At 45.0% G+C, this 139,960-nt stretch overlaps 4 protein-coding genes and 3 long non-coding RNA genes across 20 annotated transcripts; 4 read left to right on the plus strand and 3 right to left on the minus strand.

Annotated features, from left to right (window-relative positions):
* Positions 1-7,282: 7,282 nt before the first annotated feature.
* Positions 7,283-8,997, minus strand: LOC135419780 (transcription cofactor HES-6-like). Of its 2 annotated transcripts, XM_064666608.1 has the most exons (4): positions 8,843-8,979; positions 8,675-8,761; positions 8,518-8,599; positions 7,283-8,442 (listed from the first exon to the last, which is right to left on the minus strand). In XM_064666608.1, exons 1-4 carry the CDS (start codon positions 8,966-8,968, stop codon positions 8,039-8,041), a joined length of 699 nt encoding a protein of 232 aa, XP_064522678.1. In that variant the 5' UTR covers positions 8,969-8,979; the 3' UTR covers positions 7,283-8,038. The 2 variants fall into 2 exon arrangements, with proteins under 2 accessions (XP_064522678.1, XP_064522677.1); XM_064666607.1 differs by having other exon boundaries at positions 7,283-8,599; positions 8,843-8,997.
* LOC135419782 (uncharacterized) lies at positions 8,876-48,428 on the plus strand. Of its 8 annotated transcripts, none has more exons than XR_010433147.1 (10): positions 8,876-12,330; positions 13,261-13,452; positions 21,037-21,182; positions 27,550-27,683; positions 33,786-33,934; positions 34,039-34,254; positions 35,745-45,029; positions 45,176-45,548; positions 46,764-47,050; positions 47,961-48,428. It is a non-coding gene; the product is annotated as an uncharacterized LOC135419782 (long non-coding RNA). The 8 variants fall into 8 exon arrangements; XR_010433145.1 differs by having other exon boundaries at positions 35,745-35,886; positions 35,984-45,548; XR_010433142.1 differs by having other exon boundaries at positions 8,876-10,140; positions 12,249-12,330; positions 35,745-45,548.
* Positions 34,925-37,464, minus strand: LOC135419779 (transcription cofactor HES-6-like). 2 transcript variants are annotated; one of them, XM_064666606.1, is made up of 4 exons: positions 37,285-37,464; positions 36,770-36,865; positions 36,552-36,627; positions 34,925-36,152 (listed from the first exon to the last, which is right to left on the minus strand). In XM_064666606.1, exons 1-4 carry the CDS (start codon positions 37,462-37,464, stop codon positions 35,707-35,709), a joined length of 798 nt encoding a protein of 265 aa, XP_064522676.1. In that variant the 3' UTR covers positions 34,925-35,706. The 2 variants fall into 2 exon arrangements, with proteins under 2 accessions (XP_064522676.1, XP_064522675.1); XM_064666605.1 differs by having other exon boundaries at positions 36,552-36,630.
* A 1,112-nt stretch (positions 48,429-49,540) lies between the features above and the next one.
* Positions 49,541-91,025, plus strand: CAB39 (calcium binding protein 39). Of its 3 annotated transcripts, XM_064666601.1 has the most exons (9): positions 49,541-49,684; positions 70,987-71,143; positions 78,987-79,151; positions 82,927-83,045; positions 85,079-85,247; positions 85,989-86,048; positions 86,787-86,852; positions 87,688-87,831; positions 88,682-91,025. In XM_064666601.1, the coding sequence occupies exons 2-9, from the start codon at positions 71,030-71,032 to the stop codon at positions 88,868-88,870; spliced, it is 1,026 nt and encodes a 341-aa protein (XP_064522671.1). In that variant the 5' UTR covers positions 49,541-49,684; positions 70,987-71,029; the 3' UTR covers positions 88,871-91,025. The 3 variants fall into 3 exon arrangements, with proteins under 3 accessions (XP_064522671.1, XP_064522673.1, XP_064522672.1); XM_064666603.1 differs by lacking the exons at positions 49,541-49,684; positions 70,987-71,143 and adding an exon at positions 74,813-74,957; XM_064666602.1 differs by lacking the exons at positions 49,541-49,684; positions 70,987-71,143 and adding an exon at positions 77,448-77,466.
* Positions 91,026-100,204: 9,179 nt separating this feature from the next.
* LOC135419786 (uncharacterized) lies at positions 100,205-102,300 on the minus strand. The gene is made up of 2 exons (XR_010433151.1): positions 101,984-102,300; positions 100,205-100,650 (listed from the first exon to the last, which is right to left on the minus strand). It is a non-coding gene; the product is annotated as an uncharacterized LOC135419786 (long non-coding RNA).
* Positions 100,545-110,397, plus strand: LOC135419787 (uncharacterized). 3 transcript variants are annotated; one of them, XR_010433153.1, is made up of 3 exons: positions 100,545-100,730; positions 106,820-107,049; positions 109,059-110,397. It is a non-coding gene; the product is annotated as an uncharacterized LOC135419787 (long non-coding RNA). The 3 variants fall into 3 exon arrangements; XR_010433152.1 differs by lacking the exon at positions 100,545-100,730 and having other exon boundaries at positions 102,303-107,049; positions 109,059-109,131; positions 109,365-110,397; XR_010433154.1 differs by lacking the exon at positions 100,545-100,730 and adding an exon at positions 102,308-106,303.
* A 149-nt stretch (positions 110,398-110,546) lies between these two features.
* ITM2C (integral membrane protein 2C) lies at positions 110,547-134,972 on the plus strand. The gene is made up of 6 exons (XM_064666611.1): positions 110,547-110,695; positions 124,862-124,999; positions 126,948-127,136; positions 127,437-127,547; positions 131,188-131,338; positions 132,593-134,972. Exons 1-6 carry the CDS (start codon positions 110,582-110,584, stop codon positions 132,682-132,684), a joined length of 795 nt encoding a protein of 264 aa, XP_064522681.1. The 5' UTR covers positions 110,547-110,581; the 3' UTR covers positions 132,685-134,972.
* The last annotated feature ends 4,988 nt before the right edge of the window (positions 134,973-139,960 follow it).

Consider the following 139,960-nt stretch of genomic DNA (forward strand, 5'->3'; position numbering starts at 1 on the left):
CACTGTAGGACTCTGCTACATTTATATGTGGAATGTATTGTAAGCAACAGTTTTATTTTGGTTTCTTGCCAAGAAGAAATGACGGAAAGGCGAAGACAACACACGTAGCACGAGACTTCCCTACAAACCTTCCCAGAAGTGGTGGAACAAACTGGGATCCACGGCTAAAACCCTTCTTGCTTGGCCAGCCATTGTTGTTCTCTTGCCTCAAGAACCTCCTCTTGTCTCAAGAGGATTCCATGTGCTGAATGACTGTGCAGCGACTGTGTTTCTGTGCTGCATTGGAAAAGGAACTAACAGAAGGATTGCTAGACCAAAGAGCCCACCTGTTTGCATATACAAGATCTAAAAGTATTTGGTGTGGCATCTGATGTATTCAAGGAGGGAGGTAATACCTGAGAATTCCCTTGGCATTGCCAGCACTGCTGGGATCCATTTTCCCAGAGCAGGCAGTAGGTATGTAAGTACACTGCTTGGTAGGAAAAGGGGAAGGACAAAAAACCCACAATCAAACCAAACAATGACTGGATGCGTGTAACTCTTTTTCTTTCCTGATCTGCTGTTTTACATGACACAGATTATGTCTGTTTGCATATTTCCCCTCCCATCTGGCCTATGTCATTTGCATCTGTTAATTTTACATGTGTGTATGTGGCTGAGTCAGAGTGGTCATTGCCAGGCTGGCCAAGGAGAACCCTTCCTTGAAGTGCTCAGGGTTGGATGGGACTTACAGAACCTGTTTGGGTGACCAACTAGAGCAAGAAGATAGAACATATGCATTTGTCACTCATACAGATACATCAGCACTTGCTCTTTGTATAAGACCTTAGTGTTTCACCCAATACTTGAGTCTCATAATATTTCAGTCATAGGAGACTTCAGAACATGAAATTTGAGGAGGTTCTTTTCAGCTGAATTGGCCAGTTAGGCAGTAAAACTCCTACCCTGAGAGATCTGTGACCAGTTCTTCATTAATGTAATTTGGAGTTAAATCCAAACTGCATGAATAGAGAATGGATGGAGGAGTGTCTGGCACCAGGTTCTGTCCTAGGAAGTGGAGAAGCTTTTGGTTGCTGTGAGTGTACTTACTTGAATTTCATGTACGATACAAATACAGTGCAAGAAAACATTGGCTACATTCAGCAGCAGTCTCTTCTGCAACTTGCAGCAAGAGCCTGGATTTTAGGGAAGACTTGACAGTTCAGACAGGTGAGCAAATACTCTGGCCTTATAGATTCATTCTGCCTTGCAGTCTAAATAAGAGTTCTTTACTGTACTCCCCTTCCCTTTTTCCTCTGGCAAATAAGAAAGGCTTTTCATCAGCTCTTTCACAGTACTTATCCCCTTGCCTCTGTGTTACGAAATGGTTGATTATAACAGCTGTTAATTGTTGTGTGACTACAGATCCACAAAAGACCCAGGGAAGTTGTTGGCAAATTCTTTTTATTGCCTTTCCTTCTCAAAACCCCCTGAGATAATACTTCTCCCTTCTTTGTGACGTCTTGCTAGAACTATACAAGAGCAAACTGTTATTGACTGTCATTATAACATCTTGTACATCAGCACAATATTTTTTTGCATCTTTTAAAAAACATAAATAAATCCCAAAGTGTTTAAGCAAGCAGATAGATATATTCCTGCTTGTCATCCCTGAAAACGAGCCAACAGACCTTCTAGCAAAAAGCTGAGATGGAAGAAACTGGTTGGTGGTTTTTGTTTGCTTTTTTTTTTTTTTTTTTTTTTTAGAAAAAGGGCTCAGGGAGTAGATTATAGTTTCAGGAATAGAGTGGTGCTTCTGGGAAGGAACAGGGGTGGGAACAGACTCCTGAGTAAGCACAGGGCATCAGGGACCTGGGTTTTTTGCATTGTGTTTTGAAGGCTCCCTTTGTCACAGTGAGTTTTCTCGCCTTGGAGCGACAGCGCTCTGGTTCGGCGTCGGCTGAAAGGATGTGAATCATTTTTCCTGCTTCCTGCAGCAATTGAAAGTGCAGCCTGTCCCACTGTTCCTGAGTCACCCTGGCTAGCTGTGCTCTGTGACAGCCAGCGTAGTCACTGCTCCACAGCCAAGTGCTGCTGCTAACACAGCGCAGCACAGGGGCAGCTGTGCAGACCCTCTGGTGTCCCTGCTGTGGTCCCTGTTGTCCACACAATGGTGCTGCTCTGGGCAGCTGTTTCTGTGTATCTGCTCAGGTACCTGCTCAGGGCACGGGAGGTGTGATGTGGGAGCACTCGTGCCCTTCAGGACTTATAACCCTCTTTTTGAGACCAAGCACATTCAGGAGCTTTCCAAGTTATGTGTCACTTTCTATAAGCTTTCTGGGAACTAAAGGACATCCTAGGCTCTCTCTATACAGGTATCCTAAGGCTCCTGAGGAGCAGATTGCTGTCATGGACTTCACTGAGAACCTGTTTTGGGTTATTAAGAAACTGCAGTCGGTTGATGAGTGAGAGGCTTGCAGCTGCTGGGAGAGTAGCAGCTATGCAGTGGAGATTTGCTCCAGAATTCTAGATTTTGGTAAGATGCTGTGTGCCCCCTCTGCCTGGATGAGGGATTCAATTACACTCATTTTCTGACCACTTAATCCACTCCTGTGAAGTGTAGAAGGAACCTGTATCAGGCTAAGGTGTGTGTAATACAGTGTCAAACTCCTGGTACTCTGCAGGCATGTGCTGAGGATCTGTTGAGCAGGAAAGGAGTCTGAGTGTGTTTTGGAAAGCAGCAATGTGTAGGTAGATATTACCCATGTTGGAGGGCAGCTGTGAGTAATGAAGCCACTCTTGTTTTATGAGGGCTGATCGTATCCAGCAAGTAACATTTGCATTCCCAAAGGAGGCAAATTTGCTCTAAACTTGTGTGATTCAGGCCTTGGTGAGACATAGGGATGTTGTGAACATCTTCTCCCTGTTGGTGGAAAAGCTTGATGGGGCTGATGACCGAGTTGATGTGTCTTTTCTGGGCTTTTCCCCCCTGCTCAATTTGTGGAGCATTGATTACAAAAGCCATTGGTTGCTGACAGTAGGAGGGGGTTTACAGTGACTTTGCTTAGCACAGGTTGGTTCCTGTGAACTTAGTTTAGGCTAGGAAGAAAGGAAGTCAGAAGTTTTACTGGTGTATGTCTCAGTCACGGATGGTCCAAAGCCCAAAACACAGCCAGGCTTCCACAGGGGCCACAAGAAGCTGAAACCCATTTAGAAACTCCTGAGTGGACATGCAGGCTCTGGGTGATGCCCGGTAATTAAGAAATGCAAGGCCAGAAGGGATCAGTTAATATAATTGCTTGTATGTTGTTGTTTAACTAAGTAGTTTTTGTTTGTAACCGAAGCAACTTGTATTTGCTTCTGGGAATATGTTCTGTCTCACTTGACATTAAGAGAAAGAAATTCATTACTTCTTCCAGTGTCTTAATTTCAACCAGTTTCCTTCTCATTCCAAGCTACTTGGACCCACTATCTAGGTCTTGGCATTTAAGGCTCTACTTTACTGGATTAAAATACTTTTTGAAGCCATGATTTCCTCGGCTCTTAAGTGAGCTATATAACGTATGTGTAATACAACATATGCAGTATAGCTAATCAAATCACCCTCATTCATCATCTTCTGTAACTCAATTAACTTAAAGCCTTGTGCTGCAAGGTGTATTTTCATGTTTGAATGTTTTCTGCACCAGCTTGAAATTTTTTTAACCTTCTTAAAATTCAGTACAACGAATTGTACTTGCTGAAAACTGTAGTGTTGTATAAGGAGCTAAAATCCCATGAAAGGAGACAGACTATTTTTTCCCCTTTGCTTTTTCTTTAGCTTAGCTCATGCAGAAGCCTGAGAGGCTTAAAGTGCATTGTGACTTTAGTGGCTTTAGTGACACTGTCCATATAAATAACTGTGGACTCAGGAATTTGCTATAAGAGGGGCATAATGGCAACTTGGAACCAGGCACCTCATGCAAGAAGATGAAAATATGTCTTAGGAAGCAGAGGAAGGGTAGGCTTCTGGTTAAGGCAGCTGGATTAATGGATTGTTTGGATCCTTGATTTTTCCATGTGCTTCGTGCATGAACTTGTTGAAACCATTGTGCTCTTCTGTAGAGCAAGATGATGTTCCCCTCCCAGGTCCTACCCATACTGGCTTCTGTGTTTCTGGGGTCCAAGCCATGGCTGGTGGGACAGACTTGGCAGGAGATGTGTTGTTTGGCCCAATTTTTTTCATCTCCAGAGAAAAGAGCAAGTGGCTTGGGCAAAGGTCTTGGTGTGTTCCAGCAGCTGAACAGCAGCTTTGTAAGCACACCCTATGTGTCTGCAGGGTGGAGGAGGTTAGGGCTGGAGACCTGCTGCTGTGTGAGTGTGTCCATAGAGCTGTGCTTGGAGATGGGCTCAAAAACTGGGAAATACTGAAACTGGGCTCCAACAGATGGAGGTATTAAGAGTGGATGGCCCCTTGGGGATGTTATCTACCATAACATGGCAAGGCTCTGGATGCCAGGATTAACCAGCACTTCTCACAGGAGTAAATCCTCCTTTTTTGTGACTTGTTTCGATAGCATTCTGCTAATGGCAGCATCTGGGATGGTAAGAAATGTCAGCTGTCTGTATTATAGACAGGAACAAACTGTCTGCTTAGCAGAGATTTTCCACATGATGTCTGTGCATCCCCTAACCCTGCCACTGAGGGCTGGACTGAGCTTTTATTCATCTGTCCTTTTAAATGGAATAAAGACTGAAGCATTTATTTATTTTGAGAGGGAAACTCTGTAGAGAGCTGCATGATACTTGCTAGTGAGAGATGAAAGAAGATGTAAGTTGATTTGGACAATCTAAAAGCTTGATCTTGCCTCCTGGCCTGAGGCTCTGACAAAAGACCTGGTATTTGTTGCCAAGAGGTTGGGAGGAGGTTTGAGCTGTAAGTCCTCGAAGCTGACCTGGTCTAACAAGGAGCAGTTTTCCCCTGCAACAGGTGTGAGTGACTGACATGCAAAGAGAGGAGAAAATGAACCCTTCTTTCTGTTGTTCTTCAACTGCATATCAAACGAGAGGAGTCCTGTTAGTGTGCCGCCCCTCTCTCCTTTTACAAGGCAGTACTGTCAGATCAGATTGTTTGTATTACTTTAGAATGGAAAAGAATAAAGGCAGTTTCTATAAAGAAGGACTTGAAAAGGCTTCACTGGTTTTTCATCAGAGCTGTTGGAAACCTTCCTCCCCCCACTGCCCCTTCCCCAGTCCCACCCCGCTCACCTCTTCCTGCCTTTGTCAGGGAAGTGTCAGATTTGACACCTTTGCAGTAAGGTACAGAAATGCAAATGGAGAAATCCAGCAACACCTAATCAGAGGATGTAAACTTTCTGTGAACCTAATTTGTGGATTTAATGAAAAAAAGCCCTGTTGCTAATAACACATTTCTAAAATGCTTTTGACACTTTTGAAAAACTCTTAGTAGTACTGCTCTGACCTGGCTTTTTCATTTCAGCCAGTACAGGACTGGTAAATGCTCAGGGGATGGCATGTAATCCCTGTGCTCTTCCTAACCATCCTGGCTTTGGGAGAGCAGCTGTCTGGGTGGCCTCACCTCTGCCTGTTTCTTGCTGCAGGAGCAGGGCTGGCACATGCCCAGGTCTGCAGTTGCTGTGGCAGATGTGCAGGGAACTGTGTGGGCCACCAGCCCAGGAGGGTTACCCCAGGTGTGAGAAGTGCAGTATATGCAGGAATGGGAAAAGGCACAGGTAAGTGGGGAAGGCCAGCTTTGGCTCCCATTCTCCAGGGCCAGTCCAGGAAAAGCAACACGTCCACGGTGCTGCTTAGAGATGGCTTTGCTGCCCCTGCCTCCATCCAGTGCCAAGGCTGGCACTTCTTTGTTGACTCTGGGCAGTGTTTCTGTCACCAAAGTGTCAGGATTTGCACTTGCTTTCATAGGAGTGTTACAGAGAGCCCTAACCCGAGGGTCTTTCATCTCATGGAAATGAAGCTGCCTCCGGTGTTCCTGCAGCAGCAGAGGGGCTGGAGTGGCTGCCCTGGCCCAGGATCACCCCTGGATGTCACAGCTGAGGCCAGTGAGCTCAGGCAGATGTCTACAGTGCTGCTATGTATGCTGGTGTGAGCCACAGGCTCGGTTGTTGCTGTGGCTTCATCTCCCTCTTGAGAGCCCCCTCACAGAAAGGGCCTTTTCCAGCTGTTACAGGTAACTCTGGCTGAGTGCAGCAGGGTAACAATACACAGTGACATGCCCTGTGGGAACTGCCCTTGGTGGTACAGCAAGGTATTGTTACCTGGGTAACTGTGGAGAGTGATACCTGGGGGTAAGAGCTTTATATAAATAAACCCTGACTTTGCTGGGCCTAGAGAGGTGCAGTCTCAGTCCAAGAGGTCATCTTGTGTGTAGGGTGTTACTCTCAGTGCAAGTGTCCCAGGCTCCTCTTTCATTTACACTTCAAAATACTGACCTCCCTCCCTAAAGCAGAAGGGTCACTACAGCTCTCACTTCCCCTTGCCCAGCTGGTTTTTGCCTCTCTCCCCCCAGTTCAAAGGGAATTTAGCACAAAAGGGGATGAGAAGAACCAAACAAATTTGATGGCCATCTTTGAATAAGAACACCCACCTCAGGTAAAGAAAATTACAAAGGATAGGTCTTACCAGTATCCTACTTTCTATTTTACATGTCTAGTCCCTTGGTAGTTAGGTTGCTTCCTTTCTTGCTTGTTCTATGTTTGAGAACTTCCACGTATTAAAGATACTTCACAGCCTTTTTTGTTTTTCTCTTTACAATGGCAGCTCTCTGAAAGGTATTTCCACAGCATAAATAACCTGGCATCTCCCCAAAGTAGGAATAGGGAGGGACCAAAGTTAATATACAAGAACGTTGAGGGTCCCCCCCCAAGCCCCCGAGAAACTAATTTAAAGAATACTTTCCAAAAAAAACACCCTCACCATGAAGTTATGCCCCAGGACAGGATTTGCCTAGTACTTCTGAAGTTAGGGCTGTACGTGTATGAGCAGCACCTTCAGATGGCAGATCCAGTATAGTAGGTTTGAGAATGGCATCCAGACCAACCAGCCTAGAAACCTGTGGCCTAAGACCAACCTTAGCCAGGATGACCTTGCTTCCTGCAATAACTTAAGTGTCTTCTAGTATTAAACAAAAGAATTTGAATTCCACTACTTAACAATGCTTAGTACAAGAACTAAGTGCTTAATTACCAGCATTGTTTCCATGACATACTGTTGTTAATAATAGGGAACTGTATTTTTAATTTTTTGAAGTGGGTTAGAAGTATATCACATTACACAATACATGCCATGTTGTGAATTCAGTTATTTTTTTATTAAAGATTAAAAATAAAAAACATTTGACACCCTAATATACATAAAGTCACAATAAACTCAAATGTGCTAAAAGCAAAATGTGCATAAAGACACTCATTTCTAAAAGGCACCCTGCCACCAGTATCTTTTAAATGTTTGTCTAGTTCCACCAGGTTTCTAGTTTTCTCTCCCTTCACTGAAGGGGAGACTCCAGACTGCTACTGAGTACAGATGCTAACAAGACCAACCCCTTTCAGGGGTCTGTGCTATCACTAAAACACTTAAAACCGTGCATGCAGACTTAGCTCGAGCTTCTCATGGAGTTAACCATCACGATTTAAAATACACAAGGGCTTTTCCTTAAAAAAAAAAAAAAAAAAAAGGTAGTGGTATTTGGGCCACTTATAAGGGCCAAGAAAAAAAGAGAGAGGGTTATAACTGCTGTGTATCCAGAGAGCTTTGCTACTACAACCCAACTCCCTCCTCCTCCCTCCCCTCCCCCTTCCCCAACCTCTCATAAAAACAAACCCCTGAAGTTACAAAATGCCACACACACAAATGAAATGTTAACGCGTTCGCTATTAGCCTGTCAGGGTGTGACAGCGTCAGAGCGCCACTGATACAGTCCTGGAGTGTGTGCACACACACTCTCGCACGCTCGCACACACACACGTGTGCCGGCCGTGCCCTGCTGCCGTGGGCCCCCTTGCTCTCCCCCGTAGGTAGGTGTGCGTTGTCTCCCGCTCCTTCGTTACCAGGGTCTCCACATGGATTTGGGCAGGCCGGGCGAGGGCAGCCCGCGCGTCTGCGACGCGTCCAGTCCGTCCGTGCGGGTCTGGCCCGGCTCGGCCTCCGCCTCGTCCGAGTCGGAGCAGGTCTCCTCGCTGGGGGACGGCGAGGGCGCCGGGGCAGGCAGGGCCAGGGGGGCCCCGGCAGGCAGGGTTAGCAGCGCGGCATCCCCCAGAACGTCCGTGAGTGAGTCCGGGCAGCCGCCCTCGCTGAGGGGCATGGACTCCAGCAGGTGGTTGAGAAGCTCGGCAGCCGTGGTGGCGTCGATGCCGGGGCAGCTGGAGACGAAGGTGTGCACCTCGTGCATGCACTGGATGTACCCGGCGGCGAAGCGCTCGCTAGCCTCGAGGAGCCGCCGCCCGCCGCCTGGGACAGAGAGGGGCGCGGGTGAGGCGAGGGCCGGGCCGGGCGCCCCCCGCCGCCCCCCGGGCCCGCACTCACCGCGGCCGCGGCGCTCCAGCACGGCCCGCACCCGCCGCACCGTCCGCTCCAGCACCTCTGCGTTCTCCAGCTTCGCCTGAAACTGACCCAGGGCGCCCCGGCCGTCAGCGCGGCCCCGGGCCCCGCCGGCCCCCGCCCCGCCGCGCCGCCGCCTCACCTCGCTATCGGCGAGCAGCAGCCGCAGCTCCCGCAGGCTCTCGTTGATCCGCGCGCGGCGCTTCTTCTCCACCAGCGGCTTCCTTGTCTGCAGGGACAACAGCGCCATCAGACCCCCCGCCCGGCCCGATCCCGCCCCGCCCCGCTCGCCGCGGCCCCCGTCGCTCACCCTGCGGTCGGCGCGGGGTTCCGCGCAGCCTCGGCCCCGCAGCGGGTGATCGGTACGCGGCGCCATGGCGGCCCCTGAGCCCCGCTCCCGCCCCGCGCCGTCCGCTTTATACCCCGCGATTTGCATGTCAATGAGCCCATTGGCCGCGCCGCGCGGGCCGCGCCGCGCGTGGGCCGAACGGACCAATGGGCATCGCGCGCTTTGTCTGCGCCGGGGCGGGGCTGCGCGGCCGCCGGCGCTGCCGGAGCGGGGCGGGCGCGGAGCGGGAATGCAATCGGGATCGGGATCGGCCTCGCTCTCGAGGCTGACACCGCCCGGAGACTCTCAGTCTGGGCTGTGGGAAGGGGACGTGCCCTCCCTGCAGCTTGCGGCTCCGCGAAGCAGCGTTTCATGTCAGTCCAACCCTGCAATGAACCCCCAAACACCCAGCGCCCGTTACGGGTTCAAAGCATCGGAACACGCGTGAGTGCGGTTCGTCGGGGGCCGTCGGTGCCCCTCGCTGCCGACAGGGACCGACCTGGGCGTGAAAGAGCCAGTCTGAGCTCTGAGCGGGAACCAGCGGGACTGAACAGGCACGGCTGGCCAGGGGCCAGGTCCTCCTTGTCCTGCCCCATCTTGGTGGATGGGGAAGCTCCGGGAGCCGGAGTTTGGGTGCCTGCCGGGGAGGACGCGCCCGTTCAGGCTATGCAGGGCTGTGCTGGACACCAAGGCTGTGCTGGACACCACGGCTGCCCCTCGGGGCAGCCCTTCCCCAGCCCCAGGGGCCGCTCGCCCGCCCTGTGGCCACGGGCAGCCGGGCCCCGAGCGCTCGGTGCCGTCCCCGGGCGCGTCCAGCCCTCCGCCTCCCCTGTCTGGAAGCAGCGGGCAGGCCGAGCTTTGTGCGGGTAACTTGATGCTGATGACAGTTGGCAGCTGCAGTTCCCCCGGCATACTGAGGCAAATAAAAGCATTAGGGCTCGTCCCCGAGGAGAGCGACAGGTGTTCGCTCCCGCTCCTTTGTTTCCCTCCTTTTATTCTCTTCGCTAATGCATGTCATATTTTTACCCCCCGAGGAAACGGGAGACGCGTCCCCCGCTTGACTCGGCACTGCCGCACGTTCGCCTCCCTCTGTGTGTCCAGCATAGCTCCGCTCCCGCTCCAGCTTTTCTCCCGGTTTGTTTTGCCATGGAAAGCCCAGTGGTTTTGGTGGTGCTGAGGTTATGCTTGCTGAGAGGTCTGATGTGAGCTGCGGGCGCCCACAGCTGCGTAGAGCCTCGTGACCCCCGGCTCCATCATTTGTTACGGATCCGCACCTGTAGGTCGGTGCCTGGCGCGTCTCGCGTGGTCCAGGGGTAACGGCACGTGCTCTGGGAAGGGCTGGGGTGGCTCTTAGTCAGTCCCACTGCTACTCAAGGCTGCTTTTCATCTCTTAAGCGCTGTATAAGCACCCATTCCTGCACTGTGTTAATCCATGTCTGATAAAAGAGCAGACTGGGATAGAGAAGTTCAGCTGTGTCTCCTCACAGCCATCACAGAGGAGCACAGAGAGCTGGCATGTGGGGTATCCTGGCTGGAGACTCAAGTTCAGGCCACTCTGCTTTTTGTATCACAATGGACAGGAGATGTTATTTTCAGAAAGGTATTTCTGTTGTGTTTCTTCTTTTATGTTAAAGCATCAGTACTTGGATTTTGTCAAAGAGTTTGTCCAGTCGGTGACAAGTTTCCCTGCACCAAGCAGGAGCAGAGTAGGATGTACGACTAAGTTTGTCCTTCTGCTTTTCATGTACACAGTTCTCTGCATAACACAGTGTTGGAAACTGGCTCATTCTTTTCATTGATATAATTAATGCTGGCTAAGCAGAAACGCTGTTTGGAGCAGGCCAGGTACACAACATTTTTGTATTTAAGTGAGTAGAGACATCTGTGACTGCATTTTGTATGTGTTTTATGCATACTTGGCCTGGCAGGGAAAAACCACAATTGTATGGGTGCAAACTACAGTGAAGTAACGGGTGTCACAATTTTGGAGGAGCCATCTTCTTTCTGAAGCAAAACTAGGCACATAAGGTCAGCAGAGGTGTATAAAACACACTAATATACTTACACATATTTATAAAATACGCAGTAACACACTATGTATGTAGTCATGTGGTAAAAGATGAACTAAAAGATTTTGTGATCTTGTTTTCAGAGAAAGCTTAGCTTTTCCTAGAACTGGGCTGGGGGGAGGTGAGTGAGCAGCTGCCTGGTGCTTGGTTGCTGGCTGGGGTTAAACCACAACACATAAGTAATCAGATGCTCCAACAGTGGGGTTAATGCTGGTATAAATTCTGCTGATTTACACAAGAGTCACTGCACCACTGTGGCTGCAGGTGCAGTCCCCAAACATGTCAGGCCTCTTTACTGCAGGTGTTGGTATCAGCTGTGTTTCAGAGCTAACTTAGGCTGGAGGATTAACTCCCAAATTCACCTCAGTTGAAGTTCAGCTGTGTTAGGACTTGGGTGAGGAAATGCTGGTGGCTGCTGAACAGCAACAATTTCTCACAAGCCTCTCAGATCTGTGTGTTTTCGAGCAGTGAGGAGATGGAGGGGTAGGTTGAGGACTTCTGAATGCATGAGAAGAGGAGACTCTACCAGCAGGCTAGCAAATCTTGGCCAAGGATGGCTAGAGAGAGTTGGCCGTGGCTATAACATCCTATTTCTGCTCTGACTGGATGGGTGCTGATGGCAAGGCATTGTACTGTTGCTAGCTCTTGTTCTGCAGGATGTCTTTTTGTATTGTCTTTGAAAAGCTGCTGATTAAATGAGTTGACAAATGTTGGAGCTGTTTGTGCTGGGCATTAAAAATGTATGTGCCATAAATATCAGGGCATCACTAGAGCTGCCATTCTGGAGGAGGGAGTCACTGCAGGCTATCTCCTCTAGCCCATGGGATAATGTGATATTTTTGTGCTACTTTAAACAAGTTCCATCATATCAGGTGAAGTGAATCATGGTAACCTCATGCATTTTAATAGAAATGTCAACTGCAATCTTGTAAAAGAAAATGTTCCTTAGATACTTTGTCCAGTACCTCAGTGCTTGCCCATGCATGGTGGTTCCTGAAGGAGATATCTTTCACAAACCCCATCAACTTATCTGTATCATTCTTTCCAGGTTAAACCCATTCTGCTCTCTGCTAATGGGGAGGTGTATGGGCAGTGCTTCCTCCTCTATGGAGGGTGGGAGTTTAACCTTTGCTAGAATGGGGAGCTCTGTCCTGTCAGAGACAGGCTCCTACACGTGCTATAAATTGCAGTCTGGGCAAGGAACAGCATAGTTTTAGCAGAGATAACTGGATCTGTGCCCTGCTGCATGTGCTCTCCTGTGAGCCTATGCATAGGGAAGAATAACACAGCATATAATAACAGGCTTTAATTCTTTGTAGATGATGCAGCTGCGGTGGTAAAGGCAGCTGTGGGAGGCAATCCTGCAGCTTCAGCTATGTGCCATGTGTTTTGGAGGGCCAGGTAAGTGGCAAATCCTCATGAGATAGGGAAGTATGACATGTAATGCCTTGCACACTTCTGAGTTGTCAGGTGCATTTGGAAGGTCTTGAGCTCCCAGAAGAACATCCACAGAGGCATAATGAAACTTCAGAAATTTTTAAGTACTCTAAAGGCCAGTGTGCTGCCATCTGTGTTCTTGGACTGGAAGCATTGGTGACCCAGGCTCTCCATGGATAATATAATCAGAGCACGCAATAAAGACATGATGAGCATGGACAAGGTCCATTGGAAATGCTTGAGTAGTTTCTTTCATAAATGGTATAACATCTGTTGTCGTTGGAGGCACAAGTTCCTGTCAAAAAGACACGTCACCCTTATAAATATTAATGGTGCATATAAATGGTGGTGCGTGTGAACTGCGGCGGATGTCAGGTTAATGGGGGAATTGCTCCTTAGGCATCAGTTTGCTGTCATCATACTTATTTCTATACTAACAAATATAAACTGTTTAGGTGGCAGAGCAAGCAAAGAGCTGTCTTCCCCCTCCTCCTCTCCCTGGAGTCCCTTCACAAATGAAACTTGTACTGTAATTAGTCTCCTGCCTTGTTGCTAATGAAAATTAGTCCTGCTTGCAGGGCCGAGGAGGAGGGGAGCATGCCCGGAGCCAGAAGAGCTGAGGCTGTAGGTGATAAATGAAGCGAATGAGGAAGGCTGTTGGGAGAAGTTTGCAGCATTCCCCATCAGCTTGATCCTCGCTGCCTTTAGTGCCATCGATTTCTCTGCTGTTAAAAGCTGATGTTTAAGAGGAAAATAGTGTGGAATATCACCACTGAGCTGCTCTTGGACTCCAGTCTGTTACTGCAAATTGTGTTTGCTGCCTTGAGCACTGAGTTCCTGTTGCCCTTTTCAAAAACCATAAGGCTTTTCCTATCTTTTTTTATTTATCAACAGACTTGGCAGCAGCACTCATGTTCATCAGCTGGGGCACAGAAGAAGAGTTTCTGCCAGCCACAACACTAATGAGTACATTCAAAAGGGTCTTATGTCCTTTCACAGAAGAGCCCCCAGACCCCGTTTGCCGCCTGCGAAGGCTTGGAGTCCCTTTGTGTGAGAGAATGGGCCCTGTTTTCTGCCATTTCAAAGGTACTTGGACTTTCTGCTGTTTCAAAGGTACTTTAACTTTCTACCATTTCAAAGGTGGTGATTTTCAAATGCAGCAAATGGTGAGGGGCTGTGCTGAGCAAGCAGTGAGGACAGTGGGGTGTCTCCCTGCTGGTGAATGATGAATGGGTGTCGTGCACTGCAGAGCTTCCCCCAACAAAACTCTCTGTGCCACCTTTATTACCTTGTCAGTCTGTTGGGATACAGCAGAGATTTGCCTAAAATCATAGAGCATTGCAAACTGCTTCAGCTCCTACCCCTTAGCCCATGGTCCACTGTCAGTGACTGCGACAGGATCCCATGCCTTTGAGGTTAGAGGGACCATTGCCCAGTCACATTGTGTGTAAAGAATTTATTTCAGGGAGGTGAGAATAACTGTCAGAAGCAAGTACAGAGTTGTTTTTCAGTTGGATTAAAAAAATAATGTCTGTGGTTCTTCAGGGACCAGTTTTGTCATGTTTCCAGTGAAGCCTCTTATGTTTGATTTCTCTAATGTTTTTTGGTAACTGAAAGTTATCCTTGTCATCTTCATCATAGGCTTTATCCTATCTTTGTAACAGGGATGCATGTATCACTAGTCCTTCTCTGCAAGATATTTATATTAGTTCCTAAATGCCTTACAGGCATCCTCGTTAAAGTACATTTATTTCAGAGAAGGTGCTGAATCCCTTAAACACAATCTTGACTAAGGCTGAAATCGTTTTAAGTGTGTGCTCTTCAGAGCATGTTTCTTCTGACGTGCAGTGCAGGGCCAGGGTAACTACCTGCCTGTACCTCTGGCAGTGACACTCCAAGTTTGTTGACAGGACACAGGGTAACATGTACGTAATCAGGCTCTGAACTTTGCTCCTGTGTGTTTTGTGAAATGCTCTGGAAAATGCCCGCTTTCACCGTCTCTCACAGGCTTGCATTCACATTACAAACTGCATATCTGGAGGTGGGAAAAAAACATATGCCCTCAGGGGAGATCCTTTTTAGCAATGACAGCATTATATTTTATGGTCAGTTTTGAAAAGCACTGGTTTTGCTAAGTCAAAATGAGAACTATTTTACAGGCAGAGAGACCAATCCCTTTTACTTGAGAGTCTCAGTACCCTATTTTGTGTTTTGCATAAATACTGGGTTTGACCCAGCACACAGAGGTTTGCTGACCTGGTTTGGGGAAGGGGAGGGGTGCTGGGTGGGCTGTGGGCAGGCTGTGGGGTTCCTTCGGACTGGTGGGCGGGCAGGAGGGCGGGTGGGGCAGTCCTGCATGAAGTGTCACAGGTAAGCTGTGTGTGGGAAGATATGAGGTGGCACGGTGGAGAGAGGACAAGGTCAGGGTGGATAATGGTTTCTTCTGGGGGTTGGGGGTATCGGCCTGGCTGGGGCCTTGAGAGGTGCTCGAGCCCCGGGTGGGTACGGGGGCCGGAATGGTTTTGTTCATTTGTTTTGGCTCACCTGCAGCTACTGCCCAGGCTCAGTATGTTCTGGATATATTTGTTACATCCTGCAAGGGCGGTCAGGACAAAGGGTTGTTCCTGGGTATTTCCTTGGGATTGAATACAGATGGGTGGCAGAAAAGTGAAGGAAGTGAAAGCCTTGCCCTAATCATTTTAATAGTAATGTAGCCTGTGTAACCCCATGTGGTTGTGAGCTATGCTGGCGATGGTAAGAGACACAGGTGATGGCAGTAAATGACCATGATTGGAACCATATAAAAGAGTTGATCTTGGTACTGATCTGGGGCAGAGGATCAGCAGGTCACAGCATCCTCCAGGAGAGAGTCCCCAGAGACGCTGATGCTGTTCCTTATGAAGCAAAAAGGCAGGACCTTTGGTCCTGGCACTGCCCTCCCTCAGACAAGGGCCCTTCTGTTTGAGTGGGATGTACATGTGCCCCACTGCAGGCCCCGATGTCCTTCTGGTGAAGAGCAATCAGCCTGGGAGGGCAGGAGACAACACGTGGCAGTGGTAGATGACTCCTGAACATGTTTCTGCCTTTTGACTTCTGAACGTGCTGTGATTACAGTCTCTGTTCTGGGCGTGTCACATGTTGTAGCATCCTGAACACCTTTGGTTTCTCACCTTTCTTCCTTCTGTCTCTCCTGGACAGCTTTGCACTCTCTGGAGCTGGGTCAGACAAGTGCGTGGAGTTTCTAGTTGTGCTCTTCTGCTGCTTTTCCTCAATCAGCTAATACTTAGATATTCCTTAGTATTCTATACTGTCAAAAACATGTGGTGTTTTTTTGGGAAAACTACTCTGGTGATAAATGTAGTCCAAAGGGTTGGTGGAACAGGCTGTCTTGAGTTTCTGTTGGCTGTTATGTGGGTTGTGTTTCGCAGGCCCTGTGAGTACTAGAGCGTGTGGTTTCCTTCAGCATCTCCCCACAGCTCTGCTGCCACAGTCAGCTCTGCTAGAAGCCTTCCTGTTTTCTAGGATTTTCTCTTCTAGGTAAAGTTTCTGTATTATGATGACAGTTTTGGTTTTGTGTATTCATTTATTTCTTATGGCTTTTTATGGAAGAGTTGCAAGGAGAAAAGTTGAGCTCCAAGAATGAACATAAACATCCACCATCTAAACATAGTGTCTGAGAGTTAAGTTTCTTGAAAGGGAGATCTAGAAAATCCATGTGCTTAGCAAGAAGCCACCTGGAATTTGTCAGGAAACATTGCGTGGGTGTATCTGAAACCCTTCTAATCCCTAGAGGTGATTTAAGGCTTCAGACAAGTGCTCATCTATTCTGGATCTAGACCCATCTTGTAGGGTTGGGACGCACAGCACTCATGGGCAACACTGCTTCCATCAGGATGGGTGCTGCCTTTGCTGTCATAGTCTCTTGGCAACCCCAGCCCTGCATCAGCTAAGAGACTCGCTTTCAATTTTTCCTTTCAGGCCAGGCAAATCCACCTCTTGGGATCGTGAAAGCAAGGAGGGAAGGGGAATGTGGGCTCTGGGCTAAGGGTTAAGAGAGGGGAACTGTGGTTTCAGGTCCTGACTCCAAGGCTGCTTTTATTCTGTTTGTGTTGGGTCCCAGGAAAAGGCTTTATAATGTTTGTGTTCAGGCCCACGTGGGGAGGGCAATTGAGAGATTTACTCTAGTGCCGCCCATGTCTTTGTTGTGTCAATAAAGTTATTTGCACAGAATTCATCTGAAGGAGGAAGTGATCTTGAAAGCTTCTGGTCTAAACCAGAGTTTCCTGCTCCTTCTCCAGACAGAGGCCCCCCCCCCCAAGACTAGAGGGGCCCCATGGTGGTGTGTGCCCCATGCGGCAAGTCCCTGGGGAGGGCAGGAGACACATCAGTCAGTACCTGGAGCAGGTGGCCATCCCTGTGCAGCAGTGTGAGCGGGGCTGACAACCTGCACACACGTGTTCTGCACTGAGCAGCTCATCCACTAGATGGTGGAGCAATGCTCAGCAGTCAAATTGCTCTCTATTACGAATTGTTGAAAGTTCTCTTTTAACCCTGGATTGCTCAGTATTTCACTGCAACACCTCTTCCATGGTCCTGCTGGATGGAAATTACCTGTGTTAGACTGCCCAGCATGAGGCTGAATGAGTGCTGGACTATGGTCAGGACTCTGGATTTGTGCCATTGACAGCTGCAGTAACGTTCAGTTCAGGGACCCTGGGGTGAGAAGGGTTGTGAGGGGAGGAGGTAGGGGGTCCAATAGGGAACTACCAACATGAGCAAGACCTGAGGGAAGTGGGCTTGTGTAGCCTGGTCAAGAGGAGGCTGAGGGGAATCTAACAACATCCTACAACTACTGGAAGTGCAGTTACAGAGTTGGAGTCAGGCTCTTCCCATCAGTGACAGATCACAAACCAAAGGGTCACACAGTGCGGATTGCAAGGTTCAGATCAGATATTGGGAAACCCTCTTTCCTCTTATGGGGTTGGTGAAACACTGGGGCAGGTTGCCCAGAGAGGTGAGGGAATCTCCCTCCTGTGTGGCTTTTGAGACTCAGTTTGATAAAGCTGCAGTCAGCCTGATGTACTGCTGGCAGTGGCCGTGCTTCAAGGAGGTTTGGTCTAGAGATCTTCACAGGTTCGTTCCAACAAGTATTTCAGTCAGTCTGTTGATTCTGGAAAGACTTCCAGCATGCTGTCAGAGTTTTCAAGGGGAATTTCTGCATCAAAATACCTGGTGTTTTTTGTTTGACAGAGTAACCCAGATCTAGATGGAATCTGTCTGCTCCAGATTACTGGGGCAGTATGATCTCAATATGAAGATTATTGTTTCAGGAAGGGGGATAGATGTGGAAAGGAGTCACACTTGCCCCATGACCACGAGGTGGGTGCAAGGGAAGGGAGCTGTTCTAACAGGTCAAGGTGGCTGGAATTTCATTTGCACCCACTATGGATTTTGAAATAGAAGCAAGTTCAAGTTTGCTGGAGCAGCAGAAAGCCTTGTGTGTGCATGCAGTGCTGTGTGCAGGAGACCCTAGCTCAGTAACAACATGCCTCTTTAGCACTTGTGCAATACAAGTAGCCAGTGAAAGAGAGGAGGGGTGACGTGGAGCTATCTTTAATATCCTCTGTGATGCACTCTGAGCCTCTAGAATAAAGTCTTCCATGCTTGCCATCTAGCAAGCTTTTCTGGGAGCGATGAAGCTTGATTCCCTGTGGCTTTGTGTTGTCTGGTCGGAAGCTCTCTCCTTCATGCCCACTCTGTTTCACTCTGCATTTCAACAAAAGTTGAACCGGCCTTGCAGGACCTCTCACCTTGGCCCAGATGCCCACACTCACAGAATTAACATGAACTTCACTTCCTTGTGGTTTTTTTCTTCCTTGTTCCTTTGTTAAATTTATCTGTGGAAGTGAAACATTACTGGAGGAGGATTGACTGAGGCTTGTGGTGGGATTGTTTCCTTAGGGGAGAAGAGGTGAAGAGAGCAAAAAAGAGATTCCAAAGAGCCCGGCATTTTAGCCCTGTCCTGTTATCCACAGATCTTGAACTTAATCATCACAAATATGTCATCATTGCTGAAGTCAGAATGAAGTTCAGCATTTTACTGTCAGCAATATTGTATGAACCAACTTCCTGTTTTGCTATGTCTTGAAATACAGTCCCTTTTATAGACTTGCTGCTAAGTTATTTAATTTTAATGCAGTTGGAATCAGGTTTTTAAAATGCACCCCAAACACAGTAAATACACTGTGTATCCAGGGCCTGCCTTAGTTCTGCACATGAATGAGATCAGGGGAACAAGCCAAGCATGATGATGTCATGCAGTTGAGCACCACTGTACTCGGTAGCACTGGGCTGGCTCTGTGTCCCCTGGCTGTACTGCAGACAGCTGATGAAACTCCAGCTTTTCTGCAAAGACCTGTAAAATTTTCAAATTTCTTTCTTAAAATCCAGGTTGCCAGAAGAGGATTGTTCTCCAGTAAACTGCATTCCTCCAGCATAAGTGTTTTCCCAGCATAGCCTTGTCTTAGGAGAGGGAAAAAGAAAGGGCACTTGGCCCTGCAGGGTGCTGTGGAGGGTGTCCTAGGGGGGACAACATGAGGGGGACTCCCAGAAGAGCCCTCTTGACCCTCTGCTGCCCTAAAAAAGCTGGACAGACAGACAGCTCCCTTTGCCAGGAGCAGCTGTAGCTCAGCAGAGGGCTCTTCTGGCAAATGCTGTACAGTGCTAATTAGCCCTTGGTTGGCCTCCAGCACTTGTTTGTTTGTTTGCTTGTTTGTTTTTCTTGCACTGAATCATCTTCTAAGGCACAAGTAAAGCTGTCCAGTCAGCATTCTGAGCTGCCTGTTTCAGACATTACCTGTGTTGCTGCTGATAGAGCCAACCCATAAAGAAAAGAGATATAATTCTCATCTTCCCCATTAATGCCTGTCCCCTGTCAAAATCCTTCAGGAACTGGGTTTGTAACAGAGCTCCTTCTGCTTCCCCCTTTACCTCAGACAGTCGTGTTGGTGTGTGAAGCATGCAGAGGAGCTGAGGTACAGAGAGAAAATCACCTGGTCTGTATTCTTTCCCTATGTGCTGGGATTGTGAAGAGTAGGGATGTGCTGCTCTTCTGTCTGCAGGATCTCAGACATCTGAGGAATAATGGTGAGCAGAGAGCTGAGGGACCTGGGGGCAATTCATTGCTACCCTTGAGATCTGATTGAGTGACCTTCTGCTTACAAGTGTACCAATGATACTTGTGAAACTATATCCTCCTCTGTACTGCTGCATTGTTTTGTTAGAGCACTAAAACTGGATGGCTCTGTCCTGTCTCTTTTGTTGGGTCAGCTGCTGTCTGATGTCCATCCTGCCATTCCTTCCCCTCTTCCAGGAGAACCATGACGTTACAGTGGCGGTCGCAGCTCTGTGTACACAATGCCATTGATAAATTCCAGTCTGGCTGAAGCAGGAGGCATGGTTCTGAGGCAGCCCTTTTGAAGGTCTTCCGTGATCTCTCTCTGCCAGCTGGCTCAAGGGTGTGTTCTGTATTAACACTCCTTGATCTGTCTGCTGGTTTTGACACCATGAACCGAGATGTCCTTGTGGAATGCTCTGAGCAGATGGTGCATCTGGCTGGGGCTGCTTCAGGTTGATTCAGATCATATCTTGGTGAGAGCTGCTCATTTGCACATTCCATTCCTTTCAGCGAGTTTCTGTCTACTTCATGGTTCTCCCTGGGGACCCTCCCATTTCAGTGCCTATTGATCTGTTTTGGTTAAGCTGCTTAAGCACACACTTCTGGCTGCCTTCAAGCATCCCCCACACTCTCTGCTCCTTTGCCCAGCCTGACACTCCAGCAAAGCAGAGAAATATTTGCAGCTCTTTTGAGGGTATGTCAGTGCAAGTAGTGTTGGTATTTGTGGATCAGTGCCCTAAAAGATCCAAGCAGTGCCCAGCCTGTCTTAGGAAGGGAAGGGTCTGATTGTCTCCCTTGTGTACATTGCTCCAGATATGTACACCTGCCTAGATGTATCTCAGCTTTTATCTCCACCACAGAGCCAAATCTGAGTGGTTCTGTGAGCTGGTGACTGATTTTTTTTTAAGCCAGGGCCTGCCTCTGCTGTTGAAAATCCTCAAGGGATGTCAGACCCTAGGGTTGCTGTCTGATGGAGACATACCAGCAGTCTAAAATTGCACCATCAGGCTGCATGATTGCTCACTGATCACCTGTTTATTGATGTATGTGGAGGAGTTTTTGGCTCTCCATAGTGTTTGGATGCTGTTCTCTGCTTCACTGTACACTTTAGAGATGTAGCATTACAAGGATTGACAGATCAATATGCACCTTAGGGCTTTAGATGTGTGTAAGAGTTGTGGCCAAAGAAAACAGCCTTTTGCTGAATACGGCACACACAGGTTACTTGGGCTTAAGTAGGCCTGATATACATGGGACTTTTGTTCTTTAGTTTGCAAATAGTGTCATCTAAACACTTCCACAGACTGGAAATATGAGGGGGAGAAATTACATGACTTCCCCTGAAATCACACAGCAGACAGCTGTGTAGTAACGACCAGCCTTTCTGTTGCCCTACCCACCAGAGAACATTCCTGCTGTACTTTTCCTTCTTTAGACACAGCCCATGATTTCCTTTGTGTATATCCCCTTCCCTTGTCCTTTCTTTCTTCCAGACTCTGGGCTCAGTGGAGAGGATTTGGAGAGGCTGAGTTACTGAGCTCCATCTGGAAGACAAAGCTCCACAACTTACCCTACTTGCAAAAAACACCCCGCTCAAGGATTTCAGCTATTGAGGCAGCCATTAGCAGGAATGAACTTGGTTAGTATATTTTTACCATCTCTAGTACAGGGCCACAAATCTACCTTCTCCTCAGAGGTGACAAACCCCAAAGGTGTCGTCACACCTGGCGTCTGCACTACGCAAACCCTCATGACTCAGCAGCAATTCCAGGATGAAACTCCGCAGGTTTCTTCTTTATGGGGTACACATTGTACCTGAACCTTATCATAAGCAAGGCAATCCTGGCCGGCCTGTTACATCCCTACCTGGAATTCACCACTCAAGTAATAGCAGCGCAATAAAAGCCAACAGACAAGCTGGTTTCTTGGTTCAGCTTTGAAGTGGGAGCATCTGGCACTTCGCCACACTCATGTCAGGCCTCCACCAGCAACATCAGGGAGCCAGCAAAGCTGGGGTTCCAACAGCAGGGAACCCCACACCATTGTGGTGCAGGTCCATGGATGCTTGATGGTTTCACCCTTCATGGAATCACTTTGTTGAGTTTTTTTCTTTCAGTTCATCCCATTTTTTCTTGGTGAAGTATGTCTCCTGAAACTGCACTAAAGGTACATGATGGAATCAGCAGATCCTTTTGAAATCTTCATGCATGAGTTCTGGCTTTAAATTAGCTGTTGTCCCCTGTATTTTGTCAGTTTTACTTCTGAATCTTCTTTTACCTGGCTTTTCACTGAGTCTAGTTCACTAAATTTAGCAGGACTTTGTGTGGATTAAGTGCTGTGTGCTGTAATTTGGCAGAATCTAGCCTGCTCAGGGCAAGCCTTGGTCATTTCTCTCTAATGCTCTTCATTTTTGTTCAGGTATAACTGCGCTACATAAAAACTGGTCCCTTGATCATCTGAAGCCAGGAAAGGGTCTGGGCAACACGACTGCCTCTCACACCTGATGCAGAGTGCAAAGGAGGATGGGGGAGAAACCAATCAAACAGCAATTAAAAACACCCCGGGGAAAGTTTGTGAGCTTTTGTTTGGGGTTGTGTGAGATAACCTCTTGCTTGCACTTCTGAGGAGAGCAAAGTCCTCCTTGCCTCACACATTGTGGCACAGGAACAGAGGTGAGGGGCAGTGCTGGGGAGGTGAGTGCAGGAGATGGGCAAGGGGAACCAGCACTTCAGAGAAAGCCAGTGCAGAGCTGAGGGCAGGGCCCATCTGTCCTACATAGCAGTGTGGGACTGTGTGTTCTCTCTTAGGACACCAAAGGGTTGTTCTGCTCTTGCATTACTGATTCTCCTTTCTCCAGATCATAAACTGGAATGATATCTGCATGCAACTCCTCCACCAGTCCATAGCAGCTCCTGCTCTGTACAGGTACCAGCCAGGGCAGTGTGTGCCCACACTGCCTTAGAGCAGCTCACCTGGGCTGGAATTTGGCTTTGCTCAGCTTTAGAGGCCCTGGATGCTCTTGCAGTCAGTGTTTGCAGCTAAGCAGTGAGTTTGTTTCTTAGAGTTCATCCAAGTGTGATTTCAGGGTTTCACCAGGCTTTTGCAGTAACACAGTGACTTTAAGGAAAGAAGGAAGAGATGCTGCTTTCAGAGAAGAAAATACCTGTGAGTATCAGTGTTTTGATAGCTCCCTCCCAGGGAACCTGGTACTAATCCCTGGGCATGTGTCTGTCCTTTTCAGAGCCCGGCAATGACACAGAGTGCTCGCCCTAGATGCCTAGAATTTGGGGTTATCCTGTACTCAGTATATTCACCTTCCAAGAGGTCTGGGATGCAGGGGGCATGCAGCAGCTGTTATATGGTGGTGTTGTACAAACACAAGGCAGGTGTTAGCTGGCATCCTGTCTCTCGTATGTCGAGTGTAATTGCAGGAGCTGCCACGTTTCCGCCAGCTGGGAGCATCCCCAGCGTATTCTTGTGGATATTGTATTCCCATAAATATAGATTGTCATACCACACTGAAATGCCCTCCCCAACAGATTGTTCCCCACCAGTTACCACAGTGGATGAGCCTCTCACTGCACTCTGATTTCAGATACCAGCAGGGTGGTGTTGCAAACCCTGCCCACACAGAGGCTCTCAGGCAGGCCATCCGTGTGGATGTGGGGAGCTGGACTGTAGGGCTTTGCAGACTGGTTTGTCTTTCCAATCCCAGTATGGAAAGGGCTGCCTGCAGTCAGTACCTTAGAAGGTTCTGGAATTTCTGACTCCCGTGCTCTGGGGTTGGGTGTGGGGTCACTCAGAAGAGGTTGTTCCTAAGTGGAGTACAACCTGTGCAGGGAAGTCTTTGTTGATGGCAGTCATTCCTATGCCTAGTTTTCTCACAGGTGTGATGTATGTGTATTATTTTTGGCCTCCCAAAGCAACTTTGGTGGTCCACCTTTCCAAAATTGCATGTGAAAGGAGGTCTTTCAAAGAGACCAGCATGGAGTTTTTTCTCCCCTGGCCTACCTGTGCTGTGTCTCCTCCAGAGACATGTCACCTCTGCTTTTGCAGCTCTCTGTTCCTGTAACACAGATACCACCCAGAGAGGTGGGTTTCACCCACAGGCTGAGTTGTTGTAGGCAGCTGGGCAGTCATGGCTCTGGTAAAGGGGTTGGTTGTGCAGGCTTTGAACCAGATCAGAATCCCGAATTCCCCTGGACTAGGGAAGGAGTGGGGTGCCAAAAATCATATCTGAAAATGTTTTTCATCCTTATGAATAGCTAATGCTGGTGTGAGCTGGGAAAAGCTTGCAGTCCCTGGGGAGATGAGGTGAGATATGCTCCTGTCCAGGGTCAGATCTGCAATGGAGGGAGCACAAGGTGTGGTGAAATTCCTGGAGAAAATGGTCCCCAGGAGTCCACATGGGAGTTCCCAGATGCTGCAGGCATCAAAGCAGCCCCCCAAGTGCAGGTGGGAGCCTGAGCTGGCCCCTGCGCCACAGCCAGACTCCACATGCCTTTGGTTTTGTTACTCATGCCTTAATCTTTTTGTTCCCTTGGGGAAACTCATAAAAGTAACTGTAAAATCTCTGGCAAGGTGATGGGAGGAGAGAGGAAGCATGGGGGAGATCTCTGCCCTGGCTGCTCTGATGATTCTGCAGCTGCCCCAAGCAGAGCTCCCCTCTTCACAGGGGCACCCGTGCAGGTACTCACCCATCTCCTCCCTCTTAGCTGTGTTGGCTGATCAAAAAAATCCCCTGGACAGAGTGGGACCATGGAAACAAAATACAGGCCCTCACCACTTCAGGTATCCTCACAGATGGGCTGCTAGAGGTGGAGGGACACCTCAGGAGAGATGCTCTGCAGAGATCGGGGCTGCTGCTGCATCACCCTGAGCGGGTGATGGACCCCAGACTGAGGATCTTCTGGAGAAGCATCTTCTTCACTGTGAGGCTGCACCATCACTTGGAAAATGAGATTAGGGCAAATATTTTTTTCTATCCCCCAGACAAGAGCACTGAGCTGCTGGGCATTTGATGCATCGGAGTGATTGGTCTCTGCTCGCTGCAGCAATGGGCAGCTAAGCCAGGGCGCTTAGCATCAGGAAATCCCTCACAGCACAACACTCTTTGAAGGCAAATGTGACCCTTTGATTGGCAGCTCTAAATCTGACTGGACTTAAAATAGGAACCTCAACATCAGCTTTCTGAAATTCGACTCCCCTTAAGCTTCATTGTTTCGGCCCTGCATAATTCTGACTTCAGTATACAGGCCATTCGTATATTAGGCAATCTGCAAATGGAAACCATGAAAAAAAGAGTAAAATAAGGGTGTGCTATGGAGTGGCAGCCCTGTGCTTGCCATGTTTGCTCTTTCCCTGGGCCATCAGAGATGGGTTAGGAGGGCTCCTACTCTCATCTCAAGTGATTCTTATGCCCTTGTATCATAAGGGGTATTTCAAGCAGTGGTGCAAATGGGGGAAATTCCTGTCTTTGAGTTGGCTGTTAGACACCAAACACTCCTGCACATGTAAATCCCACAGCTCAGAGGGTCTTCAGGCCAGAGGCCATATACATCAGTCTCAGAGTAACAGTGGGCAAAACCTCATGCTAAGAGCTCTCCTCTGCTTCTGTCTTCATTTCCAGCTGCCTACAGTATTTTTGATTGCTTACCCCAGCCAAAGCACAGATGCAATCCACCTGTGTTTCATCCCGGTGATGGGAGTTTTTCACCAGCCATTAAATAGTCTGTGCCTGTTTTGCAGAGGACCCCGGATCAGACACCTCACATTTTCATGGCTGCTCATTGCAGGAAATCAGTGGCAAAGGTTTGTTTCTTTGTTTGGTTTTAATTATGCTGCTTCACTGCAAAATCCCTACCAGTTATATGAGTATAAAAGCACTGGGTAAACAAAGCTGATCTTGCTTGTCTGATGTGTGGATTCCACTGGTGGATTTTGCTGTGGTGGCGAGTTTTGCCAGTACAGCTGCACCAGCAAGACTGGTTAAGAGCAGGTGAGAGGAGCTGGATGCATATCAACTGATTGGCAGCCAATACACTGCATCTCCCGTGCAGTCGCTGCTGGCTCATGAATATGATGAACAAGGGTGTTTGCTCCCTGAGCCAGCATTCAGTGTGTCGTGAGTAAGGCATTGCTCATCCCTGCTCATATCTAGAAGCTGGAATGTGTGGTGGGCTTCCCATCTTGGGGTGCAGAGCATTCATCAGGGAACTGTATGAATGTGTGTGTGGACTTGTGCTCACTTGGCCACACTCCATCGTATCTTTAGGTTGGGGGTTTCTCTTCAGAGCCCCCCACAGTCAGATATTTCAGCACCCTAAACCAAACTCTCTGTAAAACCCAGGTCCCCAGGTGTGCAGGGAGCCCTGGGACAGTGCCATGCCTTGGGCTCTTGCTGTGTCCTGGAGGTGTGCCCAGGCTGGCTGCAGGCAAGCCTTTTGGGTGATCACTTTTACCACCTTGACTTGCATTCAAACAGTTTGAGACTCGTCTGCTGAGGAGCTGCCAGTTGGTGCTGTTGCTGTTTGGTCTGGACCATGCACAGACATGCAGGGCAAGTATTGCTTCCTCTGTCTCCTTATCTCTGCCAGAGGAATGCAGTGTCTCCTTCCTTCAGTGTACACACACCGTGCTCTGTCTCTAGGAATGGCCAGGGCAAAGCAACCTTTTTGGAGCTGGGGAGAGAGGGATGCTAGGGAGGAGCTGATGGCTGGAGAAAGAGGGGGGCATGGAAACAATTAGCATTTTTATCCTTCTTTTTGCTGAAAATGGTGGTTCTCCTGCTCTCACACCTGTCAAGTGTTCCTTCAGAAAAGGCAAGGCCCCTTTTCCACAGCAAACAAGCTGCATGATCTTGAAGCCATTTTGTCTTGCCTGTGAGTGCAGTAACTCTTTGGAAACCCAAAGACTAGTCTGCCCTGTCTCTGCACTGTGTCTGAGGGGCACAGCAGGAACTGAGCTCTGATTCCTTCACAATATCTGGGAAGCAAGATGCACCAAAATATGCCACAGAAGGACTCTGATGGCAGCACATACAGGGCAATTTGCTGCCTTGCCTTTATGCACTTTATTTCCCTGTCTGTGGTTGTTTCTCTCTGCTCTACTTATGTAGCTTTCACTGCTGCTTTGGGCTGATTCTTCTGCCCTCGTTGGTGTTGACTTTATTGTAGAAAAATGTAAGGAGGCTCTTGGAGAAGCAATTATTTTGTGTACTGGCTTTAGGCTCCTCATGTTTTGCTGCCTCCTTATCTTTCTGTTTCCCAAGTTGTGTGACAGATACTTCTTTACGTGTATGTTCATAGGTATGTACAAACATACATGCACTTACACCTATATATACATACACAAATATGGATATAAATGGTGAGCCAAAGAAACTGTTGTTGAGTTACTGGAGCGGCCTTTAAAATGAGCATGTATTGCCTTCACATATTTATTGAGAGGGGTTTTCACATATATCTGATATATGTGAAAACATATTTGTTATATTTCACGTATAACAGTGGTGAGCACAGTGTCCTGGCAGGGCTGACCCCCGCCAGGTCAGCCCAGCACCATGCAACAGTGTGGTGTCTGGGGACTCAATTCAGCCACGGATGTTTTGTTGCCCTGAGGCAGCCAGAGTTTGCTTGTCCTCAGCCCTTTGCCTCCCTATGGAGAGGTGACAAGGTTGAAAAGAGTATTGTTGAAACTCTGAAAGACATCTGGGACAAGGACATCTCACTTTTGAGGAGGTGGATATTGTCCACCTTACTGTGGTTCACACTCCAGCTGTGGAAGGATTTGGGATGTCTGTTTAGGAATGGCAGAGATACATTTGTGCTGGAGTGAACCTGCTCTTGTTCTAAAACATGCAACCTGCTCTCCTGGTTGTTCCTTTTCCTTTCAGCATTTCATCTTTGACTGGTGAAACAGCACTTCCCATTACGTGGAGAATTCTGTCCTCTCAAGCTAGCAGCAGTCTGTCTGAGGGAAAATCTGTGTTTGCTCCTCTCCCATAGGTGCTTTCCCAGTGCCTGCCTCAAGCTGCCTGTCCTCTCTTGGGATCCACCCTGACCACACAAGCGGTTGTGGAGGTGCGTGGTGTGGAGCAGAAACTCCTGGTGGTGATGTGGCCCTGGCCAGCTGAGGACAGGTAGGTGCTACCCAAAAGCATCCCAAGACTTTTTGCCCAGTGGCCTTTTGGGTGGAGGAGTGTGCCCTCGGCAGGCAGATCCCTTCCTGCTCAGACTTGCTTCCCAATCCCCAGGAGTACTGCAGGCTGGCTCTCTGCAGGCAGCTGGAGCAGCGCCTGCCCCAGGTTCAGGGCAGGAGAGCTGTCTGCATGCTGGGTGAGGACTCTCTGATCTGTGTGCCAGGAGCTGGATATAGACACAGACAGCTGGATGAAAGGTGTGTAAAATCCCCCTCGAGGGCCTAGGATTGAAACTGTGAAACCAAAAGTGTGTGCAAACATGTTAGGCTCCATCTGGGGCAGCCATATTTCCCTTCAAAACCAGTGGGAGTGGAGAGATCATAGGCTCTAACTCTACTAGTGTTTCATTTTGGAGCAGTCGTGTGGTTTTGAAGCAAATTTCCTAATTGTCCTCACCCCGTGTGCACTGTGTTCGTTGGTGGCACAGTTTTTGTGCACATAAACTGTGTTCATCTTGGTGGAAACCAGACAAGAAGTTCTGCTCTGAGCTTGCAGCAGCCATGGAGGAGGATGTGGTGGTTGAAAGCAGCAGCTGGTCCTCTGGGCAGCTGTGAATGACACACATGTCCAGAGGTTTGGTCCAGGTGATGAAGCCTACCTGGAAGTATCATCCATGAGCAGCATGCATGGTAGATGTAGGAGCCTCAAAAGCAGCTTCTTCAGCCAAGAGATCTCCTCTGTCACATACAATTATTTGCTGTCATAGGTGCTGCCCGTGAGTTTATGTGACCTCATGCCCTTGGTGAGTAGTGGCCTCAAGTGGGTGTTGAAGTTTTGCTCTCCAGGGACCACAGGTCACCCCGCTCATGTCTAACACCTACAACTGCAGTATGGCCTCTGCTGAAGTGTTTGCATTGCAGGCTTTGCCCTGCTTGGGGGATCCCCTTTGCAGTAGGATCAGCATGGGCCATCACAAAGAACACTGGCTGCTGTTTTAAACATTAGGTGTTTGAGGGAATGGCAGGAATGGCTTTCTTCCTCCATCTCTGGCTGCTGAGTCCAAAATCAGGAAAAAGCTGGGGATTCCCTGGTCTGGAAAGTAATTGCAGCCACCCTGGAACCCCTTGGGAAGGCTCCTGCCGCTCTCTGCTGCTGTAAAAGCACCTCTACTGGAGAAGGTCAGGGTGTGGGATGCAATGGTCTGGTTCACTGGAAGTGTTTTGGTGGGAGGTGGGAGTGTCAGCCTGCCTCGGTGTGCTCAGCTGCCAGGCACTGTGCCCTGGCTGTGCTGCAGCCAGGCTGAGCAACCTGACCAGGAGCTGCACTGTGCCAGGGAATGCCCCCAGGAGCACCTCCAAGCTCATCACCTTTGGCCTCTGTCCTTCAGCTACTGCCAACCTGGGAATGGCAGCAGAACCACCCAGTTAGTGCTCAGAGCAGTGCCAGTTTCCCTGCAGCTGTTGGAGGAACAGCTGAAACAGAAAATGGCTCTTTTCAGGCTTAATGCCAAGGTTTCTCTCTCCTTCTTGTCTTGCTGTGGGTATCATCTCAAACCACACGCTTCCTGAATGAATCACTAGTGCCTGGAGTGGCCAGGCACCACTTCCAGCAGGAAGGGGCAGAGCCTGCTACTCTGATATGGACATCACCTCACAGCCAGTTGATAAGGGGCCAGGGCTGGAAAAAATTCCTCATGAGAGCAACAGAGGGTCACTCTGCAAAAACAAGGCATCTCCCAGCCACAAGTTAATCTTTCCAAGCACAGTTTCATGCTTTCATGTTGCCTTTATGTCATCTGTGGGAGAACAAGCAATGCCTGGTCTGGGGGGGACGTGCCCCTCATCCAGCATAGTGAGTTTAGACAGGACTGGTGCTGTGCATGGTGTAAACTGGGCAGTTTGGGTCAGGAAGCAGACCTGGGGTGACTGTACCATTGCCAGCACAAGGGCAGAATGGTAGGAGGGCAGTTGGGTGGCCTAAGTCTGGTGATGACTGTAGCTCAGAGAAGGCTGAGAGCAGTGGGGAGGCTGGGCCAGGCACTGGGGGAAGGCTCCAGTGGTAGCAAAGGTATGTTTGTACAGATGGACTTGGAAGAGGAAAGTGCTGGAGTTGGGAAGACAGTGGAGAAATGATTCATACAACAGTTGGTTGTATGAATGTATGTATGTCTGTTGGCTTTTCAAGTCCTGCCTCATCTCTTTAGTCTGTGCAATCCCTGGCATCTTGCTGGTGCTTTTCATCTAGAGATCTCTGAGATGAGTACAGTCATCACCCCCAAGCAGGAGACTGGAAAAATTCAGGTGCAGAGCAGGTGGAGGTGAGAGTTGGGCTTACAGCAAGACCAGCTGTCCCATGGGGTTGTGCTTAGCTGCTGCCCCACACTGCACTGCTGTGACTGTGTCTGCTCTGAAGAACCACAGCACTATTGACACCAAGTTCAAGGCCATGGCTGAGATAAACTGTACTGGTAGGCTCAGGGCTTTCTTCTGCTGTCTGGGGTCTGTGTTGGAAAGTGCTCTCTGCTCGTGGATTCTTATGGACAAGGCAGGAAAAAGCCTTGGGCTCCTGCTGTGAGGGCAGTGCCAAACTATGGGAAATGCCAGGAGGCATTGGTCTCCTTTTCCCAGAGGATTTTGACATCAACATGTCTGGTTTGGAGAACCTGTCTGTCCAGTATTGCTTTCATTGTATTCAGTGGCTGGACGGTTCATCTATCACACCTATCAAAATGGTACCTCAGCACTTCTGAGGAGTGCCTGAGGTGAGGTGATTGCTATCCCATGTGGACTGCTTGTTCTCACAGCCTCTCCAGTGGGAAGAGTGCATATCTTAGAGTGCTTTGCTTTGTACCTTATTACCCATGTAGGCTAATGAGGGTAGGGCAGGTGACAGAGAGGTTTGAGGTTATGTGGTTGCTCCTGAGCAGTTCTTCCCACAGTCCCAGAGGGACCCATGAACGTCCCAGCTCTTACACAGGGGTACTCTGTGCCAGGGAGCTCAGCCATGGCTCTCCTGGCTTACTTCACTGTCCTGCCTAACATGTGCTTTTCTGAACTCTTTGGAAATGATTATTTCTCTCTTTCTCCCTTCTCAGTCCATAGGAGGTAGAAAGAAAGAGCTTGAGCAGTGGGAGATGGTGAGATCATGAGGAGGGGTTGCTGGGGCTGCCAATGTGCCAGTTTCAGGTTATGCAAATTTGAGTGAGAAGTTGTCCTACAGCAGCTCCTGCTGTGTGGGTATGCTCAAGGGTGAGGGGGCCTGGGCAGGGTCAGATGGAGAAAGAGGAGGGGCTTTTGGGAAGCTCCTAGTGAAAGAAAGGCCAGCTTGGCAGTGGTTTCTCCATCCTTCCTCTTACCCCAGCAAAGTTTTTCCCTGCTCAGCGGCCTTCCAAAAGCCACAGACTTCTGCACTGCTATTTCCCCTGGCCTCCTCAGGAAGGGACCATGGAGAGGAGGCATCATTCCCAGCTCTCCTCAGGGGTGTTTGCTGTTTGGCATAGCAAAAGGGACAGTCCTCTATCCCCAAAGATGAGCCCCTTTGAGTTGGTTCTAGAGGACCCAATCTCTCTGTGGCAGCAGATGTGGGATTGATTGAAGAAGACCATTTGCTTGGTGGTGTTAGCTGTAGAAAACTAAATGGAAATGCTCCAACATGCTTTTTAATTCCAAATGTGTGGTAGGATTTATAACAACTAATGCAGGAACCATAGGAGAGTCTCAGAGCAAATCAAGTTCCCAGGCTCTGGTGGGTCTGTGGTGATGCCTCAGGCAGCAAACCACATTCTCACCAGGGCTGTGACTTATAAATGAAATATGTCAGCAGTGCAGGACAGATCCAGGGCTAGTTCAGCTTCTGCTGCGTTATTCATGAGTATGTGAAAGCTCTGAAAAATGTGACAGACTTTGGGTTAGGTTCTAACACAACATTACTCCTCGTGAGATGAAATATGAGCGTGTCTCTCCTAAGACAGGAATATATATGCTGGAAGCTGTGGGATAATGGCATATCTAAAGGGAAAGTCAAGTCTTTGGTGTTCTGCTGCTGGTGGGTTTGTTTTCACTTTCCTCCCAACAGGAACACTTGCTAGCAGTCTGCAAGCACTCACAACCATGGCAGTGTGGTTCAAGTCAGTTTGAAAATATTTTGCCCCAGAATTGCTTTTGCGTGAGGTTTTGCGAGGTCTCTCCTTGTGAGTGCAGAGGATTAGGAGCCCCTGCATGGCTTCTGAAGAGGTCACACTGCCAACCTGGAGTCTCCTTTTTGCCAAAGTGAGCACCCAACAAAGAGGTTAACTGAAAATTTAGCTTGTGTTCCCTTTTTAATCACTGTGCTCAGCCCTCTCAGGTAATGATCCACAGGGACTCAGCATCACTCCTAAATCCCTAAAGCATTTTGGCCTTGTAACTGTGGGTGGCTGTGGGACCCTCAGGGTGGGATGAGGAGTAAGGGAAAAGGCAGGGATGCTCAGAGGCCCTGAGGGTTGTGTGTGCCTAGGAAAAGGCAGCATGGCAGGGCCTTAAGTTCTCTTACTTACTCATGAACCTCTGTACTTTCCTAATGAAAAAGGACTTGGTCCTGTCTTCTGAGAAATAACTGAGCGTTTCCTTGGCTTCCGTGAGAGCAGGTCTGGGAGTGAAGTTTATATAAAGGGAACTGCTGTGCACATGGGTATTTTGTCCACCTGGGCTTACGTTGGTATATGAATCAGTAATTGCTTTGTATTAAAGGCATATGAGGGTCCTGAGCTTTGGATCCAGCCTTTCCCACATCCTTGTCTCCTTAGCAATTGGCCTCTGCTTTTAATGCTCCATTCACAAGCCCAAGGTTGTGAGTTCTGTCCCTGTATGGGACTTGATGATCCTTTGTATCCCTTCCAACTCAGAATATTCTGTGATTCTGTGACATGCCTGGAACAGTACTTTGGCAAGGGACAAACAAAGCCCAGATCTGCACCAGGCTGTCCCAGCCCTGCGTATACTGGGAGAGATGTGGTGTATCTTGTGACTGTTTCTGGCAAACAAGTCTGTCTGGCCATGCCTGAGCTAAGGAATCTCGTCTGGGTGCTTGTGTTGGCCGTTTTCAGTCCTGAAACACCTGGGTGTGCAGTATCCCTGTTGTCTGTGCCTCCAAACCCCTGTGCCTTAGGCCTGTAGTCCCAGGTGAGAATGGTGGAGCAGCCTTGAAGGTGCCTCATCTGGGTGCTGGGGGACCGATCCCTGGGCTGTGCTGTGGCACCTCAGGCAGCCAAGAGACACAGCCATTGGCACCTGCTGCAGATGTGCAGATAGCATCTGTCTGGGTTCTGCTGCTGTGTCCAGAACTGTGTGATGGGGCAGCTTCAAACACCAGCTTACAAGGACAGTGCTCTCTACTCCTCACTAGCCAGCTGGCTGGAGCAGCTGCTCTATTCCATCTTTTTGGGAGAAGATGGCAGCAGCTGCCAATTCTTGGGTTGTCAGTGGAGAGGTGCCCACATTGGAGAGCGAGATATTATTGCTCTTGTACAATCCCAGTTTTGATAAAACCGGATGGATTTGAGGTGAATATGGAGTTCCCTTGTCAAACGTAAGTAGGAGCTGAAATTCATGTGTTTGAAGTGCTATGAATAATCCTCTGCCTGTCTGAAGAAACTTTTTTTTTCCTGAAAAACTAGTGACTTGCAATGGATTCCTGCAGCACTGGTTGGATACGTGACAAGGAGATCATATAAAAGGTCACCCTTGGTTTGAAATGAAGGCAGTGAAAAATGAGTGTCTTGTACTAAAACTGTTACTGGAGATTGTTGGCCAAGTATTGCAGTCTCACTTTTCTATTTTTAAAACTCTCTCACCAGCTGTGATGTGACCCTTCCCTCCACACCCACAACAGAAAAAAGCCCTTACTGATTAGAAACAGGAAATAATAAAACTCACTAACCACAAAGTATTTTCAGACACAAAATAAACAAGCAGAGATGGTGAGAAGTAGATATTTCCCACTGATCTCTTTTCAGCACGGTAACCATAGCTGATAATTATAGTCACTGGGGATTTACAGCTTTTAGAGGGAATGTATGATTTTAAGTTGATGCTGTCAAACTGTAGTAAAATATTTTCATCACAGCCTCTCCCAGCATAACAATAAGGTGGCCACAAGTGTCATGAGGTGCATTATTGACACCATCTAGAAGTAAAAGAACACTTCAGGTTTGATCCTGGGCAGGGAGCTGCTCCTGTTGTTGGTCCCACTGGTGTTCAGTGGAGCTTCCTCTAGTGAGTACAGCTGTGGGGGATTTTATGGGGTGGGATTTTTATCTAAACTCAGCAACATGTGTGATAATAAACTGGTAAGGTCTTTAATGTCTTTTCTCTTCCAGGATTTTGTGGTTTGCTTTGCCTGATAGTTTTCTCCACCTATGAGTGTTCTGTGCCCTTTGCTGCAGTGGTTTGCTTGGGGTGGCCCCAGCTCCCAACCCTCTGGATCTTTGCAGTGGGATATTGTGTATTTTCGACATTGGTGGTCATTCTGGAGGTTCCCATCAGCAAAGGGGGAAGTCCTAATTTTCAGGCTGAGGACAGAAACTGAGGTTGAGGTAAGATCTGTACAATTCTATGCCTTTACCTGACTTCTGACCCCATGGTTGAAGAAACCCGCCTTGCCTCCTTGCAGCCATGTGTAGGCCAGTTGTTTCTCCTACCACCCTTATGCCCCTGCTCCTAATGGCTCTTCAAGAGGGCTGGATAAAAAGGAAAGCTTCACAGAAAAAGATGCTAAACCCAGAGGTGCTGGTTTTCACTCCTTAGGCACCTCATCAAATAGATCTCGCTGCATAATGAGCCCCTCTGAACTGCGGGTCCATTCATTAGTATGCGTGGTGTTTGTTTAAGAGCTCCCTGCTCTTTTATTTTAACTGCGAGGAACTTTTAACTGCCTTTGAGATGAAAAACAGGGACCAAATGTTGCCAGCAAGCGAGCAGATTTGTCCCAGTCTTCTTGGTCCAATTTGCAGGAAATTTTACCTTCTGCCCTTTAGAGGATCTTTGTGATTCACTTATAAGTAAAAGCTGAAGCATTGATCCAGGCTGATAAAGCCAGCTCCCTACTTCTTTTATAATTTTTAAATTGTTGCTGTGATCCAGGTAATGCTGTCTGTGTGTGTGGTGCACTCTGCTTTTCTACAAAGCATCAGGAGCAAAACCCAAACCAGCTCTTTCAACTGCATTAAGGAAAAACTATTTGTGAAAGAAGAAAACAAAAGCAGATGCTTGAGTACTGTTTATTCAGAGCATAAAGGACAAGGCTGGGAAAAGTATCAGTCATGATCTTCCAAAAGTTTATTTAGAACTTTTAGTTAAGGAAACAAAAAAAAAAATCCCTAATTATAACTATAAGTTACATATATATACATATACTAACACATAGCTCACTAGTTTAAGAGTGATGTCAGGATGTCCAGGTGGCTGGGAACAACACAGCCAGAGTGAGCAACCCAGAGAGCATTTCTAAACAGCCTCAAAAGTCCAGACCAAGTCTCTCCCTTTCTCTCTTTTTTTTTTTTTTTCCTAACCACTGCAGCATTTTTACAGGAATTGACACTGGAATCTCCTACAGCTGCACAGGGGTAATAAAAAAATAAAAAGCCAAAGAGATCAGCTGTTTACCCCTTTATCCAACAAAGTTATCTCAGTGGTTTATGTGAGATCTGAGAGGTAACTGATGCCAGAAAGGGCCATTGCCTGTTGTTTTGTATTTTTATTAATAGGAAGTTAATTATTTTAGAACATAAGACAAGAAAACTATATAATTAATATAAGCTAAAGAGCATAAGAGGGTTCTATACAATAATTTAGATGTATTAAATAAATAAAAAATAATAGCAGCCTTCTACAATGCAGGCTACACATAGGTTTACTTCGGCTTGAAGTACCCTGGTCTTTAGTACACCTACAGGAACAGACTTGCTCCACAAGTGTTTTAAAGAAACATATCTATAAGATACATACGTAAGAGTGTCTAAGGTTAGGATAAAAATTGAAAACACGCTTTACCATGGTCTCCACATATCTAATGATCCCATTCTAGGGTTGTTATGGGAAAAATTTGGCTGCAGAACCTGTCTGGGAGGCGCAGCATCAACCTGGTTGAAAACCGACAGCAACGGCACCTGGAAGGAATTTTTGGAAGCCTGCTTGTTCTCTGCAGAGTAGAAGCGCTCCTGTGCCAGGTTTGTGCCCCGATTGCTCCCCTTAGGGCTCAGAGGACCTTTTGGCGTCAAGAGAGGCTGTTGAGATGGGCTGGAAGACCTCAGTGCTGCTTTGCAGGTATCTTCACCAGACCTGGGCAAGGATTTCAGCAGGTGGTTTAGCAGGCGTGCCCCAAGGCTCTTGTCCATCCACTCACAGGTGAGAAGGAGGTTGTGCACCTCGTGCATGCACTGAATGTACCCAGTGCTGTACCTCTGCTGGGCTTCCAGACCCACTTTGGAGTCAGCTGCATTGGTGAGGAGACAAAGGGGAGTTGGTGAGAGGGTAAGAGCTGACTGGTGTGTTCCTGCTGGGAAACCTTCACCAGGTTTCCTGGGGGGCTCACTCTGAAGCCACTGGACTTTCCTAGAAGATGCCTCGTTTGCAGGGAGAAGGTGAGCAGGGTGTGAGCCCTGGTGCTCTGCTTCCTACTGCAGAGGCAAAACTACGCCAAAAAGCAGAAATAGGCTTGGGAAGGAAAAAACACCTTGCCCGAATTAACCAGTGCCCAGCTCCATCTCCCCATCTAGTGGAGAAAGCCGAACACAGGCAGCAGGCCGAGCCTCGGCTGCTTTGGATGATGCTTTTGCCAGTCTGGCAGGGGATCAAACCTGCTGCCACCCTCCTGCCCGGCACGAGCACTCACCCATCATCTTGGTGCTCTGGATGTTCTGGAGGTGCTTCACCGTCATTTCAAGGATGTCTGCTTTTTCCAGTTTAGACTGCTGATAAGGAAAGAGAGCAGCAGTTAGAGGGAATGAAGGGTTTGCACCATGCCCAGTTTCTCAAAAAATGAGAACAACCCCACCCCTCAGATTTCCCACCAACAAAAGAACAAAAGGCAGCATAAAAATGAGCACTTACATCCAGGTGAAATGCTCCCACAACTGTCTCCTTCAGCTGGTCTAAGCAGTTATTAATCCTTTCCCTTCGCTTCCGCTCAATGAGGGGTTTCCTTAACTGGCAAAGAAAAGGAGCAGGAAAATTGCAGTTGGTGTTTTTTTCTTCCCCTCCCTGCTGCAGTTCAGTGAGGTCAGAGAGTGCCATCCCCTGTGTGAAGCCAGTGTGGGGTGGCACAGGGCTCAGCAGGAACAAGATGAAGATGGATGTGTACCATCTTCAGCCACGGCCTGTCCCTTAGATGGCATCAGCCCTCAATTCTCCCACCTCCACTCATTTTATGCAGGGTTCACCCAAACAAAACAGAGAGAAGCAGAGAAAGGGAGCGGGGAAAAAAACCCACCCGTGTGGGTTAATTTCAGAGAAAACATCTTTATAATATGAGGCCAATAACTGTCCCCCTTTTCTTTCCTGGAAGCAGTGCCCATAGCCCCAGCACCCATCATTCACACGCCTGGTGCAGCACAGAGGGCACGTACCTTCCTCTCCTCCTTGGTGCTGGCGAGCTTGTGGGTGCTGCCCGGGGTGGCTGTGGCAGTCATTCTAATCCAGGCACGGGGTGGGAAGGAGGCACTCGGGCAGTGGGTCGCTCCGTTTCCAGTTGGGCTCTTTGCTGCTCCGCCGCTCCCTCTGCTGTATTTATAACCCCGAATTAGCATGTGAAAGGGAACTGTCCTTGGCGGGACTACTTTTCCCACACGAGGGGTCGAGCCCGGAGGTTTGTGGCCATCAATCAAAGCTGACAGGTCACTGCTTCTTTTCAATGAGCACGCCAGCCCCCCCAAACGGCGACAGATGTCCGGCCTCCGACGCTGGGCTTTGGAGGGATCTTTTGTTAGGGAAGAAGGGAAGGAAAATGGGCGCGCTCTGAGCAGCTTGCACGGCTCCTCGTTCAATTTGCACAGATTCCCAGGGAGGGAAACAATAGCCGGGAAGCGGTTGAGTTACACCTGGGAAAATGCCTTCTACTCATCTTTTTCCCCTCTATTTCCTTGAAGTGATGCCTGGTTTCACTTACTAACCTGACCCCAGCCATTTCACATCTTTGAAACAGCCTCTTAATTTAATAATAGAGTACTTCAGCTAGGAGTTCCCGCTCCCAGGGATTATTATTACAAGGAAACGATGATCGATTAAAAACTGTTGACAGCTGGTTGTTTCCATCACAGAAATCCTCTAGGGCAAACATGGGAACATTATTTACCTCTTGGGAACCTGAGTTCTCTGTCGCACATGGGTGGACGTAGGAAATATGTAACTCTTCCAGTTTTTGGCTGCCGTGTAGAATTTAATATTAAACTGACAGGCTATTGCAGATGCAAACTAACCCAGAGGTGAGTTAGTCCTGTGGGATTTTTACTTTGATTTCCCCCCTGCCATGCTGAAGGGGGCTTGTCTGTTCGCTCCTCTGGAATGCTGGTGTGGGAGCAGAGAAGCCTTTGGAGGAGTCTTGGTGTAGAGTGAGAATGCACTTCTATACTTCCTCACTTCTGCCTGGTTTGGGGGAGAGTATGAAGGTGTTTTTCATGACTGTGCATTTGCTTTCTGATGTTTGCTTTGCTAATGAGCAGGATTTGGCAGTGTCCTGTTGTGTCCTGCAGGTGAAGCCCTTTGGATTGGTGTCGAATGTGTCACCTTACTGAAGTAGGAAGGGGCCACAGTGGCTCAGAGGCACCGTCAGCCCTCCCAACTCAGTGGTGGGATTTTCCAGCTCCCACTGTAGTGCTGTGGCTGCAGAGCCCACTCCACTCAAGCCAAGGGTGGGATGTACCCTAGTAATAAAAGTGAGGACTTCATGTCCCTTGCTTAACCACAGCGTGGGTGGGTGTGTGTTTGCTTGTGAGTAAATGCAAACATGCAGCATGTCTGCACACCCTGCTGCCTGGGCTCATCACGAAAACATGTCCCTGGACATGGAATCTGGCAGGCAGAGGCTGTTTGTCAGTCAGATACAGAGCTGGAGTGCAGCTACCTGGTTTTATAAGCGCACTATTTGGCAGAGGCCTGGGTGAGCTGGTGTGGTTGTTGTGCTGGGAGAGGAGGGCTGGGAGGGTGAGGTTAATAACTTGTCCTTTGTGCCAGGTAAAGGGAGCAGGGATGGGCCCATTATCTCAGGTGTGTCCTCTGCAAAGACAGCGAAAGGAGGTCCCACTGCCCTGTGTTGGAGTCTCTCACATCAGCCAGCCCCAGCTGATCATCAGTGAAGACTCTTTTGGTTTTCCAAGATTTTTCCAGCCCACTTGGGAAGTGGATTGTTGCTGGTATTTATAGAAGGTGTAGCTGAGGCATCCATGACTCCAGCACCTTGGTATGGAGGAGGCAGTGGGTGGGCTGGAGTACAGGAAGGTTGGGCAGTTTCCTAGGGTGCTCCAGGCTGGAAGCATGTCACCTGGGAACACAGCTTCTGGCTGGGTTTGGCTCAAATGGTGGGTAAGGAAGAGAAGTCCACCATCTGCCCCCAGACACCCCTCCACCAGCACCTTGTGCAGAAAAAGGCACCTTACCAAGGCAGTCAGGGCAGCAGGGGGAAGCCTGAGACCACCTTGGCTCGTGGCCCAACTGAGCATGGCAGAGGTGTCAGGAAATGCAGAATTACCTAAAAATTCCTAAAAGCGTGTCCTGTGCCTGTTGGCACCCCTCCTTGGGTGGGCATGGCTATAGGATGCTGTGTGTGCCTCCCATGTTAGTGGTCCCAGAGTCTGGCCAGCCCCCAGTGCCACCAGGAAAGGTGTCTCCAGTCTCTGTAGTGGTGGGACCTTGTTCCTCGCTCTCCCTTCCCTACTTGGCCTTCACTTGCTGCTTCTGCTTCACCTTCCCTCTGCTTCCTTTATCCTGTGAGCTGCTGCCGAGGTCTGGGGTGAGTGGGATGCTCCACGAGACCATGGTGCAAGCTGGTGGCAAGGCTTTGGGTCCAGGGGACAGCCGGGTGGGAGGGGAGGCCACGAGCAGTGTGGTGGCCCCCGGTGCCCAGCCACAGCCTGTACCCAGCCCACTCAGGGTGAGCCCCTTTGCTTGCCCACGGGCATCTGCTCTGGGTGAGCTCATTTCAAGGTTCATTTGTAAGACAGCACCACAGTGAAAAAGAAGAACAGCTTGTGCTGTAAACAGTTATTTTACACCTCTCAGTCACAGCAAAAGCCTTTATTTTGGAGGTGGGGAGTGCGGGTGGGAGAGCTGCCCTGGCTTGGGGGAAGGCCGACATCTGTGCTGGGGATTGTAGGTACCCAACAGGCCAATGCAAATGAGCATTACAGGGAGCTTACTGCAAATTCCTGCTTTCCCTTTGCACTGCCACTGCCAGGTTTCACTGAAAAGGGGATTCTCCTTTGTAAACAAAGCCTCCCTTTTTTTTCCTGGGCTCTCCAAGAAAAAAAAAAAAAAAAAGGAAAGAGAAAGGGGTGAGTGCTGCTTAGAGTTTTCTTTTTTGCTATTTTTCTACGTTTCACACCCCGGAGAAAGAAAACAACTTTTAACATCTGTTCCTGCACTTTTTAAGAGGGAAAGAAAGGCTCTTGAAAAGGGGGAAAGTGTGGCAGATGTTGGCAGGTTCCCTCCAACGCAGATGTCTTGCTCTGAAGAAAACTTTCTTTGGGGATTGGCGGCCAGGGCTAATCTTTGACTCGGGACACGCGACTGCTGAGCGAATGGAGGGACGTGGGAAAGCGCCGCCGAACAAAGGGGCTTATTCAAACAAACCTGAGAGCCGTGAACAATCTAATAACCAGCAGAGAAATGGTCAGCGGCCCCGGCCCCAACAGGGAGGGCTTCGGGGCAGCCGGTGGCCACAGGACAAGGGAATTTGACCGTGTCCCCAGGGCTGCAAGCAGGGGTGTCTCTTCCTTGCCCCCAGTCTGCTCCCTCTGGGGCATCCAAGGCAGTGCTTTGGCCAAGGACAATCGTTCTCGAGGTGCTGAATGGTCTTGGCTGCCCCACGGCGACAGCAGAGGAGATGGGAGGGCAGGTGGGCTGGGCTGGGCTGCCCCACACACACCAGCCAAGGCAGCATGAGAGGAGTGACTGTTGGACAGCAGGGATGTCTTTGGTTAAGCTTTTAAAAAAGAGGTTCTGCCAAGATAATAATTATAAAAAAACCCCAGTCCTACTGATTAGGACTGGTTGAAGGAGGCTTGTGAAACTGATTTTGGTAGGAAAAAAAAAGTGCTTATTTTAATTGTAAGCAAAAATGTTGAGAGAAAAAGGTATTTTCTGTAAACCTTTCAATCTCTTTCTTTCTGGCTGATAATACATTTTAAAATAAGTTTTTGCCATGAAAGCTGGTAATATTTCAGCTTAAGCACTTCATAGGAAAAAAGGGAGAAGCCCAGAGAGAAGGGAGCAGAGCCAAGAGGATTCACACAAGAAAGTAACTCCTTCCAGTTTGCTGTTACAGCTGAAGAGCTCTGTAGATCATTCCTCTAATTCCTTCAAGTTTCATTCTGCCTCATCTCTGTCCTGGTCCATTTTCTCTGGGCTCTGGTCAGGGCACAGCCTTTCCTGCCAGCAAGGCTGCCTTGTGCTGGGACAGCTCTGCCTCTTCCCTGCTCAGGGCTGGAGGGGAAAGCCCAGTGAGATGGAGCTGTGTTGCTCCTTTGGAGGTCAAGCCCTGGGGCAAGCAGCCCAAAACGCTGCTGTGAGTGTCCCCTGTGTTTCTCCTGACAGCAGAGTCCTCCCTGCATGGCAGCTGGAAAGCAGGAGCCATCTCAGCTGGACTGAGGAGCCCCATGCTGCAGGTAGGATACTGCATGTCCCCAGAGACACGAGCACCTGTCCAGGCTGGTTCCTCCTGCCTCTCACAGTTTGGGGTGATGCTGTGGACACCAACTCACAACCTGACAGGACTAAACAGGGGGCCTGTGCAGCACTGGGGCAGACCCAAGTCCAACCTAGGCCCTGGCTGGTTAATGAATGGCCTTGTTAACACAGAGGAGCATTTTGCAGGGATGGATTTGCTGTGGGAGAGGGGGAGGAGAGCTGAGCAGGTGCTCCTGAGCACTGCTTAATCTGCTGCATGTGTGGGTCATAGCAGGACCACTTGATCCTCTCTTCTTTCCAAGCTGGGGAGCATCCAGGCTGGATTTGCCTGTAGTTAAGTGACTGCTTGTCCCTCCTCTGAGATGTCTGCTGGCTGGGTGTGGGGGCATGGGTGCCTAGCCCTGGGAGTGCTGGTGAGCAGGTGTCACAGGGATGGACAGGGTGCTCCAGGAGTCCTGCCCCATCCAGCACTTGCAGCTGTCTGTGGGTTTGCTGGGGCTGGTTTTATGACAGCAGCTCTGTTTTCAGCACGTGCAGTGACGTGAGGTTTGTGGAGCGAGGAGCAAAGCGTGGGTTTGGGAGCAGGCAGGGTAAGGTGGGGGCAGCTGCTTGCTGCCGGCATGGGGAGTGGGTTGGCCCTGATGTGAAACCACAGGGCACCCTGTACACCTTGCATTCCCTCCCTCGGGTCAAGCTCCAGACCTGCCTTGCTGTGAGCAAACACTCTCTGAGGAGAGGCTGTTTTACAGGGGCTTTAGTCATTCTGAATAAAGAGGGTTTTGTCCGGCTCTTTTTCAGAAGGTCAGTTGTGGCTCGAGGTTGAGGTTTAAAACTGAGGGGTAAAGCTCTCCTTCAAAATGTTTAAATCTGGATGCTTCTCAATAGCTGTAAATCCCAAGAACCCCGTCCTGAAGCCCTGCGTCACCAGGGGTGTTTTGCTACCAAAATGTTACAGCAGGAGAGGAATGTGAGAGCAGCAGGACGTGCCGGCGTGGTGACTGGATGTGCCGGGTCTGGAGGGTGCAGGCAGTGCCTGGGCGGGCAGGCTGGCTCCCGGCACAGAGGCACCTCAGCCACAGTCTCTTGGGGATTACTCACTGCTGGATGGCCCGAGGGCACTGGGGCTACACCTCCAGACTGGCCTCAGTTTGGGACATTGTACCTGCCGTGTCCCACCTCAGACCCACCTGTAGCAGGGTCTGCAGGGGGACCATGTGTCCTGCAGCCCGGCCAGGATGGATAGAGCTGGAAAAAAGCTGGAGCAAAAAAGCAGGGGATGATTTATTTGTGCTTGGGGCGTGGAGAAGAGCATTTGCAGTCATTTCCTGTGTTAAGGAGAATGGGCTGAGGGCACAGCCTCGATGAACAGACGCCACCCACAGTGGGACATGGGGCCAAGGGCACCATCAGAGCTTGAAGCAAGGGGAGCTATGGCTGTGCTGGGGAAGGCTGCTCCAAAGACCTGTGTTGGAATCCTTGGAGCTGGGGTGACACTGTCTGCACCAGGTCGCTGTTTCTGGCAGAGGGCTGGAAAGTGATGGGGTTTGTGGCTGGGTGAGTGGGGAAGAGGCACAGGGGATCTGGCAGATGAGTTTGATGTCTATGGTAAGTGGTGGCCTATCAAGGCAATATCCTGTGCAATTCACCATGGTGTAGGCAGGGGTAGGAGTGCAGTTGAAGGTTCACCTGCTCCAAAGACATTTGGTGGAGAGAGAGAGAGAGGTCACATATGGCATTGGACAGTGCTACATGCAGTATTTTCATCATAGAGAAAATCCAGCTCCAAAAGTAGCACTGGACATCCGGAAATTCTGTTGACATCTCTCATCTCCTTTACCGAGTACACCAAATCTCCCTGGCCCCAGCTCAGCCTCCTGGGTACCAGCTGACTCTACCATCTTCAGGAGTGAACTCCTGGGATAGGAAATAATTACAAGGCTGGTACCAGCTGAGTAATTCTCAGCTTTTCTTTCACACACCCCCATCCAGCCTTCGTGTTAAGGATTAGCTGACGCTCCTGCCATTGCTCAAGGTGTCTCTCACCTGGCAGGTTAGCAGCTGGTAAGCTCCACAGCCCCACAGGAAGTCTTATCTGCTGCTTTGCAGCCAGAAAGCTGCAGCTTGAAATACAGCTCATGGCGCAAAAGAGTCCTATAGGAAGAAGAAAATCTGATAAGCTGTGTGGCTGGTGACAGACTGATAAGGGTTATCCCCTTGCCTGTGCCAAAGTGGTGGTAGGAGGAAGAAGAGCCAAACTTCACAAAGATGGCACAGGGGGCTTTCAGGGAGTGTTCAGGGGGATACTTGAACTTTCCTTATGTGGCATCCCAGGAGTTTCTTCATTCAGGAGGGCAGCCCTGGGCATTCTCACACTCTGTGTGTGTGAGATGTTACCAGATGTCACCTGAGAATGAGCCTGATCTATAATGTAGCAAATTCTTGGTTTATTCAGCAAGATTTGCTTTCACAACAAGATGGGTGCCTAACTCCCCAAACATCAGGACCTGGGGCTCAGCATCCTGCACCCCACCCCCTACACATCCCGTTCTGCAACCCCTGCACATCCCACACAGCCTGTTTCTTCTTAGCTTCTCAGTTCTCGAGGCCACAGAATTATCTAAGTTTCACCTTTGTGAGAAAAATATCTCTTCTGTGGATAAATGCAGCTTTTGTCCTGGCTCAGCCACGCACCAACACTTCCTTTTTATAGTATGTGTGTATACGTGTGCTGACACCACATCCTGACCCCCTGACACAAAATACCTTGTCAGCATGAATGAGGCAGCAAAGCCAGTCATCATCCATGCTCTGCAGGGAGGGTGATCTGCAGCCCTCCTGCCCGTGTGCTGTTCTGGGACTTGCCTGGGTGAGTGCCTGGGCTGCTGCTGCAGGGGCAGCAGGACAGCCCGTGGGGGCACCAGGCTTACCAGAAGCATTTCCTACCAGCTGCCTGTTTCTGGTGCTGCAGGGCTGGGATTGCAGCACCTGAGGAAGTGGGGAAACACACACTTGGGTGGTTTTTTGCACTTGCTGGTTCAGTCTCAGCACAGCCCAGCTGCTGCCGTGACAGTGGAAGACATGAGGGTTTAGGAGGGGAGAGCATGAACCTCAGAGTCTCTGGTTCTTTGAGCCAAGACCATCCTGGGTTGTTTGTAAAATTTCATGTTGTTCTCTAAGCTGGTTTTTTTGCATCTGTATTTTTGTAACTAATTTCTTACCAATTAAAGCAAAAAGTTTTATACTGCTTTTTTGTTTACAAATACTGTCTGGTTTAAACTGTCTCTCCTCTTTAATTTCTTTACTTTTTTCCCCTCTTCAAATGTATCTAGGAGACTGCCTTTTATTACAGGGATGAGCATTTCTTATTCTTCTGGAGGAACCAAAAGGTGTAGGAAGTCCAGGGACATAATCACTTGTGGGTAGTAAAACCAGGGCCCTGACAGGATGAAGAACAGCCAGGACCTGTGAGAAGGTGGGTGACACTCCATAGGCCGGGATCTGGGAAGGGGAAAAGCAGTTTTGGCTTCTCCATAATGAGGCACATAAAAATACTAACAAATCACAACCCTTTTTTTCTTTCTTGTCTATTTTTGGGTTTGCTGTGTCAAAAAAAACAAGAGGCCATGGCACACATGAGCTCCCTAATTTTCCAGAATAATACCTGTGACCAGCTGGGTGTCTTGTTGTGTTTCCAAGGTGATGTTTCTTCCCATCTCCCCATTCCAGGTACATATGTGTGCACACGTGCAGACAGTGATACAACTTCACACTTGCACACGGACAATTTTCACAAGATACAATTTTGCCATGGAATGTAAATAAACTCACTTTTGAAGGTGTGTCCTGCTGAGCTGGGGGGAAAGGAGCTCAGCCCTTCCTCAAAGCAGTGCCTGATTGAAGGTGGGGACAGGCAGAGAGCTCTGGAGTGCCCTCCTCCTCAGGAGCCGGGGATCTCATCAGGACAAGGAGAGGCCCCGAAAAGCTTTGGAGGGTCTGTATGTATTTGCTGGAGTGGCTCAACACAGTTTTGAGTGTCAAGAGATGTGACAACGGCTCCTGTGTTAACTCAGCCCCCCAGCGGTGGAGCCCCAATCCAGCTGAACATCAGCACTAAGCCCATGCCCTCCACTGCAGCACTTTTCTGCTGGAAGAGCTAATTAATTAATTTCTGCAAAGCCCCTTGAAGGGGTAAAGGGCTAAATAAGTGCATAGCAGCGTTATTCAGAGGGTATGAGCTTCAGGGCTTAACGGGAGCTACTTAAATATGAACTGAGTGAGTAACCTTGGTTTGTAATTTCTTTATAATGTAAAAGAACGGGGAAAGCATCTAAAAAAAACAAACACCACCAGTCATTTTCAGCAGTGTTCACAGCCTTGTATCTTTCTGTATGATTTGGGATTTGTAGTGTATTTGCTTCCAGTTCTATCAAATTAATGGATGTATTTATTTGACTGGGTTTTTTTTTGTTTGGGTGTTTTTGTTTTTGTTTTTTTTTTAGCTCAGGAAATATTTTCTACTACAGTGCTGTTTTTCAGGGTGACTTCTGTTAATTCCTTTCGTGTTTACCATGCTGATGGAAACCTGGTTTTGACATTAGTAGGAGATTCTCCCTAGAATGGATGCTGCGCTTTGTAGATAACTTTCAATTGTTCCACACTAATAAAAACTTTATTAAAAGGACTTGCTCTCCAGGAAAGGAATTTGCATTGGATTTTTTCCTATGATTCTTCTGGCAATTGTTTTTGTTTTCTGACAATCTTTACATGCTACCCTTAGTTCTTGTGATTCGCAATAAAAAAAATGTGCTCTAATTCTGAAATGGCACCTTGAATTGAGGATAAATCATAACATCCGTGTAAGAAAAAAACTCCAACTGATATGGGAGACAATCACATGTATTTGTGTTTTCTACTGTAAATAGGATTTGGAGGCAGGGCAGGTGAGTCTGTAGAACTAGAAGACATTCAGCATAACCACAGTTGTCTCTGTTCCTAATATTTCCTCCCCAAAGCCTTTTCCCTGAAACACTTTGGCAGGAACAAGGAGCCTGGGCTCTGGCCTGTGAATCACACCAGTGCATGCCTATGCCCAGTTAAAACATTAACTGGATGTTGGTTCTCTTCTTTCCTCCTTGTGTGTTTGTCCAGACAGCTGACAAGACGACCCAGATTATTTTCTCAGATGATCTGTGTCGTGCCTTTTCAGATGGCCATGTAGGTGACAGAGGAGCACCTCTATCCCATCCCATGGTAAGGGGGGACCTTCTGCCACAGCAGGATATTGGGGAGAGGAGGAAACACCCTTCAAAGGGAAAGGGCACGTGTGGCCTGCTGAATTACAACTCTGGAAAAGAGGAAAGATAAACCAGGCGATGAATTACTGGGCCTCATGGAGAGCCAAGGGCAGCCAGCCCTGGAGAGTCAGCTGCTGCCACAGCATTCCATGTGGGCACAGCCACTCTGCAGGAGGTACAGTCCAAAGGAAGAAAAGAGGTGAGCAAAACAGAGCTGCTTGAAGGAGGATTAATTTCGCAGGCTGACATTGTTTTTCCCCACTTTTGCCATTTGTTGGCGTGGGATGGTGATGAGAGGAGCTGGAGCTGAGCTGCAGGGCTCCTCGGGCCTCCCATCAGCAGCAGAAAGCCCCAGGATCCCATTAGGCTCTCTGTCCCTCCTGAGGAAAGGACCTGCATGCTCGCCTTTCTAACTGTGGTTTTTTCCCAGTGAAGTAACCTGGATTTTTTTAAAAGGTTTTTTTCCCCATGTTTACTCACTTCCTAATTTGCAAAGATTAATTAATTCACAGTGGATGTCTCAGTCATGGCTGTGAATTAGTGAATCGTTAATGTACTAAGAGCTCTCTCGTGCTGAATTTAATTCCTGCTTCTAAGAGCTTAGAAAAATCATGCTCTCACTGCTGAGGGATTTCCCTGCAGTGTGCAGGGATGGTAATTGCTCTGAACCCATTTCTTGCGTGATCTCTTTTCCAGTGGTCATTTGTAAAGTGGTAGTATCTATTTTCCAGGAGCTGGTTTGAATCCCTGTACCAGTGCTTGCCTTTAAACAGTACCCTGAATATTATCTGTTTAAATTTGATTGGTTTTAGCATAATTATGGGTTAACAATTTGAACTCAGACGTACACACTCTTTCCATGTTGGCTTTGAAAACAATTATTTCCAGCTCACAAGTGGGTTATATGAACTGCCAACATTTTGCTGACTGCACACTGTGGGTCTAGGTGAGCTTGGCAAGGTCCTGTCACCTCACACAGGCAGTGCCCCCTGCCTGCTTCAGGTTCAGGGCTGCTGCATCTCTTACATCTTCATATAACAGCAAGTAGGTATTTGGGGGATACAGGGAAGTATATATAAATATATTGTATTATATATATTATATTGCAGGGATGGCTGCAAGTGTGATCAGAAGCATTTTTCCATGCCTGAGCTGTAGCACACAGCTGACTAAGGTGGCTGGTCCAAGAAGACCCCCAAGAGGTCAAGAGGCAGCTTTGCCCATTGACACCACTTGCCCTCAGTACAGCAGAGAACCACAACACGTGGATTTCAGAGCAGCAACATGCTGCCTGCAGGAAAACATTACTGCGTGGAGGAGCCTGACCCAAACCCTCCCCAGCAACATGACAAGGAAGTGCAGGAAGGGGATGTGGAGACACGTAATCAAAAAAAAAGCTGAAGACAGAAGCTGTCGGCTCACAAGGAGCTTACAGATGTTTTGGGAAAGCAGGTCAGCAGGTCTCACACTGATGCACGGCAGTACTGAGGCAGACCCACTGGGACAAGGTTTTGCCTCGTGGCTTGTAAGACATTCATGACATACATTCCATTAAAAATGTATTTTTCTTCTTTAAACATTGTGTGTTATACCACACTAATGGACAATATCAGCTTGATCTCTGCTGGGAAAGGTGTGGGCTCTTCTCGATCCAGGCTAATCTGCATTTGTCACTGTGATAATAATAGATAAGTATTATGTACAGGGACACAAAAACAGCCCGGAGCCCTTCCGTGCTGCAATGGGAACTGCAGAAAACCTCCAGACTGTAATTCACCAGCACCTGATGCACCGGCACCTGATGCATCACGACGCTCAGACCATGTCCAAGGCACGATGCCAAATCCCAACCCCACACAGGAGCCCTGAAGGTCATGACATGGGAAAGGAGCTTTGTGGCAGTGCAGAGGGTGAGGAGGGTCTGCAGGAGGGCAGGCCAGAGAGGGGGTTGGGGGGCAATAATAATGAAAAAGAATAATAAATACAAATTATAAATCAGTAAATACCAAATAATAAATTTAAAGAATAGGCTGCACCTGGGGTTTCACGTTCAGTTTTGGGCCCCTCACTTTAAAATGGAGTGGGAATAGAGCAGGGCAACAGGGCTCGTGAAAGTTCTAGAAAACTTGTCTTATGAGGAACAGCTCGGGGAGCTGGGTTGGTTTAGTCTTGAGAAAAGGGGGCTCAGGGGGACTTCGTCGTTAACTACAACCACCTGAGAGGAGGTTGCGGTGAGGTGGGGCTGGTCCCTTCTGCCGTGCCTGCAGGGAGAGGACAAAAGGAAGTGGCCTTAAGCCGAGACGGAGGAGATTCGGATCAGATAGTACAAAAATTTTTCCCCCCTCTTAGTTTGGTCAGTCACTGGAATAGGTTTCCCGGGGAGGTGGTGGCGTCACCGTCCCTGGTACGAGGAGTCTGGATCTGGCACTGGGCGATGTGTTTTAGGGGTTACACTGGTGGACGGTTGCACTGGATGATCCTAAAGGTTTCTTCCAACCTCGAGGATTCTACGACTCTAATAAAGACGAAGAACAACAGAACCGGGAACAGTAAAACGAGGAAATAACGAAAGCGAGGGGTGGGTGGGGCGATGCCGGGGCCGCCCCGCGCAGGCGCCGCCCTGGGTCCTCCGCGCCGGCAGGGGGCGGTGTGGGGCGCGGCGGGCGGAAGTGCGGGCGGGGGCAGGGCCGGAGCGACGCCGCGGAGCGCGGATCGCGGATCGCGGGGTGGGGGGGACGGGCCGGGCGAGCGGGGCGCGCCGCCTCTGCCGCACTGAGAGCCGGAGCACAGAGCCCAGAGCCGCCAGGGCGGGCCCTGCCCGCCGCACGCGCAGGTACCACCGGGCTGGGGGGCCGCGGCCGCGGGCATTGTCCGACGCGGGGCCCGGCCGTGCCCTGCGGGCAGCACGGCCCGCACGGTGCCCGCCGCACTCCCGGCCCGCTCCCCGCTGGTTGCCGGGAGGGACCGGCCGGGCCGGGCGCGGCTGGGCCGGGGGTGGGTGCCGCGGGTGCGGGGGAACCGTGCGGGGATGGGCACGGCCGGGGCTGCGCCTCCCGGGTGGCAGTGCCGCGGTCCCGGAGCTCTTCCAGCGCCGGGCCAGGAGCGATCACCGGGAAGCGGCGCGGGGGGAACCCTGGAGCGGCCGCGGCGACCGGGCCGCCCCCAGAGCAGCGCCGGTCCCGGCACAGCGGCAGGGCCGGGCCGGGCCGGGGGCTCTTTGTTACAGCCGTGGCCGCACGGACCGGCCCAGGCTACGGACCCCGCACTGCCTGGCGCGGCCTCCCGGGGTCCTGGTCTGAGGCCTCTTCCTACAATTGTTCCCGTTGGGAGCCCCGATGGGCCTCTGTAGCAGGAGTTGTGCGTGGGGGCTGCTCGGAGCCTGTTTTCCTTCAGACTGCCCCATACAAAGCTAACACAGCATGTTAAATAGAAGAAAAAAAGTTTTGTCTCTTTTTTTCCTGTGAAATACTACCGGTACTGAAATTAAGATGTACCTAGTGTTGATGGCGTTTTAATTTTTTTTTTTTTTAAATTTTAGTTTTTGGTGAGGGATCACGTAGGTACTCACGATTTATTTAAAATATGGGAATGGTGTGATTTAATTTGCATGATGAGTCAAAAATTAAATTACATGACCGAGGCTCTTCAGTTTCAGTGAGGCAAGTAACAATGTGTAGAAGAACAGTTTCAGTGTAGATCAGAAAAGAAATTTGATTAGCATCAACATATTGAAAAGTTTTTTTTATGCTTGTGGGTTTTTTTAAACTTACCTGTCAGAAAGTCCTAGTTCAAGGCCCTGTGTTTTGCTCTCATCAGGAAGTGTGTCTTCCTTTTTAGCACGGAGAGCTCATGCAATCATAGACTGTCAGAGGAAATTTAACATCCTGAGCTTGTGCCTTGGTATCAAAGCTTTTAAATAATAGATTTTTACTATCTAAAACACTGTGTACCTTTGGTTAATAGCTACTACCTAATACCTGTTGATATGGCACATGCCTTTCACTGGCATCAGAAAAAAATGCCAGGAAGTATTCTCTGAAGTAGAATAAACATGGTACCTGTTCTGGGGTCAGAAATAACTGGATTTTTTTTTTTAGTTTTCACTTGTCCTGTGCAAATTTTTTAGCTAATCTGATCTGTAAGTGGCATGATGGCACATGGCACAGTGTCTTGGTAGGATTCTATCTGACATGGACTTGCTGTTGTAAGAATATTGTATTTCACAGCTTCACAGTTCTCTTGTGGTGTGAGAAACTACTGGGTTAGCCAACTGGTATTTATTTGTATTTAATAAGTTGTAGGGTGATATACCTGTTGTTGGGGGCTTTCCTTGGCCAGACAGATGTACCTTGGTACAGAAGGAGATTGTGTCTGGTGGTGTTGAGAGCAAGCAGAATAAAGTCTTGGACTGTGAGTTTGTATGTGTGAACTAAGATGCTGCTGAACGTTTCTGAATGCTGGTAGCATTGATTCTTTTTCTTAAGTTTCTTTTTCTTAAGTTAATTGACTTCATGTTGACACAGAGTTCTGAAACTTTGCTGCATTCTGTGCGCGTTTAATGAGTGGTTGTAAGGGGGGAATTAAAAACCCAGATTGATACCTTTTAAGATATATGTATTTATACAAATAAAGGGTACTAAATAGAAGTGCCAGTTGAGCAATATTTTGTGACAGTATGTCTTTGAGAGATAATTATGCTCTTTGGGTATTATCAAGTGCAGACAAATGTATATTCCCAGAGGGGTGTGATAATATTAAAACTCCATCTCTTGGAATTCCTTGATTGGTTTTAGGAAACATTTACTCAGGAGGGAATGGTATCTGTTTTGCATTCTGTGGCCTCTCATTAATTAATGGATGGTAGTTGAGACCTGACAGTTGTCCTGTACATGCTGCACTTCCTAGGGGTTTTTTTAGGGCATTTTGGTGAATATTATCATTACTGACCAGTGTCCTCCCTTCTGAATCAGTTCTTTATTGACTTTTTGCAGATTTTTATAATGAGTTGTTTGCAGCCTTAATTTTTGTGTAAGATATTTCCGAAAGCTCATAATCTCTGTACATGCTTAGAGGCTCTTGACACTTGCTAAAATAATGATTTTTTTTTTTTCTGGTAGAGTTTCAGAACTCTAATAGCTGATGGTGGTTTGAAGCAGGGGGCAGGAAGGAGCCTGGTGACCTTTTGAATTCCCTTCTGGCCCTGCTTTTCTGTACTTGTGACACTTTGTAATATGGTTTAATTACAAGAGCAGCTATTAAAGTATGATTATCGTGGTCTAATTGGAGGCATCTTGGAGCTACCTATCAAAAATAAGATTTGACTCATCTGCTCCTTCAAAATTAATAGTTCCACAACAGCCTGCAGCTATTTATGTGAATAATGTGCAAAGCAGAAATATGAGTTGAATTCCAGTATTGTAATTTCTACACTGTACACTTGAAATCTGGTAAATTTAGCAATTTTTGATAAGGAGACAATGGGCTACATATACTTTTATGACTTCTTAGCTGCAGGTTGAAGCTGGATATTAATGACATTAGACAAAAACCTGTTTAGCTGTTCAGTGATCCTAAGTCATGGTGTTCACCACGGCTGTAGACAAACCTCAAGCAAGATATAAAATTCCCTTTGCTGTTCTCAGAAAATGATACTTCCCCAGTTTGTTGTTTAATTGGGGGAGTTAATTAGTCTGGATTGTGTGCAAGTTCAGCTCCCCTTCCCTTCCATCTAGGCCCTCTCTTTGCTCGCTCTCAGTACCATCCTTCTTGGCACCACGAGGTGCAGAGGTGTGAGCCAGAAGGAAGATGAATATCTGCAGTTAGAAGGTGAAACTTTATGCTGAGATCCCTCCCCATCCCCCAAGTGCAAACACAAAGGTTAAATTAGAAGATGAGGCTGTCTTGAATTATTTTAAAGGACTTGAGCTGGGCTGTTAAATACACGACCGGGGGGACCTAAGGCTTATGCTGATGTCATGTGAGTTTGGTCTTTCTTTAGCCTGAGCAGATTTATGTGCTTTCCTTATTGCACCTTGTGATAAAATGACATATTCATTTGTCCCTATTTAAATACTCCTTATAAAGGATTGGATTCAGGATTGATCCAAACTGGAAGCAGCCAAAATACTCTGTGTTTACAGGAATAACTGTGGTCATTCCTCAAGAGCCTTCACGGCTTCTTTTCTTCAGACAGGGTTAATTTAGGAAGTAAATCGCTTAGGTTTAAATAAACAACTGCAATTTGCTTTGTAACTTCCTTGTTTTGAGTATTCCAGCTGATGCTTCGGATAATCAGAAGTTTCAGATAATGCAAAAAGTTTCTCACTGCCTACTTCAAATTTGCTGAAAGGGAGCAAATTTTAAGCCTATCCAGAAGGGCACAAAATTCTGGGGGATATTGCTACATGTTGTAGCTACCTTTCTGTTTATTGAAAATCTGCTACTTGTAATTAAATTCCAAGTTACTTTCTGAAGATCTGTTTGCTCTGTAATCCTCCCCTTCAAACACTCAGAGAATTCATCACCAAAAAGTTAAATATAGCAAGACAGTTCAAAAATTGGCAAGTTATAATTAGTAGAGAACTGCAGTATTATTGTAACATGTTTTTCCAAGTTCCCAAACATCTTTGGATGAAGTTATTTATTAGTTACTACTTTGTTTTAAAACGTTCAGGTATACTGCCAAGTGTGGGAAATGGTTGCATCAGGGAAAAACTACTCTGTGCTTTTGATCCTTGCCCTGTTGAGTCTTTTTCAGCCAGTATTTATTGATAACAAATTCATTTTTCTTACTGAGAGATGTAACTTAAGTTTAACTGCAAACCTTGCAAGATTTGAAACGTGACACTTAAAAATAGCTAAGATAGAGCTTTGCTATAAATTAAATAGAATTAATTTGTCAGCTTCTCAGGGAGTTGAATGTGTGTGACTGTGAGAGCAGTACTCATGTTCAGTCACTCGTGTGTGTGAAATGCCTTATCTCCTTTGAAGTTATCTGCGTTAAAACATAAAATGAAAAAGACGGAGAAGTGTTCCCAGAAATGTGGCATGCATGGTCTTTTTCTGGCTGCTAAAGCTGCACAGGCAAATAGCTGCCATTTGAAGAAATATCTTTCTGAAAAGTTTTTATTGTTTTATTTACTGACTTTTAAGTAAAGCATGGTAGTGCAGAGCAATAGGAAGAAAGCCAGTTGCACAGACAGGTGTGGAAGGCCCCTCCATGTCCCCAGCCAGCTCTTTTGTCCAGTGCCACATCAGATTTTGCCAGGCAGAATCCCCCTGTGCAGCTTTCTCTGTTGTTTTTCTCTTTGCTCACCTGGGAAGCCTACCATGGATGAATACATTTTTTCCCAAATACTCATTCAGAGCCACACTAGCTTCCTCAGCAGATGAGCTGGGAATGGGAGCTTGGTTTAAAAAGGGGTCTGTAGACACTGAATTATCAGTGACATCTTGTATGGTGTGGTAGATGTGTGTGCTGATAGCACACATTCAGAGCATCCTGCTGCAGTGGAGGCTCTGAGCTCTTCCTCTGGGTAAGCACTTTTGGGAGCTTTTGCTACAGTTGTAGAAATGAGGCAGAAGTTATTTTACTGTTGTTATGTTTTACTTTTGACTGTTACTGTGAAGTTACTGCTTTGGCAGATTATGTTCCTTTTAATAGATGTCAAAAGACTTTTTTTTCTTGATGTATTGTAATGGTTTATAAAAGTAACCACAATGTAACATTTTGACTTTATTGAAGATCGTGTATAGGCAAAGAAAAAGCAAAAGCAAAGTCACAGAGAAGTATGGTTTTAGAAAAGAAATTAGGGGGGTTTTAATCAAGCTAAATGAGATCTTAGTGATGGAGACATGCACTGAGTGTAACACAGGTGATCCCTGAGAAGTCTCTCCCACACAGTTTATGTGTAACCTGTCACACCTGCTATTCAAGTCCTAAGTTTCTTCTGACTGGAGATGGGTAGTGATGGAGAAACTTCTCAGGAAAATTTAAAGCGATACCTTGGAGGGGGGACACTCAAGGCACAGTTCCTGGTAAAGACTTTGTACATAGCACAATATTAGAAAAAGCTGAGAAAGCAAAGTTAATATCTCAAAAGTTAGCAAATACTCAGAACCTTGCTTTGCTCTTACTGATTTGGAACAAAAAGTTTATGTGATTGTTTTCAGGCTTTTCCAGCAGGAACCTCCATTCCATGGCTGCACAAGAGAATGCTCAGTGCAGGGGCATCTTTCACATGTGGTTTAGTTGCAGGGTAGTATTTGGTCTTTTGCTTTACTGCGTAAAACTCAGTTCTGTGAAGACAGGAGGATTGCAGTCCTTGTGGGTTTTTCTTTGGTTCACAGGTACTGGTGACAGTACATATTCACAGTGTTCCTCAGCATCATGGTGCTTCTTCCCCCTTTTTTTGAGAGCACAGGGTTTTCTCCTGTGTTTGAGTGTGTGATGTTGTGTATATGTTGTCTCGTGGAGCACTTGAGAACTTACACTTCCTAAACTTTTTTTCCCAGTGACACTCATTTGATATGAAATTCAATTGCCTAAACGTAGATACCTAGTTCTGTTTTATTGCTCCAAGGCACCTGCCCTAGACAGGTAGGAGGTTTGTGATTTTCTGGAAGGGCAGCTGGAGACTAGGTGTGCTGTTCTAAAGCATCCACAGTGGTGTTTGGTGTTCAGGCACCTGAACTGGGGCTGTGGTATTTGTTGTTAGTCCTGGAATCTCATTTTGAGCTCTCAGAAGAGGACAGACACTTAGGCAGTGACCACATTGGGCACTTGGGTTATGTGTTGCCTAATGAGAAAGGAAGATTTGGGGTAGAATTCAGCTGTCTGCAGCAGTACTTGGTAGTCTTGTCTGAGGGACCTGGATTTGCTGTCCTCTGCCTTGCTGTATACTTTCCAGCTTCATGAAAGGAAAAGTTCTATGGAAATACTGCCTTTTTTGTAGTCTGGTATAGCGTGTTAGTGGAATGAATGAAAGCTTCTCTTAAAAAAAAGTACAACTGAGGAAACTAAAATAATCAAGATAACTGGAAAACCTTAAGTCTTGTAGGTGTTGGACTGGAGGACTTTGCTACTTCAACATGAGAAATTTAGGTTGTCTTAAAATATGATTGAAAGCAAACACAAGCTTTAGTGACCAGGTCAAATAGTCTTTTTTCATGGATTTCGTGGATAATTATTGATAACAAAGGCAGATCCTTGAAAATATTCTATGTTTTCCAAACAAGTGCTGTTGTGGAGGACATCATTTAGATTTGTAATCTCTAAGAAAAGTAGTATATTGACTCATCAGCATTGACTAACATAGTTCCATTTTACGTCTGTAATTGCCATTGAGCAATATCCAAACTCTACTGACTCTGTAATAGGGTGGAGCTGGAGTAAACAGTTCTTCTGTTAGGAACAGCATCCATACACAGAGCATTTGGGGCAGAGCCCTGGCATGGGTGTGCTGTCTGACTGGTGTTACCCTTAACTCATGTGTTATGGTGAGGAGATTAACATCATTAGATCCAAAAGAGCCTCTTCATTACAAGATTATGGAATATTTTCCACAAAAAGTCACAAAAATTTCAGGGCATTTGTGCATGATGACAAATTTAAGAATGTGTCGATGTTTTAAATTCTTTTAGAGAGTTGCACTTCAATTTTCTTCATTCCTTTAACCTGGAAAAACCAAACAGCCTTCATCTCCCCAACTTTCTAATTTGTGATTGTAGTTATTCCTTCCTACCTGTATATACATTTTTTTTCTATCTGAAAGAGAAGTAAACTCTGTTTAATAAGCTTTCATTCTTGTTTGGGAACTTATATATGTGTGTATGCATATGTATAAATACAGAGTATTAACAGTCATATAGACCTGGATTTATAGTTTACATCCAGCAAAGGTGGATTAGGTTTTTTGCTTTGAGACTGACCATGAAAAGCTCTTCTCTTCCCTTGGGAAGTGCACTGGATAAGGTCCCAGCATTGCTGGAGTGCAGTCTGAAGGGTGGTTCTGCTCTCCCTTTGGCACTGGCAGATTGCAGACTTAACAGTATCAAATCTAGGAAGAAATGTCTAATCTGTGTGGCAGAAGTAGCTGTTCTTGAGCTCTTTAGTGAACAAGGAGAACGATTGTTGGCCAGAAGTAGAGAAGCTTTCCTCTCTAAATAGGTTGTTTTTAACTTTCATCATTACTAACAAGGATTGAAAAGTATAAGTACAACAGAAGGTTCTGCACCTTATCATTTGTATTCCTTATGATACCCTAACTTTCAGCGTTGTGGATTCATGCCTCTGAGATTTATACTAAAACTCAGAAAATCCAGACTTTGATCAAGTCCTTAAATCAGGTAACCAAATTAATTTTAAAATGGTTGTGAACTAGATGGTCTTTAATGTCCTTTCCAACTCAAACCATGCTATGATTCCGTTGTTACCTTAAAGAATTTACAACCAATAGTATGTTTTGACTGCAGTCAAACCTTAGGTTACAGTTTTAAACCAGTCTTGAAAGCATAACCTTACTTTCTTCTTAAATTTGGCATTTTCCTAATAAGTTTTAACAACCTTTGTTGCTAAAAATGGAACTGCAATATAGAATTTTTTTTGGAGAATTATGGTTCCTTTTGGCTCACTTTTGTAATTAGAACAAGTCTTTTAGCATAGAAAAGAGGATCTTTAAAAACAAAGTTTTTGTATAACTTGGGAGTTTACCAATGATGTGAATTTTGGTTTCTAGACTGTTTGATTGTTTAAGAGCTCTTGTTTGGTTGAAGCCTCTTGGTGATATAGAAAGTGATGACATTATATTGTTGTAAACTCCTATATGACTAAATTTTTTAATCCCTAATTAAATAAAATTATGTTGAGCTGGTTCACCAGTTGATAATTTTGAAGGTTGTGGGGGTTTTGTTTTGGTTTTCCACATAGCCCTAAGGAATAGAGAGTTGACAGGATACTGATGTAGCTGAAGTAAATAAAAATACACAGTGTTAGGAGTATAGGTATCAGCTAAAATGCAAGTATTTCCACCTAAGCTTGATGTCAGCCCTTTGAAAGTTCTGCTGTCCTTCAGTCATTGCAGAGATAATGTGTGATCATTCCTTGGGTAAACTTGTAGAGATGGTAACTTCTGTAGTGTTCAAGTTTCTCTTGGTAGTTTTGCACAGTAATTGCATTAAAGGAAAGTTGGGAGCTCTTATTTTAGTATTTCAAAACAATTTGATTGTTCCCTTTTCCAGTCCAACTCTTCTTAGCAGATTAGATAAGGGAACTGTCCCTCAGAGATGCTTCAGTTTTCCCACCATTTTAGTTGAGTTAATATTAGTCACTTCTTGTTCCAAGGCCCATTTTTCACTTGTTGTCTGCAGACAGGCCGCTCTCGAGCAGTTTTTAGTTTGTGGACCTGTATTTGTGTATCAACAGTGCTAGCTTTGGTTACCTTTTGTGAACCCTCCCGGCTCTTCTGTCTTGGAGAGTCATATCTGCAATAGCTCTTGGTGGCTGCTTCCAAGTGAAATAGGTTGGAATGTCTTCCTTTTGGACAGGTGTCTTTCTGCTGAGGTCTTGCCTCCAGCCTCCTTTTCTTTTAAAATGCAAAAATGCTTTTTGAAACTTCTGGTCAATTTGTGTTGGACTAGCAAGCAGGAACTGTAAGGTATTTTCTTCTGAGTCTTGGCTGGAATAAATTAAAATGTTAAACTTATTATTATGGCTTTCAACCTGCCTGTCCCAAGGTTGTTATTTTCTTGTGTTTGTTACTCTGATAGAAGCAGAAGAAGTTTGATTGGCATGACGGGGTCTACCTGGAAAGATAACTCGAGTGTCCCCAAAAAGAGAGGGATAAAAAGTAGCATGTATGTATATCTGACAGATCACCACAGACATCTGACACATTGTTTATATTCTGTTTTCATTTAATGTACAATAACTTTGAGTAACTGGAACTCTCAGGTGGTGTCAGGAGGGAAAAGGACTCTGACATGGGTTTTTCAGGAATATCTGGCTTTTCAGAGTGTGTATGCTGAAGGATCCTGCTGTATCATAGGTCTTTGGTCTGGTGTCTTGTGAGTCATCAGAAGGACTCTTAATTAGATTGGCATGACAAGAGCTTGAGCATGTTTGGGGCACAGTCTGGATCATTCCCCCTTTTTGATTCTGTGCTTCTGAGCATTTCATAGCATCAAGTTCACAGCTGAGCTGAAACTCCCCTCCATCTGCCTCAAACCATAGAAAAGGAAAATACAATGGCATGGTGTTAAATGTTAGGACACTTGCCTTCTCTTTCCCGAAGGTTTGTGCCACAGAGAGCTCTCTTAACTCTGGGATGCATCATGGCTGCCCTTAAATATATCCTTCTGTGCTCTGTGATCTGCCTTACCCCAGAGGAACCTGGCTTGGCAGTCGAGGTGTGCTGTGGTTTATGTATCAGAAATCAAATCCATTAATGACTTTGAAGATTTAGACCGAACATGTAAACTGGCAGGATTTTTTAGGGAACTGTGTAAAGGACACTTTTTTTACAGCCACTTTAGGTGTATTGTGATCTTGAAATTATTTATGTGAAATTTCTGTATTGCCATGGCTGGTTCTTTCCTTGGGAGAATGGAGTGAATTGTCCTTTAAGGTTTGGTTTTGTTTGCTTGTTTATTATCATGGCACAAAATTTAATCATCAATTCAGTAGTGTTTTCTCATTTAGTTGAAAAGGGAGATAATATTATCACAGAATCATTGAATGGTTTGGGTTGGAAGGGACCTTAATGACCATCCAGTACCAGCTCCCCTGCCATGAGCAGGGAGACCTTCCACTAGACTGGGTTGTTCAAAGCCCCATCCAGCCTGGCCTTGAACACTTCCAGGGATGGGGCATCCACAGCTTCTTTGGGCAGCTTATTCTAGTGACTCACCACCCTCACAGGGAAGAATTTATTCCTAATATCTGATTTAACCCTGCCCACTTTCAGTGTGAAGCCATTCCCCTATGTCTTGTCGCTACATGCTCTTGTCAAAACCCCTTCTCCATCTCTCTTGTAGCCCCTTTAGGCACTGGAAGGTACTTTAAGGTCTCCCCAGAGCCTTTTTTCCCCCAGAATGAACAACCTCAACTCTCAGCTTGTCTCCATGGCAGGGGTGCTCCAGCCCTCTGATCATTTTGTAGCCTCCTCTGAACTTGCTCCAGCAGATCCTCTTCCTTCTTATACTAGGGGCCCCACAGCTGGAGGTAGCACTGCAGGTGGGGCTCATGAGAGCAGAGCAGAGGGGCTGAATCCCCTCCCTCCCCTGCTGCCCACACAGCTTTAGATGCAGCCCAGGACACGGCTGGCTTTTCTGGGCTACAGCGCACATCTCATCAATCAAGACCCCCAAGTCCTTTCCTGCAGGGATGCTCTCAATCCATTCTCTGCCCAGACTCTGTGCTCAGGATTGCCCCACCCCACGTGCAGGACCTTGCAGTTGGCCTTGTTGAACCTCATGAGGTTCACATGGGCCCACCTCTCAGGCTTTTCCAGACCGCTCTGGATGGCATCCCTTCCCTCCAACATGTTGGCCAAGACTCCACAGTTTGATTTCATCAGCAAGCTTGGTGAGGGTGGGATCAATCCCTCTGAGAAACGTGTTGAACAGTGCTGGTCCAATAGTGACCCCCTGGGGGGTGGCACTCATTGTGGTGCACAGGAAATTATCCAGTTTTTTTCTGTTTCCTGAACCCCTGACAGTTTTATTCAGGCTGGTTTCAGCCAGCTGCTTCTGAGTTTCTCTCTTACAAAGGCACTGGTGTCTTGGTAACCATGAGATGTACATCTGAATGTCGCAGGTGTGTGCTGGCCTGTAATGTGTTGATTTTTATTTGTCTTTCTCCTTCAAGTGATGCCCCTGAAACTAATTCTTGATTTTCAGTAATTGGGAGGAAAGAGAAGTCTTTCTTGGCTAGCCTGTGATTTTGCTGATCTTTGTGATGTTTTCTCATCTGCCACATTGTCCTTGATACAGCATACTCAAGAGGGAGCAGGGATTTTGGTGTGAGGATGAGCTGGCTGAAAGTTCCATACTAAAAAATACCTCCACGCAGCTAGCTTGGGAAAATTGGATGCTTGATTGATGGTGGGACTGATTTGGGTTGGCAGTGTGAAGTAGAGAGTGCTCTTTATAAAGGTACTTAACCAGTAAAGCCCTAGCACAGTTGCACTTGTCATGGTGTTTTTTATTAATCTAAGCTGTATCTGCACTGGTAGGATTTGTCAACAGAGCTGTGTCAGTGAACCCTTTGTATTGTCATCAAAACTGTGTTTTAAATGCCAGGGACTATGGATCAGCTCAGATATTGCCTGTACTTTAGTTCCCAGTACTAGGTAAGAGGGAATTTAGGGGAAAAAAACCCCCTGAACAACTCTTTTTCTTTACTGAATGAAGATGTAACGAACTAGAGGGAGAAGATTCACAGTAATGGTGGGGTCATGATTCTGAGTCGTTTATTGATTGCCCTCTCCTGCTTTCTCTGTGACTCAGTATGTAACTCCCATAGGTTATTTGTCAGGAACTCCCTTTTGCAGAGGAGATATGTAATCATTGAATCATGGGCCAAGTTCCCTCAGATTCATGTAGCAGAAATCAGCTTGGAATCATGACAGTTGATCTCAGAATAATTTACATTTTAATCTTTGTGTCACACCACTGAGATCCCTCAGTAGAGGGAATAATGTCAGAATGGAGAGGTCTTCTGTGGTCTCAAGAGTCACCTTTCAGGAGTCTGACCAATTTTTTGCAGTGCAGCTTGCTGTCCCTGCTGGTTTTGAGTTTCAGCCCTAGTTCTGTCAAGCTAATGCACAAAAGTGAACCCAGAGACATTAAGCCATGCTTGATTGCATGTCATCTCAGCTAGTTTGTAAAGCTTTTGGGACTGAGGTGAACTGTACAGTAGTCTAACATAAAGTTTCTTTAATTGTTAACTCCCAAACTGATTATTTTACAAGGGAAGCCTTCCGAGGTAGGTCTGTCAAAGCAGAGAGAGATGTAGTTTGTTCTGTGCTGCCTGTGGCAGGGACCAGTAGTAATCAGTAGGGAAGATATGTCTCAGTTCTTAAGTCAGTATTTTCTGGAGGTTCCTGAGCTATGTTGAGATCACTATTTTATAGCCCATTATCTTAATGCTTTAATGTTGTCCTTCCTTAAGTGATCTTATTCTTTTGTATGTTATCTTTATTAGAGATCTGTGATCTTCGAGTTATGTTGTGCTGAACTTTGATGAACTTATGTTGAGCATTAGAAGTTTCTAGCAGGCCACAGAATATGGTCTCCAAAGAAAGTAAAGGAACCATGGGAAAAATATTGTTGTTTTTCTTAAAAGTCAGTTTTAAAAGTAATACTGTGACATGATTCTTACTGAAATGATATTTGGGTAAATACTTTATCAATTTCCTTTTTTTTCCCTAGCTTTGTTGCTTGTGCTACTAGAGAGTGGTTTTAGTGAGTGTAGTTTCTTGTTTGAGAGAGTATTCTCTAAAGAAAATTGCACCTTAGGGGATTGGTCTGGAGCAGTCCCAGGACCATTCTCACAGTTTAATTGTTCTCAACTTCTCTTCAAAATAAGACGCCCCAAAAGCACGTGTGCATTTCCCTTTCTGTCTTGTGCCGGTGCTTGGGATTCTCATCCTCCTTGCTTACGTCACTGACTCGTGTTTGAAGTGATCTGTTTTCCCTCTGATCATGCCCCTGGCTGGCTGGTTAAGGCCAAATGCCAATGTTGTGGTGCTGATGGGGTTTTCTGTCCTTTGCCTGGGCGGTTTCTGATGCTCCTGCAGACATGTTTAGTTGTTGGAATGTGTGAACTCCAGACCACGATGCGAAATAGGTCAGAGATTAAACTGCTTTGTCCTTCTGCCTCCCCTTTTGCCACTTCTTCGCTCTCAAAATTCACCCTTAGATGTATATCAGAAATCTGATGCAAAAAGAACCTCTGGAAAATAATGTAAATAATATATACCAAGGAATAGAAATAGTTACAAAGGAGACTCTTGCTTTGAATTTTTGCTTCCAAGGGTGCGTGGAATGGCACATACATAATTGCAGTGTTTTTTGTCATGTAGCAAATATTCTGGGGTTTGTGATGATGCAGTACAGGCATCTGAGCCAGCAGGGATTGACTGTAATACCAGGTTATGAGAAAATTATTTCAGCTTCTACCTGGCTAGAAGTGGGCATACTGTCTGACAACTTTTCTTGAAACTTCAAGTAAGTTCTTCTTTTTTTTTTTGTTCTTTTTTTTGGTGCAGTGTGTTAAAGATAGTAGTTACTTTTTGTGGTGAAACTTAGGTTTATTATTATTTTTGAAATATATTTACCGAGGAGTGGGTGAGGCATTTACATGCTTGTCTGTATACCATGCTGCAGTACAGCAGTAAGGTTTGTGGGGAAATGAATGGGTGGGGTAACTCTAAACAGTACACCAGGGAAAGAAGCTGAGTCATAAGATTTCCTTGAACATGGAGACAGAGCTGGGATTTCAGATACTAAGCATTAGTATTAACAAGCTTTCTGCTTATGCTGGATCTCTGAAGCCCCTTAAAAGCAGCAACATTATTTGAAACCAGTTTCTACTTAATTTTTCTGTGTGTTGAACTGCAATGAATGCAGTAATGTGCAAGTCACAAAGTACAAGGCAGTTTTAGGAGGCTGCAGTGAGGTAATAGAGCGTCATGGCAGGAGCTGCCCTTCTCTTTGTCCAGCATCATGCAGGTGTCTGCTGGAGGAGGAGGCTCTTGAAGAGGCAAAAGGATCAGTAAATTAATTGAATGGCAAGAGAGAGACCTGCTTAGTGAAAGGAATCAGCTGGCATTTGGTGCTAAAGAAACAAGCAGGGCTGTGAACTGCCAGGGACTTAATTGCTTTGAAATTTTCAGAAAGTAAGAAGCTAAGTCACATTATGAATTTCATTTTTTTGTAGAAATATATTTTCCAATTTTCTTTTTTTCTCCTGAATCCATTGAATTAAATTTTTTTGTTCACTTTGTTGTTAATCTGTGTTACAGGAGGGATTTTTTTTCCTTCATGATTTTAATTTTTCCCTGAATTGAGCTGCCATTCTCAGAGAAGGGATTTTTTCCCCCATTTTAATCTTTAAGTGGGTCACACCACAAATAATTCTGTGATGCAGAGTTGTGAAACTGCTTTTGAATAATTTTAAAGCTTTTGTGTGCTGTAGACTTGAACAAGTTATAGTGAATTTTAAGAAAGGTTCTAATATTCAGTGGTGGGTGGGACATGCCAGGTATGAGATGAGCATACCTCTCTTGCAGGAAAACTTTTATGTATGAATTATATTACTTACAAAATATCATGGCAGATCCAAACAGATCATTGATTGCTTTAGGTATTTAGTATGTCAATAGTTTTACTTCTTACGTCAGAGACAGTTGATGTAGTTAGTCCTCCTATCCATGTTTTAAAGTTATGTTGAAAGAAATGCTGAAAAGGTGTGTGGAAGTATTTACAGGATAGCAAAAATGCCTTAGAGCTGGACTGTACTCCTGAATTCTGCCAGCTGGTAGTGGCAGTAATTACCAGTTACAGCCATAGCCATTCTGTTAATGGCATGCTTGTGCAAGTAAAGCCATGGTTATACTGAATAGTTTGTGCTGGAGCCCTGAAACACACTGAGGTGTGGCTTTTGCTCTTTATTGATCTCATTTCCTCTGGGATAGGAAAGTTTTGCAGGTGAGGTATTAATAAACTATGCTATTTAGACATCTGTTTTGGATGAGAGGCTGTCATGCTTCAATTTGTTTAGCATATCAAAAAGAAAATGAAAGAATTGTTTCGGTACAATGCTGAAGCTCTTGAAAATCGTTTAATCTAGTGGGAAACCACATATCCAGAATGAGAATACTGAAAGATGTAGTAGAAAACAGCACACGAAAAATGTGGAGGAATGTTTTAATGAGGAATGTGAGCACTCAATTTAAATAATACACTGAAGGAAATGATGGGTGCTGCCTTGGGTCAGCAATACTTGTGCAATTAGAAGTGGTGAGGCCTTTCAGGAAGACATGTGCAGCCAGGAATTCGCAGGGATGAGCTGGCAGCGATATTCCAGATGCCTCACAGTGGCACCTGGCTGCTGTCCTGCCATGCCAGCTGCTGCACATGCACCAGGGCAGGGCTGCTCTGCACACATACAGTGCTTACAGAAAGTACAGTCAGGAACTTACATCTGGCTAAATACTGATATGGTGTCTGCCTCTGGCTTTGAAGTACTCGAAGATTTTTTTTTCCCAAGGAGCATGATAGCTTGCATAAAAAATGGTTCTTGGATCAAAGGAATGGCTGTCAGTCTTCCTTCTGGATGCTAAGCATGCCTGACTGCGAGACAGTGCTTTTAAAAATGCATAATTTCTTGATCTATTTCTGGTTTTATCATCCCAACCAGACTTCACAGCGGTGAATTCTGACTGAACTAACAACCACTTGTAACAATAAGATGTGATGAAGACTGATTTATGTTATTGTTTTCAATACTGGCTTAATGATCCCTGTTAATTTGAGAGGCCTACAGCAATAGAGCAGGTTCTGAGGGAAATCAGTTCTATCAAGACAAACATGAGCCTGCTGTGTTATATTTTTTAATAACAACGTGCCTCTTTTTAGCAAGATGCAGCATGTTTTGTCAGTAATAGACTGATAAATTGTCAATTAAAAATCCACACACAGAGTAGACCCAGCTGTTTGTTGTGGATCTAGATATTTTGCCGTTGTCGACTCGTTAGTTTATTTAACTGTATTTGTTTAAGCCATTCTCCTATGTGTTATTAACACTGCGGAGTGTAATGGACACATGGTATGATTTCAGGATAGAGGTTGGCAGCTTCCCTGTACCTGGAGGAGGTGATGTGCCCTTCCCTCCTGCCTGCCCCAGCCTTTTCCTCTCCTCCTCCCTTGGGCTGACTCTGGCTCACAGCTGGGAGTGCCATGTACTGGTTTGTCTTCAGAACCTTTCCGATTTTTTTCTTTTTTTTTTTTTAAATTGGTTTTCCCTCATTTTTGTTGGCTTTGTCTTCTGCCATTTTGGAGAGTTCAGCCACACATGGAGCACTCAGACAAACATCAGACCACTCAAAATAATGATGGAGAGTGACCTTCCCCCTTCAGTCCTGCTATGGATTCAGCTCCAGCCTTACCATGAGGTGCTCCTACGGCGAGGTCATGAGATGAGGGAGCTGATTCACAACTACTTGCTGGTCAAAGGGATGTATTCTCTACGTTCCTCACACTACTCACTGCTTACTCTCCTTTTAGGTGTTAGTTTTCTGGTCTCTCAGTGAGTGGCTTAGCTCATGGATGGCTCAGCAGGGGGAAGGAGATGGTGCAGGGAGCAGAGAAGGAACGGGGCCTCCCCCATCAGTGGTGGCCAGCTCTTGGGTTGGCTCATTTGTCTTGGGGAACCTCACTGTTAATTATTTGGCCTTATTAAAAAATTATGTTGGTTTTGTTTGATCTTTGGCTTATCTCCTTATGTGCACACTAACTGGATGTTACCACGTGGTTTTTCACTAGGCTTGGAATTTTTTAAGATGTGCAGTTGTAGCCAGGAAATAGCTGAAGGGTTTTTTCCTCTTTTCCTCCTTAGGAGCTTGCTAAAAGCACTCACCTTAAACTCTTGGCGTGTAAACAAGGCAGCAAGAGGCTTTAATATAGTGCAATTAAACTGTAAGGCCTAGGATAGAATAAGGAATTGAGTTTATTGTACTTGTTTGTTTCACAGAATTGGGTATAGGGGGATTTTATACATTATTTAAGTAGCATTTTGCATGGGGGAGTGGTGGCTGCTTGCTCTTTAAGTAGAAAGGTTAAGTTTGCTTTTGTGCCTCTGCTTGTGCTGCTCATATCCCTTTGCCTTCAGTGTAGCTTTAAAAGCCTGCCTTGGTGAGACTTCAGTGCTGGTTAATTCATTTGTCTGTGGAGTAACTTCACATTTCACTGCAGTCAGGAGTGTCATTGTACTATTTCTTGTACCAGTATTGTTCTGAAAATAGTAATGCAGGGAGCTTGCAATAACAAAAGCATACTACCTACAACAGAAAAACCCTGCTCTTGTTAAGCAATCAGTTTTTAAACTGTAGCACACGTTTCTGGTATAGAGGTGGCACATTTTCTGAACCTTTGAATAAGAAAAAGTGAAGTTACATGAGAGACCATACTCCAGGTTGGTTTATCTATTCTTTAGAGAATTAAATTAATTAAAGGAAAGAAATTTGTTTATCTTGCTTCTGTATTTGTTCTTGTGGCATTTTTTTTTCTCCTCACAGAGAAATGCTTTTAAGCGTTCTGCCTAGTTAAAAAAAACAATCTTATATAAAACAATCTTATATATGCAATGTAGTAGATTTAAATTGGACATTAATTGATTGTGTGGTCAGTGCAGTGAATAAAACAATACAAAGCCTTATACATGAAGCAAACTGCAGGGATGCAAGCTGCATTGACAGAGCTGGAAGTTATATACTATCTGAAACAGAGGGGTTACTATCTCTGCTTATCACAAAAGCCCAAATGTCCCAGTGTGCCCGAGTGTGTGTCAGTGGAAGTCAAATCTCTGGGTGTTTGGCTGAATGCCATGTTGTTGTTTAATGGTCCCTTTGGATTGATAACGTCATTCAAGATTTCTAAATGTGGCTGTGACCCCGGTGCTTGGAGGACCTTACATTTTGGTAGGTTTGGCCTGCTTGAATATTGGTGAAATAAAGTGCCTGCCTGAGAAAGCTGGAGATTTGTATAATATTGTTCATGGTCTCTTTTAACAAATGAATAAAAGTGAGGTTTCTGGGAAGGGAAGATAAACCCAAGCAGCCCAGCAGAGCACAGAGCCGTCCATGTACTTGTTGCAGTTTAACTTTTCAAGAGTCCTGTGATGCCTTTCTTTAGCCACAATCAGTTTTTATCCAGGATTTGCAAGGCAGCCAGGTGCTGGTATTGTGAATCAGTTATCATTTGACATGATGTAAGGCCTGTTCTTATTTACAGAAAATGTCACTTGATGTTGTTCCCCTTTTTTCTCATGTTGCAGATGTGGGTGGTTGCAACTCTTTCCAATCTCACACAGATGTTGTCATTGTCTATTGTGCACACACAGGGTGCTGCTGGGGGTAGTTTTGCTGGGCTGAAAAAGGAACAGCCTGTCTATGTTCTCCTGCATGAAGTACAGCTTTGAGAGACAAAGGAAAGGACTGCTCCTGCCTTTTTTTTTTTTTTTGGCAGGATGTGACACAGGTTCTTCAGTAACAGAATTTTGCTTCAGGGTTAGTGAGATCTTCAGTCAGGCCCCAGATAATGTTCCTGGCAGTGCCACTGCCTTCCTTCCAGTAATAAAATTGAAATGGCATAAACAGTATATTTATTCCATTTTATATAATAAATGAAATACCTTGAAGCAAAATGTCACCTTCAGTAGTCAAGGGTGTGGATTTCCTTCTTAATGGTGCTGACATTCTTTCCTGATTTTTCCAAATTGCTTATGAGAAATTCATCCAGGAACTTGCCTGAACTGGGAAAAAATACTTAGTATAACTATATGCTAGTGAACTGCAATTAATTGATTATTTTTTATTAGATATACTAGTACATACAATGAAACTTGTGTACAACTTGTGTTTGCATGTATGTGCATCTGATTTATGCAGAACCTGTAAGGTTTCATAAGGCAAAGCTGTAGACTATTTTTAACTTAAGAAATTGAGCACTGTGTGGAGGCAAAGCAAGTTTTGCAAATGTAGATACTGGGCACACCATGAGGACAGTTGTTTCTCATTATTTTGTATTTCCATAGGTTTTATGTGTTGTCCATGTAGTCTTTTAGTTCAGGAGTAGCATAGTTCTGCTCTAGAGAATGAGTGTGCAGAGTAATTTTATTGGTTTGATTTATTTTCTTTGTATATTGCTGTAATAACAGATTTTGTGATTCCATATAATGTTTTTGTTCTCTCACCTGTTTTGATTCCTACTGGTTTTGATTCTGTTTTAACACATAATCCAAGGAGTTAAGACTAGCAATTTTTTGAGCCAGTCCTACTGTGTTACATGGGTATAGCCATCTTCCAGAATGAATATGCAGAGTAGTTGTTAAACACTGTTATTATCAGTGATGATATGCAAGTGTGAAAGAATTCAGAGTTGTTTTCAGGGCTCATCTTCATTTGGCAGGAGTAATAATCAAAGGGAGAGATAAAGGGAACATTTGAAATGTTGCTGTGATGATGGAGGTATGTCTCCATGTTGTAGGGAAATTGTGCTTATTTTCACACCTGTCTCTTTCTAGGAAAAAAAAAAATCCTGTGTGAAATTTTCTTTAAACATTGTTTGAAATGCCATTAAATTTTTTGTTAAATAACAAGAAGTAGTGGTGCTTTTCTTAGACGTAGCTTTAGGTTCCACTAGATGTGATGAAGTTTGAGGCATAAAATTCTCTTGTCTAAGGGGTAACCTGGGGGCATTTTATCTCTTAGGGTACCAGTCCTGTGCTTGTAATTTCAGTGTTACAGCCCCTTTTTTTGTGCAAATTGTGAATGAGAGATATTATAATGACACAAATATTATACTGCACAATAAATGCAACAGAAGAAGGTCCTTGTGATCTGTTAAAGAATGGAAATGGCTGGTGGAAAGTCTTGTTTCAACTTTTTGCTGATACTTTTATCTGAAAGTAATCTAATTAAAAACTACATACCTTGTGCTTTTTATCAGCTGTGTGAAGTCACTGGCAGGCACGGAACAGTGAAGGATGATCTCTGTAGCTGGTTACCTGAAATCCCTGTTTATGGAAATTTACTTGGCTAAAGATCCAAGTGCTTCTGTTCTTCCCCTTTAAATTGTTGCCCTTGGGCCAGCCCAACTTGTTTGTTTTAAAAATCAAAGTAACTAAAAATAGTATTAAGTTGGTATTTTTAATCCTTGATCAAAACACTGTTGACTAAGATCAGGAGTAACATTTTGGAGTTCATGGTGGATGAGCTGGTATTTTAATCAAGGAGCAAAGTACTGTTACATGTACTGGTTATAGTTGACTTGTTACCAAATTACTTGGACATTGCAGGGAGATAGAAATTAAACTTTCAGGGTAGTCTCCCTTCTTTGGAATGACAGTGCAGTCTCTGCTCTGCCTGCTTCTTCAGCTGTCTTTTGTGTCTAGCAGAAGTAGCACTGTCAGCATTTTTAATATAGTTTCCTGTTCTTTTCTGTCTAGATGAGAGTTGTAGAGATATGCTTTATGGAGTTCACTTGTTAGAAGGTTTTATTACTGTTTAGATGTGGATGTATGTGTTTAGTAACAAAAGATTTAGTATACTCATTTATTTTAGTAAGTCTTCTGTTTTGTATACAGAAGCAAATATATTTGTGTGTGTGTGTGTATGAAAGCAAATAATGTAAATATGCAGAAGAATAAATGTATTTGGATTCAAGAGCCAAATATTTTCAGGGAAGGAAAGTTTCTCCTGTAAGACATGTTTTATCTTTTTGAGAGAGACACATATCAGATGTTGGTTTTACAAATGCTTTATTTACATCCGTGTCACATTTGTCACCCTGTTATTGGTGACAAATTGTATTTCCCATAAAGTGAGTGAGGGTGAGACTGTATTTCAGTATGAAATTACAGTAGTATTGATATGAAAATGCCAGGACATGCCAAGTGTCTTGACATAGGAATAAGCTGCTCTCTGTAGCCTTGTCTGCATCGTGCTTGTAGGTCCTGCACTGAGGTGCAGGCTTTGGGGTCTGCTTTGCATTTGTTATGGAATGAATCTGGATAAAAGCATGTACCTGGACAGTCACTGCAGAGCCACTGAGACATGATGACCTGTGTGTCAAAGACCTCATGTAGGAAGGCATTTTACTTGACAGCATTAATTGGAATAATTTATCCTTGTTGGTCTTGCCCAAATGTGGCATCTGTACAGTGTGTGGCTTTGGATATAATTAATGTGCTCTTTAATTTGTTCCTGAAGAATGAGATGATGATCTTAATGTGAGTTCTTAGATTCTGTATCTTGTGTTTTAAAAGAATTAGAATTACAAGAATTTAAGTTTGTCATGGCAAGCTCTAGTTCACCTGTTCATTTTTTATGTACCTTTTTTCTGCTCCTTTTCCAGGTGAAGCAGGAGCTGTAGAAGGAAGACCTTGTGGTTTGCAATCATGCCATTCCCCTTTGGCAAGTCCCACAAGTCTCCTGCAGACATAGTGAAGAACCTGAAGGAAAGTATGGCAGTTCTAGAAAAACAAGATATCTCTGACAAAAAGGCAGAAAAGGTACAGTTGTGACTTTCCAATTGCTAAACATTTTGAAAGGGGCGGGGAGGGGGGTGGAATTTACAGCTGTGGAAACTGAATCAATTAGGAATTATTTTTGGGTTTTATAGTCTGATAAAGGGTAAGTTATGTACCTTTGAACGGGTGTGTTTCATGTTGGTTGGCTTTGCATTTTTATGCCGCTGGCAGCTGATAATGATACTTAAAATAATTTGGTTTGGAACTGTAGGACATTGCATTCTTTAGTAAGCAGCTTCCAGCTCTAGGGTGTTCTGGTGCTTGTGACCACCAGAGAGCCTTTACTACTGCGCCGTAGTTCTGTCTCTGCTTGTCCATGCAGATGTTCACAGAGCAGAGTGTCCCTTACTGGAACCAAAGAACTTGGTGTCTCTATGGATATCAGCAGAGAATATACTTTGATTTTCCTGCCTTTTCTTCAGCCCACAGGAAGATGTGGTGAAAAGTTTCTGTGCTCGTGCAGCTTCCTTTAGATGGATGTCTTGCTACTTCAGGATCTCTCCCTGTTGACGGTCACTTACTTCTCAACTGGTAGTCTTGATAACATGACCAAAAATGATCTTTAAGTTCAGCCTGTATGCAGCTGCATCCCACCTATTCACTTATATCACAGAAGTATTCACTGTTTAGATGAAGTTTTTCCTGATAAACACAGCACAAGGTCATAGGTTTGAATACTTATAAAACCCCAACAAACCAAAAAAACCAAGTGAACAAAACACCTCCCTCTCCAATATATCAGCTTTTGAAGCAGGCTGTGATACCCTCCTTGGATATTCTCCCAGCATTATTTAGCTATTATGTGCCATTCTTGGTATCCACAGTCCTGTGTAGAAGTTAGTCACAATCTTTTCATGCTCACTAGTATTTTTAAGCAGAATGTGGCCAGTTCCTCTATATTCAGTTTCACCTAGACTTGGCACTACTACTTTTAAGTGCAGGAGAATCTGGGGCTTAATCAAATTGCCATCTTTATCCCAATATTCTTTAAAAATCAGCATCTTCTACCCCATTGCCAGCATGTGTTATGTTCCAGGTGTCTTGCAGTGTACCACGGTATTTTTCCTTGACGCTTTTTCTCTCTTGCTGGAGAGAAAAATGTTATGGTGTGTTGTGCAGGCCTGTGTGAAGGCTTTTCTTCTTTTACTAAAAGAGACATCTGTCAGGAGAGGAGGGGAAGGTGCATTCTGAAGAGTCTGTGATGAGATGTGGCACTACCTCCTTCATCTCAGCCCCATTGTCAATTCCTGGAGATGGGGCTTGATCTCAAAATCCGTGCTCTTTTGTGGCATCTTTTGTTGCTTAGACCTGTAATGGGGAACAGACCAGCTTCATCCCATTGTGGATGGCTGTGCACTGTAGCACATGCCTGTGGTCTTGATGCTATAGCTGAAGGTTATTATGTACCATTTCTTCTTGCTGGCCTTCAGTCCCACACCTCCATCCTTCTGAAAGACCTCATTTATGTGAGGCTGCTGCTTGGACAAGAAATAATACGCTGAGCCTGTAAGAGTGGTTTCTGTGTCATGTAGAGAGCAAGACATTGTGCTTGAAGGAGTACAGAAGGTACATGTTCACTAGGTTAAATGAGAGGAGGGTTAAATCCTGGAATTCAGGGGACTGAGCCTGGGTATGGTGGTGCTGTTCCCTGTCATCCTCATTATTCACAAAGGAGAGCAACTGATGGATCCAAACATACACAACACTAATGTCAACACCTCCATATAGAGATTGTTCAGGAAATAGTTGTTCCTTGGCAAGCCAGGACTTCAGGAAGGTGCCTCTGGCTGTGACTGTTTATCTCGGATGGTTTGCTGGTTTGGTAGAGGAAGGTCTTCAATATCTTACAGACCAGTCATCAAATCTTTGAGGGCACAGCTCTGATTAGACACCCTGAATTTGTGCCCTCTTCCTGTCCAGTCTGTTGAAATGACTGGAGTGACTTTGGAGTTAAAAGACAGCAGGGATCTGAGCAGCAACCATTGTTAGAAAAGAACAAAGATTTCTTTGTGCCCATATGGTCAGTATTTACACATCTTTTTATCTTTCATTATCCCTTTTATTATGATGATCCTTTCTGTAATGTAACTTTTCAGCCTCTTTTGGAGAAGAATTCTGTGCTGATGAAAGGGTGAGTTCTGTAGATAGCACTGGAACAGAAATAGAAAAACTCACTGCACATAAAGCACGAAAATTACTGCCTTTTACTAAAAAGGAAGAAGGATGCAAAAGTTTTTCTTTTTTAATGACTTCATTTTATTAGTGACTACACTTGTATAAAATATGGTCTCTCTCTCTCAGTAATTTCTTCTTCATGGTCTCTGTTTGATCCAGAGGTATGCTTTTGTAGCCTGTCACATATCAACAATGAAATTTCAGTGCTAAGCAGCCTGGTACATACTCACTATTGATTATTGTTTGTGGTAAAGACAAGCTTTTAGCAGGGAATATCTACTTGTCCTATACTACTTTGCTTCTTAAAATTAAAATACTCAGTTTGCTATGTGGAAGATGCTCTTAAGAGAGTTTCATAACACATTTGGCAATACAGATTTGGAAGAAAATTAGACAAATAATTTTCCCTATAAATAAGTGTAATTAACTATGTTTGAACAGAATTGCTCAGTTTTTACAGTGCTTAGGCTGAAATTTAAACCTTTAATGTTTTGTGAGAGGAGGAGAAAGCAAAGGAGGTAATAAAGATTTTTAAAGCTTAGATAGTGTGTGTTCCTGTACATTCTTTATAATCCACATGGAAGACATTCTTCAAAACAAAAGGTGTAAAACAGTAGGGGTCATGATGCCTCTTGTTCACTTATGAAGCATTCTGCCCTGCAATACTGGAAAATTTGTTTTATAACTGAAAATCTGAAATTCAAGTGAATTCTAGTTTACATGTTAATCTATCTTTCTTTGAGCTATGTGAAAACTGGAGAAAAATTAACTATGTAGTTCTCCAGGTCATTTTGAAATGTCCTTGAAGTGTGTGGTACTTTCTTAGGAGCTGCCATCTGAAGTGGCTGCACAAGCTGCACTGTGGCTCGTTGTTGAGGGGCTGCCCTGTGTACCACAGCTCTGGGGGGTGGCTGGCTGCAGTCTTATGTTAGATAGAGGGGATAGCTTGCTATCTGTTAGCATTTTGAAAGGGAAATGAGATGTCAAGTGCTTTATAACTGAAAACGTGTTCATCACATATGCTGTTTGTTCTCCACGACTTGTGTTCTTTCAGAAAGGGGGGGGTTAAAGGGAAAGGAAGGGAAAATTCCTTTCATGTAATTGGGACCTAACTGTGACCCAGCCCATTAGTTAGTCTTGATTTGCATCTCTTCCCCCTTGTTGGCTGACATCAGCGTTTATTTTTACACTACCACTTAGCTTGGTTTGTGGCACATGTGTACTGTTGTGAAGGTAAATATTTACTCACGTAATAAACTCGTTCTTCCCTACCCCCCGACCTTGGGTTAACCTGCCCAGAGCAGCTATTGCAGACATGATTGGCCTCTCTTATTTACATCACCAGCTCTATAGGATGGGCACACACTGTGTAATGGGCTGTACCATGTGCTGCTTGGGCTCAGCTACCCAAATGTAACATTACACCAGGTTGCCATAGGTCAGCTTTCATTCAGTGAGTTAACACTGCCATTTACAAAGCAGTAAACCTTTAACTTTGCTGTGCACGTGCATACAGTTAATCCATGGTGGAAAGAAGGCTAAAGGTTAAGTGATCTGCCTGGCCTGCAGTGTGGGGCTGTTACTCAAAGAGTAAAGATGAGGCTTCTTCTGGAAGTAAGAGGTGAGATGTGCTTCTTTTCTAATTGGACTTAGCTCTTTGTGCTAAATATCTGCTGAAAAATCACCCAATCATTTTTGGCCTTCAGAATGTACACTGCACTGATGTAGACAGTATACCATTTACAAAATGGTATAGTTTTATAAGCATTTTGAAATCCAGCCAGTTTTAAATAGAATCATTAAAAAATTCTGTTTGTTACTTATAATAGATACTACTCTAGACTAGTAAAAATATTCACCAAGGAGAGGCTCAAAGCCTATCTGTTTTATCTTTTTGATGGATGTTTTCATTAATAGTGCAGTTGCTGTAACTGCATTACCCATGAGTACAGAACCCCCAACCACAGGGGTTCATAGACCTGGAGCCTTCAAGCTCATTGGAAATATTTTGGGACTGACCATGTGTTCTTCATCTTTTCCTACTGTTCATAAACCTCAAATACTCCAGCTGTTCAAGTCTAAATGAAGTATTTGGTATTTGCACTGCTTAGTCTTTAAGGAAATAGTAAATTTTAGGGTATTTCAGTTATATTTCTTGACGCTGGAATAAACCATAGTAGTTCATAGCTATAAAGACACGCAGCTGTTCTTGTGTAACAGTCATATGTGTGACTTCATGGTGTCTGCATTTATTTTTAAATAGTATCTTCTCATCTTTGATAAAAAGAGAAGTAAGTACTTTCCTTATTTTCCTTGCCTTGTATTTAAGTTTCATAGTTTGACTTGTCCTCAGATGGTATTGTCTGGCACCGTTAAATTTCAAATGTGACTTGCCACAGAATTTTTCTCTAAAATGCTGGTTGCTCCTTCTTAGTGTTGAGAACATACATATATATATAAATGTTAATACCTATAAAATATATTTTAATATATTAATATATATTAAAATAAATTTTAATATATAAAATACATAATATACACTTAGAGGCTATTTTATATATATATATATATTTATATATATATATAAAAACCTGATTCTGTATATATAAAATATACCCTGCTTATATATAGTATTGGGATATAGTTTATTTATTTTTTATATATGGTGTCTGATTGTTAATTGACTTTTGATCATGGGTTTTTGGATTACCTTCACTGTGTATTTTGATCTTTCTCTAGAGACTTTTCCTGTTAAAAGAAAGCAATGCATTAGGAAATTATGTAGATCTCAGTACCTTAGGTAAATCATGCAAGTAATGCTACCCAGCTTTATCTTTCTTGATTTTTTTTTTACTATTTTTTTTGCTAGGCTCTTAATATTGATATTTAATGTAGCTTTATATTTTTCAGCGTAACTATCCACGTTCAGTTCCACATCTGAAAGGGCAGAAATAGGTCTGCACATCTCGTGTTTGGAATATGTTCGAGAGTTCGTGGAATATGGAAGAGGGATTCTGAAAGTTTGTAGTTTATTTCTATTCTTCCTGATGTTAAGTTTTAAAAGAGAAGGAAGTATAGAGATGTTACATTTTATGAAATTGTAGCACATCAGAAGACCTTGGCTGTTGATACAATAGTTTCAGAAAACCTCATATTTCTGTATTTGCAGAAATGGTAGTTTGGCCTAAGCTGAAGTGATGCAAGCAGGACTCTTCATGATGGAGGTGGTCAGACATTGGTGCAGGCTGCCTGGAGAGGTGGTGGGGTGTCCATCCATGGAACTGTTCAGAGCATGGCTGGCCCTGCCTGGAGCAGATGGTTGGACCCTGATGACCTCCTGAGGGACCTTCCAGCTAAGCTGTTCCATGTTTCTTAGGGGCAAGGTTTAGTGGTGGACTTGGCAGGGCTAAGTTAGTGATTGGACTTGAGCTTAAGTCCATTTTCCAGCCTAAATGATTCTGTGATTCTCTTCTATGGCTCTATGTCTCTAGCCATTACTTGCCACTAAAGCTTCATGTCATTCCAAGTTCAAGTGAAGGATATTCAGATGGTCTTGACAGTTGTGAAGAGCATTTAAGTCCTGCTGTCTGTTCTTGCAGTTACCAAGTTGTATGTTCACGCTGGGCTAGAAAGCTGCACTTTTTTTGCCTTTTTTTTTTTTTCTTTTTTTGTTAAAGCCCTCGGTGTTGGGAAACACTACAGTGTTTTCTGCCTGGTTTGTAAGCATTTCCATCACTGATATCTTTCTTGGGCTGATGGTGAGGGACAGCCCTCAAGCATGATTAATAGTTTTGGGTTTGGGGAGGCTTGTTCTGTTTTCTGGGGTTTTAGGATGAAAAATTCTCCATTGGCATTGTTTTTAGTTACAAGCATTTCCTCAATACCATCATCTTACTTAAAATAGGTAGTAACTTGAACTTCTGCCTTTCTTCCTCTTTCATCTTACATCAGTGTGCAGGGACAAACTGCAATAGAGGTTTTATTACTGCTTCTTCTTTTTTTGGTAGCCATTTATCAAAGACAGCTCTTCGTATCTCCATATTTGACAGATGTTCCTGTTCTTTTCCTAGAAAACAGGCATTTCTTCTGAATTTTAGAGAAATTGTGTGGTGTAATACTGCTACAGTATGGTAAGCTGACTTTCCCACTTGGTGTCTTCAGGAGCTGTCATGAATCTGAGCAGTCTTACTGAGCACCTGCTTCTTACTGTCTTACTAACAAGTGCACAGAAAATCCTTTGGAATTTCGATTGAGGAGGAGACAACTGGGACTGGGAACTGCAGTTAGCAAGAAGAGAGAGGCAGCAGAGAGTGGAAAGTTGTGGAGGAGCTAAAGATGATATGGAGCCTCCTTAAAGGTCATGGAATCCTTACATGCATACCTAGCAAAGCTGGAATGGCTCTGGCTTGAATAGTGCATGGTCATGCTGATCTTAAAGCCTCTCTAGATGAAAAGCACAAATGAGAAATCTTCTGACATAACCCTTTGGAAGACTGGCAACATCCAGCAAGTCATCATTTTTTCACTTAATTAATTTTCCACAAGCTATCAATCATAAATACTGAAAGTGTATGCATACTTTGTTGGCAGGTTCATCTAATTACTGAAAATCAGTCACAAGCCATTCAGACTTTTTAGGCACGTGAAGAACTAATATAGTATAATTAAACCACCTACTTAGGATGATCATTTCCAGCATTTTGCCCCCAGGCTAAGTAAACATATATATTGAAAGTAGTTCTTTTTTTTTTTTGGTTCAAAACAATTGTGCTTTAAGATTCAGAAGTGGGTGTTTAGAAGTGTTCTTGTTGATTTATTTTTTTTTTTACTCCTGAGATAACTGCGTTTCCACTGCTAAATGCTGCTCCAGCTCATCATGGCGACTTAGGAATTCCTCACCCTGGCTTTCCTAAGTGAGAGGTCAGACCTGTCTGTCTTCTGTAAGATGGACTTGAAATGGGGAAGGATTTTAGACCTTTAGTTGTCTCCTGTGTCACCACGTCCTTTTGAGGTGATACAAAGGGGGCTTTTTGCTGGTTTGTTCTTTTATACTGAGACAACCTGGAAACTCAGGTATGTTCTCCCTGAGGTTTTGTTTGCTGGAAGGGAAAAATGTCACCTGCACTAACTGGAATGGGAGCCCAGTATTTGACAACAGCTGATGAGGGCAGAATCTGTAGGAGGGATGCATTTGGTCTCTCTGAGCAGTTCACTAGGGACAGACATGAGCCTCCATGTCACATTTTCCAGTCTGATCGTGCGTAACTCTGTTTTACAGAATGGAAATTTTGTCAGGTTCTTTTCATCCCATTGCTGTTCTTTAGGGGATTTTTGAATGGGAAATTGATGGGTAAAAAGGAAGAGATTTTTACTTGTAGTAACTTGTCAAATTGTGTGTGTCTTGTGTCTTCTTTTTGGTTGTGTTTTGTTTTTGGTTTTGGTTTGTTGTTTTTTTTTAAATGACCACTCTTATAACAGTCTTATTTGCAGAAAGAATATCTATTGGGTTTTTTTTCAGCAGCTTGTTGTTTCCTGATTCCCCTCCCCGCCCCCTTAGTGGAAGTTTGCAGATGTTAAGAATAATGGAGTATGCAGTTACAAAGACAAATGGCATTGTGCTCTAACTGTATTGTTTTCTCATTTTCTTTAGGCCACCGAGGAGGTCTCAAAAAACCTTGTTGCCATGAAAGAAATCTTGTATGGCACAAATGAAAAAGAACCTCAAACAGAAGCTGTGGCACAGCTTGCTCAGGAGCTGTACAACAGTGGTCTTCTTAGTACCCTAGTAGCTGACTTGCAGCTAATTGATTTTGAGGTAAGAAAAGAGGTTTGACGTTTCTTACATTCTGTATGTTAAAATAACCACATCTGAATTCCTACCACTTAAATCGGTTAAGATATGTTTCCGTCTTCAGCTTTTATTTTCTGGTTATGACAAATCCATTAGAAAGAGAACTCATTGTTCCAAACTGCATAGAAAATTAAGCAACTATAGAATATGAAATCCTTAAATTTAGGCATATAAACACAAATTTGAAGTAGAGAAAGCTCTAATCCAGTGATACAGTTCTATTAAAATTATGGAATAATTCTTAATTATTGTGTAACAGAAAGGTTAATCCCTTAACAGTAATACCATAGTGAACACAAACCATAATACTACAAGACATATCTATATTATCATCTTGTTAAATCAAATTACTTGGAAAAGTAAGAGAATTTATGCATTAAGGCTGTTAGTTTTATAAACAGTCCAGTATTCTCTCTCTTTTTAGAAATGAGTGATGAAACCTTTTTTCTATTTTCCTCATTTTTTTTTGTGTTTATTTAAAAAAAAACAACAAACCAGTGCCATAGTGAAGAATCACCCTGTTTAGTTATATGTAAGAAGCTGCAGTACAATTGGATTTTTCTGTTTTCCCTGAGGTCTCACAAGAAGCGTGTGGTTGTCTAGGAAAGGAGCCAAAACCCATGTATCTCACTCCACAGCCTCGACCATAAAGACCATCCCACTTCAGGTTGCTTAAAAATAGGATTGTTCATAAACAAGTTGCTCACAATGCAAACACAACAGTTTGAAGTCCTATTGTAGTTTGACATTCCAAAAACAATGGCTTTCTTCCCAATTTTTTCTTCTCTCCCCTTCACCCCACCCATAACTCCCTCTGATTTGTGTTTAATTATAATACAGTGGTATTTTTTCCCTGTACACACATATGTTTATACCAAACATAAAACATTCAAGTTGTTAAATAAGCAAGGAGACCTGGGAAAGCTGAGAGGAAATGCTGAAATGTGATGGCCTTTAATTGCTGAGGAAAGGAAATCATGAAACATCATCTGGATTCTGCTGACCTCTATAGATTTGTATCAGCTTGGTGTTTACCCAGCCCAGTTATGAGCAAAGGAAACCTTCATTATCTCCTGGTAATGAGGAATGAAAACAATTTGTGCAGGCTTGTTCTCGTTAAGGAGAGCTGTGCTTTGTATTCTAAGGGGACTTAAAAAGATGGTGAGTTGTTTCCTGCTTGTGGACGTTGTGTTGCTTTGTTACACAAGGATATGACAGTTCCCCCTTGAGAGAGAAAAGTCATTCATGCTGCTTTCTAGGCTGGACCTAGCCTGCTTTGTAAGGATGGGATCTGGCAGACTATCCAGCTGTTTTTGTTACCTGGAATTAATGTCAACACACCTGTGCTCCAGATGTGCTCCAGCTGTCACAAAGTCAATCAGATGTTGGCTTTGATATCCCACATCTCTGTGGTTATGAGTTTGCTGCATTTGAAATGGTTTCTCCTTTACTGATGGAAATACATGTTTGATTTTCTGTTGGTTTTTAAACTTCAAGAGTAGGTCTTGAATTTTTTCCTTCTTTCCACTGCAGCCTGAGGTCATTCAGTGATAAACTAAACTTTTTTTTTTTAAGAACTTCACTAATTTCTGAAGAAGGTTTCCTTGTAGAACAGGAAGAGACAGCTAATTAATAGGCAGGGACTGTTCACTCTTGTCTCTTAAACTGTCTCAAATGTATTTGAATCCAAATTGGTATGGTAAAAAAGTCCAGAAAAGTAATATGTAAAAACTGGAAAAGTAACAGATTTCATGTTTTAATGAACAATCTGTGACTGTCCAGCCTGTGCTGTATGTATGTAAAGGCCTGTTTAAAATTATGCCCTTCTCTGGAAGTCTGTTTTCCAGGTAAAGCAGTCAACCCAACCATCTACTAACCAGTCTTACAAACTTACCTGTTATCTCCTGGCTGATCTGCACGAGTGTGTCTGCAGAAGAGATGGTATCTCTTGTGGAATTAGGGTTCTTTTTTTTTGTTTGTTTTTTGTTTTTTTAAATGAAGAAAGAAAAAGAAAAAGCCAACCCCCAAAATACCTTCTGGGTAAGGGAGGCTGAATCCTTGTGCTGGTAGGACAATAAAGGCACAACATCCCTCTCACCTCTTGCAGCCGTGACGGTTGGCACAGGGTTTGGTGCCAGTTTGCCCTCGTTAGGCCATGAGGTCACTTAGCAATGCATCCCTCTGACAACAGCTGCCTCTGGGATTGCTGTGTACCACCAGCAGCTCCATTATATGCATAATAAGGAAATGCTGTTCTTGCTGGGGAATCCAAAGCAAACTGTGAGATCCAGAGCAGAACTGGCCACGTTAGTGAATGATAGTTGATGACTATATTATGTGGAGTTTGAGTAAAGCCATTTCTAGGAACGCAGCTCTACTCATTTCAGAACAAAGAGTTCTGGTGTTGCTTTGGGCTGGCTTTCAATGGAATTGTAATTGAGAAAACAGCCTTTACAAACAATCTCTTATATCCTGAAAACAACACTCTAACAGAACTGTCTGTGGTAATTCACAAACGTGCCGTTTGTAAAACTACAGTGCTCCTACATCTTTATAAACGTAAACATTTCATTTTTTCTCATGCAGCCTGCTTGACATTGATTAGAAGATGGAAATAATTTTAAATAATTGCTGTTGTTTTTAAAATTCCTGCTAGTTAAATATGCCCTGCATTTACTCAAAAGCTTCCTGGTGTTACTCAGGAGATTTCTAGTACAGTTAGAGCCTGTCAAGAAACATTATATACATATGGGGTTTGTTTATAACATATAGAGAACCTTTAGGTGGAGTTGCTTAACGGGCCTTTATTTGCAAGTCCAAGCTTAGTACAAGTTTGCCTATTCCTGGATTAGATCTGATAACACATAATCCTGAAGGTGTCTTTGTTTCCATCCAAAATGGACAGTTAATTGCAGAAATCTGGCTTTTAAATGATGCATGTGAGTGACAGTGAAAAGTACTTATATTTATAATCAACTTTTTGTTAGATGTCTATGCCAGTTTGTCATCTTTACCTGTTGTCTGACAGAAGAAATAAATAGGAGATGTGTGTGTATATATATTGAACAAAGAACATTCCCAGCTCCTTTTATGCTGTCTTGGTGCTATCCTTGTGCATTTTTTTTTTAGTATAATCTCTACTGAATCCCAGCATCCTGGTCTTTTTTATACTTCTTTTATGCATTGAAAAATGTGAGACTTGCATTTTAGGTCAGTGGATGATTCCTGTGTGGGTTTTTTTTTTTATTTATTTACTTACTTATTTTCATAAGTTATAGTTCTAAGTTGGATGTTAACACTGAAGTTGGAAATGCTCTGCACACTCTTAATGATGCCATTATGTGCTCCTAGATAAGGGAAGAGGATAATGGAATATTGAAGAAACACACTTTCAGGCAAGAGGACAGTTAAAAACTGCTATGTTATTAGCAAAACCAAGTATAGAATAAGCCCAGAAGATTGATGCTACATAGAAGTATCTGATGAAACATCAACTGAGTTTACTTCTTGGTGTAAATTACCCATGATCTGGCTGCAATGTGATGTAATGTTTTGAGTGCTTTGGCATATTTGAAATGGGCATAAAGAAACATAATATTAAATCTGTTTAAGATCAGAGTGTGGAGGCTGACTGAACTGCAGAACTCAGTACAACTGCATGAGGTGATGACAATGTTCAATTGTTAACGTTCCTGGTGGACTTCAGTATTGTGTGTTTAACTGCCAATGTTTTTGACAGGGCAAGAAAGATGTTGCTCAAATTTTCAACAACATTCTCAGAAGACAAATTGGTACAAGGACTCCCACAGTCGAATACATCTGCACTCAACAGAATATATTATTCATGCTATTAAAAGGGTATGTGCACTGTGAACCATAAATATGCTTTCACATGAAGTAAGGAGTTTTTAAATTCACAGAGAAGCAGAGAGTTCTGACATGATTGTTCTTCTTTTGCTATATGCTTGTTTTTTTTAATTTTATTTTTTTCTTGGTCTTGGGGTCTGTAATTCCCCTAAGTAAAGGAAAATTTGAGTAATAAATCACCAACAATCTACTTTTGCATGAAATATAACTGAAAATTGAGAACTAAAATATTCTTACTGGGGTAATCAGACATTTTCCTTCAGTATGGTATTTGAGCCTATTTAAACTATTCTCTTGTGAATTTATCAAGAGTTGAAAACTGGGGTTTTTTTTCCTTTTAATTACTGTAATTTCTAGTTTGCTGGCCTTAGTTTGGTCTTAGACTTTTTATTCAGCGATTTATATTCCTGTAGAGACACAAACACACCAACTCAAACTTGACCAAACGAATAATTTGGAGCATATTGTGCATGCCAGATGGCTGCTTCTTCTTCTGTTCTTGTATTATTGGGTGTGCTGGATATTCTTATATTATCTTATGTCCTGGATGTTGGAGGGTCGTGCCATACTGAAGATGGGCACGTAGAGCTGTGGTTCTCAAAACATGAACACGGGTGTTGTTAATGTATTTGTATTAAAATAGGATTTTTAAAAAATTTGAGAATGTGCTCTCTTAATTTCAAAAGGAATTGCTCACATTTCTAATAGCATTAAGATAGTTCTGAAAATTGCAATTCCAGTGTGTTATTTTGGGATAGAAAAGTTCATCAGACGTTACTACGCGATTTTAAAAGTGCAGCTATTTGAAGTAGTAGTTTTATAATTACCAAACCATATGACCATAAGATCTACACTTGTCTGCCAGAGGGCCTGCTTTGGGTTTTTTTCCCCCCTGCATTGCAGCCCTAATTTTGAGGTAAAGCGTGATTTAAATGTTAGAGGGGCAAAAATATTAATTGTGGCATAAGACAAAAGAAATTACTGATTCAGTACTTCTTCAAAATAATTTACAAAAGAAGGCAACAACATTTGAGGTGCAGAGAGAGAAAACTGCTTTCTCAGCATGTTCTCATTGCTGTGTGAGTGAATGAGGGATGTAGCAAATTCCTGCTCACTTTTAGTCTGTGTTGTCACCCTTCAAAGAGCTTTATTCCCACAGGGATTGCTGGAACTCATTTTCATAAGTCAGGATGTTTGAAATGGGCATTTAGCTTTAGCAACTTAGATGTTACATCTGGTTACATCCAATTGAGACAGATTTATGTAAATTTATACTATTGGATAAGTTGCAAAAAGTTCAGTAGGTTTCAAATCTCCATGAATGGGAAAGTATTGCACCATTTTACATGAAAATTATTTTATAAGGCAATGTTTTTGTATGATAATATAGTTAATGCTCAGTATGCACAATGATACTTTGCTCCTGAATTATTCTGGTGAATTTTGATTACCTTCCAGTGGTGTAGGATGAAGGATTCTTTAGGTGGGAGGCAGGAAGGTATATAAGGGTCTGTGACTGCTCCAGAGGCTTGAACCCCACAATGTGTAGAGCAGCCAGTGATACTGGAAAGTGGTTTAATGAATGAGCAGATGTGAATTTGTGTCCAGCATGATTGATCCTTCCTGGTTATATGGATTGTTTTATGTAAATTGCTGTCATGTTTAGGCAAGTAGCTTTCAAGACAGAAATAATTTACTGCTCTTCCAGATGTCTGCAATCCTACCAATATGGAACAAGAAAATTGATTTTGAGAGCAAAGAAAATATATTTATTTAGTCTTGTTTCTCAGTTCGTGAAATTCATTTGAATTGGCTGTAATTTGTCATGTAATGGGCAATTATTTCAGTAATATTTTGTAGCAATATTTAAAAATTGAGTCCAATGCAGAAAAATAAGTACCTCTAACTTTTGAGGTTTTGTTTACTTGATAGTATTGAAAACTGTAATTAGCAGTGTGGTGTTGCAGTACTAACTTGTGAAAGTATTTATAAAAAGCCTTTGAGTTGTTTTGGTTTTTTTATAGGTACGAATCTCCAGAAATTGCTCTAAATTGTGGGATAATGCTTAGGGAATGCATCCGGCACGAACCACTTGCTAAAATAATCTTGTGGTCAGAACAGTTCTACGATTTCTTCAGATACGTGGAGATGTCAACGTTTGACATCGCTTCCGATGCATTTGCCACCTTCAAGGTAATCACTGACAGCCTTGAATTATTATTGCTGTAGTTCTCTTTGTGAGCCCAGGTGCTCTGTGTGATTTTCCTGGGCAAAACAGGCCTTGGGAGAGGGGGAAAAAAATAAGGTATGATGCAAATGGTGGGCTGGACATTGCTCTTCCTTATTTCTCAGAATGCAAGACATGCATTTAAATATATATACCACGTTCCCCCAAATTTTGTTCTAGAGAGTAAGATGTAAACTATCCTGCATTACCTGAATACGTGTGCCCTTCCATGCCGGGGGCTTTAAATCTGTGCCTGCAACTCCTCAACTGAGCAAAATCCTTTTCATTCTGTTATAACCCTGAGTATGTTTGATGCTGTTGCTTTGTCTGGGAAAATTTTCTGTTGCCCTAAAACATTGAGTTATGGGAGTATTAGCGTAATATTCATCAACATTAAATAGTAGGTCTTAACCTTGGTTGTGTGTAGTTATGTGCAGAGCACAGCCTTGATCCATAATAGCACTCTTCAGTGATAATTCCACAGTGCATTTATCTGTGAGTTAAAGTAACACATCACAGATCTTTCCTAAGTGATGCCAAGATCCTTAGCAGTGTCCAGGTAATTGCATTCATGTCTTAAATCTCTTAATTTAATGAAACAGCAAAATTTTCTACTGAATGTCATATATTTACTCACTGTCTAATGTGAATGTCTATGTACTGTATAAATACTTTAGTTAAAATATTGGGTTTGTGCTTTTTTGCAGGATTTGCTTACAAGACACAAGTTGTTAAGTGCAGAATTTTTGGAACAGCATTACGATAGGGTGAGCAGATCTGTTTTAGTATTTAGAATTCTGTAGCGCTGCACATCTTATTTGAAGAAATTGGTGGTTTTACTCCTTGTTTAGTAAACTTCCATATAATATTAAAACAATTGAACTTGCAGTAATTTCTGCAAAACAGTAAAATTTAGATCACGACCCTGTTGTTGAATGTAGAAAGGGATAAAAGGAGGAGAAGGCAACGGGAATCTTGTTCTGTGGGCGCTCGGCCTGATTTCTTCGGTAGAGGGAGCCCTTGCCTTTCCCCTGACACCAAGGAATCCAGGATATCCCTCTCCCTGCTGCTGGGAGTCCGGGAATTACGGGTGTCCAGTGCCAGGAGCTATCACAGAATGGCCTTAAAGATCGTCTGGTTCCACCTCCCCGCCCCTGCCATTGGCAAGGGTGTTGTTCCAACCTGGCCTTGAACACTTCCAGGGATGGGGCAGCCACAGCTTCTCTGGGCAACCTATTCCTGTTACAGTTTAAGAAATAATAAGGTAACTACTTCCACTGCATTGAAATCTAAACATTGAAGGCTCCTAAAAGAGCAAATATATATTTTTTTAAGCATATACAGTGTTTTAACAGTAGTGACTTACAGGAACCGATTGAGATTTCAGATTTTGTTTATGTTTTTGTTAGGGATTGGCATCTCCTCCACTTTGTTACAATAATTTAGAAGAAGAGTGACTATGACACTTGGAAAAGTCCTAACCCTTCTCTTTATTCTGTGTTTAGTTCTTCAGTGAATATGAGAAGTTACTTCATTCAGAAAACTATGTGACAAAGAGACAGTCACTTAAGGTAAGGCAATTTTATTTTCTTATTAAATGCAAAGTTAGAGAAAGCTTTTAATTTAACTTTATTTGAAATGGCTTATGTAACTGCCTTCAGTAGTGTTTGTTTTAATTCTTACATGTGAATTCTTGGGATCAACTAGTTTTTTTTTAGTCCAGTCCTTTTGTTATCTAGTGTCCAGCACAGACCCAAGTAATTTCTCTCCCTATGAAGAAATGGCTCTTCAAGTATCTTTATTTTTGTTGGTTTTTTTCACTTCAACAAATCTGGACACATTTAAATAATTTTTAAACAAAGATTCACAAGATGTGCCTAGAGCAATACTAATCTTACATTCAAGTGGGTAAGCAATAGGGAATGTAAATGTAATACAGAATTTGTAGCAAAGGTGATCCTTGTGGGGAATATCCTTTTAATCCCCTTTGGACAAAGAACGTAGCCAAAGGAATGTAAATATTTCTCATTTGAAGTACTAACCTGTTTAGGTTTTGGTTTATGTTTTTTTAAGGCATTATTACTGTTGCTGAATAGCTTCTGTATAAGTGAAAGTAATGAAGTCATGGGGAAAAAAGAATGAAAGACTTTTCTTTCATTTTCATTTCCTAACAAGGGGAGAGCAAAGGTGATTTTTCACTTTCCGAGAAGAAGGAGAAACTGCATAATTTAAATAAGAGGAAAATGCACCCTGCACTTTGAAATTTGGGACCCTGGAGTTCTGTTGTTACTGTATTTACAGCCCAGTGTCAGCTGCTTAGGGTGTTTGAAAGCACTTATGAAAAAGTTGATTCTTATGTCCAGTGTTAGTAATTTTTCCATCTGGACTTTTTTTTTCTGCCTTTAGCTTCTTGGTGAATTGTTATTGGACAGACACAACTTCACAATTATGACAAAATACATCAGTAAACCTGAAAATCTCAAACTAATGATGAACCTTCTACGAGACAAGAGTCGTAACATTCAGTTTGAGGCCTTCCATGTGTTTAAGGTATGTTTAAAAACCCTACCATGAAACAAAAAAAACATGAGAATCCAACCAGAAGTTGTTTAATTAAGTAAACTATTTAGCTGAGCCTCATTGGAGCTTATCTTAATGACTGCTAAGTGGTTAAAGAGAGTGCTGATATTTGCCTTTATTATGATCCATCTTTACAAAGATATCTTAATGTCTTTTGAAAACTATGTAGAAACTACTTGGGGAGTTCCATACGATTGTCACTCTAATCTCTCTTAGAAAATTTTGGAATAAAGAAGGATGAAGTGCAGTTAAGATGAGGAAGAGTACATGATCTAATACAAAATCATGAAGCACCCTGGAGTTCAGAAGTGTTTTTATCATACTGCATGATCTATGAAGAACAGCAGTATTTTAGTCAGGTCACCTACATTTCAAAGCCTGTAATGTAATTTGCACATTATAACAGATGCCTTCTGACTTTGCAGCAGACAAGCAGCTAAGAGTTATAACTTGAGATCCAGAACTTTGTAGTGAACTGTGAGATACCATCTGATGCTGTAAATGATATGAAACCATGCATTTGCTATAGAATTTAACCATGGTTCAGTGGTTTCTGCAGAGGGTATTGTGGTTGGTCACCTCCCACAGACTGAATTGACTTGGTGCTGATGTTCAGCTTATGTCCTGATGAAAACAGGAGTGATTTTATTTTAAAACTTGCATATACTCCATTATTTTTTTCTGGATATCCAGTAGGATACTGGAATAATTAAAATGTAATTTTAAGTTGTGGTCATCAATATTTTGTTGGATAGCTTTGTTTTTTAACTTTTTTAACTGTTTCTCACTATTGTGCTCAATGCCTTTTATTTTCTTGCAGGTGTTTGTAGCCAATCCTAACAAGACCCAGCCTATATTAGACATCCTTCTAAAGAACCAGACCAAACTTATTGAGTTCCTCAGCAAGTTTCAGAATGACAGGACCGAGGATGAACAATTTAATGATGAGAAGACCTATTTAGTTAAACAGATCAGGGATTTGAAGAGACCAGCACAGCAAGAAGCTTAATCTCCAATAAACCTTTAAAATATTAAACCCAAATTCAGCATTTGCTGTTAGATATTCAGCATCAGGCACTCTTATCGATTCATGAGGAACATTACTGCTAATCTGCTGTTCAGTGAACGGTTTTTGTTTTTCTCTTTTCATTTTTAGTCCAAGTTGAGAAATGTAGCTGCTGCTTTCTTGCACAATGTGGACTTTCTTGATATTTGTGTCATTTCAGAATTCAAAGACACTGCTTGTTTTAGGAGTCCTGAAAAGAAAGATTCTAGGTTCGTGAAAGCAAACATATAGATACTAGTTTGGCTTAGGAGAGAAGGTATTAATGTAGTTAAGTAACAGGTTGCATGCTTGCAAATCTGAACAAATCTGTATGTTTGCACTTACCTTGTTTGAGATAATGAGCACAATGTGACCTGTGCATACCTGGCACCATAGTATAAGATTATATGCCTTGATTAAAAAAAAAAAATGTGCAGTGCTTTATTTGTAATCAAAGGGGAAATGTATCTAAGATGTGAGCTTATTGGGATAAACAGTTGTCTTGCAAATAAACTGATATTGAAACTTAGCAACTTTTAAAAGAGTGAAATCTCGAGGTTCATAAGGAAAATGTATATATGCCTTTCACTGCTTTATAGAATTTTTTTTGACATGATTTGATTTTTTTTGAGACTTGACTTGTAAACTTGGAAATATGTTCTAAGGGTTTTTGTTAATTTTACTTTAAAGGTATTTCAGACAGTAGACCTAGCAGTGACATTTTGCATTTCATTTCAACAATGCTTGCTGGTTTCTTTTGTATATAACTCCTAGGCTGCTCATTTCTTTAAAATATGATTTAATTTGTACAGCAGAGGAATGTTATTGTATTAGTCTGTAACTATTACCTAATATTGAGTTTTGCAAAATGAATGCTCATGTGTAATTGAATACTTCAGATCACATGGAAATGCTGATTTAACAATCTTAAGTACTGCAGCATTTGAAAGAAAAAAAAACTCAAACCCAAACAAATCCTTTGTATTCACTCATCTAATGGGGTGCCATCAATTAGGGTAGGCTGAAATAGAGAACTGGAACCCTTTATACTACATTCTTACTGGATAATATTGGCCTTATTTAATTAAACTAGCATTGTACTCACCCGCTCTGCAAATGGCAAAGATTATGCTAAATTAATATCGATCCCTCTTACTTCTGGGGAGCCTGCAGTGCGTCATTTCTTTCTTACAATATATAACTCAGTACAATAGTTGTGTAAGTGAATGATTTAATCCCCTCCAACTTCAAGAAACAATTTCGTAGGTGTCCTAGGATAACAAAATGACTTAATTTTCTTGATTTTGTTCTTCAGTGTTGCAAACTATCAGTATAAAAAACAGAAAACCCAACTGATTTTGCACCATGTTTTTGTTACTGTGACCATACAAAAGGAATCTACTAAATATAGCTAAATGATGTTATTAAAATTGTATCTATCCATCATATAGTAACTCTAAGATCACAACCAAGCAAACTTATGGATTGGGGTCTGAAAGTTCAAATTCTGCATGACTGAGTGATTGTGAATGCTCTAGAAAATGTTTGTTGCTTCCTGTCCTCTTCCCATTGAAAATCCTTTGCAATCAGTGACGTTTAAGCTGATCTGAAAGCCTTCACAAGGGAAGTCCGAGAGCTCCAGAAAACTGAGTGTACTCACTCAGTTGTTTAAAATTGCTCTTAACATTATAATTGGTCTTTTTAAAGGTTCTTAACATTTCCTTTGCAAACCAAATCATTTTGCCTACAGGAAAGAAAACAGCTTACTGTTCCTGGAAATCACAGGCATTGAGGTGGTATTGTAGTTCAGTACTAACAGTCTACTATATTTTGGTTTATCATAGCTGAGTGGAGGAAAACATTATTTGCCAAGTTACTCACCATAAACATGTAAGGCTTCCTCTTTAGAAAGACGTAGATGTGCTAAAGATTTGTATATGTCAAGAAGTGAAAACATTTGGACTGGGGTAGAGGTTACTCTATATTATGCCTTGGAATCAACGGCTATGGTGACTTTTTTAATATGTGGAAACATTTGAATGTTGGCTTTTGAAAAGAAGTTGTATTTAAATTAAAGCTCCTTTGACGTGCTCTTCGTATTAAAAAACTTGTTCTGGAAGTGGTTTCTTATCTGCTTGAAGGCTTAAGGGTATTACTAAAAGATATTTAAATGCGAGTGGTTTTTCGTTTGGCTTTCTTTTTTTTTTTTTTTTTTTTTTTTTAAAGTAAGAGATGTATACAATTGTAATTCTATTTCCACGGTAGCATTTCATTTCTCCTGAGGAAAATGTGTTTCGTATCCAAAAAAAATCTGGCTGGCCCCATAATTTAAATTAAAATAAAATTTTGAAGAAAAATGTGTGTTCTTTTACTGTGTTACCGAAGAGGATGAGTTTCTTGTGGATGTGTATCTGTTCTCCTTTATTACCTTAGAGTGGCTCAGCTTCCTCCCTTTTAAGTGTGAAATCATTTTAAATCATGAAAAACTCTGGCTTGACAAAACATTTTTAAGGAATTAGGAAAAGGTGCTGTATTAGGGATGTAACCAATTGTTGGTAGCCTCTCTTACCTGTTTGTAATATTATTTCTTAATTCTATTTCTTTTTGGTATGACCAAGGGCAAAGAGAGGAGGTGCTACTTCCTGCATCATGCCCAGAGACAGCACCCGATAGGGTTAGTGGAAGCAATTCCTTGATAATTTTTGGCCCTTCACTTTTCTCTAGTTTTCAGGAGCTGAAAGTGTTTGCAATTGGTAACTCTTTTTCCTTAGGACATCCCATGGTCTCTGTGCCTTTGAAGCTGCTTCTACACAGGTAACACCCCAAGTTATGCAGCGTGGCAAACATCAGGAGAGGCTGTTATGTTTTAAACAGCGTTCAGGAGCTTTTGATGCAGTTTCTTTAGATGGCTTTTTTTAGCAAAATTACTGAAAAAACCCCAGTTTCCCTTCAGGAACATAATTACCTCAAAATATTTGATCTTTGATACCCCCTACAAGAGGCTGCACCTATGTGAACCTCTGCAGAAAATCTAAGCATTTCTCTTCCTCACTGGCAGTAAAATCACAAGTGAGACAGAGAAGGACAAATTTACACTTGTAGTCAGACAAAGTGCGAATTTTAACCAAGAGTGGTCAGGTTGGGTACTTGTCTGGGTGTTTGAAATGGCCCTGGCGGGAGGAGGCATGGGAAATGCAGGGAGATGTTGCCCTGACTTCTTAAAATTTGTTTTCCTCACAGAGGTGACCAGCTGGACCTGCCTTCCAAGCTGCCATCTCTAAGAACGCCAGCAGGAGTTGTCCTTGGAGCCCGTGGGAGCAGGTTGTGGACAAAGCTGCTTTCAGTAAGTTTCCTTCTGTTGGTGGCATCTCAAGTCATTCCTAGCAGGCAACTTCATCAATTTTCCTTTTTGCTGCTACCCCATTTTTCCCCCCATCATTCTGGACCTTTGCTGGCTGCTGTGTTGAATTATTTCCCTGTCTGTGTTGCTTTCCCTCCCGTGGTTGTTCACTCGAGCTGGTGCCATCTTGTTGGGTGCAGTGCCTTTATTTTCTGTCATTTTTGTGCTTATTTCTCCAAAGGTTTTGGCCTTTGCAAGGCTGTTTTGAGTGCTGTTTCTTGCCACCATATTGTAATTCAAGTTGATGGTTAGTATCATAATGAGGAAAAAGTTATCCTGTTCTTTTGCATGTTATCTCTTCAAATCAGTGTTCAGCTTAATCTGAGCACACTGAACTTGTGAAGAGTTGTTTCTGGCATATGGCATCTGTATTTACAAGTGTATTTGGGCAGATCCAGTTTAAATCCCCTGTGACTGGAGACAGGTTAAAACATCCAAAAAAAAAGTCAAAATATGGGAAAAAGTTGAGAGCACTTACACAGACATGCAGGTTAGGGCTGGATCTTGGCTGTAAGTCGTATCAGAGTGATGTTCTAGAAAGAAAAAAAAAACCAAAACAGATAAATCTAACATAGCAGGAATAGTTACAGACCTACAGAGAAGTGTAAGATGAGTTCACTGGAGCTTGTGAATAGCTTGTAAATATCTATTATGGAAGTTAAAAGATGAATTTTTTTGCCATACTAGGTTGTAGGCCATCAGAGTGCAATACATGTAATATGGTACACACTAAGCAGACAGGCTTGGAATTTTGGCTTCAGCTTATCTAATATAAGAAACAGATACTTTACAAGGAACAAAGCATGAAAGAGCTGTGACAGTCAGTGGCTGAAAGTATTCTTGCTTCTTGGTGTTATTTGGGAAGCAGGAACCTCGCTCTTCCATCACTAATGCCAGCCTTCCTTTTTCTTGTTCACCATGTTTGGGTGAAACGTGCAGGTGAAAGAGGAGCAACATGGTGACAAAAATGCAAATAGTAAAATATCACACGAGTCATTCCTTACTGCTACTTTGCAATTTTAAAAATGTTGCCCCTTTATGTCTTTGATGCGAGAATAACCTGAAAGCTGGCATTGGGGTAATTTAAACTTTCGTACAGAAACTTTTAAAAGAGCATTAAGTTACAAGTTCATCTCTTCTAGACGAATGTTTCTTCTGAGCTATGCTTTTTCTTTCAGCCTTGACTGATGTAAACTAAATTTCCCCTGACTACACACTGCATGTTGGTAATTAATAACACATGACTGTGATGCCCAGTTGGTGTTGAAGTTTGTGGTGTGCTCTGGTGTAAGGTTCATGTGGGACAATGCAAGTAGGCTAAATTCATGTGTACAGTGAGTTACTGTCAGTTTTAGACATCCCAGTTTCCAAAATAAAGTCCTTCTTTTACTAATAAAGATGCAAAAACCCAGGAATTATTAATAATTATATTGATATGTTGTCTGATGTTGGCTGATGTCTCTTCACAGTGAGCAGTAAACTGCAGGCTAGTTTTGAAAAGTATCTGCCAGGCAGGTAACAGCCAAGGTGACATATTATCGTGTGGCTTGTGGTTTTGGCTCATTTCTGCAGCTGTACAGGCCCTTGTGCCAGCTCCTGGGAGGAGAGTGCTGGCACTGCTGCTGGCACAGCTGCCTCTGGCTGTGCAGGCAGCTTTCTGCAGTCTCCTGTCTGCCCTGGCTCTTCCCTCATCCCGCAGACTTCTTAAAACCTCCAGGAAAAGGAACATGGAGCAGGATAGGGCAGTGAAGCAAAGGTTCAGAAAAGATCCAGTTCTGCAGCAGAGCTGTCAGCATTCTTGTGAGGCAGCACTGCTGTGTGAGCAGCAGTTTTGTGTTACCTGTCTTTGGCTCGGGTAGCCATGTGTAGTCAGCCTCAGGAGCTGAACTGTTTCTGCTCTGGGGATAGGATGGTTTAAATCTTCTTTATCTCTTCTGGTGCTCCCAATCCTTGCTTCTGAACTTCCAAGTCCATAAAGGATATTTTTTGCAGGTCTGTTTTCTGTTAATCTCTCTCTCACTGAGTCTTCTTCTACACTTAAAAACTCCTGATCCTCTTGGCAAATCACTTCTTTCTACTCTTGTCCTTTGCCTTTTCAGCTCTTTTTCCAAGGGGCTCTTTTGTATATTTAGGGAAATATTCCATAATTGCTGAATCACATGTAAGTGCAGTTATTTATGTCTAGACATTTTTTCTCCAGGTGTAAAGATTTTATCATGCAGTGTCATTGCTGCAGGTAATATTTCCTATGGGAAATACTATTTGTGTATTATTAGAAAATGTCAAATAGGCTGAGTGAGAGTAGATTATAAGTACTGCACAAGCAGGACTCACTGCTGTATCTGGCATGAGGATGTTGCTGGTGGTGTGGAGAGGGATGGGAGCAGTGCTAGCACACTTTGACCAGAGTGAGACTTGCTAACAGTTGAGAGGCCACAGGTTTGGCCTGTGGGTTGGCTGACCAGAACCATGTTAGGTGCTATCAACACCCACACACAGCTGTGTGGGGCACTCGGTATCTGGAGCTGGTAACAGATTTATAAAGCAGCCAGTGTTTTACCTCTGCTTTCAAAATGCTGCCCTGTTTGTATAAACACTTAGATTTGGGTTTCTAGTGTCAGGGATGGGCTCTGTCAGTGTGTGAGCTTTGCAGTCTTTCCTGTCTCTTCTGGGCTGTGGGTCAGTGGCTGGGACAGTCTTCCTCTGATCTCAGGGTAGCTGGCAGGATCAAATGCCATCTGTATCATCCTGGGACTAGACAGCAGTCTGTACTGAATTGTCTGAACTCAGCAGAGGAGATCAGATCCTGTATTTCCTATTCTCTCAGTCCATTAGTCCTGAAAAGACTGTTTCTGCTGCAGCAGTTTGATATGCTGTGCCACCACCAGATGTGACAGGTGTAAGGACCAACCTCTGTCCCTGGTGCCCCAGTTCAGACCGACCCTTTGCAGGCAGTTGTCAGTGTGTCAGCCAGACTCTGTTTCCCTCCACTGCTGTCTGCCTGGTTCATTAGCACTCTCAGGATAAGAAAAGGCAATTGCAAATTGGACAGTGTTTGGATTGGTACAATGGAGGGACATATGAGCTCCAAACCTTGCCTGAACAGCGGTTTCGTGGCCTGGCACGAAGGCTGTTCCCAGGACTGGCCTGGACCCTCTCCTGGAGGGCCCTAGGGGATGATACCCATGTCACTGTTATTTGCTGCTTGATTGACACTGCTTTTTGTGCCAACATCTCCACACTTCTCCAACCTTACTCTCGGGCAGTTTAGAGCTGTTTGAAGGCTGCTGGAAATAAGTGCTGCCTGGAACACTCTGCTTCCTTCAGATCCTTTGACCTATAGCTACTGAGCTTCTGGACATGTGTGGTCTGTTTCTCAGTGGTCTGCAGAGTCTACAGGTTTATCTACAGGGAGGTTTTGCTTTATTTGGAGGGGAACAAAAAAAGAAAGTTCATAGATCAGAAGTCAGAAGTCCTGTGACAGCCAGGTGGTTTTGATTTGAATGTCCTTACGCTGTTGTGTGGCCTTTAACTTCTGTAGGCAGAAGGCAAGTGAGAAGGTATCTCCACCCAGACAGAGTACTGATAGTTCTGATCTGAGGTTCTCCACACCTCAGATAAAACTCCTATGCTAAAGTGGATGGCTTTTGCCTCCACAGCAGCAGAGGGCACAGAATCAGATCCAGGCCGGACACTGGTTATTCATGGTGACATCAGTTTTAGGTTTGGGATCTGGTTTTCTTGGTGTTTATCTGTATATTGTGGCCTGATCCAGAGCCCACTGAAACGTTAAAAATAAAGCTTACTGGTGGCTTAGAGGGTTTAGAGGCCAGACAGTCCAGGTCTCAGGGCATTCCTGATCCGTACTGGGTGGGCAGAGGAGGGACCTCCTTTTAGCCAAGAGGTTGTGTGTTTGTTTGGGTTTTTTTATAATGCAAAAAGAAATTAATGAAAACCAAGCTTTGGGAATGTTTTCAGTTCTAAGAGAAGCTTTTGCTCAATGAACAAAGGACTATAGAGAGTCTGCTTTCCAATGGATTTGTCTCCCATCCATGTTTCCAGGCTTACAGGTGGGAAGCAGCACGGAGGTGCCACTGGAGCCCTACGTGTGTGCCTTGCCCAGTTCACTGGTGCCAGGCTAAGTTTGTGCCTCCGTGTGCCCCCAGCCAGCAAGGGAAGCGGGATGGGGAGGAGGAGGCAGCTACAGCTATTTCCAGTGTCAGTGTGGAGCTGCTGAGTGGCAGCAGTCAGCAGGGATGTTACTCTGGAGTGGGAGTCAGGATATGAGGGGTGAGGGAGCAGGGATGGAAGCTGAGAGAGAATGGGGATGGGAGAGATGAAGAAGATACTCTCCCTCTCCAGTGGAGGATGTGGTTCCAGCAGAGAGGAAAGGACATGGAGATGGGAGTGCTAGCTCAGAAAGCATCTGGGGATTACTGGGAAGTGCATCCTCCCTCACCAGAAAACCTGTGTTTGGGCCTGTGTCTTGCTGGTGGAGACCCCTGCATGGGGCTACTGTAACCCTTGCTCTGTAACTGGGAAGGATTATTGACCACACCTCTGCCCTGCACAGCAGGCACCTGTGTTAGAAATGAGCAGTCACACAGGACTGTCTGAAAATTAAAGTCACAGCCCCAGCATTGTCTGAGACTGGGTCCTGGCTGGGCTGTCTCCATCTGAAAGAATCTGAAATTCATGTGGATTATCTGAGGCATTGCACAGTTTGGTTAGTCCAGGTCAATTAAAAATTAAATACTGTATTTTGATCCTCTTTACAAACAAACCTTTTAAATTTTTTTTGGCAAAACCAACTTTTTTCCCCCGCATAGAAAATTCTTATTTTCTCAGAAACAAAATTCTCTTTCTGAAAATCTCCCCTACAGAAAATTTCCAATGAGCTCCAAATTTTAAACTTTGATGCCAGAAAATATCTAGCGGGCATTAGCAGAGGGTGACTCAGGGTGTAATGTATGATTTAATTCTGACTAGGGCAACATAACCACATGAATTTGAGCAGGCTCTTAGCATCCCTAACTCAATATGCAGTTGGCAATCCACCAAAACACACATGCAGAACAGGGAAAAAGTGTTATACCTACTTTTCAGTTTTGAAAGCTCAGTTCTACCCTGAGAAAGAAATGGGGAAAATATCATCACATGCACCATATCTGCTTCCTCTTACTGACTTCCAGATCCAACATGTTCGTGTTACAAGAAAATGCTTTTATTTTTTCTGTTTTTACCAGATAGTTTCACCAGCAACCAGTCTGATAGGAAAAGGTTTCCTCCTATTAGAAGCAGTATGCTGCAGAGAAAATGATCCAGCATTTTGCAGACTTGAAGTTTGTTATGTTGATGCACAAGTAGTAGTCTCCACTCCTCCTCCAACAGCTCTGCTGCTGCTTTCCTACTCAGAAGAGAGACCAGCTGGCTTTTCCCTTCAAAAGAAAAAGGATTTGGGATACAAGCCTGTCTCAAAAGGTAACTTAAAGCCTGTTTGTGGAAGCATTGCCCAATTTAGCACACATCCTGGGGGGAAAAAATAGGCTTCTGGACAGGAAACGTGGCTTTGCAGTGCAAGACAATGTCGTGTTAGCAAGGGAAAAAGATGGAGAAAGGCAGGTGAAGTGCTTCAAGATGTGCCAGCACTTAAGTGTCCTTCTACAATGTGTTGATGGGTCTCTCCTTGTTTTCATATGGACTGTACAGGCTCATCTTTAAGGACTGGGGTCACAGGCTGTGATCAGGTATCCCAGACTTTGTGTCCTAAACATTGACTTAGTGTATATTAAGGCTTCCCAGACACTGGAGTACTTTTCCCTCTCTATCTTCAGTGTGAACTGCTGGCTTGCCTGCCCACCTTTGGTAAGATCTGAGCAAAAGGAGCAGCTCTGGTTCAGGTCTGGGTACGTGGGGTCATGGGGCAGCACTTGCTCAGTAGCAGCAACCCAGCAGTGCCCCCTCTGCACAGCTTAGGGGCAGAACTTTTGGGTTGAAACCTATGTGGATGCAGGTTTGCTCAAGTCATTGCTTGGAGCCTGAGAACAGTCACTGTTCATTACACAGTCACTGTCCCACCACTGCTCACTGAAAGTTCACCCCTTACCATCCGGAGATGGTAAGGGGTGAACAAATGGATTACTGCTCTTCTTTAAGAGGAACTTCTTCCAGACACACCTGGAGAGACAGACAAAATTGGAATAAATATCCAGCCACAGACCCATCAGCATAAATTGCTGTCAAAGGCAATGAAAAGGCATTTTATTTATCATTAATTCCACTTCAAGTAGGAAGGTCAGGTTTCCTCTGCTCAGAGACAGCTGTAAATTTTTGGAGGGCTTAATTTTTTTTAAAGCTGAACCATTAGCTATTTAAAGAGATTAATTTTTTTATACCTATAAAAATATTTGTTGCAGCTGAACTAAATTTCTTTGGGTTTGGTTTTTGAATCTTCAAATTCTTTGACTTTCATCTGCAACCTTAAGAATTCAGTGCAAGATGGGCATTAACCAGATGTCCTTACCAATGTACTTGATCCTGACTTGTGCATGTCTTTGATGCTGTTTGCCTCAGAGCCTTCTATTCAAGGCAAGACTTGAATTTTTAATGTAAAAGAGAAGCAGGAACAAAAAAAATCCTTTTGGAATAAGAAAGAACTACTGAAAAACCTCTTTCATGTCCTCTATGCATTATAAAAAGGAGAGAAAAAAAGTAGTCCAAAGGTTCCTTGCCCCCTTTCTTTGAAGGTCTCCTTTCATGATTTGTTCAAGCAATTCTATCCTAGTTTTTTGGGTTTTCTGTAGTGTGAGCCTTCCCCACAAAGAAACAGATCAATAACATTTCTCTTGTTTGTCCTGACATAAAATATGAGGCTTCACATTACTGCCTTTCAGGTGCCATCTTGAGCTGCTCTTTGCACTTTGAAGCAACACACAAAGTCCTACTTGCTTTTCCTGTTGTTGCAGTCTTGGTTTTGCAGTCTTCATTTTGAGAGTGACAAAAATGAAAGTCAAAGTGGGATGACAGCATTTAGGACCCATTTTGTTTCTCAGAGGTACAAAGTTAGAAACACTCAGCATTTCACTGCTCCTGCAAGAACGACCAACCAGATGCTTCAGGAAGGAAGTTCTGTTTCTGCACAGTTGAGCACAGCTGCAACCTCATAATGGCAAGATTTCCACCTGAGCTGCTGTTGGCAGTTCTGCAATGCTCAGTTAGCCTGTTATCTTCTCTAAATGTATAAATATAGATAGGAATTTAAAAAGAAAAAAGGTAGAAAGTAATAGGAAGTTAAGTCATGCAGGGTGATATGCAAGCTCCAAGTGTTCCTTGTTCATGTTGTATCTTTACACTGAGTGCAGTATTGCATAATGTCACAAGTACAGAATATTTTCTCTAGCACAGTGATGCGTTTTAATTAAATTCACTGCTTAAAGTGCAGTTATTCATTAAAGGTACCCAGTTGTCCTGAAAGGCATGCTGACCTTGGATACACAATCCTCTGAAGAGGACTATTAGGGATATGAACTAGAAAAACATAATTTCATGTAATTCACAGACAAAAAACCATTCAAGCAGTTGACTGCATCCATGTATACTGTTCACCTCAGGTAGTTCTTCTGACAGTTTCAAAGTGAAACTTCACTGTCTCATGTCAGCAAATCAAGACATGAATGTCCTTTGGTTTCTCTCTCACAGAATCTGGACTCTGACTCTTGCAGCTGAGGCTGAGCCTCAGACCCCCAGGCAGCTCCATCCTCTCCTTTGGTCAGGGTGAGAACCCTTGGGTGCTCCTGGTTAGTGCCTCACCTCTGAAGGGTGTTTTCATGGTGGGAGCAAGCAGATACAAAAGCTTTGCAAAATTCAAGCTGCATTTATCCACAACAAAGAACGTACAGTTCTCGGTTAACAATAAAACATTTATTCATTTCCGTGTTCTTATTTTTTGGTTTTTTTCAGTGCTCAAGTGTTCTCTGTGTTGAGGCTGAATCTTTCAGGGCCCAGTAGCCCTCTGACAGCAGATGTCTTCTTCCCTGGAACAGAGAGGCCCTGTTTTCTCCTAGGATCTTTTGCCCTTGTCTAGCCTCAGTGTAAAATATCCTTTGCTGTAGAAATGTGTTTCTTATTTCTCTCATCTGCCCAACGTTCCTTTCTCTCTGAAATTTGTTTCTTCTTTTATCTTCTCAGATCCAGCACTACTAGTTTGATCTCGGGTTTTTTTGCTGGTATTATCCCATTGTCAGCCAGTGAGAGACAGACAAGAAAACTGGCTTTATCAGGAAGACAGTTATTCTTTTGTTCTCCAGAATGACAAGGGCTTGGCTTCTAATGTTCTTTGCTGAACCTGTGTGTGGATAAGCAGGTAGAAGACACCATGGTCTTTACTCAGCATGAGGAACATGGGGCAATAGGCAGTGAAAGAAGGTAAGAAAGCAAACACTTAGGTTTCTAACAAATAAATTTGATTCAAGGGGTTTCCCCACCTACTGAAAATGTCTATGAAGCTATAACAGCTCACACCACTTTGAAAAGTTAAACTGCAGCCCAAAATCTGGGTGTGCTTCAATGAGGGTAAAGGCTTGAAAAGGTTTTTTGGTTTCATCAAGATAATGTAATCTACTGTCTAGGAAATGGTGATTAACAAAAGGCTGTCTTTGGGGGTTGTAAGTGTCTGCTGGTAAGTAAAGGAAGTGATATTTAAAGGTCAGAGCACTCTGTTGATAAGAGATGCACTGAAAGGGCAAAAACCACAGAGGACTTCCTGTGTCATTACAGCAGGTGCTGTATGAAGTTGAGGGAATAGCTGAACAAAGCAAACCACAAGGATGACAGGGTATTTAAAGCGAAATGGGGAAATAATGAGTCATCTCTATTTATCAAAGTGGAGGGAAAGAGATTTCTGTCTCAGTTAATTTCTCTGTGGCATATAAAGGCATCCTTTAACAAAGGGGAGGAAAAAAACCCAAATTCCATTTCATTTCCTTTAGCCCAAGCAACCAAAATCCTTTTAGGCTATGGAAGTAACCAGTTATGTAACACTGTTACCAAAAAATCAGTATTTTCCAGAAGTCAGAGGTTTAATCTGCCTCTGTAATCAAAACAATATGTTGCTTGGTTGTAAACAAACACATCTGTACTCAGGAGTGTTCCTCAGATAGCAGTGTTAAACAGCATTAGTGAAACCCCACAGCTGAGGGCACGTCCTCAGCTCTGTGCAGTGCTGTGTGAGGACACCTGGACTCTGGCAGTTACATCAGCAGCACAGTGGCCTCATGCTGCTCTCCTGGTCTGCACAGCTCGTGGGGCAGGGCAGGCTCAGGGGCTGCTCTGCTGTGCCCACTGTGAAGAACTGCTTGCAAGGCCTTGGACAGAGAGCAAGCACAGGTTTATTTGGGATAGATCATCTCCCTTTAATAGGTAATGTATTGATATGGGAATTTACTGGATTTGGTGTTCCATATTGGAAGTTTGACTTCCCAAAAGGAACGCTTCTTTGGGGGAAGACCATGCCAATGCACTTTCCAAGACATTCTTGTTCTGTGTGGATTTATGCTTCAGACCCTCTGATATGTTAAGTGACCTTTTGACCTTTTTGACCTCTTTTCCAAAGAGCCTTTGGGCAAGCTCTGTTGCTACTTACTACTCTGGTAGTGAACCAAGTTGTGCACGGTGGATACCTCAGGTGCCCAGCTCTTACACGGGGGATGCTCTCTGAAATAATCCTTCTTAACAGGGCAGGCTGGTGCTGTGAGGAGAGCTCCCTCCTCGTGGAAACTGTCCACATGGTCTGTTACTGGCCGTCTGTTGGTAGGAAGACAATCATCTTGCAAGAAGTGGAGGTCTGATGATGTGCACAGTGTGAGGTGTGTGTAGGGATAGGTTAATGTTGGCATCATTAGTGCTTGGTTACCTAGGTGATGGATCCTGCTGCTATAGTAACCTGCAGGCTACGTTGCTCATCAAAGATGAATTTTAACAAACAGGATTGTTTTAAGGTGTTGGTGCCCTGTCTGTAGCTCTTTTAAAATTTTTACAGATGTTGTAAAAGGAGACTTTGGACTACAGGTTTTATTCTCCATTTTTTTCTTGGAATTGCATCCTGGAAAAGACATGATGTTCATGCCCAATTATTGAGCTGAGGATAGAGACTTTTGAAGAAAAGTAATGCTATTGCTTATCACCTTCTGAACTCTTGCCTCTTAGGACCATCCCTCACTATGGAAGATGATATTTTGATGTGTATCCAGAGGAGTTTGAGCCAACTCTCTCTCTCTCTCCCTCTCTCTCTAAAAACAGACTGTAGTATGTTCATCCAGGGATACAACCTTATATTCTGCTGGGTGAGAGATTGTCATGGGTTCATACAGCAGCATGTGGTGGTGTGTCTTACTGAGATCTGTGGAAGATGACTCAGAAGTCAGGAGGACACCGAGTAGGAGATCAGCTCATGAGACTACGGGTTTTTCTTTTTGCTGACAATATAAAAGTTGTCCATGTGTTTTCAGGAGCCCCACATTTATGTGCCATCCGTTACCCACATTGTGTTATCTTTTCCACTTGGACAATGTAGATGATAGGAGGTTTTTTATTCTACATGGTGGTACTTAATACAAGAAATTTTTAAGTTCCTTGTGGCAGAGCAGGTTGGGACAGAGGGAATAGGTGCTGATGACTTGTGGAGGGACAAAATGTATATCCTTCACAATCTGACCTGACTGAATAGACTTTCTGCTTTTTGGAAGTCTTTACCCAGGAGGAATAAAAATCTGGAAAACCAGGAATTAAATTAAGACCACAAGTGATTAAAAATGAGACTGCCAGCTTTCTGTCTCACCTATGCAGGGCACTCTAGGCTTACCATGAAGACAGAGCAGGGCCAGCCTGTGCACCCCAGCCCCCCGTGCACCACCAAGACAAATCTCAGTGTAAATAGGGAGCCACACAATACAGCAGCCCATTCATCAGAGACAAACCTGTGGAAATACCCCAAAGGGTAACTCCAGTTATACTTGAAATGTCCAGGAAAGTGTTCTGATGTCCCACCCTACAGTACTGAAGCTTTGCCTGCTCCTGGCACAGCCAGCTGAGCAGCTGTTGATGCAGCTGTGTTAGATGGTTTGAAAAAGCCTGAGAAGAATATATCTTCATGGCACTCCAGCTGTAATATAACATGAAAATATTGCCTCTGGGCATTAACAAGACTTTAAATGCTCTACAGACCAACATCTTCACTGGCAGAACAGGACTAGCTGTGTCCACATGTCTGCTAGCTAATGGTTTCTCATATGTGGGATTAAAGTAGAATACACATTCTTAGGAGCAGTGGTAGTTGGTGGGTGGGGATACAATTTGATAGGCCTTGAAGCCAGAAACACAGGAATGGAGGCTGCCATTAAAGGACGCTCTGTGCATAAAGTCATCTGGATTTGCTATGCACCACTACAGACAGAGAGTGCCTAGAGAAAGATTGCAGTGTAGTTTGGGCATTTTCTGGTGAACTGGGACATCTGCTTCTAATTTGTGTTGCCCTTATTCCTGGACAGAAAGGTGTCAAGCAGTGTAGGGGACAAGAATAGAGTGTAGGGAGCTTGCTTTAGTTGCATGATTATTTGGCCCATGTAATTAGCTGGATTAGAGCTAATCTAAGTATATTTTTCATTGCTTCTCTCTCCATTGACACTATTGGCTTCTAAATGTGTTGGAGTCCAGTTGACCCCATGAGCCTCTTCTAATCAATGAGCAGCTGCCCTCCATGTCATGTGAGATTAGGCCAGTTTTCAGAGAAACACCACCATTGAAAATCATTGTGGGTGTCATCTTTGCTTCCTCTATCCCTGGCACCTCCTGAACAGGAGCAGGGCAATTACTACATGTGGTTTAATTTGCTTGCTTTGGCTTTTATTTCATTTGGGCTGCAAAGCAGAGGGTACTTACATGGCAAGGGTGGATCAATTTCTGCCAGTTGCTGACTCTGAGCTTGCTTGAGCATGTGCTGATGCTATAAATAAGAGAGGTTCTGTCTCTCACTGAAAGTTCTTTGTCAGCCATACAATACTGAGATTTGTTAGGTATTAACTGGGTTACAGGTACGTACAGGATGCCACGTGTTGCTTGGAGGGTTGGCAGGTTCTTTCCATGTGACCTGATTTGCAGTAGTTTGGGGTACAACAAACCAGATGACTGAACTAAAGGATTATTTGCTGATCATCCTCCCAAAAAGAAGGCAGAACTGAGGGTCTCCAAGCAGTTGTTTGGCTTGGGTTCTCAGTGGCACACTTGTGTCTGCATGTCTGTCTAACGTGCTGGCCATGGTTTTTTTGTTCTTGTTTTTTCTCATCACCTTGGTATGTATTTTCAGGAGTGCATTCAAAGGCAAGGCACCAAAGGGAAGTACCAAATCTAAGGAACCAGGGCAAGGAGGAGGGTGCCTGCTGGGCAGATATTTTGGGCAACAATGCGGCATCACACAGAAGTTTCAATAGATAGAAAGGGAGAAAGGGGTAGAAGAGATTCAGGCTCTTTCTTGCTCTGTCCTACACCCTGTTAACGTGAAGTCTCCATCTCGTAAGGATTATTAGTATTACTGTGATGTCCTATGATTCCTCTTGGGTTCAAGATAATGGCAGTTTTCTAAGCGTGCAACATAAAATCCTGAGATGTTCATTAAGATCTGCTAATTAAAAGAGACAACAGACTCATTTGGAGGATGTGGATGTCACGGAACACCACAGCTGTTATCTCTGAGCTTTAAAAGCAGTTCTTCAACAGTCAAACTGCTGGAAAGAGATGACATTTTCTTTCCTCCTTCCCAGCCTAAAATCTGCTGGAGAACTGGTACTGGTATTCAGTGTCATGTTCCTTTCCCTTCAGTGTGTTTTGCTTTTGCCAGAGAGCATCTTATTCAGGCTGAGTCAGGTCATTCACTCTCAACAAACCCTGAAGAAGAGGAATACTGATAAATAAGAAAAAATGTGGGGCCTTTGCTCACAGGAGGTTACTTGCATGATGGATGGATGGGCATGAGCTGGTGAAAACTGGGGGCTGCTGGTGTAAGCTAATACACACCTCCTGAAACTCCCCAGCTCTGCTGTAGCTGACTAAAATAAGCATTTGTGCTCGGAAGTGTAATTGCAGTTTCTGAGCACAAATTTCTTGGAGCCAGGCACCTGACACTGGAGAAACTGCAGTCAGTGGTGCTTCACTCCCCATATCTGGGGCTGGTACTGTGTTGTATCTGCAGTAAGTGACCTCATGTGATAAGCCTGTTGGTTCAAACGCTGCTTTGGCAGAGCTCATTATGAGGGAACTCTTGCCTGGCCCTGCCCAAAGATAGTTTTTGCCAGGCCTACTGACTTTGATATATTAGTCCTTATGGTGACAGGGATATCAGCCAGCCTCCCCAAAGCCTTCCCACTCTTTTGGTTTTCAGGCCTCTGGCAAGGAGGAGAGGGCTTTGGTTTGGGGCTTTTCCACATCAGCTATCTGTCAGACAAGCTGACTATGTCAAGGTTGGTGCAGGTACAGCAAAAATCCCGGTTCATGAACACAGAACTAGAAATGAGGTGACAGAAAGGAAAGGGACAGCAAGAGCTCAGATTAATTCTCTTGTATTTGGGGCTCTTTCCCTCTTTGGGGCTTTTGGGGAACAGGGGAAGAATGCAGCTGAATTCTGTGGGGCTGAGACCTCACACCCACTTTCTCCAGCAACTGCTTAAATCTACTCCCAGCCTTTAATTTTAAACCAGCATCTCCCCTTCATTCCCTTTCTCCTGCTTTTTAGCCTGATCTGTGTTTTTAACACTTGGCATTCATATGTAAAGATAAGGAATAGGGCCCTTCCCACCTCCTGGGCTTTCTTGGCTTACAGGCTTGTATCCTGTTCTTTTCACTAGTGCTTTCCCACCAACTCGAATGCCCTCCCTTCTGATCCCAGCCCTTTCCAGAAGCCATACAAAGTCAAAGTATTTCGATTTGTGGAACCCCTAACATGTTTCCAGGTAAACAGTGGATACTGCTACAGTTCTGGTAATTTTGTTATGCCAGTTATGTTCCCTGCTTATCCTATGACATAAAAATCCAGATTGGGTATTTAGGATGCTGTCTCCAAGCCACCTTTTCTCTTCTCTTTCTCACTATCCCTCCCCACTTTTTGGCACATCGTGTGAGAGGGTTTTGGTGCCACAGCAGGCAACCAAATGCTAACAAGCCCCCTGGTTCTGGCTTACAGCAGTCCTGCCACCAGTGGTTAACTAAACGTTCAGGTCAAATCCACTGTGCTTCTGGTTTGTGCCTACCTTTTGAAATGTGAATACTTTTTTTAAATACTGACTGAACGGTGCTAAGTGCTGGCCTTTTATAACTGAGGTTATAAAAGAGAGGTAACTGGGATACCTGGAGCTTGCGAGTTTCCAGGAGGGAAATTAATCCAGGATAATTTTGACTATTAGGAGAAAATTACTTTCTTGTTATTTTTGAAGTACATAATGGTAATAGTTTTCCATTTACTGTCCTAGGTGGCTCAGGGCTTCCTGCTGCTGCCAAACCATCAGGTTTTTTTCAAAGAAGAGAAAAGAGGCAACAAAAGATTCAATCCATGGGAACTGTAGCAGGGATTGACAGGTTACCCCAGCTGGTGCAGCATGAACATCCAGGAGTGACAAGAACTTCAGCTCAGTTCAGCTGTAGATGAAAGCTGTAACTTTCCATGGAAACCACTGGATTGATTTCCTATCTTTTGCTACAGGTAATTGCTTTACTTCATGCAATTATGTGTGGTAATTAGAAGTAAATTATAGAAGGAACAGCAGAAACCATGAGTGGCATTCTCCATGTTTGTGGTCTGTTCCTTTAAGAGTGATTATGATTTTTTTTAATTGTTGTGTTGGGTTTTTTTAGCCCAACCTGTCACTTGCTTTCTATTCAGTTGATCAGGCATAAGAAGGGAAAATAAAAGTATGTTACAGAGTTCTGGTCTTTTTTTACAGCAGGCTGTCTAATACAAGCCCTTACTGGAACTGCAGTAGAAAAGCAGAATGATTTAAGGACTCTAAAATTCACATTTTCTTCCACTCTGATATAGTGAGGGACTATTAATACACCAGGCAGACCTCTGAAATAGATGCAGCTCAATAAATGACAAACACATTTTGGTTGGCTCAGAATATATTAAGGCTGTTCTGTCTTTAATATTTGGGTTTTTTCCATAAGGTGCTTTTTTGCAAGGTGAGAAGTGGCAAGGTAGAGGACAGTCTAATAAAGCTTTATAAAGGTCCCAGTGATCCATTATTTGAGAAGTGCTATCGTGCTGCTATACTTAATGAAAGATCAGTCAAGTAAATTGTTCCTGGGGTTCAACTTAATTACATGCAAGAGATGGAAACTTCGTTGACAAGGACTAATAAAATATCAGATGGCTTTAAGGAAGTCAGTAAGGTGGCAGTTTTAAACTGAAACCTGCTTACTTAAAAATAGAAAAGACAGTAAATTTGATCAAGATGTTCTATAAGCAGCGTGTCACTTCACTGCAGGGTAAGATTTTTAAGCTGTGTTAGAGATAAATGTTGAGTTCATTGTCAGTGTTTATCCTCTGAGCCTCAGACTGGAGGGCCTGTAGCTGGAGGAGATTTCTTATTGAAAAATTCGTTTAGTCTGAAACTTGGCCTATGATGACTAGGGTGATTTTTCTTAATGCTTGCAAAGCCATTTATCCAGCTATGTAATTGAAATCCAGAGATGCCACAGAACGACGTGGCTGACTGATACTGAATCCTGAAACGTTAAATAAGTAAAGGCGCTTAACAGTTTAGACCTTTAATGTTGACCCATTTTATAATTATTTGGATGTTTTCCTGTACTTGTTCTGGGTTCATTGTTACACCGACAATAACCTGCCTTCCTTGTCAGTCCTACAATTTTTTTTCATGGTACAGTAAAAGTAATATTCCAGTATTCCAGCTGTATTCACAAATACTGCAAACTGGTAGATTGTTTTGAGGCGCTTGTGCATACTACCATTTATAAAAGAAAAAATAGTTTTAGAAAAGCATTTTTTGAAGTGCATTAACAGCATCCTGCAGGTTTCCTGCCCTCAAGAGGAGCAGTTTTTACTCTGCTTTTGGGGCCCAGTTCACGTTTTACAGGACGCTGTTGTTTAAGTTGTGCCCAGGCACCAGTTGCAGAACCAGCAACCAGGGAGGGCCGTGGGCTGTCAGGTGAGGCTTCCTGATGGGGAATAGCCAGGCTGGTCTGAACAGGCTGCTCCTGAGTTGTGAACAGGGGCCTCCCCCAACACCTACCCTTTGATGTCAGTCTCACATATTTGATCAGTACTGCTCTCCACTTAGAACAGTTGTGCTCTGGAGAAGACCCATGTTGATTCAGCAGTTGACAGGCCAGCACCTGAGCCACTGTCACTGCTGCCTTGGCATGGTGTGATGCTGCCTTTCAGTCTGTTTGCCTCTGAGAAAATCAATAGACTAGTTCTATCAGGAGGTCTATGCTTATTTCTCTCAGTCTCTGTCACAAATGACCTAAATATTAGCAGAGGATTCTTTGCTCTCCTGACTGCAGAATTGTCCCACCAATCCCACAGACAGACTGATTGGGGATGGGGGGTTGGAGGCATGTTCACCATAAATGGAAAGAACAAACCCCAACTTTATACAACTTCTGCTTGTCAACTGAAGATTTTCGTGTCAGGCTTCTCTGCTGTTTATCAGATGTATTGAAAGACTGCATATCACTTTTCCCCAGCTGCATCCTGGCTTTAGATTTCCTCTCTGGGGTGAGAGCTGCCCAGTGGACCACTGGACTGGAGACAAAAGAGGTAACACAGCGTTTCTGGTGCAAAGAGCTGTAGCCAAACCACCTAAAAAGGGCAGGGCCCAGTCTGTGCCTGAGAGTGCCCAAGAGGGTTGAAAGCAGGATAACCTGGTGGTTCAAGAGGACTGGGGCACAAGGATTTCTGCCCCTTTGCTCCTGTTCTGGACATTTGGAAATGCAGCCCTTTATCTCTGTGTGAGATAAAACTTGCAATTCCAATGTAACTTTTACCCACAGGTTGGGATGCTGGGAGGACCACAGGGCTCCAAATATTGAACAGTGGCAAGTCAGCACTATGAGCAATTGTTGTTGTGAGTCAACATTGAATCCCTGCCAGAGATGCCTTTTGCAAATAAAATTTAGCACTGATTTATCAATGGGTAAGTTTAAAACATGATGTAAACTACTCAGTATATAATGAATCCTTCTGGATCAAAAGAAAATGCTCATAATGACTTTATTATAAATAAATACTATGTTTAAGGGGACCAAATCAATGTAAGGGTATTGCTATGTTTATCCACTCATAAGCTTGCTACTTTCCTTACTACCGGTGGCTGATAGAGAGGGTTTTGTTAATGTTTTTTTTTTTCCGTTTTGTTACCTTAACAAAACTGTCCACATGTATTCTTTAGCCTTGATTCTTGCTGTTCAGAGAGCCTTTGTGTCCACAGACACAGTTCTGCTTCTCAGCCGGCATCCAGTGGCACAAGACCAGAATCAGTGGCAGAAAAGCAACCTCCCCCAAATTCCCTTCTGCATGCCACACACTGCTTCTGTCAGACAGGGCGTTTTCTAGAACCCTGTTCCCATGGTGAACGCAGTTCATCTCTTCTGCTGCCCAGAGCTGACCCTGGGGGAGAGACCACCTGAACGCTCTCAGATTCTGGTCTTGAGGCAAAGAGCAGCTGGGTTTTCGGAGCTTTCCCCAGAGTAACTTCTGCTCTCTGTGTGCACTTCAGCTCCAGGCTGATGCACCTTCAGGCGTGGGGGGGGGTGGGTGGGTATGTGGGGTGTGCTTAGTTTTGTTTTACTTGTTTTATTTTGGTTTTTTTTCCTCTTCGCTGGCGCGATTTCAGCGGTGCCAATGGCAGTGCTCTGGTGCCGCGCCCACAGCCGTTGTTCGGGGGCTGCCGCTGCACCCGCGGTGTCCCGCACCGAAGGCTGTCCCAGTGAGGACCGGCTGTGGCTCCGGGGGGCGAGGAAGGGGCGGCCCTGGGGGTGCTGCTGGCAAGCGGGTCCTTAAGCTCGGGGTTCGGCGGCCCGGCCCCGGGGGTGCTGCTGGCAAGCAGGTCCTTAAGCTCGGGGTTCGGCGGCCCGGCCCCGGGGGTGCTGCTGGCAAGCAGGTCCTTAATCTCGGGGTTCGGCGGCCCGGCCCCGCGGGCGCGGCTCCTCCCCGGGGCGGGGCCGGGCCGGGGCAGCGGCGGCGGCGCGGGCGGCGGCGGAGCGGGGCCATGGTGAAGATCGGCGTCCAGCAGCCGCCGGCGGCGCTCAAGCCGGACAAGGAGAAGGAGAAGGCGGCGGGGGGCGATGGGGCGGCGGGCGCGGTGCTGCTGCCCCCGAGTGCCGTGAGTGGGGCGGGGCGGGGGGAAGCGGCGGCGTGTGTGGGGCTGGTGCGGAGAGGCACCGAGACGAGTGAGCGATCCAAGGGGGGGGGTTCGTGGGCAGACGGAGTTTGGAGAAGTGGGGAGCGGATGGGGCAGGGCAGCGGCGCCGCTGCCATCCTTGGGCGCCGGAGGGAATGGTCGGTGCGGACAGTGGCATCCGAACTCATCCCACTGGGTGGTTTGGCCTCGAGGAATTATGTTTGGGATTGGTCATGCGTGGGTGGCTTAGGGTTGGCATGGAGAAGAGGCAAGAGGGGCAAAGTGGATGGTGCTGGAGGATGATGAGAAGCAAGGGACTAAGAGCGCACACAGCCCCCTAGATGCTTTACAGATGGGAGTTGACATGGTGATGTTGAGCTGCTCTGCTGGCTTCAGGTGGTGGATGACAGAGGGAAACAAGCACTCATGCCTGTGGAGGCTGGGATCCTGACAGGCTCAAGGGGAATGAAGGTGCTGGGCATCCCTTGCAGGTGCAGAGCATGGCTGGGGCCTTGGGGTGGAGTTGTGTGAGTCCCGTCCAGACTGTGAGTCATGGGCAGGTGCTGTTGGGCAGGGCTGGACACATGCCAGGGGTGGTACAGCCAGTGCCCCTCGAAGACTGGAAGGTGAAATGGGCACTGTTATGTTTGGCTGGGAGTTGACTGTTTCTGGAGTCTCTTGTGGCAGAGAACCCCCAGCTTGGCAGCTCTGCTGCCAATGTGGACCCACGGGTAAATACCACACTGCGCAGTGTGAAGGGTGTTGTCCTGAGACAGGCCTGACCCACAGCATAAAGTCTGCCTTGTTATGGTGCTTCCATTTCAGAGGAGGAGACTTAAATGGTGTTTCTGTATTCCTCATAAATGCCTCAGGATGTGTGTGCAGTTTGATCATTTATTGAACCCTACCATCTCCCTGACTCAAAAAATGATGGGGGAGCTGCAGTTCTGCTCTGTTCCTGCAGCAGTGCAGAGTGTCTCTCCTCATATGCCTCTCTTGAGTGAGTGGGAATTACCAGTCCAGGAGAGCTGCTCTTCAGCAGGGGTTTCTGGAGACTGCTCAGTTCTACAGAGAGTTCAGGGAATCACATCCTTATGATCTCTCATGTCACGCACAGATGTGCTCACAGCTCTGGCTGTGCTGTCAGGGTCTGAATGTGCTCAGCCCGTCATTGCATCTATTAATCTAGCACATAGGAGCTGTATAGAGACCCGTAATGGGGGAATGTGGCCAGCTGTGGTCTCCTAGTGATTTCCTGACTTTATGTTGCCTAATTATAAACCAAGGTTTATTCCTGCCTTTGATGTCCAGCCCTGGAAGTTGACTGTCACACTGGACTTCCAGCTCATTCTGCCATTAAACCATTTCTGCAGCTGGGAGCTCAGTTCTTCTGCTGATCCTGCATGAGTTCAGGCAGGATTTGTCTTCTTCTCATGAGCACTGTGAGAAAAGGAGTTTAAAAAGGAATAAAATAAAATAAAAGGAACAGAAGCTTATTTCTATCATTAGTGCTGCCAGATCCCAACAATCAAAATTATTCTGATTCAGGTCCTGCCAGATGAATGAAATTGGCTTACATAGCAAATCACGAATTTTGGATTCTTTTTGTTGCCTTGGGCCTTTCTCTGACTCCTGGGAGTCATGGTGGTGTTCTTTTAAGCTCACATGAGCTACAAAAGAACTTAAAAACATGGATTTAGAACAAAGACTCTTCAGCAGTCTCTTAATTCCAGCAGACATGTATGAACATCAACATAAGGCCCATGAAATAAGGGCAGGAGTGGTTTGCAGTAAGTCAGTGCAGCATGAGTGTGTCCAGGGAGCAGCACATCCCCTGACATCAGGTGGCCTTTTCCTGATGCCGTTTTTCAGGTTATGACACTGGATTCTTTGGTGTAGTTTGTACTTAGCTGGACTGAGGGGATGTTTATTAAACACCAAACTTGTGGGGTTGGGTTTTCCATAGCCAGGCTTTCTTGCCATGCTCGCCCTCGTGCTGCCAATAAATTCTGTCTGTGTGTGTCTCTAGCTGCCTTGCAGCAAAATGGCATTGGTGACATGCAAGCAAGATGCTCTGAATTCCTTTCTTCTTAACTTCAATCCCAGTGATAGGAGCCAGAGCTGGGAAATGATTCGGGGGCAGCTTCCACAGCCCGTGAATTTTGGCAAGTGCTCCGTGAATGCAAAGATGCAGCAGCAGGAAGATGTCTGTGATGCTAATGTGTCCTGAAAACTAGTAGGTGAGGAGTCCTGACAGCAGGCTTGTATGTGCTGAGCCTTGTTTCTCCCCTGTGCAGCTCAGTTTGAATTGCAAAGAATATAAAATTTAAGCTCTTGTCATAAAAATCTACATAATTTTGAAGCTGTTGCAACATTTTAAGGGCTTATAAAAGAAACAGTCTTCTTGTTACTATTAGTAGAGCTGCAGGGATGTAGCAGCCTTGAGCAGAAGGCAGTTTGAGGTTATGTAGCCAGTAAAATAACTTGTTGTGTTCATTGGAAAATTGTTTTTTCAGATGCAAAGTAGTATTCAGTGAGTTTTAATTGAACTCCAGATTTACAATCTGAAATGGAAATAAATACATACCCTGTGTCTTTAACTGCTCTTGGAAGTATGGTCCTAGCAATTGTGATGGATGTTGAAATCCACAGGAACCAAGTAAAACTGATGGCTGGAGCCTCTCCAGTCAGAATTTGGGTTGGGTTTGGTTTTTTTTTTTTGGCTGATTTCTTGTGAACCCCTCTAGCACTAGCAAGTTATTCAGCAGAGACAGTGCAAGAGCCAGAGGAGAAGGGATTTCATTAAAATCTGCTGCTTCACCAGGTGTAAATGATAAGTGTTGGAGGGAGGAGGCACCTCTCATCCCTCTCACTGGGTGCTCAGCAGAGGGATCTGCAGGCTCTGCCCAGCGCTCTGTGCTGCTGGCCCAGGGTGGATCCGACCTTATCTAACGCTGCAGCACCGGGATGGTTCAGTCAGTGGGAATCTGTGTGATCCAGAAACCTTTGGGGAGGGAAAGTAGAGAGCAAAACCTGTTGTCCTGCCTCTGGGAAGGGCTGTGCTGAGACAGCACAGCCGCGTTTGTCTCCAGCTTTGCAGCAGGATGGACGTCGAGGGCAGGACAGTGTCTGCTCAGCCCGTGGCTCAGGTCTGGCTGCTGGGAGAGAAGGGCTTTACAGACGAAGCAGGAGACTGGGAGAGCTCTTTCTGTACCCACAGGCCTGGCAAGCCTGCTGGAAACACCTTGGCAGTGGCTCATAGGCACACAGTGGTGTCTGCTGGGTGCGGCTGATGTTCTGCTCTTGGTTGGTTGCAGTAATACCAGGCTTTGGTTTTGTGCCTTTCATCCCATCCACACATTCCCAAAGACTTGACAAGACTCAGTGGTCTTTGGATCACACCCTTCCTGGTTGTATGGAAAAGTTTCCCACAAGGATCTTCTTGCTGCCTGGCACTGGATCCATCCAACCCTTCTGTCTCTCTGTGTGGTCTCTTTGTAGGCTGCACCTCAGGTTGACTGTCTGGTGGGTGTCTCAGCCTCCTGGCTGCAGGGCCACCCTCCCTTGGGGGGCTGACGGCTGAGCTGCCCCAGCCTCCTCTTTGCTGCCAGCCCAGGGCTGCAGCAGCAGCTCCCACACTGAGTGAGGTTGCCCTGTTTAGTACAAATAGCAGCAGAAAGCCCTGAAATTCACGGGGAGCATTTTCCCTCTGGTGCCCAGGAACATCTCTCTGCTGTGACTGCCACTGCGAAACTCCCCAGCAGGGAGCAGGTCTGCTGTGGATGTGGAGCTCTTAGCAGAGATAGGGTGCCTTGATGCTGGGGCTGTTGCTGTGTCCCTGCCTTTCCTAATGCTCTGGCGAGCACAGTGAGCTGGGACTGGTTTGCACCTGCCTGAGCAAGCCCAGGAGGATGAGTGCTTCATGGTGGCAGCAGTGCCACTGCTGGCCTTCCCAAGGGTACCAGTGCATCTTGAACAGTGATGCTCCAGAGCTGGATTCCAGCCCAAGTGGCAGGTGGGGGAGCAGTGGCTCTTGCTGGGCACGTGAAGCAGAGTCACACCAGCTCGTGGAAGCTGTCGTGCCAATACAGTGCTGGGTTTTGTGAGCGACTTTCTTGCAGGATGCTGTGAGGTGGAAGACACATGGCAAGGGAAGGGGATGTGAGAAAAAGTCTTTTAAATGGGGATTTTCACAAAGCAAGCTGTAAATTCAGAGAGAAGGAGAAAAACCAGCTGGCAGCGATGTGGATGGATTAAGCTCATTGACATGTTTGCAGGCTTGAGTCCAGGCTTGATGTGCTTGAGCTGTGGGTGTTCTCACAATGATAAGGGCTTGATTTAGGAGTCTGAATATGGCAGATCCTAATTTGAAGAAGCAGCCTCCTGTAACATAAGGTATTCCTGGCCTTTGCCCAACCTTCCTGTATCCATGTGGGCTGAAGCGATGACTTCTTTTTGTGTCCTTTATGGAGTCGTCAGCTTAAAAAGAAGCATTGTCATTGGTTCTTGGTTCTCTATGGTTTGGGGATGCCTTGGAAGCAGAGGGAAAAGGAAAAAAAAAATGTCTCTGGACCTTACAGGATCTGCTGTAATGAAATACTAGACTTGAGTATCTTAACAGACTCTGGACATGAATATTTGATATTCCAGCTGAGCATGACAAAGGATCTGGCTAAAACTGGCAGAGGGATTGGGACAGAGAATGTCTATTCCAAGCAGAAATGTTATAAATGCAGTTGAATTTTGAAACATGGAGCTGTCTTTCACCAGAAAGATGTAGACTGAAGAACTGGAGACGGAGAAACTTGTAATGTCTGTCTAGAGGTGAGTGTTCTTCCAAAGCTGGGGGAGAGCCAAAGCCAGTGCAGCTTTGCATGGAGGTGCTCTTTACATGGGAAGAACTTGTTGTGTTTACCCGCTTTTGGCCCAACATTGTTTTTTTTGTTTTGACAAAACACAGAAAACCAAGAAATACCTTTAAAAAGCAGCCTTCCAAAGGGTACCGATGAGCCAAAAGCAAGTACAAGACGTAAGCTTTGCTGCATACACTGCACGTGTCCCATCTGTAGGAAGGAGCCTGCCATGCTCAACTGGCAGGAGCCCTGTGCTGTGCAGTGATAAGACAGTTCTGGTTTCACCCTGTTGTTGCACCTTGCTGCTCGCTGGCTGTCTGGGAAGAGGTGGCCTGGCAGGTGTGTGAGGCTGCTCACAGCAGCTTAGCACTCTGACCAGGTCTGGAGAGATGGAGTATCTAGGGAGGATGAGGTGTTTGTGCTACCAAATCTTTGCTCATTAACAGATTTACAGGAGATGGAATGGGCATTTTCACTTCTGGACAGGTGTTTTCTTCCCAAGTGGTGTGTGGGAGCCTAGGCATGTTTTGGGTTTTTTAATGCCAGTGTTGCCATTTGAAGGAGGACAATGTGAGGGTGTTGGGTTTTTTAACTCATCTCTCTGCACTTGATGCCCTACCTTTGAAGTCAGTTTGAACAACAAAGAGAAGGGTAAATTTGCCTCCTCTCTCTTGCTGTTGTTCAACTAGACACCATTTCTTTGTGGTGAATTTTTAAGCGTAGGATTGACTGTCAGAGTTTTCCTACACTGTTGCTGGGAGAGATAATCACTGTCAGTGTTCTGAAAGGGAGCAGCGACTTCATTTTATGGTGTGACACTGTATAAGTCCTGATTTTCAGGGAAGAGGCAAATGCTGTAACCTGAAATGTGATTCCTTGTTAAGATGATTCAGCTTGCACTCCAGGAAACTCTGGACTCTGATCCCTCTGCTCAGAGTGAACAGTACAGAGTTGCAACTGTGATTCCCTCTCTTGTCTGAAGAACCAGTAGAAGGCAATACCTTGGCTGTTCCAGCTCATAAGCGTCTTGGGCATGGCTGTGCCCTTCTTTCTAACAGCATTTTGGGAATCAGTCACGCCTAGAGGAAGAGTGCGGTGGGACAGTGATGACTTAACTGGCCACAGCCACATCAGCAGTACTTGGCTTGCTCTTGGTAGGACCCACCGTGGCTAATTTGACCATCTCTGCCTGCCTGACTGTAGAAGCTCAGAAGTGGGTGCTGTAATTTTTTTTGCACCCCAAAACCTTCCAGACATGGAGCTCCTTGGGGGAAGCAGTGGTTAGAGCACAGTGGTGGTGTTCAAGGGAGTCCTGTGCCCAGCTCTTGCTCTGCTCTGGTGCTTCATCCAAAGCCATTACTAATATTGAAAAACTGCAGGTGAAATCGTATGAAATCTTTTGATGTGTCTTTTCCTTGTCACGTTTTCTGCTTTCAAATGCATTGAGACAGCACCCAGTCCTTTGCATATCTTGCAAAATCAGCCTCCAGCTCTCTTGGCTTGTGCCCAGGGCTCCCTGGCTGGCATTTACAGGTTGGAACGTGGGTTTGTTTAATGTTGAAGCAATTTTGCAGTTTTAGTCTGGGAAAATGGGTAGTATGTCCCACTGTCATGCCATGGGACAGCTCGTCCCTTTAGTGGGGCTGCTTCTTCCCAGGCCTCACATGAAGGGGGAAGCAAGACTGGTTTTCGTAGCAGCTTCTCTGCCCTTCACCTGGGAGGAGAAGGAAGACTTAGCTGCACCAGGAAAAAACCTGAAAACTGTTGGCATTTCCTTACCTCAGTGTTCCTCAATATTTTTGGCATTTTTAAAAGGTCTTTTAAGGAGGCAGGTATGTGCCCACCTGAATATGTCTTTACCTTTGAATCCAGTCTCTCTTTAACTTCGCCAGCCTCCATTTAAGAGCTTCCCCTGTTCCCAGAGCAGCCACTCTGCTTCACTCTTGCTTGAGCTGCCTTTTGTCTTGAATGGTTTTGAGACTCAGTGCCAAAGCTTAACCTCCATTCTTCTCCTAGAGAAAATTCCTGTTATTTTAATGTCACCTTCCACTTCAGGGGTGCAAAAAAACCCCCAAACAACCCTGACCTTCACATGGCTGTGCTTGCTCCTTCCCTCTTCCCAGGTGCTCCAGAGCCTTTAGCTGTGGTGTTGGAGCTGTTCTGTGGCAGGGACTGATTTTCCCAATTGTCACAGTGAGTGGTACTGGATTTCTGGAAATCAGGCCGTGTTTATCAGACTCTGTATTTTGGCAGTCAGGCTGTTAAATGCCCAGGTTGGGATGTTTATTTGCCACTTCATAACAGCTGTTTATTTTCTCTCTGCCTGCCTGTCTGTTCAGTGTGACACTCAGGGCTTTAGCCATGTGCCTGGTAAGAATAGCCTTATTTTCACAAGGGGCTTTGTTGGCTCTGCGAATGGTCTATATGGCTTTACTCCTGGGAAGGAGGAGAGGGAGGCTGGAATCATTCCAACTGGAAGTTGTTGTGCCTCTGCCAAAAAAATAAAAAAAATAAAAAAAAGTATGGAAATGAATTCCTCACCCCTGTGCAAAAAGGGAGGAGGAGCCCCTTAGTTCCAGAAAGGGATGGAAAAAGGAGAAGAGAGGGGCATTTATATCTCTCTTGCTGATGAGGGAGAAGGAAAATATGATTGCTGAGTGCTTAGGTCCCACATGCTAGGCTGCGTTTTTAACACCCTGCTGTCTTTGTCATATAGCAACAAAACTGGGGGGTTTAATTAGCCAGTGGTTGGTTTTGATATTTTAATTTCCAGTGCTGCAAAGTGACTCCTGAGGCAGGTGGCTTTGTTGGTAGTCATGTGCTACGGTGTCATTTAAGGGTGTGATTAGATTCATTTATTGCAACCTTTTTGCCTTTGGCTGTGATAGTCTCTTAATTACAGGTTTGGTTTAGGTTTTTTTTGCTTCCAGGCATCTTTTGAGTCCAAAAGCCATGAGTTGTATTCTCCGTGGAAGGCCTGCACAGGCACTGCTCAAATACTGTATGCAGGGACTTTGGTTGCCTTGGAAACTGTGTGCCATATATATATGTGTGTGTGTGTGTGTGTGTGTATTTCTCTCTGTCCATGCATGAACACGTTGTTTCCTTTTCTGACCTAGAGCACCAGAAATGCTCTTCAACCTGGAAGGACTCTTTCTTCCAGGTATGGGATCCTTCAGAGGCCTCTCTTTGCTAGTGCAGAGCATTGACCCCTGTGGCTCTGTCAGGGCATTGGCACAGGCACTCCTTCCTTCTTGGTGTCACCTGGTATTTCTCCTCATTTTGCTCCCTCTCCTCTCTCCAAGCATAGCTACTCTTGAGGACAGGACTCACTTTTTGTTCATCTGGCAAAAGAACCTTTTTTGGAGTGTTGGAGGTGCTTTGGTGGATGCCAGGATGAACTGCCTTTGCTGTCATGCTTTCTCTCTCTCTATTCATTTCCCTCATCTCGTCCTTTGTCTGCCTTTTCCCTGTGTGTAGTCCCTCACATTCCATCTCCAGAGTGATCGCTTGGCAAGGGCTCCAGTCTGGAACCCTGGCTGGCCATCCCAGATTGTTCTTGCCATCCCTAAGGACTCTTCACCACTGAGCCCCCATGTGTCTGAACTCCTAAGTATGGGAGTAGTTCTTTCTGGATTTCTTTACCCTACGATTTATCCCACCAAGTCTCCAGTGCTTTTTATGGAGCAGAGTAGTGGCAGTAAGCACCTGCAGGTAGTAGGGATGCTGCCTGTGGAGTAGGTGGATGAGAAGGCTTTGCTTTGTGTGGAGGAAGAGCAGTCTGTGTTGGTGCAGAGACAGGAGTTGCTTTCCCAAGAGGTGACACTCCAAGCCAAGCCAGCACATGGAAGGAGAGGTCAGTGCATTCCAGCTTATGCCAACTGTGGCAGCACTGCAGTTGACTGTGGGGTTTTTCCACTTGAAGTCAGTGGAGGTGCCATTATTGCAAGTCCTTACATTTTGTGAAGCAGTAACTGATTTTGCTGTGAATATGGGACTTAATGTGCTGGAGTTACAGACCTTGAACTGATTTTTTTCTTTTACCAGAGTCCATATTGGCCTTTGGTTACCAGAAATGAGAAAAACAGCACGTTAAGTTAGATTTTCTGATGTGAGTATCTCGAGTTTTGAGCCTGCATCCTTTGAGGGAGCCATGGCAGTGTCTGTAGTTATGTCAGTACATCTAACATTGAGAGCTCAGGCTGCTGCTTCCTTGAAACCAGCAACGTCCCAGAGAGGGATGACATACTTTGCTGCCTTTCAGAGAGCATCCTCTCCAAACCACATCCCTTTGCATCGCATTGCTCTGCATCACCTTTCTCTCCTCATTTGTCAGTCATCAAAATCACATCTACTATTTTTAGTCACCCCATGCTTCTTTTCGTGTTGGGGGTGTATATTTAAGGCACTTGTCCCTGTTTGTCAGGCCCTGCGACACCTAAAATGAAAGATTTCAAACCTGTGTTTTTCAGAAATGCGGGAAAAATGGTGTGTGGAGGACTCGGAGCTGTTTCCAAAGCTGAAGAAGCAGAAAAAGGCCAAGAGCTGAGCCCATCTCTGCTGGGGTGGGGTGTGACTTGGGAGGCATCAAGGCATGACATGACACCTCTAATTTTCTCACTTCTGTTTTCTTCAGCAAGGGTGATAAAGGAGCAATAGAGTGACATTTCTATTTTTACAACCTTCTGCTGTACAAATAACAAATATCAAAGGCCACACCTTCCCGGGTATGGTTCTTGCCACCAGCTCCTGCTGGCGGTGTGTGTCCAAAGGCTCGGTGCCATGAGGCCAGGAGGGTTTGCTGGGCAGGAGGTGCCCTCAGCAGTGCCTGGCAGCTGTTGGTGGTTTCCCTTCTCTGACTCACTGGGCCCTTTGAACTTGATTTCCTTACCTTGGACCAGACATTGTGCCTGTACAGCACAGCCAGGCTTCTGTCCCCCATCCCCTTGTAGGAGAGATGTTCCACAGTGATTCAGTGCCAAATAGGGGTGACAGGACACTGGACATTTTCATCATGTCCTGAGAAAGACCTGAAATTCTGAAGAAAATCCACAAAGACTGAATTAGTACTTTTTCTCCCCTCAGGCTACTTTCAAGCCTTTTCTACCAAATGGTCTGTATCATCACTCCATCCTCTGCCATCTGGGTATCTGCTACCTGTGCTCTGTCCCTGCAAGCCAGCAGGGCACTGAGTCGTGGTGAAGAGCCTGTTTTATCCAGGGGAAGGAATTCCTTTTTATACTCCAGTATCCTGTCTGCTGCCAGGCATGGAGTTGAGTGTCTGAACGCAATCATGCCTGCAAACTGGAGCCAAGTCGGCGTGTCTGGTTGCTCAGGCATCTGTGTGCAGCTGCCTCTGTCTCTTCCCAGTGGGATGAAGTATTAGCAGGACAATGCGTGGCAAAAAAACAAGATGTGGACCCACATCCTTGAGAGGTGGGTGCTTTCCCCCATTGCCTATGTGGAGGAAGAGCGAGCTGGTTGCACAGAGGAAGGTGCTCTGCCCTCTGCCTCTTCCAGTTTCTCCACTGGAAAGGGAGCTGGCCCAGCCCTTTCTTTAGGGTCAGCAAAGTGGCAGCTTCCACTGCCTGTGCCATCAGTGAAGCATGTGGTGGTGCTAAGAAAAAGGGAGCAGAGAAAGGATCATTGTATGGAGTGGCAGCATTTTCCTTCCCTGAAGTGACGAGTGGGTTACTGCAGAGCTGTGCATCCTCCCCATGTACACATCTCTAGTGTCAGGTCTGTGGACATTGTGCCACTGCTGTTGCTTTTCCAGCTGCTCATTCATGGAGAAACAAATGAATGTTTGTCTTCTGCACAGCCCAGAGAGGGGAGGGAGGACCTAATGTTGATTTTTGTGTAAAAAATGCTCATCTGTTGCAATGTTGTGTTTAAAACTATGAAAAGAGGGAAGCCCATTTGCCCAACTGAAATACTTGTCCCTACCTCTGCCCAGGGATGGTTCTGACCTCAACCTTTCCCATTCCTCTTGGCCAAAAAAACCCCAGGCTTGATGAAGGCAGAAAATTAGTAGAATAGTTTGTTGCAAGCAGTGTGTCTGGTTAATGAACTATTCTGGAATGTTGTTAAACGTCTGGTGAACATACAGCATTTCTGTGTGTTAGTATTTTGATCTGCTCTTCAGGAAAACCCTGCTCCGAATCTGACTGTTTTCCCCCACCACCAGAATTCATGGAGTCTGTCACTGCTGCCAGATCCTCCAAGTCTGCCGTGTGGCACGACTGCGGTGCACGGTTTGGTTTGCTGGCTAGTCCTGGGGGTCTTTCTGCCAGAGATGACGTTCCTGCAGCTTGCTGCTGGGACCACCTGCTTCTCTTTATGATAAGGTTGGCTTAGGGGAAAAAAACTGCTCCCTTGCTGGGATGCCAGGCATTCCTACAGCAAAAACTGATGGAAATCAGCTGTGATGTTTTGTAAAATACCCACATTTCCACTGCAGGGAGCAGCGATCCCATGGGAAGCAGGTGCGTTGTGGCATGAGTAGGGCAGCAGCCTGTGGAAGAAGCTTCTTGGATTTTTCCAGCCTGGTGGAGATTTGTTATCCTGGGTGAAGTGCTGTTAAAGCAGGTTGTGCGCTGGCTGTCAGCACTGAGAACGCCTCCAGCCTGGAGCAGAGGCACAGACTAACATAGCTGCTTTTAAATTGTAATTTACTTGTATTGACAAAGGCTGGTGGCCTTTTCATCTGCTGGGCTGGGGGATAGAGATGCATACTTTAGTGAGGGTTTTCCAGATGATTTTTGTGCAGTATTTTGCAGGACTGTGGTTAACTGTTCCTCTTGGCCTGGCTGGCAATATTTTTAACCTCACTGCCTTAATTTCTGCTCCATCAGAATGCTTGCTGTTGATTTTTTTCTTTCCTGCCTCAGAATTTGAATTTTTGTTTGAGATTTTTTTCCCCCAAGTGTTTAGTAACTTCTCCCAGGGCAAAGCTCTGCTTTGCTTCTTCCACCTTCTCCCAAAACGCAAAGCTCGGGCATTTTTCCTAAAGCCAGAAATGTTTTGTATGGAGCAGAACTCATCTCCTTTGGCAGTGAGAAAAGGGATGTCTCTGTGACTTTGGTTGTGCAAAGAGCTGCTCTAGCAAATAGTAAATCATGGAAGGCTTATTCTCCCCCTCCCTACCATTCTTCAAACACAGCTTTTCCTTTTAGTGGGAGTATTTTTTTCCCCTTTGAGTTGCCGTGCCCTCACGAACCTTCTCTCCAAGCCCTCCATGGAGTTAGCACTTGCAGCTCACTGAGGAAGGGAGCAGTGAGCCAGTGATCACAACAACCTGGCACCTTTTGGATATGGTTCACTTGCAGACATTAAACATTTTCTCAGCCTTGCTTCAGTGTCAGTAGCAGGAGATCTCATTCCTCTTCACCCCCACTGTCTGCACTCTTTCTCTGATGACAAGTGTCTAGGAGAGCTGTTTTTGTGAAACACTTGACATCTAGCATGACTTTTGTGTCCTAGCAGTTCATGTCAGAGAGCCTTTAAACTTCCTCTAGTAATGTGATTTTTTGTTTCTTTTATTCTGTTCTTTGTGGCTTGACACAGTTGCTGCCCCTTGTCTACAGAAGGAGAGAAAGGGAAAGATTGGAAGTAAACTTAAAATATGGTATTTTTCAGCTTGCTTATCCCTTTATTTGCTGAAGGAGCAGCAGCAAACTAATTACATTGGTTCTTCAGTGTAGGGAGCTGGCAGTGAGCAGAAGTGATGTGGGTCTTTCAACGGGTGGGATGAAGGAGAAATAAAGACAGATTAATTTCTTCTGGAGGTGTGCTGGAGTTGTAGCTACCTCAGAGCAATTTGGTCTTTGCAGTTACCAGTCTGAATGTGGCTAGGGAAAAAAAAGTCGTGCTGGCTGGAAGTGGAGCAGGTAGCAGGTAGCAGAGGGGCTCCAGGATCCTCACTCTGCCCCTGTTTTATGCCTCGATGGAGGCAGGGGAGGGAGGGAATCCCTACCTGGCAGGGTCCCCATGAGAGCCTCAGTGGTGCTGGTGTGACCTGGTTTTGGGGCAGGAATGATGCCTCCAAGGCTGGGACTGAACTGCTGCTCTCACAAGGGCTGCTCCAAGATAGGGAAAGAGGAAAAAGGTGTTTGCTGCCAGCTCTGCTAGGCAGAGCTGGTCTGATGCCACCAGAGGGTGGCAGGGACCCAGGGACATCTCCCCTTGGGGCTTCAGCACCTGCACCACCCACAGGGTTTTGGTCGTGGTACCCTGGAGAAACATCTCTTCCTTTAAGAAGTGATGGATCTTAGAGAGACTGTTGCTCACTGTTAAATCTGTTGTTCACTGTTCCTCCTGTTCATACCAGTCTCTGACTAGCCATGGAGGGAGTGTCTTTCCAGTCAGACATGTCTGTGAACTGCACAGAGGGAGTTAATCTGCAAGAGCCCTCTCTGGTGCCTCTCTCCCCTTCCTGCCTGCTCAGCTGAGGGAAGCTTTCTGTGTGGAAACTGGGGCATCTCTGAACCAACTTCTTTCATCTGCTGCTGAAAGGCCTTACATCCTCCTGCTTAACATTTTGAAGGGCTATTTTGGTAGTAAAAACAAGAGCATCATAGGTTGGGGTGAGTGGTCTCCCAGGAAGTAACCCTGCCTTTGCAAGGCCCTCCTTTTTCAGGGCTGTAACAAGGTGAGCTGGCTACTGTCTGTATGGATTGGGCTGCACTCTATAAAGGACAGATATGTTTTATTTTGATGTTTTGTCCGTGTTCCTGGAAGGTGTGCTGGAATGTGCTTGAAAATGAAGTTGAGATCAGCACATCTAGTTGTGTCGGCTCACCCCAGCAGGGCCAGGAGGTACCTCTCCGGGACCAGTAACTTCCACCCCAAAAATTTCCACTGAGAAATTCTGCCAAAAGTGGCAGCATTTCAACAAAAATTTTTGAGTATAAATACATAAATGCTGTTACATTCAGTAGCCAGGAACTCTTAGTTCCCGATTTTCTTTTTTTTTTGTTTTGTTAATCTTTATCGCCCACTGAAACAAAGCTTGGCTTTGTTCTGAGCAGTCAGTGGGGAGCAGAATATACATGTATGTGTGTATGTTCTCACACAGATATGTTTATATATAGATATATATATATAGATATATATACCTGGAGTGGGGGGGCACAATGCACAAGTGTTTTGCTGTTGCCAGACGTGAAGTTGTTTTGCCAGACGCTGCCTTTCTTCATTGCACGCCACAAACCCATGTGTGGCCTTTGCATTAAAGACAGTTGGTTTTCCACCCCCTTGCAGCAGCAGGTGACAGTGCTGTGGTTTTTCCTGGCAGGAGGAGCCGGCTCCAGCCGTGCAGGGCCGGAGGTCATCGCTCAGCGGGGTGTGTTACCTGACCATGGGCCTCCTCGTGCTGCTGCTGGGGCTGGTCTTTGCATCGATGTACGTGTACAGATACTTCTTCATCACCCAGGTAGGAGAGAGTTGGGAAGGGCTTTTGGCTCATCAGACGAGCTGCTCCAGCCTTTGGAAGACGTGGTGCTGGGTTTTTTTGTCTTGCACAGACAAGACATTTCTAAAGTGGTAGGCTCAGGCTCGCCTTCATCCCCACTGCCAGGAAGGGCAGCCTGAAAGATTTCAAAAATCCTCTTCTTCCCCTCCCTTTTGGCTTTGTTTTGCCCCTTTTGTTTTTTAACTCCATAAAACTATGCTACCAGTTCTACCTTTTAAACCTAGTCACTGCTGTCAGGGGCAGGCAGCCTGAAAGCATGGCTTGTTGTGAGAGGAGAGCAAGCCTGGAGAGAGCAAGGGGAGAGTACAGGCAAAGGAACAGCTTTTTGCAGTAGGCTCTGTAGGCTTTAGCATCGCAAAACTCTGTAGGTGTAACAAAAATAGGTGCTGCTATTAATAAAGCAAGCAGAGAAGTAAAAAGTAAGTGGGAAATGGTACAGAACATGAGCACTCAACCTCCATTAAATTCATCACCTTTTCTACCCCATGGTCTTTGCAAAGCCTGGCTTGCTTGAGACGCTGGGCTGGCAGCATTGTGGTGGGTCAGAATAGAGGGAATGAGACAGGGCAGAGCTGCTTTTTAGGGAGGAAACTGCTGAGCTGTGGCTTGCTGAGAGCGTAGCCAAGAAACCCCAAAGCACTGATTTGCACTGAAGCCCTTGTTCTGCTGTGGAGTGGCTGTTAGTGAATGAGTTCTCCCAGGACCGCTGCTGCCTTCATCTCTGTAGCCAGCACCTATCCTCTTAGCAATGTAGTCTTTTTATATACTCCTTTCTCCATAAATTTCCTTGCTGTCAAATTAATTAGCAGTCTTTGTCTCAAGACTCATCAGTGCTTTATTGCCTGTTCCTATTTATACCTGATCTGGAAGTCCTGTGGCAGCTGTAGGGCTGCTCTGCCCTGGCACACACTGCTGTGTCACTGTGATCACACCCTATTGGAGGGCTTTTGGTGTGGCCACTTCCTTATGAGAAGCTCTGGCACTCAGGGAAAGTTATCAACCCAGTTATAGACAGCACTCAGTCCATCCCCCAGTCAATAACCCACCTTGGGCCGTGCTGCATAGCTCTGAGGGACGCCCACCAGTCTGCTTGGGGCCACCTGCTGTCGCCCCAACTGCCTGTCTGGGATACCAAGTGGCAGCTTTTATCCAGTCACAATGGGAAAGCCCATTCGGCATGGTCAGAGAGGCTTTGGAGACCAAGGCAACAAGGCCTTCATGTCTCAGTCTCTCATGGCTGCTGTTGTCCCTGTGATCCTCATGTTCTGCCTTGATCACTCACCCTGCATTAGCTTTCTTGCCCATACCTTGTGCTTCTGGAGAATCATAGAATGGTTTGGGTTGGAAGGAACCTTAAAGATCATCTAGTTCCAACTGCACTGTCAAGGGCAGGAACACATTTCACTAGACCAGGTTGCTCAGAGAGCAGTACCTCCTGTTTTGCTGTGAGGCAAAGCCACTTTGTTTTGCTGCATTTGCCACATCCAAGCTACAGCTGCTTTTAGAAATTATGCTCTGCTCCCCACCAGCCTTTTATGCCTTCTGTAGAAAAATGCAGTTACTGGAAGCCATGGCTATGGAGGGACACGAACAATCTGTTTAGGAAATTTCAGAGCCTGCAGGCTGTCAGTTTGCCTTTCTGAATGACTCCTTGTGAAATCCCAGAGGCAGTTCTTTATTCCTTTTGGACCTGGCTAGCATGAAGTGAGACGTGGTCATGTCCCAAGGGTGTTTTGCACTGTCCTGATCGAGGACATTTTCTGGTAAAAAGACTGATCTTGGAATACCTTCAAGCATCTGTTTTACCCGGAGTGTTTTACCCAGAAGGGAGGCGTTTCTTCCCGTGTTTGCTGTATCTGGGTGTGGGATGTGGCAGTGTTGTACCCCTGCCTGGGTCTTGTCCCCACAGCTGCCCCGTGAGAGCGTGTTCCACTGCGGTGTCCTCTACGAAGACTCGCTGTACTCGCCGTTCAAAGGGCAGCTGGAACTGCACGAAGACGTCAAGATTTACATTGAGGACAACTACGAGCAAATCAATGTCCCAGTGCCCCAGTTTGGAGGGAGTGACCCTGCGGATATCATCCATGATTTCCAGAGAGTAAGGAGCTCTTGGGGGCATAGCATGGGGCTGAGCTGGGTGCACCAGCACTGTGGTCGTGGACTGGTGCTGTCACTGTTGTCACATAGGTTTATGGTTTTCTTATTAATGAGCTGCCCTCCTACCCAAGGCCCTCTCTGTGTTTTTCCAACCTGTTTGACTTGCTTGGTAGGAAGGTCCTTAGACAGGTTTGTTTAAAGCAGTTTCCTGTCTTCCCTGAACTCCCTCTTTTCACTCATTTTCACAGTCACATTTCGTTGCGAAGGGCTCAATTCCTTAACCTCTGTGCTTGGAATGCAGGGTCTGACAGCTTACCATGACATAACGCTGGATAAATGCTACGTCATCGAGCTGAACACCACAATTGTGATGCCTCCTCGCAACCTGTGGGAGCTGCTGGTAAACGTGAAGGTACAGCTGCAGTCCTGCTTGTTATGCATGCTTTCCTTGAGTTGGCTCGTGGGTGCCAGCTGGAAGCTCATGGGAAATCAAAACTGCTGTATCTGAGGAAGTTAGCCTTGGCCCTGACAGAACTGAGTCTCCACATAGAGTGAAGGCTTCAGCACGTTTAGCTGAAATACTGATTTTGCAGACAGCACAGTAACACTGGCACAGTGATCAACCTGATCAGGGAGACACAGAGAAGCTGTAGATTCCTTCACTGTGGTGTTCACTGATTGTAGAAATCAAGGGGAAAAAAAGAAAAAATTTCCTCCTGTCACTCCTGCCATGGTTACCACTGTGGTTTGCCAATTGCAGATCTCTCTGTCCTTTGGGGAGTAACAGGCCGTCAGCTTTCCCCCCTTTTGGGGGGGATTCTGTGCTGCTCTCCCTGCTGTGCTGAAGCACCGGATGTGGGCTCATGCAGTTGTGCTCACAACCAGCACTAAGCGGGTTTAGTACCAGTGGTTTTGTTCAGTTCATAAGCCTATGCTGCCATTGCAGTGACTGAAAGCAGCTGTCTTAAAATGGAGTACTCCTTAATCTTAACAGCAGGAAGAAAGCACAGGATTTTTCAGAGTGTAGAAGGTACATAAATGTTTCAGTCTTCCTGCAGGTAAAGCGAGGCCCTGAGCCTGGGTCTTTTATCCATTCTGTGAGGGTCTGTTTAAAAGAAAGGGAAAGAAACCAAATGGAACTGTTACTCTTTCTTAAATTCCCTTTGCTCACTTGCTGCTATATGTGGTGTAATGAACTCCGGAGGGGTTAAGCTCAGAGACAAACGGTTATGCCTGGAGAGATGCCTGATCTCCAGTCCTTGTCAAACTCCCAGTTTGTTTCCTAGCAGTCCTCAGTTTCATGCACTGTGACCATCTGGCAAATGTGCTGGAAACCCCGCTGGGGTACAACACACATTTACCGACAGCTCACTCCAAACCTGTCACAGCTTCTGACCATGGCAGGTGACCAACCCCTGGGGCAGAGGGAAATGGAAAAGGCAGGATTACACAAGATGACAGAAAACCCCCCCAGAGATTGGGAATGCTGCTCACATCCTAAAATAACAGATATGAACTCACAGTCAATGAAAATGATGCATGATCATTGAATTTAAAAAGAGGATAACAAATAAAATGTTCTTATGTGCTTGAAGAGCCCAGAGCAGGTGTGGGTTTAATAACTTCCTGATTATTGATATTGGCAGGTATCCAGTCTGTCTGTGGAGGTTTTAACATGCACCTTAGAGACATTGTTTTAAAGTGTTTAGGTTGGTGTTGAGCTCAGAAAACATTTTTCACCATGAGGACAGTGAAGTAGTAGAACAGGTTGCCCAGGGAGGTTATGCTGCCTCCTTGAAATCCTTGAAGGTTTTCAGGACCAGATGGGATAAAGCCCTCAGGTCCCTACCCAGCTAAATCATCCTGTAAGCCTGTGATCTTCATGGCCACAGGTGGGGCCTAGCAGAGGGGTCGAATTCCCTCCTGCTGCAGGGCCCTTCATGACCTTTATGACTTGCCCTGCTGCTCAGAAGTGCTCCTCTTTGGGCGCTGGATGAGCTGTGTTGGTCCTTGGACTTGGAGACTTAAGCTTTCTCTGCATCTCTGAATCCAGTCAAGTCCCTAATGAATAAGACTACTTTCAGATGAAACGTTAGTTTTGGAGCTTCTCAGTACTGCAGTCCTGTGTCTAGGGCCAAACCTCAGTCCAGAAATAATACAGGTAGTTTCCTCCAGCAGACTGGGGCAGCACAGGGGGTTGGTGCCTGTCCTTTGCCCTTTCCTCCCTGGGCAGCCTCATGCCAGGGTGCCCCTCTGCAGTGTGGCTGCCATATGCCCTGTGCCTGCTCTGCAGTCCCTGCTGTGTATGGGAATAGCTGTGCCAGACCTCACTCAGACCCTAATGTATGCATTCCCAGACCTCTTCTGTCTGATTTTATGCCTGTAAATGGCAGCTCTGCTGCTTCTTGCAGGCTTTATTCTGTACAGGTGAGACAGTTCAGTGAACAGGCCTGATCAGTGTCTGAGATAAAAGGATGGAGGGATGCTCCCCCTGTGAAGCAGCAGGAAGTTGGAGGTGACCCAGTTAAATGATGGATGATGCATACCCTTTGCAGAACACAGGATGCTCAGAGCTTTAGCTTTCTTAAAATTCTTGGCAGGGAATTGAAGGTATCGTCCTTGTTGCACAAGGGGAAGTGATGATTCCCACCTCACCTGCCACAGCTATTTCAGTCCAAAACAGTGAAGAAAATGGATCGTGTGCATGTGTCTGTCTCTCTGAGCCCTCTTGCTGGGTCATGGATATGGCAAATCCTGTACCCCAGCCCTGGCTGTTTCATGACAGCTCATGCCAGTAACTGCACGTATCGCATGGCCTCTCCTGCCTCCTCCCCCTGAGAATCAATAATTGAATTTCTTGCAGAACTGTTGTGTTAGTGTAGTACAAACTTCCACTAATAGTCTAATCCTGCAGTGTTAGGGGACAGCTTTATTGATCCACTAGGCTGTGCCAGCCCAGCAGCACAACACCAAGTTCAGATAGTGTGTTTCCAGTTTCTCTGTGGAAATAACCCCTCCTGGGGTGGAAACTGAAGAGTTTGTATTTGAAATGGTGCTGCTGTTCCTTGTTTCTCATCTTGATTATACTTATATTGGCCTCAGGTCTGACAATTGTTTTATTTCTTTGACTTTCTTAAGCACAAGGGACCAGAAGTGAGTCTTTGCTTCGTGGCCTACTTACCATCTAGTCTGCTCCCAAGTGCCCCCCAGCCCAAGCAGCACTGGTAACGCAACTGTTTGTTGCCACAGTGATGCAACAAATGCCCTGAGAACCTGGGAATCAGTGTGCAGGGAGTCTCTAGTGCTGAAAGAGGTGGCCTCTGTCCCTGGGGTGTTCCCAGGTACCCCATTTTTCCATCCCCCTGTGGCTTTCTGCTGTGTCCCCCCCACCAGGCACCCCAGTCATCACCCTGGTCTTCATAGTGGCCTCCATCTCAACAGCAGAGATGTCACTGTCCCAGATGTTCCTGTGGCAATGGAAGTATGCTGAGAACTCGCTTTCCCTCTAAATGTGGTGCCTGTGGCCCATCTCTCCCTATTCCTGTGTGCAGGAAGGGCAGGACATCATTGTGGCTGTGCTGAATGGACCAGGGAGGAGGCAGAAATGTTGGAATATGAGCAAGGCTGGTGGTTTTGGGTTTTGCCCTTTGAAGTAAATGGAAAATGCCCATTTCAGTGGAGTTCCTGGCAATTTGGTTGGGCTTTGATCCCTCTCCAGATGGGTTTGTTGTACTCTCAGAGTTTCAATGTTGTGCATCCTCCTTTAAAATTTGGGTTAGTTTATAACAGGGTTGATCCTACATTGACTTAATCCCCTACATGAACATTCCATTTTTGGACCTAATCTGTTTTATGTGCCCTGTGCACTGGACAGTTCACTGCACAGACAGGGAGACATGTTAACTGGCCCCAGTAAAGAGGAGTTTGAGCCTTCCAGCAGTGAATTTTCTGCAGTTTGATTGCCCTTGGCGCTCTGCGCGAAACAGTTGTGTTTGATGAGGAGATTGTGGCAGCGTTTGTGCTTTATCCTGGTGGAAACTGTGTCATTTCAGAAAGGGACGTACCTGCCTCAGACATACATCATCCAGGAGGAGATGATTGCCACCGAGCACATCAGTGACATGGAGCAGCTCGGCTCCTTCATCTACCGCCTGTGCAGCGGCAAGGAGACCTACCGGCTGAAGCGGCGGAGCGTGCGGAAACGTGAGAGCCTTGCCTTCTCCTCACTCAGCTTTTCCCCCCAGTCACAATCATATTTTGGCTGGTTTAGCCATGCTGACCTCTTCATGCCAAGAAGGGGGGTCTCTCTGTGGGTGTAAGCTTTTGAAGTGTTTCTCATCCAGTTCGTCTAAACCCAAATCTGGGATGACGCTGCTGTGAGTGGTGCTGACTGCTGTGTTCCTCTTGCCTGTCAGCCTGGTAGAAACACTGGGAGAATGGTTGCAGGAGCCAGAAATTCATTTATATGTGGACTCCTGGGGCTGAAGTAATAGGGGTGCTGTTGGGAACCATTTGGGAAATTTCCCTAATGGAGGTTCCCACTTCATGGCAGCTATTTGGAGCAGGTTAGATCTGCAAATTGCCTTTAATTAATTGCTAATAATATGGAAAACATTATGAAGAGGGAGCATTGGACTGTGTTAAAATGATTTTATGGAAATCAGCAATATGGATCTTATATACAAATGGTAATATTGCTGCAAAAAGCTCCTTAATATCAGTACTTGCGTTTATTTGTTTTCAGATACTGGTGTAAAGGCTCACCTGAAAAATGAACCTATAGTCAGTGTGGATTTGGATCTCTGGGGAAGCTGCAGGGTGCAGAAGTCACCATGGCTGTAGTTCATGGTGCTTTCCCAGCGGGAGCTGCTCTGATGTGCAGGAGCTGCTGGAACACTGACTGTTGGTCTCATGGAGCCCTGGCACAGTCCTGGTTGTCATCAGGGCACCACTGGGTTTGCTGTAAGAGTGGAGTAGCTGCCTGGCAGAGCTGCCCAGAGTTGAGGTTCTGCAGTTTAAGGGCATGGGGAAGTACTGCTTGCTTTCCCTAGGGGCTGAGGCCATAGCAGGATCAGTGTGTGCAGGGATATAAACAGCCAGAGGGGAAGTGACTGTATTTTAAACCCTCCTTCGGTGCATTCAGGGCTGTGCTCTGTACCAGCCTGTGGCTTCTGCTGGTTTCTTCAGGCTTTCTGGTCTCTGATATAACACTGAGATGCTGTCAGCTGAAACCAGCTGTTTCCAGCCCATGGCAGCTCTTAATACAGGACTATGGCCCAGAGAACATGGTTATTCTTGCTAAGACCAGATAATGTTGCTTTCCATATGGGCTGTGTTTTTCCTGCCTTTCAGTGTTCGGCAGTTTTATCCCATCTGCTTTCCTTCCCCTCCTTGCTTCAGTTCCTAGAGATTATCATCTGTTGAATCTCCTCTCTCCTCTCTTTAAATCACTTCTAGGTATCAATCGACGTGAGGCTGGAAACTGCCATCATATTCGTCACTTTGAAAACACTTTTGTGGTCGAAACTGTTATCTGCCAAAAGTCATGAAGCCACTCTCCAGATGTAACCTTCCGTGGCTTTGCTTGCACACACATGCACACACATGCTCTCAGCCCCCTCTTTAGACATGGTAATCTGGCTACTTTTTATACTGCCCTTTGGCTTGTGCAGCTCTAACCTCTTGGGTCCACTGGGTCTTCTCTCCCTGCTACCTACCTGAGACATTTGCTGGGCTTAAATTTACACAGTGGTCAAAGATAGCCTAGGAGTAGATGCAGTTTTTTCCGCACACCGCAGGATGGGAATCTCTTTTAGGGGCAGATTTGGGTAGAAGGGATGGCTGAGAAATAGGAGCACTGGAAATAGGTGACTTTTTTCTGCCTCAGCAGTTTCAGGCTGGAATAGTGCTCTGAGGCTGCCTTGGCACCAGGACAGGGGGTGTATGAACAGGGAGGATTGCCACTTTGATACTGATGTAATGACCTAAAATCTGTAACCAGATGCACTTAGGAAAAGAATAGTTGTGACGCTACAGAAGCAATTTGGAAAGCTCTGCTGAGCTTTCCAAACCATGCTGTGGTGGTCCCAGCTTGCTCTGTGCTGTCCCCTCGAAGACCAGATTTTCACACATTGAAAGCCACTGCTATGTGTTGTTTTTGTGACTGGCTCCTGCACTCACCTGTCACCACATCTCCTCCTGAACGTGACTGAGTGTGACCCACTGAGCAATGCAAGGTGTCCTGAAGGGTGTTCAGGTTTGGCAGGAGCAAGGCCAGTGAGGAGGGCTGGGACTGACACAAATGACACAGCATGCCCCACTGTCCAGCCACAAAGCAGAGGGTGAAGTGCAAGGCTCTGTAGCCCTTTCTCCAACACACAGTTGCAGCTGCTGTGGGTCCTGGGCAGATCTGCTGTCCCTTTGCTTGAGCAAATAGAGGTGCATCTTTTGATGCAAAGTGCCAAAGCCCCACTGATGTGCCATCTATGGGCTGTGGCTGCAGGTGGAGCCCCGTCTGTCCTGGCCAACTCTGTGTGCTTGAGAGGGTGAGCTGTGTTCACACAGGTCTGTCTTCCTGCATTGTCGAGATCCCATCTGTGTGTGGATGGGCTGCCATGCCCACATACGAAGCGTCAGCAGCAGAACTGGGAATTACTGGCAAGTGGAGAAGCAGATTTTTTGAATCTTTTTTTTTTTAACAGTGTGTCTTCTTGTATAACTCTTCTGATGAAAGCTGTTTTGATAGTAATTACTGTAATCCAGCTGTATATCACATTATCTGCAGGCACCATTGTAATACAGATATTGATACAAGGCTAGATTCAGCTGATCAATATGCTGCAGAAAAAGTGTGTGAACAAAACTGCATTTCTATTGATCATCAGACAGAAGAATTACAGAGTAATTAAATATTCTTCCATCTCTTCCATAAATGTAGTTAAAACTAATTAGGTTCTTGAAATGCAGGCAGTTTTTTGGCTTGAAAGAATGGGGTGAGTTTCAACTTGGCACATTCTTGTTAATTGGTTTCCAGCAAATCTGGACTTGTTCACCATCTGTTAAAATGAGCTTGTTGTTTTAGAAGAGGAAGGATAAAGTAAATGCAAGTACAATCATTAACTCAGCAGAACCAAAAAAAAAGTGAATATACTTTAAACTTTTAAGTAGTAATACTATGAGTTAATTATGTGAAAACAAAACAGGATCTCAGAATGGTCATGCAGTGCAATAGGAATTAGTATATCCTTAGAGGCTGAGAATTTATTTTTTTATATAAACATGAAGTTTTAAGTAGTAGAGGATGACACATTGGTTTCATTCTGCTTTAAGCTTGATGTAAAATGAAGAATTACGTGCACTTCATGCAGGTTGGTAAGGAAGGTTTCCCACTGCCAGAGGGGTGTTTACTTCTCTAGCATTGTGTTTTTCCAGTGATAACTTGCTGTTTGCCCCAGCCTTTAATTGCCAAGAAGATGACAAGAAGTGGGTCAGAAAATTGGTTCACTTAATGGAAGTGCTGCAAACTGGTAAATTTAAGCTCTGCGTTTCTCTTCATTTCTAGAAACCTAAGCCTGCACTCAGGTGAGCATACAGACCTTTTTCCCCTTCCTTCTGATTCTGCATGATTTAACTGGTCATTGAATATGCTAACTCTGTGCAACCCCCCAGCTGTAAGGGCAAACCTCAGTTCTTTAAGGTGAACTCATGTGGTCACTGTTTCATAGGATGAGAATGCAGTTGTCTAGAAAGAAAACATAAGATGCTTTGTATATTTTGTCTGGTAGGACTCTTACTTCTTAGGAAAAACCCGTGGGATAATAAAATCTTTTACCTCTGATATGTAAAGCGTGTGTTTGTTTGGAATGAGAAGCACATGCCCTCCACAGAGCTGTTGCTGCTGGAAGGCAGCAGCTGGACTGCCCTGGAGGGTCCAGCCTGGTGGCATCGTGGAGCTGGGCAGTGGGGGGGTGCTGCAGGGGGGAGGCTCTTCCCCACAGTGACAGGAGAGCTGCGTGGGGACATGACTGAGCAGCCTGCTAGGGAGCCTGCCCGTGCCTCCAGGCTCTGTGGGACTCTTCCCCTGTCCTTGCACATCCCTGACAGACCCAAGGGCAGCCCGTGTGGGAAAGTTGCTGCTGAGATCTGTGAAGCACCAAGATACCTCTGCTGCTCAGGTGGCTAGTGGGCATTTGATCCATGTGCTCAGCCTTGCCTCTCCAGCTGCTGGACTTCTGCATAGACATGTGCCTGTCTGCGTGTGACCTAAGCCTGCTGTTGCCTTCTGGCTGGCCAGCTTTGGGGGACTTCCCTCCTCTCCTTACTGTACACAGCAACAGGGGTCCTTTAATGTTCTCCCAAGCTTTGTCTCCCAGTATTTCATCCTGCTGGTAGGGAAGTGTCAGAATATTTTTTCCTGAACTCGACTGTTCCTCTTTCCACAATTAAGTCTCTGGTCAGTCAGGGAGGAAGTTCCTGTTTCACTCGTTACAGTCATTTCTGCTGCATTTTGCATTTAGTTCTTCAGTATCTGGGTGCTCTTTTCCATCCTGGGGGGTTCTGCTGAAGGGAGCTGCATCTTACAGTAACTGTGTTTGCCAAAGCCTCTTCTCCCTGGTGGCCCAGTCAGCTCTGCCTGGCAGCCCTCTCTTACCCTCAGCTCTGGGCTGAGGAAGCAACTCTGCACCACCCTGAGGGGAACCTGACCCCTTCAGACATGTCTTTTGAAGGCTGAAATGCTGATACTAAGAAAGTGACTGGTACATTTCAGTAAATCTAGTTAACAGCGAGTCAGTCACCTGGAGACTTGTCCACTACAAAAGAAAACCAGCTTGTATTGTGAAACTTTTTTTCAACATTTCCCTCTCAGTTCAGTTTTTCATTTCATGAGGTTGTATTCGTTGCCCCTTGCTCTTAGGAGACTTATTTTAAGTCAGTTCTACTTCCTAATCTTGCTCACACTCTGACAGAAGGCTGCTTTATTTGATTGAACAGTGGCACATTAAAAAGCTTGGCAATAAAACCCGCTTTAGGAGGACTGCGTGACAGAGGTGCAGTTGAAACCCTAAGATATGGGTCACTGTGATAGTGGCTGGCACCTAATATAATTTACTTTCTAATACTTGCATATTGCAGCTTGGCTCAGAGGCTGTTGTTTAGCTCTGCCAGGCAATGTTCAATAAGTCAAAGTTTTGGTCTAGCTGTAAGAGCATCTGCTTCCAAGGTCTGGACTTTTAAAAAAAAAAAAATGTGCTGGAGACCTATGAGCTTAGCAGTTGAGGGGAGGAACCTCCATATTTCCTCTAAAACATAAATGAACTCTTTATTTGTTGCAAGTCTTCTACAGCTACATTTATAGTCCAGTCCCATCCCATGAAGTGCAGCCCACTGGGATCTCTGCAGCCTTGGGACGAGGAACATTCTGGCCGCAGTGGACAACATAGATGCTCCAGAAAGGCACCTGAAGGACCTGGTTTTCCACCAGCATGATGGGGAGCCCATTTTTGGTGGGAGAATGGCTGCATCTTGTTGATGTGTTGCACGTGCTTCTGGGCAGGCAGCAACTTTGAGATGACCTTACTGGGAAATGACTACAGCCCAACATAAACAGCTATCTGGTATATTATGCTGATGCCAAGCTAATGAAAGCCTGTTCTCTCTCTTATACATACTTACATATGTGCCTTAGGAAGTACAATTTGTTCCCAAGCATTTTGCTGCCATGGTTCAGAGTTCCACCCAGGACATTATAAGTGTAAGTATTGTGGATGATGTCATGGCTTCCCAGAGAAGAAAAGGCATGTTTGAGCAGCTGTGTAATCAACAAAAATAGCTTCTAAGGTTAGTGTCCCAGGTCTCTCAGGTAAATGGCCCGTTTCTTGCTCTTTTGGCAAGTACAATTCCTGGTGGGGGCATTCGTGTCCCAGTGGAACCATTGAGGTGCTGCAGGGAACGTTTTCTGGATTAAATGAACAGAAAGCAGTTTGAGGGGACAGTCTCTAACACATATGGGTTGAGCTTTACTGAATATTTTCAGCTAATAAATCATAGTGTAAAAAGGTGGGTGGAAGCAGCTAAACTTCTGTTAAGCTGAAACATTTGTTTTAATATTTTAGTAATTAGGTTATTATTTCTTGTTTTGAAACAATTTTTATCTAAAAATGACGAATTAAAATGGTCAAGTGACATGGGAATAAATGAAACGCTGTTCATTTTGTGTTAAACATTTATGTTGACCAAAATGTCTACAAAACAGCGTGCAGTCTTACTTGCCAGCAGGGCCTAATGAGACTGAAAATGGGACTGGAACTTGAAGCAATGTTTGGACCATGCACCTTGTCATACTTAATTTAGGAGCCTTTGATTCCTAGAGAGTAATGGCATCTCTAGAGAATGCCTTTGATTGCTCAGTTTAGGAGTTCCTGCGTACCCGAGTCTCCTGAGTTAGACAGTGTGGACACCCTTGTTTGCCACATATTTTAAATGACTCACATTTTTTAAAATGAGACTGACTTTAGGACAGGATGACGCTGGCTGTTGCTTTTCCTGTCTGCTGTGTACACAACCCCTTGTACGTTGGACATTTGTGCTTCTCTGCCTGAGAGTAGATCTGCTTCCTCTGGAACACAGCTGGCTCTGACTTGCTGTGTCTGCAGGCGAGGAGGTAAGTGCTGAGCAGGAATCGTGTCCCTGCGTGCTGGCTTGTGGCTGCTGCTTTTGGTCTCTGATGTATCTGAGGAAAATCTCTTGATATAGGTTGGAGCCTCCTCCACAGCAGCTTCAGCTGATCACTAAGTGACCTTTCCTATGCCCATAGTCTCCTTTCATATAGTCCCTTTTCCACAGGGTCCTCACAGGTGGGTCTCATGGGGCAGAGCTTTCCCTGCCGCAGGGGAATATCCAAAGCAGAGCAGGCAGGTGCATCCCAGAGCCTCGGGCCCTGCCCTGAGCCATCTGTCACGGGGCTGTCACTAGTGGCCTGCTGGAGGCAGCAGGAGGATGCTGTAGAGGTGATACAACATGTAAGGCAGCCTTGCCACCGGGACTGATTCTATAGGCTTGGGCACCTCTTGTGTAGGCAGGTCACATTAGAGGCCTGGCAGGAGCTGGGAGAGCACATGGCGCAGGGGCTGCCTGACAACTACCAGCACTTTAACTCCTTCTCTCTTATTAAAATCTTAGATGAAATGGGTGGGTTGAACAATCAAGAATAAGCTGTTTCCTCAAGTTTACTGAAAAAATTTGCTCTGGGAGTATTATTATTCATGGCGAATATGGAAGGTGTTTGTGCCAGCTCTAATTAACTGCTCTTGGTAGCACAAAGATGTTCTCCAGTGAAAGCCAGTACGTTACTCTATTCATTTGGATTAATTAATGTGAAAAGGCCAAGTATGTAATTTCATACTTGAACTTTTAGATCCATATTTGAATTGAATTAAAATCAGGTTATGCAATGATTGAATAGTTTCCTGGTTTGATTGGGGAAAGCAGTTTCAAAAAAGAAGACAACTTACTGTTGAAGAAAACCTCTGAAATTAAAATTTATCTTCTTTTCATGAGATTTCACTAGGATGTCACTCTGTTCCCCCAATTGTTATTCATGGAGTAACTTGTTCTCAGTAAAGTAACAGGGAAGGAAGGCTTTGTATTAGGCCTCAATTAATTTCTCCCCCTTTTCAGATGGTGATTGTGTGATTGGCACTGCTAGAACGGCAGTCAATCCTCATGAGTCATCTTCCCTTTTCCAAAAGTTGGTGCAGGTAAAACTCAAAGAAGCAGCTATAAGCTGACTTGTTCTGTGGGTACACAGAGCTGCCATCTGAAAATGCCTCTGTGTCAGCAGTGTTGTCAGAGCAATACCTTCTGCAGAGGTTTTGGGGGGTGCAACCTGCTCCTGAGCCATAGGTATCTTCTCCTGCAGTGTGGCTGGGTCTGATGGAAATGAGGAGGTCTGGGAAGTGCCTGTGGGCTAGTGGGCACTCATTTAGCAATGCACATCAAGAAATTTGGCAAGCTGGATTTGAGAAATAGAAGATTTACAGCTCAGTGTTATTAAACCAGCATCACCATGTTAATAGTCTCTATGGGGGTATACTGGAAAGTACAGACCAATGTTACCCTTTAGGGGCAGGCTTGGACCTGACACAGCTTTGGTCTGGGGTTTTAAGTGCTGAAAGTAGCAGCTTGAGGCAGCATTTTATGACTTGGCGGAGTCCAGTTTGGTCTCCAAATGAACTGGTCATTCTGTAGGTCAGATATTTGGGAACAGACTAGTAGATTGTTGTGGTGTTGTTATACAAGCTAAGAATAAACACTGGAGGTCACTACAAAAACTTCCCCCAAAAAAGCCCAGGATGGAATAAACCATGCACAGACACCCACACATACAGGCTGGCTTTGCAATGAGTTGTGACTGGCTTTGCATGGGCACCTGCAGCCCCAGCTCCTAGGGAGGGAGGTGGGGGAGGTTGTGTGGGTTGGCAGACCCATGCTGCCAGTTTGCTCCTGTCACAGGTTGTGCAGCCGATTGCTTTTGGTTTTGTAATGACTTAGGCAAGACCTCAGAGTGAGATAGGACTGTCAGACCAGCTGTGGGGAAAGGGACTGGGGCGGGGGGGCTCAGTGTGTTGAACTGGATGCTGGCTCCAAACTTCAGAAGGCACTCCCCATCCTTGTCCTTCCCCAGCACTACTGAAGGCTCCTTGCATTCTAAGGAGCTTTGAGTATATATTCCAGATGCTCCTCTGGATCTGGCATGGTATGTGGGCAGCTTGCCATAGGGCACATACCACAAGGGGTTGCAGTAGAATGCCTCCGAGGCTGCCCATG

The sequence above is a fragment of the Pseudopipra pipra genome, chromosome 10, assembly GCF_036250125.1.
Source record: "Pseudopipra pipra isolate bDixPip1 chromosome 10, bDixPip1.hap1, whole genome shotgun sequence".
In the NCBI taxonomy this organism is placed as follows: domain Eukaryota; kingdom Metazoa; phylum Chordata; class Aves; order Passeriformes; family Pipridae; genus Pseudopipra; species Pseudopipra pipra.

Excerpts from the sequence above, each read along its gene's own strand:
- LOC135419780 (XM_064666607.1), bottom strand. The coding sequence starts at position 8,968 with ATGCAAATCGCGGGGTATAAAGCGGACGGCGCGGGGCGGGAGCGGGGC. Across the intron at positions 8,762-8,842 it reads AACCCCGCGCCGACCGCAGG|ACAAGGAAGCCGCTGGTGGA; the intron begins GTGAGCGACGGG and ends TTGTCCCTGCAG. Across the intron at positions 8,600-8,674 it reads TGCTGCTCGCCGATAGCGAG|TTTCAGGCGAAGCTGGAGAA; the intron begins GTGAGGCGGCGG and ends GCCCTGGGTCAG.
- LOC135419779 (XM_064666605.1), bottom strand. The coding sequence starts at position 37,464 with ATGCTAATTCGGGGTTATAAATACAGCAGAGGGAGCGGCGGAGCAGCA. Across the intron at positions 36,866-37,284 it reads GCACCAAGGAGGAGAGGAAG|TTAAGGAAACCCCTCATTGA; the intron begins GTACGTGCCCTC and ends TTTCTTTGCCAG. Across the intron at positions 36,153-36,551 it reads CCAGAGCACCAAGATGATGG|CTGACTCCAAAGTGGGTCTG; the intron begins GTGAGTGCTCGT and ends TCACCAATGCAG.
- CAB39 (XM_064666601.1), top strand. The coding sequence starts at position 71,030 with ATGCCATTCCCCTTTGGCAAGTCCCACAAGTCTCCTGCAGACATAGTG. Across the intron at positions 79,152-82,926 it reads TGCAGCTAATTGATTTTGAG|GGCAAGAAAGATGTTGCTCA; the intron begins GTAAGAAAAGAG and ends TGTTTTTGACAG. Across the intron at positions 85,248-85,988 it reads ATGCATTTGCCACCTTCAAG|GATTTGCTTACAAGACACAA; the intron begins GTAATCACTGAC and ends GCTTTTTTGCAG.
- ITM2C (XM_064666611.1), top strand. The coding sequence starts at position 110,582 with ATGGTGAAGATCGGCGTCCAGCAGCCGCCGGCGGCGCTCAAGCCGGAC. Across the intron at positions 110,696-124,861 it reads TGCTGCTGCCCCCGAGTGCC|GAGGAGCCGGCTCCAGCCGT; the intron begins GTGAGTGGGGCG and ends TTTTCCTGGCAG. Across the intron at positions 131,339-132,592 it reads GCGGCGGAGCGTGCGGAAAC|GTATCAATCGACGTGAGGCT; the intron begins GTGAGAGCCTTG and ends AATCACTTCTAG.